Source organism: Salarias fasciatus, chromosome 16, assembly GCF_902148845.1.
Source record: "Salarias fasciatus chromosome 16, fSalaFa1.1, whole genome shotgun sequence".
In the NCBI taxonomy this organism is placed as follows: Eukaryota; Metazoa; Chordata; class Actinopteri; order Blenniiformes; family Blenniidae; genus Salarias; species Salarias fasciatus.
The window spans coordinates 24,486,110-24,630,288 of NC_043760.1; the positions used below are offsets into that span (position 1 = coordinate 24,486,110).

The 144,179-nt window shown below is 41.1% G+C and overlaps 3 protein-coding genes across 3 annotated transcripts; 2 read left to right on the plus strand and 1 right to left on the minus strand.

Moving 5' to 3' along the window:
• Positions 1–234: 234 nt before the first annotated feature.
• On the plus strand, positions 235–5,265 carry dct (dopachrome tautomerase). The gene is made up of 8 exons (XM_030112101.1): positions 235–715; positions 859–1,158; positions 1,801–1,901; positions 3,120–3,286; positions 3,377–3,553; positions 3,661–3,799; positions 3,888–4,089; positions 5,065–5,265. The coding sequence occupies exons 1-8, from the start codon at positions 421–423 to the stop codon at positions 5,238–5,240; spliced, it is 1,557 nt and encodes a 518-aa protein (XP_029967961.1). The 5' UTR covers positions 235–420; the 3' UTR covers positions 5,241–5,265.
• Positions 5,266–6,262: 997 nt separating this feature from the next.
• gpc6b (glypican 6b) lies at positions 6,263–89,258 on the minus strand. The gene is made up of 9 exons (XM_030112100.1): positions 89,101–89,258; positions 68,573–68,731; positions 58,703–59,094; positions 53,286–53,451; positions 37,580–37,710; positions 36,753–36,896; positions 11,071–11,207; positions 9,685–9,860; positions 6,263–8,431 (listed from the first exon to the last, which is right to left on the minus strand). The coding sequence occupies exons 1-9, from the start codon at positions 89,249–89,251 to the stop codon at positions 8,226–8,228; spliced, it is 1,662 nt and encodes a 553-aa protein (XP_029967960.1). The 5' UTR covers positions 89,252–89,258; the 3' UTR covers positions 6,263–8,225.
• A 37,191-nt stretch (positions 89,259–126,449) lies between these two features.
• On the plus strand, positions 126,450–130,958 carry fastkd5 (FAST kinase domains 5). Its single transcript, XM_030112808.1, has 2 exons — positions 126,450–126,524; positions 128,334–130,958. The coding sequence occupies exon 2, from the start codon at positions 128,346–128,348 to the stop codon at positions 130,734–130,736; it is 2,391 nt and encodes a 796-aa protein (XP_029968668.1). The 5' UTR covers positions 126,450–126,524; positions 128,334–128,345; the 3' UTR covers positions 130,737–130,958.
• Positions 130,959–144,179: the final 13,221 nt, after the last annotated feature.

Genomic DNA, 144,179 nt, shown 5'->3' on the forward strand with positions numbered 1-144,179 from the left:
AAAATGATTCAGCTGAAATTAATAAAACATTTTTTCTTACAAAGTGGCCATTCAAAACATGATCGTCCCTTCAGGCAGCTTCTTGATATGCATCCAGCTCTCAATGTAACTCACAGCTCTGCTGTCAGGTGATCATCACAAGACCAAGGGTTTAATCCCTCTCCACAAAAGCAAGAACGGAATATAGAGCCAGTCTTAATGTGCATGTAACCAACTGGAACACAACATGATTTGGCTTTAGCTTGTTTCCGCCGTCGTCAAAACTATCACCGAATCTAAATCGAAGACACAACAAAAGAGGACCGTGGCAGAGTGAGATTTCATACCCTTTTGGAGGAACTAACTGGCCGTGATCCCGCCGAGTGTTGATCTACAAACTGATTCGTCACCACCGACTGGAGGAGAGGAAACAGGTGAAATATGATGATTGCGCTGGGTCTGGGGGGGCTTTTCTGTCTCCTCCTGTCCTGCCCTCAGCCGGCGGAGTCTCAGTTTCCTCGGGCTTGCTGCACGGTGGAGGGGATCCAGTCCAAGCAGTGCTGCCCCGCTCTGGGCTCAGACCCCGCCAACGTGTGCGGCTCTCTGTCCGGGAGAGGAATCTGCTCTGCCGTCCGAGTCGACACCAAACCCTGGGGGGGGCCGTACAGGCTGAGAAACGTTGACGACAGGGAGAGATGGCCCACCAAATTCTTCAATCAGACATGCAGATGCATCGGTGAGTCTTAAAAAAAGCAGAATAAAAGGCAGTTTCAGTAATCCGCTGAAGGGGGGGTTAGAGTCAGCAAGATAAAGCGGAGCCAGAGTCATCATCAACGTGAATTCCACCATCATTTAATGTTCGCTTTTTTTATATTCCAGGTAACTTTGCAGGCTATAACTGTGGCCAGTGTAAGTTTGGCTGGACTGGAGCAAACTGTGACCAGAGGAAAGCTCCTGTGGTGCGGAAAAATATTCACTCCTTGACCCCTGAAGAGCTCCAAGAATTCCTGGACGCTCTGGAATTGGCGAAGACCACCGTCCACCCGGACTTTGTCATCGCCACTCAGCACTGGCTGGGACTGCTGGGACCCAACGGCACCGAGCCGCAGATCGCCAACATCTCCATCTATGACTTCTTCGTTTGGCAGCATTACTACTCAGTGAGAGACACTCTTCTAGGTAAATTTGCACCATTCTGACCACAGATATTTAGTCTGGTTAATTGGAATCATTGTTAATAATTGTTATAGTAATACAAGGATTGTGAAAACACAGAAATACGCTTGACATCAACCCTAAACTGCTTTTACAAACATGTTAAGATTAGTGAGCCCCATTTTAATGACAAGTTTATTGTGACTGATATATTTGTGTGGAATTCATCTGAAATACAAGAAATGCAGAAAAGCTTTAAAAATCTATAGCAATGAAATAAACTGCTCTGAGGAAAAGCAGCGCACATTGAGTTGTTAAGATGTGTTAGCCTGCATTGGATAAAAATAAATGTGACACCCATAGACAGCGGGTTTTGTTTTCAATAGTGTTGGGAAATGAAGGATATGCTATTTAATGCACTGGTTATTGTTGTGGTATTTTCTGTCATAATTTGACACTATAGAAGAGAAAACATGCAAAATATACTCGTAATTCTGAGCCAAAAATGTTTTCTGTCATATAGTAAATCCGTCATTACAAGGAAGTGTTCAACTTGTGTTTCATATTTTAGTGAAAAAGTAATAAGAAATACTGTATTATTTATGGCGATGATTTCTGTTTTCGCTATATGAGAAGAAGCTGATCTAACATGAAATCTGCCCGCAGGTCCAGGGCGTCCATTCAAAGCCATTGATTTCTCACACAAAGGTCCAGCATTCATTACCTGGCACAGGTATCATCTCCTGAGCTTTGAAAGAGATCTGCAGGTATGTGAGTTTTTCTGAAGTAATGCATCAGATTCCAAATGTTTTCTCTTGTCCTTCAGGTGTGTGTGTGTGTGTGTGTGTGTGTGTGTGTGTGTGTGTGTGTGTGTGTGTGTGTGTGTTCTCGTATTTCTATCCTTGTTGGGGCCAAATGTCCCCACAAGGATAGCAAAACGTGGAACGACGTGCCTTGTGGGGACCTTTTTCTGGTCCTAAGTAGGAGAAACAGTGTTTTCTTGACCATGTTGTTGTTACCTAAAAAAGTAAAAGTGCAAAAACATTTCTTTAGGGTTAGGCTTTGTTGTGGTGTGGGTTAGGGTTAGGGTAAGGGTCAGAGTTAGGGGCTAGACATGAATGGGAGTCAATGGAAGGTCCCCACAAGAATAGAAATACGAGACTGAGCGTGTGTGTGTGTGTGTGTGTGTGTGTGTGTGTGTGTGTGTGTGTGTGTGTGTGTGTGTGTGTGAAGTAGGGTTAGGGAGTACATTTATTCAGTTTGATGGAGGAATCTTTAGCACTCTTTAAGTGTGATACGCAATACAATAAAGTCTTTGGAGCTATTTATTATGATTTTAAAGCATGGATTGTTGTGGTTGGTATTTCAAGTCAAGGTAAGATCACTGCAAGAAGATTGAGGTTTAAATCCATACAGATGTATTTCTGTTCACTTTACATTTTTCATCTTCTGAATTGTGATTGCACTGAGTTTTTGAAGGATACTTCCATGTTACACTATAACCCCACTGATATATGACCTATCGGCTCTCATTTTCTACTTTGAGTCAATTTTTTCACTTCAATTTTTTGAATTCTTTCTGAAAGCAGCACATAAAAAAATGACATTTGATTGCTGTTTTGCAATCGACCATCTGTGGTTCTTTCTGTCTTAAATGTGATCAGCTTTGAAAAAAGAAACTGCCGGTTGGGAAAATAAAGTGCAATGTGTATGAAAAAGGCTTCTGTCCATCACGACAACACTTTTAAAAAAAGTGTTTGTAGAAAATGGATGTAGAATAGATGAATAAATATGCAGTTTCTTTTATGGTCAGCATGGAGAGCGGAGTTCAGAAACGATGAGTGGAGAGGAAATATTCCAGACTGGGAACAAACTAAAGTCTTCTGTAGCAATCCAGATGTGGCGGCTCCCAAAAACCCACGGTGCTGATCAGATGCTATAAAGTAGCCTAATCAATGACAACAGAATGTATCTTCTCCCTGCAGAGGCTGATTGGCAATGAGAACTTCGCCATCCCGTACTGGAACTTCGCCACAGGCCGGAATGACTGCGACGTGTGCACCGACTCCATGCTGGGCGGCAGGAACCCCGATAATCCCTCTCTGATCAGCGGCCAGTCCAGGTTCTCCAGATGGGGCGTGGTCTGCAACAGGTCAGCGCCGACATGCTGCCGGAAGCAAACACACTTTAGGAAGAGGATTTATTCCCATTTTATTCACTTCAAACTCTTCTTTCTATCCAGTCTGGACGACTACAATCGCCTGGTGACTCTTTGCAACGGGACCAGCGAGGGCTTCATTCAGAGAGGAGTGATGGAGAGAAGCAACGAGTCCCTCCCCAGCATGAGCGACGTCAGAAGCTGTCTTGGAATCAGAGACTTTGACAGCCCTCCTTATTTCACCAACTCCTCCTTCAGCTTTCGGTATTACTCTGAAACTTGGTGCCGCCAGGCTTCTTTTTCATTTAACTTCTTCTGTGATACAAATACTTTGTAGATCTAGAGTTGAAAATATCTTTTTTGACCCACAGGAACGCTCTGGAAGGGTACGACAAGCCAGATGGGGAGCTGGATGAAACAGTGGACAACCTCCACAACCTGGTCCACTCTCTGCTCAACGGAACCAGCTCTCTGTCTCACTCTGCCGCCAACGATCCCATCTTTGTGGTCAGAATCTTCCGTGGTCACCATTTCCTGATCGCCTACGGTGAATGGTTCGGCGGTAAACGGCGTCTCTGCTGCCTCTGGCTCTCAGGTGCTGCATGCGTTCACCGACGCCATTTTTGACGAGTGGATGAGGAGGTTCGTTCCGACCAACTCCACCTTCCCGGACGAGATGGCCCCCATCGGTCACAACAGGGACTACAACATGGTGCCCTTTTTCCCTCCCATCACCAACGAGGAGATTTACGTCACGTCTGAGCAGCTGGGGTATTCCTACGCCATTTCCCTGGACGGTGAGCAAACTCTGAAAGGGATTATGGGAAATGCAGTTTGCACAGACTTGAATTCGACTTTCGTGAGTACAAAGGATTTACAGAGGTCAGATGAGTACGAAGAAATATTTATATTTTCGATTATTTCAGGCATTCAATTCAACTTAGCCACATAAAACATCCATTTTCTCAAACAATAAAATATGTCAAAATTAAAGTATTGCAAATTTGAAACATAAATCTTTCTTTTAACAGAAAAAACTTGGATGCATAGATTCAGATTAACAGACTTTACATCATTCAAAATTATTCACATACTCAGCAGAATGACTTTGTAAGCGTTGATCACATGAAGTAAATTGTACTTAAGCACGAGTTTCATTTACGTGAGATGAAATTAAGTATCTAAATGATAACAGAGAAGTGGGAACTTTCAATTTATTAATTCCTGGTTGGACTAGTCAGGATTCTAAGTATTTAAAAAGTCAATCTAGAGACCAGAATCTGTGTAATCTGCTAACTATGGCCTACAGTTATGTGAATAAGTACTAACACTGAATGAGATACATCATATTAGCCTTTAATTGGGCTAAAATACCATATTTACTGTGACAAATAAAATGAGGCTGAACACTGATTTATTATAACCTGGACTATCTTAAATCTAGAATTTGTTACAATTATGGAAATGTTTGACACATTTGTTGATAAAATGCACTGTACAGTTACAGCATGTGTGTTTTTAAACATACACCTAGTCCAAAAAGTCATATTTAAGCTTCTTTCTTGCCAATAAATTGTGTATCGTAATGGCTTAATTTCAGACACCTATACATGACAGTAGAGTTAGTGTTTTTTTTAGTGGTTGAAATTGGCTTCACCAAAGTCTGTTGATTACATAGAAACAGAAACGTTTAATTTAGCACGGAATAAATTAGTTTCTTCAGCGGTACAAAGGTTTGAGTCCGTATCTCCTCCTGTTCTCCTGTCTGACAGACGTGGACGGCGGACCCTCTGTGTTCGTGCTGGGCTCCACTCTGGGGGGAGTCTTCATCGGCCTCCTGGTGCTTCTCCTTATCTTCGTGCTCTACCTGCGCCAGCGGAGGAACAGAGGCTTTGAGCCGCTGATAAAAGCGGATTTCACCAACAGAAAGTACACAGAGGAGGCCTAGATTTCACCTGTGGTAACGCGACTACCTGAGAGCGACCGAGCAGCAGGAGTTACAACGTTCCGGGCTCGACTGGCAACCAAGTGGAAAATACTAATCCTGTAATTGATTACATTTGTGCTTCTGAAGTATTAAACAGAATTTCAAGTAAGAACAATCATGATGAATGTATACTTTAACCAGTAATGTAACGATCCTCTAGAAAATACCCAAGAGAAGTGTGTCCTCCCTTTTTTTCTGTTGTTTTTACAAAGTTACCACAAGTACAAATCTATTGGAATGTTTTTAATAACAATTTATTCTCAAGAACAGTAACAAAACACAAATGCAATCATCGTAATTGCAGTGAAAAACAGTAAGGCATATGTTGCTCAACTGGTTCTTCATCCTTCAGTTTGAAACTAGATTCCAGACTTTTTTCCTTCACATGGATTTAAATTCATACAGTGATGCAGTACTCGTAAAAAAATGCTCACATGTAAGCTTTTTTTTTTTCTGCACACTCTAGTTTTTTGAAGACTTGTCTGACCACAGCCCACTTTTTATTCTTTTATTGCAAAAATATTCAAAAACTTCAATGATACAAAACATAAAAAGGGCATCCTGTGAAGATCAAAAGTCATAATAAAGAATGCTGTTAAATGAGAAGTTGGACATATTTTCTCCGTTTGTGTCGTTGCAGTGTGGATGCGAATGCACACGTAAATGCAATTTAAAAAAAAAAAAAAAAATGCTGAAGAAATATTCATTTGATACACAGCGGAGGGATAATAAAGAGTAATTCTGCGGATATGTAAGCTTAGCTGGCCTGGTCGGTGATGAACCTGACGGGCTCTCAGAACAGTGGATGTACATACAGGCTGGTTTTGTCCGCCCCCCTCAGCACTGCCAGGCCTCTCACATTCTCTATAAGTACGCTCTACTGAGGAGCTCCGCTCAAGCATTCAGCCCTGTCCGGTCTCCACAGATTCTCATTTCACAGGTGACTGTGGTCGGCTTCAAGCCTGTCTGTGCCGCAGACATAACCATTCAAGCTTTCCAGATAAATTTAGGGGCCCTTTCTTTGCATTTCTAGTAACCACTGTGTGGTTTTTTTTTTTTGCTACTCCTCGTCCCTATTAATTCCTCCACTTTCTGCAATTGTGGTATTATGATTTTTTTTTTTTTCCCTTAAATATAATTTCAGTTTCGCTATATTAATTTGGATTCAACGGTGCTCGTTTCAATGATAGTTATCCACACAGAGGACAGGCTTTGGTTATTCAATCACATGCAAAATTAGCAAACACAGCTCCTATTTAAGCGATTCCAGGATTTATGAAACATCAAAAATACATTTTGCAAATATTTGTCCACCATTCTGGGCATACATTAGAAAACAATATAGGACCAAATTACTGTAAATTAATACAGAGATTACAGCAGCACACGACTTGCTTCAGTGATATTAATTTGGTATTAAATGGATGTGCTTCACCTTTTAAATGTGCATGCCTCTTTAAGGATAATAAATGGGACGCAACCCCGAAGTAATCTGCATGACCTTTCCTTATAATACCAGACAAATAAATCTGTAAAGCACAGCAACACTTATTTATCTGAGGTTGTGCTGAGTTATTGTCTTATTTTGCGCTGATGCTGCAGAGTGGTTATGTAGAAACCCAAACTGTAATCACTTCAGATGAAGAAAACAGTTTAAATCTGAAAAATGTGTATAAGATCTTGTGTATTTAGCCTCATCTGACAGGGAAATATTGATTTGGCATCGAGATGTAGACCCTGTAACTCCAGGAACCAGGACTGCTCTGAGAGAATAACTGTACAGATGCATATCAAACAAATTAGAATATCATTAAGAAGCTATCAGTATCAGAAAATATTCTTTGACATTCAATATACACATATAATTTAGATTTTGTATTACTAATAACCCAAGATCATATTGAACACATTTTAAAAAGAAGCTTGAAATGTCTCCATTTGTGTATGATACATTTGAAAATGCATAAATGTATCAGTTTCAATGCATTTATGGAAAGAAAAAAAGCTTTTTTATTCCAGTTCTTTGAGATGCACCTGTACATTGAAGGGACTTTCATTCTTTTTGAATGAATGCACCGTTATAATTCTGTTCAGGCAGTCGAAACCAAGCCAGGAAAACCTGCATGAAGACATGCCGAAAACAAAACTGTTGCAGGGTAAACTTTTATGCATAAGTAAGTCTTTGTGCAGATTTCATGACCAATGACAGACGTAGTGCAGTTTGAATCCTAGATGATTGAAAATATTGGCAAACATAGAAAAAAACAATTTAGAAGTGGCATTTGATCTAAAATGAAACAATATAACATCAGATGTTTTATGATTCAGGTCATTAATCAATACATGGCACATGAGCTGATGAAAGTGGAGCGAGCGTTCAATCTCAGCTGAAGGTGAAAAACCACACTCCTCAATTTTCTCTCACTTAGATCATCAGGATTTCTTTTAAAATAAAATGACTTTTTTTTTTTTTATTCCTTTCAGGAGCATCAAATAGCCACATTCTCAACATTTTCCAACACACAAACATTTTTGCATTTCAAAAATCAAAAACAATCAAAGTGCGTGTTATATTTTCCACATGGAGACCTACATTAATACCGGCCATATGTGCAAGAAATAGATAGATCTTTTTTTTCTTTTTTTTTTTAAATCTCTGAAGCAGAGTTCGTTGGGTCAGCATTAGTGCTCGGTGGAGAAGAGATGCTGTAAAAAAAAGTCAGAGGATGGCACTGCACGATCTTTGGGAAAGTGGGAAATCATGATGTATGACTGCTCTCCTTTTCAGAGCAGACTCCTCTCGCCACGAGGCCAGCAGCCTGGATGCTGTCTGCTTGACTGTAGCTCCAATCTGCCAGAATACAAAAAACTGCAAAGAAGGGGAAAAAAACCAAAAAAAAAAAAAAAACAAACCCTGCTGTCCATGTTTAGCCCGTTCCTCCAGCATTATCTCCATTGTCGGTGAAGTGCCAGGGCAGAGAGGGCCAGCATGGTTGGCAGGGCTACAGACGGTGCGCAGAGCGGGGCCGAGCCCTGCACAGGCCCGCTCCGGTCGGCTCTCACCACCGGGGTCTCTGTGGCGCCACTGTCCGTGTACGTGGGGCAGACCTCCGTGCAGCCGCTGCCACTGCCCGAGCCACTGCCTTCATCGCCTGCAATACCAGAACGGAACAGGAGCCAGGGTGAGCACGGCTCAGCAGCACCGGCTCAACCGGGCTGCAGAACTTCAAACTTCTTTTACACAGAAATTTAAACTTTATCCAACTGTATGAGGAACAGGTTAAAAAAAAAAGGACGATGATTATTTGAAAACTGTCATAAGAAACCTCTCCTTCGCATTTTTATAGACTTGGCAACTACCTGGTTCACACTGTAAATGACAAATGGAAGTTATATAGTGCACTTTGCTGCTTGAGCAGGCTCAATAAGCTTTACACCATCAGTCATATTCACTCATTCAAACACACACACACACACACACACACACACACACACACACACACACACACACACACACACACACACACACACACACACACACACACACATACACACACGGATTAAACCATTAACATCAGAACGGAAGGACCAGGCTCCACACAGGGAAAAATATACGATATACAGAGCTAAATAACTAAAAATTTGAATAACATATGAAAAGCTTGATTGTGAAGTACATCAACAATGGTGTAAATTTGTTTAATAAAAAAGCCATACTAGAAATTAGAGAGGGATGACAAAAAGAGTAATAATAACCAATAGTTATTAATAAATCTATAGTCAACGGTTAAATATTTTCAATACAGTTGGTAAAACTTTGAATGCTGTCTTTTACAGGAGGATGTCACGGCTGACATTATTACAAGATAAATACAGTATGTCTGTAATGAGACAAATAGACAAATATAATTATGATTTAAAAAAAAGTTTGTCTCTTAAATCTAAGCAAAGTGAAATTCTTCTTTACTGATGTTCATGATGAGTATATGTAAACATAAACTTTCATCATATTTTGGGTTATTCATGTTTGATAGTTAATATCTCTGGTAACAGATCTAAATCAATCAAAAATAATGCAAGACTACTTCGCTGTTTGAGCACGATTTATTTTCACTGATGAAGACCAGAACTGCACTGACTTTTTATTGCAAACCGCTGATGTTAGATATTGGCATCTCCGCTGCCTTCTGCAGCTTTCCTGCTGCTGATCACCGCTGCCTCAAGGTTCGGCAGCATTTCAAAGAAGACAGATTATCAAGATGAGTGACAAGCAGCTGGAGCATGAACCTGACCGAACAGGGTGGGGAGGGCGGCGCTAAGAAACAAGCAAACTACTCCTTCTGATCTACGTTAAAAAAAAGAACAATCACATTTGTGTACATGGGAGTATTGTTGAAAATCTTACTTGAGTCTTGAAAGTAGATATCGTTGCCATTGTAAGCGTTTTTCAGCTTGTTGGTCATCACCCTCAGAGCCATGATCTGCTGCCGGATGAAGGTGTCGGGGCGTGTGATGTCCACCTGCACCTCGGGGTTGTTCACCTGGTTGGTGAGGCCGTCCTTCTGCACTTCCGGAAAGTACCTGCATAATAAATGTTTCTGCTTTTATTGAGGAGTTTTATTTTGAACATCCATAAAACATGATACAAAAGGGTAAAATGTGAACGATCCGACACCCTTCTGATTGAAAAGCTTCTTCTTCTGTGTTGTTTTCATCAATGAAAAATGCTAAGTAATACATTTGTGTAGTAATAAAAATCAATTTTAACTCTCTAACCAAACTATTGCTCGGTCTGTACTTCCCCAAAATCTAATTTTTTTAATATTTTATACAGAAGAAACACAATCCATTTAGTTGTAAACTGGTCGCTTCAAAAAGCAGAGGACTCTCACAAAACGCTCTTTGTTGACACATGGGAGCCGACCGAAGGCGAAGAGGTCGGCGGCCTGCTCTAATGACTTCCCGTTCTCTTGAGGTTTGCCTGGAGGGCTGCGGAAAACCTCAGCGAGGTTACACCATGTTCTCAAAATTAACATCTGAACAAATCATACGGGGCAACGCTCCGACACACTTCTGGGAAAAAAAAACAAAAAAAAAAAAACACGTCAGCCGGCCGCATTCCAGTCCGATAAATAAGCAGCAGGCTGTCATGTGAGAGCGGACCACCAATCATCTGACACTCCAGCTTTTGTTTCCTGTAATCCCAGGTCACCTCGGTTAACGTACACCTCCAGAGTGAAAACTCAGATACCTCGGACTGATTTCACTCTGAGCATTGTTTCTGCTTTTTTTTTATATATATACATATATATACATATATATATATATATATATATATATATATATATATATATATAAGCAGTGGATAAAATTATTGAGGAAACGTGAATGAAAGTGACTTTGACCTCAGAAGTTACTACAGAAACACTCAACTGGATATTTTCCTTCACAAATTAAATTAGTTCTTTTTAAATTCCAGATGGCACATTAAATCAGAAAAAAAAAATGTGCAAAAAGAGCTCAGAGCTGATCAAACTATGTAAGTAGTTCAAAGGTTGAACGAAGAAGAAAGAGACGCCGTCCCGCTGGATGAATCACAAAATATGCGAATCTCACACACACACACACACACACACACACACACACACACAGAGCAGAGTTTAAGTCAGTTAAAGTAAGTAATCTGATTCCTAATGCGAGGATTAGACTGCTTAGCGTGGGGCGAGCTGCGCAGACTTTGGACTTGTGGGTAACTGTTTGTGTCAGGCCGCGCTCGCCCCGCTGGCCTTACCTGCCCTTGGTGTGGCCGTTCCAGCAGTCCTCGTCGCTGGCATTTCCAGCGGTCACTCTGTCCTCCACACACATCGCCTCGGGCAGGTCCGACCAGAATTTCTTAGACAGCTTTAGCTTTTCTTTAATGTCGATCACCTGAACAAAGAAAAACACCGCCGGTGAACAGATGCAGCATATAGATCCGCCTCCTGGGTAACAGCAGCAGGTATCAACAGTAGGTACATGAGTGAATGCTGCACCGGCTGAATGAATAATCTTGTCTGGAGCGTAATGCAAACAGGCATGCAAGTCGTAAGTAAGCACGGTTAATCTCCCTAAACGGTAATGTAGGTGAGCGAAGCTCTGATGTTGCACTACATCAAATATTTAATCCCGATTCTTGTTCCTTCAGATGAGAGACGAAACGCAAATCCAGTTTCCTCCGAGACAGAAATCGAGGATGTAAAAATCTCAATCAACATTTACATAACGCGGAGTTACTTTGCTGGAGAATTATATCGAAAGAAACATTTAGAAAAAAAAACAAACAGAAACCAAAGAAACGGGCATAAAATATAAAAGTATGAAGATTATTATTTATTAGTTGCTACAGATTTCCTGTTTTGTCCCCTTGAGATCAAACCAGGTCGCGTGTCGCTGATCCCTCTACACTCATTCTCCATGTTCAGGCTGCAGGTTGCTGGAAACTGTCCAGTGGGATCAGCAATGTTATCATTTCGCCAAACCCTTGTAGAGTCAACACTGAGAGACGTCTAACCACAAAACCATTCATATTCAGATGCACAACTTAGCAAGTTCATCACAAAAACTGCTGAGGAGAAGTAACTACAAAGTAAAATTTGGAATTAACCGGCCGTGTTCTTTTCTCCAACGCACCACACCAGTGTGCTGTGTACAATTTGTTTGAAGCATTGATTTTCTCTGTGTATAATGTTGCTTACAGTGATCCTGAAAAGCCTTTTGCCTCCACACTCTCTGATTTCTTTATTTACACCCCCGCGCTCAAAGTACACCAGCACCTCACGAATTAAAGTGCTCTTAAAAGAAAAATAAGCAGTGAATCACGCCCTTGATATTCCTGACATGTATATATAAAATGATTTAGGATTGATGTCAAGTTAATTATGTGCTAACTGTGTGTAGCTTCACTTTTTTTTAAGCCTCCAGATGCATCTCATTTGTAGAACCATCATAAAACATGTTGCCGCATCGAATCAAAAGAAGTATAAATCTCGGAATTAAACCCCGAGACATCTTTACTTCTGGACTCCAACTAAATGATTTAGAGCTAATTCCCCTTCTATATAGACTATCAATAGTTGACATCATAAAAAGTAAAACCATTGCAGGCTCGCAGCAATAATTTCAACTTGAATGTCAGACTGAAATGCTCCTTTGCATCCCGGCCATGTGACAAAGTCAGATATCGTTTCCTGACTTGAGCCTGTTGAACTCCAATCTTTCATCAAACACACAGAATTTGACATATTTCAGTGAAGCTGAAGGAAAGCCTGATAGCAGCAGGTTGGCCCCATTATCTTTTTCCGTCTGACTTGCTGTTGGCTTACGTGAAATTGTAGTGAACCTGAGCAGAACATGAAAGGTGCTGTACTGCCTGTGTGACGCTGCTGTAGGCCTCGACACCGCTTTTGATGTGTTAATCCTGTCACACTGATGCCAAAGCACTTCAGCAGCTCTGATACTGCCCAGAGGGTCAAGGCTGCACTCAATACAAGAGATTGACTGGCAATGTTTGACTAAACCTCATACATTAAGTTTAGTTTAACAAGTGAAAGATTCTCAGTTTTTTTTTTTTTTTTTTTTTCCCCTGGATCTGCTGGCAAAGTCAGACCTGTGAAAAGTGTGATTTAAACTGAGAATTACTCACATTCTAGCAATGCAAACATTTGATTAGCGGCCTTCGTCGGACGTGTTCTTGCCACGTCGAACGCAGCAAATGAAAATATACGCTGTTTACTCGGAGCGGGTTTTTGAGCAGGCGGCTGGAACAAGAAGGTTCAGGAGAATCACTGACACACAAAGTTGTCATAAACCAGGTAATCATTAAAAAAAAAGAGTGTTAAGCTGCTTCACCCAGCCGCAGGGAAAACACATTGATCAGCAAATGAATGGAGAATACTGAACAGAAAACAACAAAAGGAAAAAAACACACTTCAGAGTAGTTAAAAAATGAAATAAATAGAAAATCTCCTGATATTGGAAAATGACATTTAAAAAATGAGTGGAAACACCGAGTTTAGGAATAAGGACAGTTTGTATAAAAAAATTGACCTTTTTTTCCATTTTCTGTAAGACATTTACAAAAACCTCCTCACAGCCACGATGTACACAAGTCAGCCATCAGAATAATACAGAATGCTGTGTGTAGGCCTGTCACCATGACACATTTTGCTGGACGATTAATTGTCCCAGAATTTATTGCGATAAACGCTAATATTGTAATAAATATATAAATTATAATTAATGTAACACTCAACATTACGCTACGGAGCCGAAATGAGTCAGTATGAGACGTTCCTAGTGTCTTTGGAAAATGTAAATTTATCGCGCCTGCCAAACTTACCGACCTCATTTTTTCTTATCGTGCGATTAATTGATTTATTGACTATCATGACAGGCCTTGCTGTGTGCAAGAAACAAACTAATATGTTTTTTTAGGGAAAATTTTAAAAATGCATTTAAAAAAACAATCATCCCTGTTTTGTGGCGGGGAACAGATGTTTGAGGAGCAATAAAAGTGTTGTTTGTACGACCAAAAATAAAGTTTCCCCATAATAATGTTTTGGGTGGATTTGTGCTTTGCACAGGGGTTTAAAGAAAATTCAATTTAAAATGTTTTATAAACAGGAACAAAAGCTGTTTTGGGTATATATTCAGCATAAAAAGGTTAAATTTTCAGACTGTAAATAATTCAGTAAAATGAATGAATGAATGAATGTAAAAATGATTATTGATCACAATATAATTATCAACATTATATTTTCAGCTTAGTTTTGTTCCAACACAGTTTAAAGCCTCAATTTAAAATGTATTCATTCATTCACTCTTACTACTTGTACAGTTTGAAAATCAAAAGTTGTTACTGAAATATGAAATCAATGTTTAACATATCTGGATTGATCCGTTCAAGAAAGAAAAATCCTGTTTACACTGCGATTGGTTTATAATATTAACTGACGTAGTTTAACTGTTAAACGCTTCAATGCTCATCTGAGGAATCAGGTTTAAAACGTATGAGAATTTAACTGAATGCCTGTGACTGAAAATATAATTCAGTGTGGATTAAAGGTAAATATATAAAAGATAAACTATACAAGGTATATAAGGTGGATTTTTAGAAGAAAGCTCTCAATTGAACATTGAGGTTTTTCTTTTTTTTTTGTTTTAACTTGTACTTGCATATACCACAAACTTGAATGCAAATTTTCAGGACTTTCTTCGAACTATTCATATCCCTGAGAGAGAGAGAGAGAGAGAGAGAGAGAGAGAGAGAGAGAGAGAGAGAGAGAGAGAGAGAGAGAGAGAGAGAGAGAGAGAAAAAAAATTCAGGCTCAAAAACAACCCTGCATGCAACCAACGCAGCTGCACACTAGATGGCACTATGTCTTTGAGAAACGTGGACGTGAAAGTCAGCAGAAGCACAAGAGAGGAGGGATGGAAGACAAGAGATACATTTCAAATTAAACTCACTATTTATTTTTTTTTTTCTAAAAAACATCAGAATTCATCTCCATGTGGCTGAAACACAGATGGGGTGCATGACATGGAAACAGATGTGCTGGAAGTCTCTGACGGAGCCGAACACTTCGCTGTGCTGGTGGCGTGCGCGAGAGCGCCGAGGAGGAGATTGTTATTATAATCAGCCTCAGATTGCTGACAGCGCTGACATTCTCATTAAACTTGCAATGCAGATCACAGACACAACACCTCCGCCCGCCTTGCCTCGCACGGGGACATTACGTTGTGTTTGTTTGCAGTGACACTAACAAATGACTGTTATCATGTTCTGCAACAGCTATTTCACTTCCTGATGACATTCCTGGTGGTTTTAGTGTGAAACACCTATAGATAAGACCTGCTGAGGCAGACACAAAACTTTCACTCTAAAAAAAACAAAGAAAAGACTGTCATTTTTATTTTATGTTCTTCTCCATGGGATTTCAATAACATGTAAACTTTTGAACCATATTAATCACCGGCAAGGAAAATCTTAAACTGTCAGAGGTGACAGCAAAGTGTTACTGTACTCAAGTTTTATTCTTTCTTTTTCAGCTTTTAAAAATGTTTTAAACATCACTCATTTGCACATTAATGCACTTAGTGATATTTAAAAAGATCATTCAGCAAATTTAAATAATCTTGAAGGCACATTATTTCTCTAGGAGTTCATTAAAAGAGTGACAACATCAAAAGACTTCATTACAGGATGTGAAAGCATCTTCTCTGCAGATACAGTATGCCTTCCATTCTAACCCAGCGTGCTGGGCTGCACGGTGGTGTAGCGGTTAGCACTGTTTCCAAATGGAGAGAATAGAGGGGCTCTCTGTGTCGGGATTGCATGTTCTCCCTGTGCATGCGTGGCTTTTCTCTAGTTTCCTCCCACAGTACAAAAGGATCCATTGGTGACTTTAAGAGACCTGTAGATGAGAAAGTGTGTGTTTGTGTGTGTGTGTGTGTGTGTTTTGTCCTGAGGAGACCTCTTCAGCACCCTACGACCCTACGATGGATAAAACTGTATCAAAGACGGAGGAATGGATAAACTGCCACACTGAATCCTTTCATTTATTTTACAGTGTTGAAGCCAAAGTTCTTTATAAACAGAGCCTGATAATTAACACCTGCATCTACAGCAAAGCAATGTGCAATTAACCAGATGCTAAAAATACAGTGATCTCACAGCATCTCATGCCGCTTCACAATGAAAGACAGCCGTGTATACAGTATACATACGTGGAAGGCTAATCCCACTGGGTCTAGGTGGTTCTGCTGCTCTTCCTCTTTTTATGAATCATGCCATTTACTATAAGTGAGTAAAGCAGAATGTCATACACTCCTGTTTCCCACCATGAACCGAAGGTTTTCAGTCTCAATGGTTTGTTTTGAAGTTTGTACGAATCTCCACTGACAAGTGAACTGAAAATAACTCAGAAACAAGTCAAACTGTACAGTAAAACCATCATCAGTTCAGCTCGACATACACAACATCTGCATGGCATTTGGCTTCAGCCTCAAAGGTTCTTCTGAAGACTAAAATTCAACTGATATATAATTTATTAAAAGTAAAAAAAAAAAAAAGCTTGTGAATTTCCAGGAGCAGCTGGTCACTGTAGTCACAAATGCAAATGGTAGAGTATCTGCTGCGCGCTGTTTGAAGTGGGAGATTAATCCACATTTGGTGCCGTAATGGGTATTAACAGCAGTGCGATGCACTGTGCATGTACACCATCCAAAAGACGGGCTTGTTTATTATCATGAAGAATCGAGTCAGCCACTGGAACGATGAGGTCCAGTCCAGTGTTTTTAAGAAATCTAAGATTAAAATACATTCTTTTAAAAAAAAAAAAAAAAAGTGCGAATAGACAAAACAATCAGAATTTGGTGACATTAATAAGACTTGCTCTGTGGGATTTTTTTTTTTTTTTTTTGCAGTCATCATGTTTGATGACAGAAAAATACAGAAAATGACCTGATTTCTCCCTCACAGTCCTTTGTTGCAGAAGAATTCCCAATCATGTAATAAATTAAACCTTGAGGATGAAGAGCGGCAGCGAGGTGTGCTATTGTCCGCTCGCTTCTTTGCTTTCCTTTCTCCCTCAGCCATATATTTTTTTGCTCTTTTCGCCCTGTCCCCCCTGCTTCCTGTCATGAGCTATATATTACTTCATTGTGTTTTTCTCCTTCCTTTCTGTCTCTCTTCCTCTGCCTCTTCGCTATTACCCTGCGCTGGCTTCTCTTTCTTGGTCGTTCTGTCTGTTCCTTCAGTCCAAAGTGAAAGTGAGGGTTTCATGGCTAGCTGACCCGTGATGTGAGACCGGAGCTCTCATCCTGAGGAGATTTGTGAATAAAACCTCTGGTTCTTCCTTCTACTGATACATATACAGTGTATGCTCAGTCTCCTCGATCTATTAATTAAATGTATTCTGAGAAGCACAGTTTGAATGTGCTGCAGGGCTTAACTGAAAACCATATAGTTAAACAAGCCTAATTATTATGATTTTCATTGATTTATCTTTCTCAATTCCTTCGGAACAAGCTGCCGTTTGCTCTTCTGCATGGGGTTTATACACTGATAAACAAGTAGCCTCTAATGTATCGCAGCTCACACAGCACGGTGTGCAATGATCCAAAAACCTTTAAACTTGTGCTTTTTTTTTTTTTTTCCCATCAGAAATTAAATCCACTCAACCGACCTGAATGTACAGTATGATGTTTACCCGCTGTAAAAAGTAATTGGCTGGCTCAGATGGACAAACAGGAAAGACTGTTTACAGAGAATAATTATTTTCACAAACAGCAGCACAAGTCGATGGGATAATGGTGTGTGCGCAGGCTTAAAGCCGTCGTGTTTGCAGACACTCGAGGTATTTCTTACAATATTCATTGCCTATTTTGTTTTCTTTTTTTTTTTTTTTTTCCTGAGAAGGCAGCTGAGTGTGCGGACGGGCAGAGCATGACTTCTGTAACTTTCCGTGTGCATGGTAACAGCGCGGCTCTGGCGTGGCGTCTCTGAGCAGGGAACAGAAATGTGAGCGAGCCGCGCTCCGACCAGTGGCTTCCAGACGCCCTTGCCTATTCTCAGATCAAAAGCTGACGTGTCACTGGCTTTGAAGCCGCAGTCACACTCCTGGCAACAGCACAATGTCAGCGGCCTGCGCTCTTATCTGGCCATGGGATGATGCCTCTGTGTGCCTTTCATTAAATAAAAAAAAAAAGAGGTGGTCAGACGATCTAACTTTAAGTCCAGTAAACACACGCAGCGTTCAGCTGCTCCGTCAGCCGAGTCAATCTGCCCGTCTCCCTTCCTCAAATGTAAAACACGCCGCCGCCTCATTTAATTAACAATTAGTCTTTCTTTCAAGAGCGGATCTGTCGTCGCTGTTTGACACGGAGCGTGTCCCTCTGCTTCCAGTCGGAGCTAAATTAGTGCATGTTCAATCTAATCATAGACTCGACAGCAGGTCTTACCACTAAACCCACAAGGGCAGACAACTCCTCGATCAACTTATTTTCCCTGGCAACTGCTCCCCCTGTCTGTGTTAAAATAGTTTTTTCATTTGATATGAATGCAGTATTCTTCCTGCATCTCAATTACAGAGGTCAGGGAGTCAGTCCGGCTCATACCGGGAGCCCCGGCCACGCCGCAAGCCTCTCTCCCTGACCAGTGGCCACTTTGAGGACGGACCGAATAGTTTCTCACAAGGAGAGGAAAGGCCGCAGTGAGAATAACTCTGCCTCTTCATCACATTCTCCACTGAGTTATATTGTTGACTGAGTCAGTTCTAAAAACTAATGCGCTCTCCGGCGGCGGCGCTGCCAACAAATCAACAGCAACAGTGTCGAGTGTCGGGGGGGGGGGGTTTGCTGAGGCCCCGTGGGTGCATGTCCCCCGACATGGTTATTAAATCTGGTGTCTTACATGTCATAAAGTCTTCCCCATTGGTTCAGGTCAGCCCAAACACCGCAAGTTCTCTCAACCAAGACCCGCCATCTGGCTTTAAAGCACTTTTAGCATATTAAAACCTCATGCAGCAGAAATAACATTGGCTCGCCCAAAGCGTGCAGAGCGAATAACCTTTGCGATTATGTTCCGGGGTAGCAGTTGTCTCCACTTTGTCATGTCCTTTTTGTCCTTGTCTGGAAACATTCACCTCAAAAGTGACTGCCGGTGTCGCTTCGAGCAGGTAACTACCAGAGTGCATATATTCAATCAATATCCATCAAGAGAGGGCACAAACAAAATGTTCTCCTTTCGTGAGTTCACAACAGACAAGCAGAAAACACACCAGTCACCTATTTTACACACAGATGGAATTTGTTAAACAAGTCAAATCAGCCTAATCGTGTAAAATGTGGTTTGTCAAGATAAAGCAGCCGCGGTCTGCTGCTCTGCTGTTTTGCCACATGTGTGCATGATAAATCCATTTTTAGCAACATCCAGCCGCTTCCTCAACAACTTCTCGTTTTCCTCGATTACGACTGATTATGTCCTCGAATAAAATGTGTCACAGCAAAAATATTCCGAGGCGAGTTTACGCGGACAAGTCTCCACGAGGGCAATGTATCTTTCTCATATCTCCTGGTGACAGCCCTGTCAGACTAATCATGCCATTTCCTCACAAAATAACAAAAAACTGGCTGTTATTTTGCTTTTTTTTGTGACTTTGCAGTTGTTGTGTGATCCATCTCAATGGTCGATCTGACAGAAACTGGAAGAGATACTGTTAAAGCAATAAGCGAAGCTAATGAATATTTATCACGTCTTCAGTGCAGCACCTGAAAATCTTATGGCTTCAATAAAGAAACATGCTGAATGTCGTAATTGCTTGATTGCTTTACGCCGACTTTGCCGTTTGTTGCAGCTCGTGTACGCTGTCAAAAGCAGATTTGGTTTCATAATACAGTGAGGGAAAGTTGAAGTGAATCTAAATGCTTCGTTTTCCCCAGAAGCGGAAATGTATTTTCAACTTCGACAATTTTCATGGGTGCTGTACGTGAAAAAAAAAAAAAAAAAATCACGGCTTTAATTTAATCAGACACTGAATCTCTACACACCTTCAAAAAAGAAAAAACCTTAAAAAAAAAAAAAAAAACTAAAAATGTGGGCTGCATAATTGAAAACTGAGATCTGTTTTTTTTTTCATCATCCTCATCTGATTTATTGTTTTACAAAAGGAAAATGCATTAAAATGTGAAGAAAAAACAGCAGTTGATCAACTGTTTTAATCTTCCGAAATGGTTTCCTCGCTTCTGGTGGTTTCAGTCACTTCTAAAATGATGCTTCATATGTCTCGTGTAGGTATTCTTAATACCTGGCTGCATTTTCATATTATAAATCCTTCTAAATGGCAAACAGCTGCGTATGGATGGATCCCAAGTTGCATTAACATACTGTCAACCAACAGGAGGTTCGGCAGGTCATATTTAGTAGCCTATTTTACATGTTATTGCCTCGAACCATTCCCTCATTCCCCTGGTTACGACTCGGTTAGGTAAAAAGGTTCATCATGGCGAGCAAAATTTATCACGCTATGATCCCGTGGCGAGAAAAAAAAAAAAAAATGACAGAATATTGATGAAACAGTGGTGAGTTTGTGCATGTGATTCGCCCCGGGCTACGACAGGAGAAGTTTGAAAAAGGGAGATGATTAAAGGGAAGCTATGCTCTGTGGAGAACAGAGCAATCATTGGCAAGCCTGCTTTCCCCCCGCTGCCCTCGCTCCCCAGAGAGGCAGGCAGCCTACAGTGTAATGGGGCCAATGCGCCTCATTAATGTATTGACACGTATGAAAAGTAGTAGAGCCTGTATGGCACCAACATTAGTCCACAAGAGACAATGAGATATATGTGTGACAAGAGTAACATGAAATGCTTTTGATTGTATTTAAACAACTGGCTGACTTGTCCTGATCGTTTTTATTGAAAAATCACACATTTGTTTTTAATTAAAAAGCATAATATGCTGTAGAGGTCATAGAAGCAAGATGGGGCATTGGGGGGAGTTCGGAGATGCCATGGGAGAGGGACTTCTGGTTGGCCTCAAAGAGGTTCTGGGCACCATCCAGTGGCTCAGGAAGGGTTTGGAGGGCTGTATATAAAGCTGTGCTCAGCAAGAGGACATCCTCTGAATGATGATATCCCTGAAGGTGGAAGAAGCACTTTGAGGATCTCCTGAACCCAGTGGCCATGCCTTCCTTCTCAAGGGATCTCAAGTACAGTACTTTTGGAGAGGCAGACCAGGGCGGTAGTCTTCATTTCTAAAAGGAGGACCAGAGAGTGTGTGCTAGTCATCGGGGTCTCACACTCCTCAGCCTCCCTGGGAAAGTCTACATGGGGCTACTGGAAAGGAGACCCAGATAGTCTAACTTCAGATACAGGAGGAATCATGTGGATTCCATCGTGGCAACGGAACAAGGGACCATGGGAGTTTGCGAATCCAGTCTATGTTTTTTTAGTAGACCTGGTGAAGCCCGATGGCAGTGACCCCTGAGATGTTTTGTGGGAGGTGCTTAGGGAGTATGGAGCACCGGGACCTGTCTTTGAGAACTGCATCTGTACACTCGGCATTAATACAGGCTGCTGGACAGGCTGCTGCAGTAATGCAGTCACTGGACTGGACAGCTGTGGTGAAGAGGAAGCTGAGTGGTAATGCCAAGCTCTCCATTTACCGGTCATTCTACTTCTCCACCCTCACTTATGGTCATGAACTTTGGGCCATGACTGAAACAATGGATCAGGAATCCAAGCGGCCGAAATTAGTTCTTTCCTCACTCTTTGTGACAGAGTGAGCAGCTCAGGCATTCGGGGGACTGAAAGTAGAGCCAACACTTCTCCACATGGAGAAGAGCCAGTTGAGGTGGTTTGGGCATCTGACGAGGATGCCCCCCTGGTCGCCTCCCATTGACCGGCCATGCACGGCCGTAGGAAGGCTCCGGTCTGCCCGGGACTCGCTGTAGAGTGGCTTGGGGCCCTCCAGAGGGCTCGAGGAAAAGTTTCAGGGGACAGAGATGTCTGGGCTTCTTTGTCCTCTGAACTGCCACACTGACCCCATGTGCCCTAAGTGGTAAAGATGGATGAATGATATACTGCTCTAAAAACAGCATTGTTGTAATTTTAGATGTGCTCCATCTCTCTGGCTATTTATAATGAGCACATTGCTGTAAGCTACATCAGAAATCCAACCGTGTTTGTGCCGCTTTTGTTCTTGCCATGCCGATAGCTGAATGTAAAGAGGCTGTGATGTGACGAGTTATATGCATTCATTTATGACTATCTACAAACTTCAGTACGCACAAATGGATTGTAATGTTGGGGAGATTAATAGCATGGAACACATACATAAGGCCCAGGAGCAAAAAACAACACTGCCAGAGGGAAGAGATCCACTGACTAAATGCACCGATACATATAAACATGATCAACAATCTCATCACTTTATTTAGTGTTAATATAAATAACATACTGATGAATCAATTGGTAAGAATTCAATCGACAGACAGAAAAGTTACTGTGTAAGCGCAGCTCTGAGGTCAAGTCAAGGTCAAGTTTATTTATATAGCACATTTAAAACACAGTAGCCACTGCCCAAAGTGCTGCACAAATTTTAAAAAAGCATTAAAATATAACATACAAGAAGGAAAGAAAGGAAAAGAAAGAAAAAAGTATTTAAAAATAGATGAATAAATAAAAATAAATGTAAGGCACACTGTCTGGTTCAGGTTGTGTTGAAGGCCAATGTGAAAAGATGGGTTTTAAGCTGTGATTTAAAAGTTTCAATCGAGGGGGCAGACCTGATGTTCAGAGGGAGACGGTTCCAAAGCTGTGGTCCCGCAACTGCAAAGGCTCTGTCGCCTCTGCTCTTACACCTGGAGCGAGGGCATACGAGAAGTCGCTGGTCACACGGCCTCAGAGCTCTGGCAGGTGTATACAAAGATAACATTTCTGTCAAATACGAGGGCGCTAGGCCATTTAAAGATTTAAAAACAAGCAGCAAGATTTTAAATTGAACTCTGAAACAGACAGGGAGCCAATGAAGAGGCTGCAGCACAGGAGTGATATGCTCAACACGCCTCGCCCCTGACAGGAGGCGGGCAGCTGCGTTCTGGACCAGCTGTAACCGACGCAGAGAGCGAGCAGCCAGACCAATATACAGTGAGTTACAATAATCCAAACGTGATGTGATAAACACGTGGATTAGTCTTTCTAACTGGTCGGAAGGCAAGTAAGATTTAACTTTAGATATCAGACGTAGCTGGAAACACAAAGCAGCAGATCACAGCGACGCCTGGAACAAGGCTGACGTCAAAGCTACCTTGTTAGCATTAGCACAAAAGCCATACTTAGTTAAACACTGGCACACGGAAGGTTGAGGAAATTATAGGGTCGACCAGTAGTCTAGCAGTCAGACTGTCAGATCGCACTTTTTTTTTCTCCAAGCATTTCCAGATTTTTCATGTCAGGTTTTGTAAAGCAAGAAAAACTCATCAAAACTTTCTGACGCTGCTCCTTTGCTCTGAAACAAATGAGAAAATGTGGAGTAGTGTTAATTTCTAGGTTCAATATCTCTGTTTTACTGCTGTGGTCACACTGAGATTAGCGTGCGATGTGTTTTGATGCAGAGCGCTTTTGAAATTGACTTTCCAAAAAATCTGCACATTGCTTACAAAAGCTCTCATTCAGATGTTAAAGATATTGACTTCAGTGGATGTGATCAAAACAGAGGCGTGTCTGCTCGGCTGCTCACTTTCTCGGGTGTCTCCACTGCACCTCGCGCCATACGCTTGGATAATTTTTAGGCCAGATGCCGTTCCTGCCACAAACAAGGTTTCAGTCCCAGTTGCCCACAAGGTTGAGACTTAAGCTGATGCACCACCAGGAGGCGCTTTAACTAGATGAGGTTAAACTGAAGGTTTGACCAGGACTTCTCTCAGAATGGGAGGCCACACAGATAAAACAAAACACTTTCAACAGAGGAAATTTAATACACGAGTACAGCGCTCCATCTTGAATACAGGCTTGAACTCTCTGCACTGGAGTTAATGTGACCCTCAGATAAAAGACCAACAACTGGGTGTCGATCCTGCTGCCACCATCCTGGATCCATGCACAGCATCCCAAAATATCACAAAGATCACTAAAGCTCTTTGCCAGTGAAAAGAGCTGCCAGGTACTTGTTTGTTTTAAATGATTTTTTTTTCAACTGCGAGATGCTGTTTAAAACAAGGAATGCAGCAGGATTGCTTTAAAACCACAAACAATGTGCACACAGTCCCACACTGACCACACAGCATGATGATTATTCCCAACGTTTCCAATGATCCATTAAAATATATATATTGGGCTTCATGCCTTATTTAAAGCTTGGATTTAATTTTACTCTTTGTTTTTTTGAATTCTGGCCTTTTAACTCATTCCAGTTTAGATACCATGACCAGATTTTGCAAACCAGTAACCCAAAGACAGTCATGGTTCATTTTTATCAAACTGAAGCACAGGCTAAGAGACCAGTATGTTGCCATGTGATATTTAGGAAAAAGATTATAAACTGACCTTTGAGTTTGAGGTTTTTTTTTGGAACATATAATGTTCCCACACGCTGTTCTGCTCCGTGGCTCTGATCAGGATGCCCAATATATCTTAATACTGCGGGGGTAATAGGGCATTGTTTTGTTCTGTCAGCTGTAACTGCTGTTGCTTTAGTAAGCCCTTTACTTCAGATCTACCCTTGAACTTTTTAATTGAACAACAGTTTCAAAAGAACTGATTCTATTTATAACAAAACACTGAAAATACAGTGTCTGACATGTCTTTATCATACAGAATACATTCATTTTGGGCAGTCAGTTTACTGTGAATATGATGTAGTTAACCTGAATTCACTTTAAAAAAGAGACAACCCCCCCCCCCAATTTTCCTCCTGAACAGAATCGTTTGATGAGCTGATTCATCGCCTTGTTGTGAAAAGAAAGAAAAATGCAACGCAACTTTTCCAACATGTAAAACTCCAACATCTGCAAGCAAGGTAAAGTAATTTTTAATGGGCAGCTTATCTAATGTTTCAGACACACGAATGCCCTAAGATTAAAATGACTCAATAGCTCAGAAATACATCATTCGGGAGCAATTTTATTAGTTCTATGTCTGAGTCATACATATTCAGCCTGCACACCGTGTGCAAGGCGGCGAGCAGGAAGCCACAACTCTCTATCCATAACATTACTACTGCTGCTTTGTGCAGACAACAGTAAACTGTGGATGAGACGCAGACTGCGGTTGTTGCACCTTTGGGCATAATACGGCATGTGCAGCGTCTTTATGTCACGATCAGATCCAGGTCACAAAGCTTTAGGGTCCTATCTGATTAAAACCATAATGCTTTAACAGCCTGACATGTGTCCCTCTGTGATAAGCTTCTTTATATGTTTATCACACACTATTTAATTGCATAAAGAGATGGCTGCATAAATAAATATGACTTTCCTTATGCTCCTTCTGCGTCAGCAACTAAATTCTATCTCTTTGAGAGGTGAGAGTTTTTAATCAAGCATTCAGAGACACACTCACAGCCACAATTTTGTCTGCTCTCTGTTATCACCACATTACACAATTACGAGTGCTACTTCCCAAACTGGTCTACTTTGCTCGACGTGATGATTTGCAGTTGCTGATCATTTGAAATGTTCAACCCAGACTATGCAACAATACGGCCTGTGCCTCAGAGGAAGAGACCTACACACCCACACAAAGTGGCCTTTTGAAAAACCTTTATTTAGATTTAATAAGACTGACCGGCCGTTTCAAGATACGCCGGGCTCTCGCACAGCTGCATGCACACAGAATGGGACTAACTGAATGAGGGTGGCAGCTTTAAGCCAGAGCTTTGTGCTTTACTTTCTTTCTGCAGATTGTTGTTGTCGGTGTGGGAGTCCAACTCATAACTGAACGCACAAAGTGAGTAAATTCAATCAAATTAATGCCTGATTAACACTTTCAGTGTATAGCAGTTTTGATGCAAAGATCAACATGTAGCAATTAAAGCAAACATCTGAAATCAGTTAGATTTTAGATAAGTAACAAAGGAAATACGAGTTTTTCTTGTGTGTCAGAAATGTGGATTCAGAGAAACAGATTAACACTTTGGTGATGGCAATATAATACGGGATGATCAATAAATTACCAAAAGATACAAATCTTCGCGAAAAAGATCTTTAACTCTTCTTATATGATGATGATGCTGATGATGCATTGAATTACAGGCGTCACGTGCATCAGATCATATCAACAAAAAAAGGCTTAACTATTTTAATTAAATGTAATGTTCAATATTACCAATGGATGTTCAAGTAAAGTCATCAGGATATTATAGAATCAATTATTTTACATCAAATCCCTACAGGTAACCTACACAGTATATATCATGAAGATAGATTTTTCCACACAGCTACTCATTAAGTGAAAGGTTACGCGAGTAACTGCGACAATTAATCAGGATATTGAGTTTAAGTCACAGGATTTGGCTCTACTGTGTCACATGCTCACCAGGGTGTGCAAAGGAAAAAAAAAGTCAAATTAAAAAAAATAAAAAATAAAAAATCATGGAAAATCCCAGTTTGAGAATTCCCAGGATTCAACCTTTTCCCACAGCTACTCCACCCAGTACCCTCGGTCAGACGTTTGACAAGAAGCAAACCTAACACCGAGCTTAAAACTGCCATTTTAAAGACCTGTGGTCACACCGTATAAGTAAATAATGCCTCGGCATGTCGGAGCTTGTGAATCACTCATACTGTTGTTTGAAAATGAGAACGTGCGGTCCCGCTGCTGAACAAAGACGCGCATGTACACCGCTGCTGTTAAGGTTCAGGCCACTGTTGAATATCTGCATGCGGTGCAGAGCCGCAGCTTGTTGTATTTGTAAGCACACCAGAATATCATGCTTGGAAATGAAATTTACTTTCTGTTTTTGCTCACAAACAGTAAACACAGCTGTCTCCCTCCGAGTGCGCCGTCTTGATTATGTCAACTTTGGTTAAGTTCTTGTTTTACTCTTTTGTTTTCTGACTAAACAGCAAACATCACTCGTGGTATGACTGATGGCGTGCGGCACGCAGAGTTTGTTTGAAAAGAGAACGGATGATGAAGTACTAAACAATATCACAGTTTTGGACTGTGTGATGACTTTCATGCAAAAACATAATTATCTTGGCCTGAAACTTCTCTACTGTTAATACTTTTCAATATAATTACTTGTGCTTTACATACACATACATTCATACAATGACATACGCAGATGAGACATGAATGTACGCTGTATAAGTCATAAGTTTCCAAAAAAGTATTAGAATGGAGCTTTAACTAAACCATGTACAAACCATCAGCCCAACACAGTCACACACTCCTACAGTCGCCAATTAACGGCACATTGGAAAAAAACAAACAAACAAAAAAACAGATTACTGGAAAAACCCAGATAGTCACAGTGAGAACATGCAAACTCCCCACAGAAAGACCCGGCCCAGCTGTAGCGCCAACCACAGCGTGAAACATCACTATAAAAAAAGAAATGTCCCTTACATGGGGATTCCCTGTGAGGACAAAAGTCCCCATTATGAGTGTGAGAAGGTAAAACTTTAGACCTCATAATAGCAGTGAACAGTACTTTGACCAGGTGGTGCGGATCTACATTTATCTTGAAAAAGGAAAAAAAAAAATGACAGGCTTTAATGTTGTAATTTTAGAAAATGCTTCTGTGAGCGCACCAGCCCTAACCCAGGCAATTGTTAAAATTTACGGTCAACCAGCTCCCTCGAGCTTCATGCCACATATGCACTCCGCGCCTGTTTATTTTTGTGTGGTCTCTGAAAAAAACAGTATCAGCTATGCTAGAATCCGAGGAATCTCCGTAATTGCATGGCTCGGGCAGAAGTCCGTAGATACAACAACTCAAAGAATGGCGCTGTGGATAGGCCCACTTTACTCCCATTACGCTGTATCCAAAACAAAAATGCCTCAGTGGCTTGACATGTTCTTGGACTGCAGCGATATAATGCCAGGGTCAAGATTTTTGGAAAGGAGTGGCCGTGTTTTCTTGACGACTGACTTTGCAAACCACACGTGGATGTTTTACTCGGTGTTTCCAGAGTCCATGCAGGGAACGGTTATGCTTTTAAAGCGACAGTTAAGAGTATTACTAATGTAGTAACTGTAAAGAGAAGCACATCGTCCATAATCAGGACATGATGAAGCGACATCAACGTCTCAAACTGACACCACACGAAGAAATCGCTTTACAGATTGTTGGTAACTCAGAAAAAAATGATCTGAATCTTGCTGAAAGGCCGTTTTTCCCTCAGTCATTCACTTATTCACACTCCTCATGTTGATCAGAGTTATGGAAGGCTGGCACCCACACACTGGCTGAAAGCAAAGAGAGGCCTTGGACAGACCGCTGATCTATCACGGAGCCAACCAACACAGGCAATCACACAGTTACACCTAAGAGCTATTTATTGACCTGCATGCTTCTGCGGTAGGTAAGTGGAGCTCCTCGAGAAAACAAAATCACAAATATGGGCAGAACTGAAAGTCAAGTGAAAACCTTCCCCGCCGCCGGGCAGCTATTCTCAGCATTGATCTACCATGCTGCCACCTCTTCTCTGAGAGAGGGCTGGCCAGGAGGACGATGGAGATTGCCTCTTTCTTAACGGTTTTACACTTACTGAGTGTAAGTAGGGGGAGATAAGAAGTCATCCGATGTTGCGAAGAGAGGAACCGCCGTCCGGGATTTCCTATTAAATCTCACTCCACCCAAAAATGAGTTTTACTTATTTTATTTTCACTTTGAGTCATATCATTATGAGCCCCTGCCTAACATTGCGTAGGTCCTCCTTTTTGCTTCCCAGACACAACAAACTGTGATATTCCTTTGCACTATGCCGTGTATATATTTGTTTTTAGATCCAGAGTTAAATTCTGCAGTAATCTGAGCTTCAGCAGCTCGTCTGTTGGATCGAGCCAGCCTTCCTTCTCACATCCATCAATGGGCCTTGGCCACCAATGACGCTGCTGTCACTTTAGTTTTTTCTACCTTGGCCCATCCTTGATAGTTATTGATGACTAATTCCCATTTGATCTAAAATAAATGTTTATTCAATGTTGAAAAGGGAACAGGTTCAGAAAAAAAAAAAGACATTTTTTCATAATTAATGGTAAGGTATTTGTAACACTGTCCCTGAAAAGGTTGTATTTTAAAAGGCTGTTAAAATCTTTAACTAACATACTGAATTCTAAACGCTGGCTAACTATTTAAGGCATCCTGAACTTAATACTCACCGTGCTCCATCGGCTTCCTGAAGCCTTTACCTATCAGGGCTGTGATTGTGGTGATTATTATCTTTTTATGCTGTATTTTTCTATCAGGTGATCAGGTTAAACGTTAGATGAGCCGACTCGGACCACACATGGGCCTCTGTCGCATTCACCCATCCAGTCATTCACACACTCACACACCAACGCTGACATGCAAAATGCTGGCACACACTGTGAACAAATTCAATGTTTCGCCAAGAATGGGATTGGGGATACGGGAGATGGGGATCGAATGGTAAACAATGGGATTGAAAGACTTTTAACGCTCTACTATGTATATTAAAATATTACCAGTTCAGCACAGCGTCATTCCATTTTCCCTCTTTAAGGTGCATTACTGCCAATGTAATCGGAGATAAAAGATGTGAAGAGCATCAATAAAACATGTGTTGCTTTTAGCCCCCTCCCCCTCCTCCCTTTGGGGATTTATTCTGGCCCGCAAGCCAGAAAATGCCTATTGACTGGTGATCCGACAGGTTTTTAAAATAGTTTGCTGTATCTATGCGAGAGAAAATGCTGACAATGTGAGACGGAGTTAATTACAGATCTACAAACTAAATCTATACCATAATGTTTCTACAATTCTGTTTGTATTTGGCATATATATTCATAATTCATCATCATTATGTGCACAGAAAAAGTTACTACTGAACTACAGGTTTTTGAAGGGGAAAAAAAATGTGACACTGAGATTAGAAGAATACTTTTTAGTGGATTCCATAAATTGCTTTGAAAAAAAACAAAAATATAAGCCACACTGTATTTTCTCTTTTCCCTGAAATGACCTGAGGCAAAAACACATTGTTAAATAAAGAATGAAACAAACTTTTAATATTTTAGTAAAAAAAAAAAAAAAAAAGAAAAAGAAAAAGAAAAAACAGCATATGCACATAATTGAACTGGCATACAACTTTCTTTGTAAATCTATCTGAATTAGTCAAACGGCAACAACTATAGTCTAATGACAGTTATTAGTTTTTATAAATACACGAATAACTCAATCATGATGTCCAAATTTACTCAAAAAATTAAATTCAATTAGTATTCAAATCTTTAGATACTTCACAAACACAGAACTTTGCAAAGCCCCGTACGAAGATAGACCAGCGCTGTTCCTGAGCAAAAAGTCATGGATCAAAGGTTTAATTTTTGACAAATATTGCTCCCTACAGGCTCTTTTCTACAGTCAAGTCGCGCCGCGCTCTCATTGTTGTGCCATCGTGCTGCACAGATAAAATGTAAACCATGTATTACACAAGGGAGACAAAAAAGCCCAATAAAACTGCACTAAATTGAACTGCACAAAACTTGTTACAAATGTCAAATTAAAAGCCCCACTTCTTATCTTTAATGCGCCTCTGAGTCTGACAGTCTGTTGTGCCTTTATCCCCTCTTTGGACTTTAAAATCTCCATTTCTCTGCGAGCTTTGAGGGTGTGTGCTCTGACAGAATGTCAGGCAATTAAACAGTCATGGCTCATTGAGCTGGAGGTGGGCCCGCTCCTCCAGGCTCCTCTGCAGGCAGGGGCGAAGAAACCAACACAGGCACTCCCCGCCATCCCCCTCGCTCATTTCTGTGACTCGCAAAACTTAGCAGTAAATCCACGGCGCCCAGTTATTATCAAAGGACGCTTTAAACCACTGTCAACTTTCGCAAGGCCGAGCGGTGTCACTGTCACGGGTAATCATCCCGAGCCGCGATGTAAATGGAGGGGGACGGGCGGTGTTTGTGGGACAACAGTAGACGTGCACCCCCGCAAAAGCAAGCCAGCCATGTCCGTCCCCGCCGCGGGATGAACACATAAACGCCGTCACAGTAATGATGCGACCAGATCGCTGCCGGATAAGACGAGCACTTTCACACCCATTTCAGGGAAGAGCTCCAGTCATGTTGCTTTGCTGCAGCTCAGCATTGACATTCAGGTGTGCCGCTCTGCCAGATAGTTACCACTGGCGGAAATCAATGTTTCAATTTCTGCATTTTCTTATGAGAATTTAAAAAAAAAAAAAGGTCTGAAGTTTTCACTTAGGAAATAAAGTATTCATCTGTCTTCTTGAAAGTTCTGATTACCTGAATTGCTTCAGACTTTAATGTCTGGCATCAGGATTTGATTTTCTGCAGGTGTTTTTCTTTTATTTGTGGTTGTTATGAATGTGGATAAAAAGTAAAACATTTCAGCAAAGAAAAAATAAAATTGCTATGCACTAAAAGTACATATAGATGTATATGTATAAAAAAGTAACAATGAATAATTATTGATTTTCATTACTATGCAACTCTGCTGGGTTGGTTTGAACTCCGTGACCATCAGTTCACTGCTTCGTACAGTAACCTTTGTTTATTATTGCTTTACATTTTTACATATAACATCTAAAAAAAACCAGAAGCTGGCTCTGAAACTGCCTGCAGGCAAATTGTGACACTGAAAAGCGATGATTAAACAACAAAACTTTTTCTTTATTTTTACAACTTATTAATATAACACATTAGAAGTTTTTTGACATACCAATCTCAGCACACATCACTTCATGCGTCATCGGTTTTCCCATCTTGTAAACTAACAATATCTGACTTAAGGCTGAGGGGAGGTGGGTGTCCCACCGCCGGCTGAATATCGGCAAAAGGAAAGTACACAACATGCAAACTCCCCATAGAGAGACCCACGCCCTGAAATGAAGCCGAGTATTCTTACTGTGGGTCTACTCTGTGTGTGTGTGTGTGTGTGTGTGTGTGTTATGTGTTTTGTGATTGTATGGGTGGCTATGACAGCTTCATGATCAGGATGCAATAAGCAGCGTGGAACAGATACAGATACAGACCCCCCCCACCCTCCGTCTTCCCCTTTTGCTGAATTACAGCCACCACATTATTCCTCTCCCTCACAGCGATTAAAGCACCTTCACCAGCAGACTGGACAAAAAATAAAAAATAAAAAAAACACATCAAATAAAACTCATTACATTAACTTCAGTTAAATTTCAAGTGAGGCCGAGCTGTCTCTTCTCACACATTCAGGTGAAATACTCACACAATCGACTCGAAAATAGTACATTTTGGCTTTGTTGCTGTACTTTTCAAAATGTTATCATAAAAAAAAAAATCCATAAGCAATAAATTTGTTGATGCGTGCCAGTTAGAGGCTTTTTACTCTGAATGTGAAATGAACTGGTGTTCCTGTCGTTTATTACCGTTTTTCTTTTTTGTTTTGTTTTATTTGGTGTTGATCACATCATTGCATTCATTATAAAAACTGTTTGGGGGATTTCATTCACTGCGTAATCACAAAAGGACAAACTGCAGTGAACAGACTCATATTTTAGTTTACAGATTCGTCGGTTTATTGCTGCTGTTAAAGTACTAAGAAGCCGCGCTCAACGGTTTCCGAGTCATTTCGCCGGTGAAGGTGAGCAACGCAGCGCTTGTGCTCAAATTAAACATTGTGTCAAGCAGGATGGGAGACAAAATGTCAACAGCTGTTAAGCGCCCATAATAAAAAATAATAGACGGTGTGAAGGATGCTATTAAAAGCAATCAGGTTATTTCACAGCCGAGACGGTAAAGGCCTCCTGACAAGATGTTTTCATTGCCACTAATTAATGAGAGATACTTATAATTGTGCTTCTTCTTTGCGTGATGAGCATTTTCAGTAATTTTGACCTTTTTATTTGTCGTAGCACTTAAAGACGGGCAGTGTCCCTTCATTCAGGAAAACGACGAATTACAGGGGCAATCCGGGAGATGAGGGGAGGTGAAGACGAGCCGCAGCTGAAGGAGGAACAATCAGATGTAATTTACACTGCTCATCCAGTGAGGTTGGTCTTTAATACAGGCAGATGCTGCACTGCATCACAGTTTGGCAGATCTACACACTTGTCAGGCAAACACAGCTGCCGTTTGTTGATTTATTAAAAAAAAAAAAAAAAAAAAAAAAAATTGGGGAGTAATTATAGGATTTATTAATAGCAATTAACTTGTATTTCCTACTGAAAATCTGGAGGTTTTTGTCTTTTCTTTAAACATAAGTGAGAAACTATCGTTTTAAAAGGAGTGGGAGTATTGTTTTTATATTTATTAAACAAAAAAAAAAAAGAGAACTTATTCAGAAAGTTCAATTTTAATCATCTACAATGACTGAAACCGAAGTTGCTGATTCTGACATTCATATGGGAAAATCTAAATATATATGGATTCACTTATATAGTGCTTCATTCAAAGCTTCGGCAGTACGAAGAGCTTTACGTTTGAGTTTCATTTGCTAACCACTGCAATGACACACCGGTAGTGATGGCTGCCATGTACGGCGTCCATCCTCCACGAGGAGCACTTCGGGGTTCAACAGCTCGTTCAAGGACGGTTCGACACATGCGCAAGATAAGATGTGGAATCGAACCTTGCAACCAAAAGAGGTCCCACTCTACCAACTCAGCCACGGCCGCCCAGTACGCAAATATCTGATAATTAGCACATCTAGTATTACAAATCCTCTTAAAAATCTAATCTACAAGTTACTCAACATATTATGTAGTTATTGCACTGATTGGTTGTTCAGCACCAGCAGTGTGTTTAAAAAAAAAAAAAATAGTAAAAAAAACATTCATAAAGTGTCCAGGGCCTTGAGATTCCACTTTCCAATTAAGTGCTGAAGTAAGATTGCCACAGAATTGGTAAAACACCACAGGATGTGGGCCTTGGTTGCATCTAAGCACTAAACAAAAGAGGCAATTGCCTGACTGCAAAAGAAAACCCAAAAAAGGAACAAGGGCATCTGCAGGCCACTGTTTACTGCTAGGACGAGTTTTATACCCAATAATAAAAGGAAAATACACCTTATAATTATTCAAAAAAACAACATTCATAAAGCTCTTCCAAATAGAACCAAGATTTTTTTTTTTTGCATATGTAAAAAAACACAGACGTTGCAGAAGACGTTGCATAAAGTTGACCATGTCGAAGGTTTGTGCACACACATGCACGCACGCACACACACAAACAAGAGAGCACTTGCAGCATCTGTCAATCAGATGAAATTCAAAAAAAAAAATAAAATGTTTGGCTCGGAGAAATCCAGGGTGCTTTGTGCAGACCAGGAGAGGACTGCTGAAAAAAACCGGAGTATGGCAGGAAGTAAACACCAGCGGAGCGGCGGAGACGCGACAATATGGATGAAAAAGCTGATGACAAGCCGAAAGAGCTGCGGCTGGAAAACATGACAGTCCCATCGGTGCAAGGCTTTTTGATCTTAAGTAAAGTCAATACTTAAACCAGGCCAAGTAAGACGCCTCGTAGCGTTGTGATGGGAAGATAGAGCAGCGAACAGAGAGGCGCTGAACAGAGAGATGCTCGATCGCGTTTTTAGTTGTATTACAAGACTGTTTTGAGTCACAAAGTACAAATTCATCTGCATTGTTTTCACATCAAGTAAGGAGCTATTCGCAGTGAAAGATACTGCCCACCATTTGTTCAGGATTAAACAGCCTACAGACAAAGTCAGTGACAACTAAATAACCAAGGGGAACTTTAACGGCAATGATTTCAGTGAGAGAATTAAAAACGAAAAACCAAGGAAAGGAGAAAATATTGATGAAAATATACCTCAAACACTGTTAAGTGATGAGGTTCATCGAATGCAAGCAGGACAGAGCCAAAAGACGCACCAGGTGTTGCTTTGTTTTTTACTTTCCTTTGTGTTGCACCTATTACAGAAATGTCATCATTTGCAGCTTCCTCTGTTGAGATCAGCTTGACCTCCTCAGGCATGTTAATAATAGAATTTCCTGCTGGAGTAAGAGGGTTAAGGTATATTACATTAAAATAAATAACATAATCTTCCCGGTAGGCTGCAGTTTGCAGGATGCTGTAAGCGAGCAGATTTCCCCTGTTTTTATTATTATTATTTTTTTTTTCCAACAGTCTGGAGCCTGCAGATCACTGTACCACGATAACAGATGCTGTCTGCCGCACCGCTCCGACGCCTCCTCACAGCTCTCCTCTCCGTCAGCTCTGACGGAGCAGGTCATTTGCTGATTGGCTGGAGTCCTCAAGGAGTTGACTCTATTAGCCGCGGAAATGAGGGCCCTGGATGGTGGATGTGTCTCGAATAAATATGGCGGCTGACCACGGTTTACGCCGGGTATTAGCGAAGGAATCCTGACCGGCTGAGGACGCCGGGGCTCGGCTTGAAAAAAAAACGCTTGGCAATAACAATTCCCGCGCCACAATTATCAAGGTCTGAAGACGTCACGAGGGAGAGTTCTTGAGAAATCACAGGAAACGTTTCAGTGAGAGTGTGTGACATTGAATCCCCAGCGAGATGAAAATGAGACGATGACTCTTGGCACATCAGGTGCTGCCTGCCTCTGGGGGTTTACAGGTCGCGGAACTCGCAAACTCGCAACCTCCGATACTCTGGGAAAACTGTCTCATGCACCTCTATCCACATCGCATTTAAACATCATTTTTCTTTCATGTTATGAAATAAAACGGCACCAGACAACAGTCCCATCGATAACATAAAATGTTGAACCTTACGCTGTGTTGCATCGCATTCCAAACAATCCTCTGGTTTGCAGCATGAAGGCAAGGAAACAGAAAATCTTAATTAATTCAGTGTAGGTGGAAGAAATCATTGATGGACACACAAAGCTAAAAAGGCAGCTGCTGTGTATAAGACATCAAAAATGCATCGGGAATGAATGAGGCTGCGCAGAGCCATAATTAGTATTGAATAAAACAAATAGCTCATTTGTTGATGTGGGATTTCAAGAGCCAGATGGCAAAAAAACGACTGCTTTTCAAATTATGTACCCATTAACTAAATAACCTATTATTAACAGACACAAAGCACCGAGATGTTTGTTTTTTTACACGGTTTAAACACTGTGGGTGAGGCTGTCATTCTTTTGGACTGATTTAATAATTCAGTGCCTTTCAAGAGTCAATGGTGCAAAGTACAATTTATTCGATTCCTCCAGCCATAAATACCAGAAGAGCGGCGGCGCAGTTTGGAAAGATTCACTTTGAATAGGGCTGGAGGGGGGGGAAGGGCATGGCGGCTGCAAAGGTAATCCGTGATGAGAACTGTCTCTCACCTGAATTGGACTGTCAGCCTCACGCTAACCTTTACCCTGATGCAGCATTTTGGGTTTCAAGGTTGTTTGAGAGGGAAATCCATGTATCAAGATCCCCATTGAGCAAACATACAGATAATCTAGACAGAAAATAAAGGTGTGCTTTGGAACAACAATTGATATGGTCAAGCTCGCAAAATCCATCCATCCCCTTTCATCCGTCTCTTTTCTGTTTGCCAAGTACACGGAGATGAGAAGGGCACCGAGCACAGCGCGCCGCACCTTGCACTGCCCTCATGGGGTAAAGCTGTTGATTCGTTAACAAACACAAATCGATAGAGGGGGGCCTGAATGGAGGACAAGTACAAAGAATTAATTTCCGGCTCCAGGGGCTTACGATGGCAAATCACCAGCTTTAATCAACAGTGTCAAGTCAGAAAGACAAACGATGTTTACAGCCGAGCCGCGTCTCGCCTGAAAACAGCAGCATTGGGCTTCGTTTCCTCACCAGTCGGTCCAGGCTGGTGCCAGCCGCAGTGGTGGGCCGCTCCTCCGGGCTGTAGGGCCTGAAGCGGGCGTTGTATACGTCCGAAACGCCGCGAGCAGACCTCGTGATTCCTGCGGGTTTCGGCTGGCCGCAACCTTGAAAAACCTGCAATTACAGAAAAAACACGGGCACCCAGCTGTCAGCGGTCTGAATGACTCTGGACGCGGAAAATAGGGGAACGTGCTGTTTTGTTAAGGTTTTTGTGAATCACTCGCCCCGCGGCGCTGGTGTGACGGCGCCCTTACGTCAAGCAGAGGTAACCACCTCGATAGGTGATTCAACCAGGAGCTGTGACCAACGCTATTTAGGACGGCGGCGTTCAGTTTTTACTGGGTTTTTGGGGAAAACACCACATATACTTAAACCATAAACAAGACTGCATCTGTTCCATGGGAAAGCCAACTAAGCATTTAGTTCCGAACGGGAACTGGCATACAAATCTGCGGAGGCAGAAAGATATTCCTCACAACCACCTACCGTCTCTTTTTTTTTTTCTTCCTGTCTGCAATTTTGTGGGCAGACGGGGGGGGGAAAAAAAATGCAGTAAAACACAGGAAACACATTAACTACTGTTAGTTGAACTAAGATTATCTGACCAAATTGAAACGTATAATTCAAATACAAGGCCTAAACTAAGACATAATTAGAACATTTTGTGCTGCACACCTTAGACACACAGCTCAGACAGACTTCCACCAAGATCCGTCCGCATTTTGTCAAAAAAGTTGAATTCCCACAAACCTGCGCGCAACTTTTATTCTTTGTGATAAATACTGTAATTGACGTACCCTGTAGGAGACCTGTGCACTGTTATCTTGCATATTCATGATGGCCTCTGAAATCTTGACATCAATGGGCTCCATGACAGATTCGATGTTGAAAGGACCCTCCAGCCGCTGCGCCACCAGCAGCATGGCGTCTGTCAAACACACGGGGGGAAAAAAAGGTGTGAGAGGGTGGAGGAGGAGATGCAAACACACACAAACACACACAGAAGGAAAAAAAAATATACAGCAGCGTGTCTTCTATTGTAACAGAAAAATAAAGTCAACAAATAAAAACACATTTCATTGTCACCACTTGTTGAGTTTGCATGTTCTTCCCCTCAATCCATAATTTCTAAGATTGACAAACATCCATGAATTGTTCAATAATAAGGGCATTTAAAAAGAATCAATAGTTAGTGCGTTATCCTCTAAGGTCACACAGTGATTAGCACACACTGCTCTCCTTCGTCACCGGCTTCCTCCTCCCGATCCAACACTCATGAAGCATGAATGCTTCTTGAGGCAAATTCAATTTTTATGTAGATCAAGTCAATCAAGCCAACAGAATTTTGTTATGCCGCACACAGCCGAGAGCTGATGACTCATTGATTTAATACTTCTTTTGAAAGCCAAGCATTTTCTTTACATGCGCTGCGGGAAAAGGTCAACGGCTCATTAATATTTCGTGGACACAAGCCAGGAGGCCTTGTTGAACACGAGACACTCTGCATTACCGTCTTCACTTATTTTCGTCACTTTCAATTAACACCTCTAATAGCTTTGAAAAAAAAAAAAAAAATCTTATATTCACGGTAATTAATATGTGCAACTGTGAGTGGTGCAATTTTCACTGCAGTTCAGACTAATTAGGCAACTGCTGTTGCCCTTTCCAGGCTAAGTGAGTGGAATGATGTTGCCACGGAAGAGAGCTGAAGTGTTGTCAACCCCACGGGGTTTTCATATTAATGTGCCACCATTTCCATAATGGTGGGCCTGAGTGGGAGCCGGACAAAACCAAAACCACTAATTCACCACCGTAAAAGTCTCCGATCCGGAGACGGGACTGAGGCAGTCTGTCACGACACTGTCCACAGACCTCCCAAGACACCAGCTCCCCAGCAGGCTGTCATAATGGCTCCGGCGTAACCTCGTAGCTAAATAAGGTCATCCTGACATTTGGATAGAGAAGAAAAATTACATCTTACAGAGCCGCCGCATCCTTCATGGTTTGTCTTATCTGCAAGCAAATCTAGAGGTAGCTGGTAAAAGAGAAAAAAAAAATCAAAGATAAGGAACTGTTAAAAACACATAAAAGCTATAAACTAGAGAAGGAATGGAGGCTAAAGGCACAAAAAAAGAAAACAAACTTGCGTCTGACAGAATCGACAAACAATCTAAATAAACATTTTGGTTCTTTGATAACAGAAATGTCCGGCTCTGTATTCATCCAGGACTCAAGATCACTAAAAGCTAAGAAACATTAGCTCGGCTCTGGTTCCATTTCCTTTTCAATTATGGCAAAGTCCGAGCCTTTGAAGAGCTTTTCTGTTTGTTTACCCAGCGAATTGCAAAAAGCCCGAGATGCTCGCTGCGATCTTATTACACAGATCAAGTCTCTACCAAACTGTTTCATACAGTTACATCTCCACTGCACCACTGTGCAACCATATGGCTTTTCTGTGGATCACAACATGTACAGGCAGAAAGATATGAAAAACTACATCAATATTTGTTTTCAGAATCAGCACTGTATTTGGCTACACATTTCTGACAAAGCTTTCTTTGTATATTCTATTTTTTTTTGACAATTTCACGTGGCGATACAGTAAAAATGTAAGGAGATTTTATCTGCTTGCAATTCCTTCAGGTAAATCTGCACAGTAAACAAGAAATATTTGAATCGTGAAGATTTAGGTCAACAAAGCCGACTGGAAACATATTTCATAATAGCAGGAAAGAAGCGCGCCTCCGACATCACCGACGACGGCAGTCTTCCTCAACAATGGGGATTTATCTGCAGCCTATCAGACCGCCTCAACAAACAGAGCGAGCGGCGAAGTTTGTCTTCATACGAAGTGGAGGGGAAGAAGAGAGAGAGAGAGAGAGAGAGAGAGAGAGCGCGGAAGGAGGAGAGGCGTCGCTGATTGGGCTGAGTGGGGCCGGGGTTTGGCTTTGTCCCAGAGGAAGACGGGCTCCGGCGCCGCATGTGCGGGGAAAAAAAAAAAAACTCTACCTACACCCAGAATTAATGACTCTCATTTATGAGGAGTGCATGAAGTCCGGTCCGCCGTGGCACGGCCGCCACCTCCCAGCCAAATTCTCACTGCGTCACTTTTGCAGCGTGGAGATAGGCCGGTGGCCAGCCAGAGGAAATCTTGTTATCGTCACGCCACAGCCATGCAGATAGAGGCATCTCTTTCTATTCTCAGCAGCGTTTTTTTTTTTTTTTTTCTCTTCTTTTTTAAAGCGAGTCTGACTCACTGGATACAGGCAAGGAAATGTAAAAGACACCAAGCCCTGAAAGGCATCAACCAAGCCTCTTGTGTCATACTACAAGGAAATCTTACAGTGTGTGAAACATGCTTTATTTGATGTGTTTTAAGGGAAAAAACAAAAAAAAAGAAAAGAAAAAGATAATACTGAAGGAGGTACTTCTACTCTTGGCTTTGCCTCTTTATCGAGATTGATGTCCACTTAAATTCAGGCTATGTCAGCCAGGAGCAACCTCCAGCAGACAAGGACAAATAAGGGAAGCGAACAGGCCCATCTATAGCGCTTTGCCTGTGAAGAGTTCCCCGGGATGAAAAATGGCTCTGGTACAATTCAGATTCTGTAAAGCATAGCTCATCTGTGGTTCAGTCAACCAACTAATAGTGCTATGAAATGGTAGAAAAATGGAAGGAGGGGGAAAAAAAAAAAATGCATGTTGCCTCCTTGGTCACATTTTTTGTCCTGCTCAAAACAGAAGACCTTGAGCGTGCACGTACGGGCACAGATAACACACAAACACATTTGAAACTTTAAAATGAGCGCCAACGGTGAAACGGAGAAATTCCACTCAGGCAGTCAAGAGTGAATTCCTCCTATTTCACCGTGAAAGCTTTTTCAAAATATTATTCTCTTCTCATTGAAAATCTCACAATTGCTACGTGGCCAGCGCTGAAGCTTGAGGTGTTTTTATTACCTTGAGGCAAGGAAATGGTGAATTTATATTAACAGAATAATCTGCAGCAACACAAATTACAAACGCCATACATTGCCTTTTAATAAATTGCACAATAATGTTTTCCAAAGGCCTGATGTACAGTCACGTTAAAGTGTAGCTTGTTCAGGAATCGAGTCATTAGAGACTGAAAAATCTCACTTTCTGAATTAAAAACATGTTCCTTAATGATTTGAACATCCCTGGAGTCATCCCGCTGCTCCTGACTGTGTCAACAGGAGATGCGGACTGGATTAATTCTCTCTGCTTTGAAATGTGCCTTTGATGCCGCCGTCTCTGAAAAGACCATTTGTATTGACCTTTTATGACGCCGTGACTTTATTTCGGAGCCAACATGAGGTAAAAACAAATTACCCCAAAGCCTGGGATCATTTAGCTGTGGCCAGAGCATCAGACATTCAAATCGTCCAGACTAGTAAATTCACCTTTTTCCTTCATTTTCTGGTGATCATTCATGTGAAAGGTTAAAACAGAAAAGAAGAACTTTGGTTATATCAGACATGATACATGTGTATGTCACACTAAACACTTTCTTAAAGTAATCAATCAGTTCAAACAACATGTTTTTAAACTTCATTTATTCTCAGTTTACATTTGGCGGCCCTTCACATTAACACACTCATTACCCAAAAACTTTCAGATTCAAAAACGGTCACTGACCCTCGGTTTCAATTGTTTTCGATCAGGTTTAAAAATCCTAATTTATGCATTATTTTCATTAAATAAATGCAAATTGATCATCATCAGCCATGTTTGCATGTTGTGTTCAGCTAAGAGGCCAAAATAAGAGTCAGACAAAACACAAACCGCTCTCCGAACCTCAGTATCGGACTGTCATCGTCACACATTAGCGCGCCAACGTGCCTCGACTTCCGAGGCTAACAGCGCCTCCAGACTCTCCGTCTTGTTTAAAAATAAAGCCTGAAGTGTTCATCCTTGTTCTTTTTTCCATTATTACTCAGAAAATTTGCAAATGGGAGATGTCGGCACTGTAAACAGTGAGCAAGACACGTAATGTAGAAAGCCACACACTGGAGCGGCGCTGACAGAAAGGATACTAAGCAGCGTAATCCAATAAAGGGACTTTCACTATGAGATCATGTAACTAATGGGGTTGGAGATGTCATGGTATTTTATTCGAGGGCTGTTGACAAGGCTCTTTAAACCATTTTACCCGCAAATATGTTGAAGAAGCCGCTCGGATGCCGGCCCCCCCGGTCAGCGTCCCTGTTTGCACTTTATAAAAGCTTCCTATTACAGGACACATTACAGCCACAAAGCTGGGATGAAACCCGGACAGGCTAAACAGTCAGCGGCGTGTCGCACTGCTCATAACACCACCACAGGGAATGATTTGTCCCTCTTTTACCGAAATTTCTCTCTTTCTGCAGATTCGTAATTGCACAGGTGGGAAGTGAAACCATAATTAGATCCACTCAGCCACATCTTCATGTAACCGTGAGTGATTAGGCAAGCAAACAACTATAAAACAAAATGTAAATCAGTGCTGTTGCTACAGATGCCATTGCACATAAAAATCAACATGTTCACCGTCTGCTGCCCCCGGAAAAAGAGAGAGAGAGAAAGAAAAAAAAGCACAGGATGTTCTGCAATATTTGTTTGAATCGTGCAGAAAGAACACGTTGAAAGAAAAGTTCAGGTTGTGTCAATACTCTGCCAGCAGCAACTCCCCATCCCGGAGGAAAATAAGCTCAAGTAATTTGTTAGCTTTGAAGATCTCTTACAAACGGGAGCGTTATTTAAGATTTCTACGAAGTTGCATGCATTATGATAGGTGCTTAATTGCCAAAAATTGTAGTTTATGTGTTATACAACAGCTTTTGCTTCATACGGATTTATTGACAGCAGGACACATTTCAGTGAAGTCAATAATAAAATTGTCTGCTGCTTCCAATACAGAAGGTATTAAAAAGTCAAATGTAACTATTTTCTTTAAAACGATTACTTCTCTATGACTCTATGCAGCACACGCTCACTGATGTCTTCAGCTTTATTGGTAAGCCCATCTACTAATCCCGCACTCTGACTTATCAGGGATTTATTAGATGACTTCCACGAAAAAAGGACCACGAAAAGTGACCTTGCGGCTGCTGCGTGGCAAAGGAAAACACGTGATTTAGGCCATCAGAGCTCGAGGACTGAAAGGTCGAATTACATTTTTTTTTTGCAAGCGGGAACGTTCTCCTACAGGTTCATATTCGACAAAAATGAATTGTCTGGAATGACAAATGGTCTTTGTCCTGGTCCTGTGTGGATCTCATTTGCTGCGAATATGTCAAACGCGAAAAGATTCAATGGTTAAAAGGAAAATATTATCAGAAAGCACACGGCGGCGGCGGCGAAGCCCCCGATCCCCAGAGTTTTACCGCTGTTGCACCCCGTGTGAACCTCTCTGTCGCCTCCTGGGGAGGCCAGCCCCGCTCTCTGAAAAACCACTGCTTGTGACGTTAAAGCCTTCTTTTACTTCATTCATGTTCTTTTAATCCATGACAGAGGAGCTTCTGAGCAGCGGTGGTGAAGAATGGCTCTTTCCTCGAAGCCATGTCACTCACACCTCTCATGGTAAATGGATTTATAATGGTTGCCTGCACTGTCTAATCATTGTGGCTTGTTGGAGCTCAGACCGACTGAGAAAATCCAATGCTACACAGTGAATGCCGACTGCTTCAAAAACACACACACACACACACACACACGCGCAAAGAAAAACACATCAACAAACCACAAAGTGATCCACTAAGCAAACGAACTTAAGTTACTGACGACATTTCTGAATGTGTTTTTTCCATTAAGTCTTTAATATTAGTCCTACAAATTGCTTTAGGAAATTACTCCCGGATTTTCCATTGTGACTAATTGTGAGCTTTTCACGAGAGAAGCAAACACTTCAATGAAAGGGACAAATCCAGCAGGAACGACTGCCAAGCTCAGGTTGTGAAGAAATAAGCCAGCGCATAATCACCTGTAATACAGCAAATTGTCATTTTGGAATTCTTGTATGAATTAAATAAATGACATACTCTAGTGGAGCTGGTAAATGGGATTTATTATTGTAAGGCTGGCTCGTTCCCTCCCTGCTGCTTACATCTCAATGCATGAGTAAAAGTACAATCCAGATTTATATGTATATATACACACATTTCTCCACTGGGGGATTCATATTTGGAGATATTTTACATATAAATATTATCATAATCTAGTATTACACAGGAGACTGAAGTCACAGGTTATTCTGCAACAGCCTTCCCCGAAACCCCCATGTGCTGGAGAGCATTCGTGCACATCTACAGTGAGTTTTCAGCTCGTTCAGTGCAGCTTCTCTCGCCTGCCCGCCCACTCACGGACTCTCCGGCTCAGCCTCCTCTTGTCTGATCAGACGAAGAGTCGCTTCGACCTATTTCAAACCTCCCCACCGCTGAATGAAAATTCCTAAAAGTAACAGAAAAACACCTGTTGGGTAAAGGTGAGCGTCCCGGAGCCTCATTCCGCCCCGGTCTGGACGGAGGTCGCTGTGATCCACATTGACACAAACAACGCGAGACGCTGCTGAATTCCAGCAGCTGGAGACGAGCCCGCCGCCTGAGTTTATGCCGTTAATAAAAGCATTAGAGAATAACCCCGTCCTCTATTTGTGAGGTCTGGCTTTTAGCCGCTGTGAGAGGACAGACCACTCACACTGGGTTAGGATTTTTTTTTTTGTCTTTTCTTTCTTTTTTTTTTTTTTGTTTGGTCAATATTTTATTCATGAGAAACTTTTCACAAAGCAAGAAGCATGTTGCTGTCTTGAATTTTAATAAACAGGTTGTGGCTGGTTACAGTTACCAAGTGAGACAAATCATCTAATTAAAGAGAAACGGGCAGATAGAATCGATGCAGATAGCTTCCAGTGCGGCGACACGTTTCTCCGGGGAGCAATATCAGCCTGTGAGCAGCTCGGCGGCAAAACAACAACAACAAAACGCTCACACTTCACCTCAATATGACTGAGGTTGCTGACAACTTCCTGTGACTGCTGGAAGGGTGTGAGCGAGAGAGAGGGGGAAAAAACTGCATTCACAGGTATGCATGAGACAAGCGTCAACACACACACGCAAAAAAATGATAATGACATCTGGGGTGTAAACTGCTGCGAACAATATTTATCACCGTGGCGTGTGACTGATATTCAAACGAGCGCAGAGGTAAAAAAAAAAAAAAAAAAAAAGGCATCAATTTACACAGACAGCCGGATAAATAAGATCAAAAATGGTTAAAAACAGCTTGCTTTAGAACATTAGTCAACAAGAAGAAGAGCCAACCGGAGGAGAATTCGTAAAAAAAAATAAATAAATAGAAAAAGACATAAAGATGAGCAAACATTGTCAATGTGACGGTCCTGGAAGAGAGACATCCAGAGAGCGGGGAGCGCCACGCTGGATGCACGGATCATGCAGATTATGTCGGGCGCAGCTCTCAGGTGCAGCAGATAGACTGACATCTGCTCATCAGCGGCTTCACGTCTCAGATAAATTATGTAATTAAAATGTATTCCCACTCCTAATCTCATGAAGCTGCGCATGGATCGTCGTTCATGTTCATCGCGACAAGCTGTGTGCTCAAACTCCGGATCAGATGCGTTTTAATTCATGAAACAATGACTGTTTGCACTGAAGTGGTTGTGAAATACTCCCGAAAACAGTCACATTTCAGTGAACATCTACTGTACATAAAAGCTGCACTGCCTTCCACAAGTACAATTATATCAAACTTCCAGAATTTTCCTCTCACATAAATACCAATCAAAGAGTTCTGAGTTGTTCAGGATTGGCTTTTTTTTTTTTTAAATTACAGTATAAATTGTTCTGGACTGTAATCATATGCAGAAATACTATTTAACGCTATGTTTAGTTTGTTACTTTAATCCCTGCTTATTTTTTATTAATTGATAAACTGGAACTTCAGCTACATTCGTTCTACAGGCCCAGAACTTGCAAATATATAAGTTCAGGGCCAAATGTAATTTCTTGGTCGCATTTTTAGAAGCTTTTTGAATTCACCTTTCACTAAGGAACAAGCAAAAGAAGCAGTTGTGCCAAAGCATTGATCCAAGGTCCTTTTTCGCTGCAAATGCATAAAATCTCAGACGCTTTTTTCCATTTTTCTGTCATCTGAATACAATCTGAGAAGAATGATGCGATTTCGGTCGGACATATTCCCCACATTAATTATTAGGAGCTAGCTTTAACAACAAACAATTAGTTTCAAAGAGAGATGAAACATCAAAGCAGATGAGAGACTTCAGCCGTTCTGAAAGCTCAGTATAAAGGAAAAAAAACAGTCACTTGAGAATAGTTCCTGAGACTTTGCTAAAGACTTTCTGAGGAATATATATGGCCGTGCAGCTGCTCTCCATGCACACATCTGTTTCAGTTTGCCTCTGGCGAGGCCATTACAGCCCATTTCTCCCTCACATTCATACAGTGGATAAATGTAGGTAATGTGAAATGACTTGTTTGTTTTTCTCCTTTCTTCTCTTTTCTTTTTTCTTCTCTCCCACACGTTTGATTCTTGCAGCATTGTGAGGGAAATTGCTTCAATCCAAAACGGAGCGTCCAGATTTAAAGGATCTCTCACTTTTTTGGTTGGGTTGGTTTTCACTCCCTCCAATCTCTTGTCTTTTCTGGTCAGTGGAGCCGATATATAACGTTGGCCTGAATGGACGCCGCAAAAATCAAGACGGATAACGTGAAGGCAGCTCTGCAAGACCCTCCAGCCTTCTTCCCACTTCCCGAGTAGCATCGATGCATGGTTCATATCGTCGTACCTCACATCCACATGGCGCTATACGGAACAGGAAAGATCTTTCCTGACAATTTAGCTCCGAAAGCCAAGTCAATACCTTTTTTTTGTGCTTAGACTTCAAGCTAATTGAAAATCTTTCATCCTATAATGAGCATGAAATGTCAAAGGCAAAAGATACAGGAGTGGCATTTAATTTGCACCAGGGAACAATAATCCAGTTGACAAGAGCTCGGATAAAGACAGAACGAACGGAGCCGCCAGATTAATGGCAGAAACGCAGAACTGTCAAAATTTAGGTGGAGGCATGTCCAAATTCCCTTCAGCCGAGTAAATCCAACCATATTTTTGGTCTTTATTAGCAAATATTATCCGTCACTGACGGCTGTGGGGCAGCGGTGAGCTCTCGCGCCTCACAGCGAGAGAATGCCGGTTCGATCCGTCGGTGGGTGACTCTGGAAATTGCCAGTGAGTGTGTGACCGTCCGCTCCTGTGTGTGTTTGGCCCCGTAATGGACTGGCGACCTGCTCAAAGTGCACGCTGCCCTTCACACAGATAGGATCCATCTCCTGACGGCCCCGTCTTGGATGAGCGGGGAATAGTAAACGGATAAATGGACGGAGAAGCGGGTGAGGAGGGGAGGTGAATCAAATTTCTGTAGGTATGAATGTGACTCCACGATGAATGACATCCAACTGAAGTTTGTTTTGGAAAGTTTTCGAATTCTGAACAGCTTCCATGGCGAGTGACTGACGTTTAACGGTTGAATGGGCAATCAATGAAATACTAGAGGGGAGGAAATTTCAACTCTATTGTCATTTGAAGGATATTTCAGGGGTCATCTTTCATCAGAGGTGCTTTGAAGTCACAAAAATAGAAAATTAACACCATTATTTGACATTTATTCATACAGAAAATGAGGCAAATTTTCTTAGGTTTAATTATCGAAACTTAAATATTGTCCAAATGACATAAATTTCCCACTTACAGCCAATTTCAAAAGGTTAAAAGAAATTGGTGACACATCTCAAGGAAGTTGCCGAGTTTCTGAGTCACTTTGAGGACTGTGATGGTCACGATTTTCAATATCCAATGTGATTTTTTTTTTTAAGCATCAATCAGGTAACCTTGTGCGGTGACTGTTAAAGGTTTTGTTGTTTGTGTAAAGGTGCTTACTCACACTCTCACAGTCGTATATTGTACATTACTGAGTCTGAACAGCTGCGGGAAAATCAACAATAGTGTCAGACAATAGTGACAGATGGCAATACGAGTCTATTCAAACATAATTGTGTTTTTTTTTAATACAGTACCACAATCAAGTTTTAATATTATATAAACAGGCAAACATGCATTTTTATTAAGATGTCAAAACTATTGTTTAATATAAAATGTTCTATTTACCAGCCAACAAGAGAGTTTGAGCTAAATATTCTTTTAACTTTTCAAATATATTGAAATAATTAAAAGTTAATTAACAGCGATTTTTCAAGGACTGAAAGTTTGACTGTTGAAGCACCCTGGAGACGGCTGGATCTCAGACGTCTTTCTGTGCCGAGTTCATCTCACAATAGCATTTCTGCTTTACTTTACTTACGTCTATTGGTTCGAACTACTTGAAGGACTGAATACTGGATTTCACTGGATGACCTCCAGTTAAAAAAGCAGCAGTACAGAACAGGCACAACCCTGAAATCTGAATGTGTTTGCACATCGTGACATCTCTGCTCAGTCTCGTCCGTCCTGCTGCTTATTTTGGACTCGAAATCCAAACAACTGAATGTGTTTCTTTTGCTGTCATTGTCATTATTGTCATGCACCATCATGAAAATGAATCCTTAAAACTATCTGTGTTGAAAAGGGTTGAAAATCAAACTAAATCCTCTCTGGGAGCCGAGCAGCAGATTTGAACTCAACTGAGAAACCTTGATTCAAATGACTTAGTTTCACACTGAGAGGTAAATTGTGGCTCATGCTGGACTTCCTCAGGATATTCTTGCAGAAATCCACATGAAAGATTTTCAATTCACGTTTCCAACAGGGATTCTAACCCTCAACCAAAATAAACTGACACTGGCTCCAGCGCCCTGCGACCCTGCACTGGGTCAAGTGATATAGAAGAGGGATAGACAGACACATTATAACTAAAAAAAAAAATCAATAAACTTTCACTTCATTATGTAATAAATCATATTTTAACATATTCTGCCATATTTTGTAATAATCTGCTGCATTTTGTAATAAACAGAACATAATGTGTAATGAATTGTCAAATATTGCAGTGTTTTATGTCTAAATGTATCAAGTGTCATTACGTCATAACCAAAAAAAATCATCATACATACAGTAATACAGCTGTACATCAAAACAGAGATGAAAAAATGCTTTTATATTCTTTACTGTCTCAAACAACTTTGCACTGCGTGTTCAGACATGAACATGTGCCAGACTGTAGTAATCACAAACACCAGACAAAATTAATCTTTGGAGTAAAACTGAAAATTGGTGCAAACTCATGACATGTGGCGTTCAGGCGAAATGTGACAAAATGCAGCAAATTATTACAAAGTGATAATGATATTGCATAATGAAGTGAACATTTTATTCGTCCTAGACGTCTTTATATGAAAATCTGCAATTGACATGTACTCTTCACAACAGCTTCTTTTATAATTTAATCAGCTCATTATTTACACTACATTCGGTGCTAAAACTGTTTCAATTGTAACAGATTGTAGACTGGAACATTTGCTTATTATTATCCTTTTAGTTGCATACTTGTTCAAAAACACACTAAGAAAGAAAGTTAATATAACAAGTATTCCACTGAAACTCCACTCCAATGGCTTTTTATCAGTATTTGTTTAGAAAGCTTACGTTGCATGAGGCATGTAGGGTTAGGGTTATTTGTTTAAATTTCTCCTTTTAAAAAAAAAGGCTCTGGTGCTGCAGAGCTCGCTGAGAATCACCGCTTTACCCTGCAGCTCCCTGCAGCTTTCGCCCTGGTGGAGCTGCTGCTCAGTGTTTTGCTCCGCTGGTCCACGGCGGCCCGATGGCCTCCACCAAGACCAGCGCACAACTTTTTTTTTTTTTTTTTTTTTTTTGTTCCACTTGTATCAAGGTCACCAGCTTCCTGGAGCTGGAGCTCCTCTCCAGCAGTAACGTGGACACATGCCAAGCATGTGAGCTAAACATCAACCAGTCCTCTAAAAAGGAAACAAAACTAATCCCGTTTTCAAGAGATACAGCACAAAAATAAGGGCTTAAAGGGAAGTAATTACTCGAAAAACATCCATCACGCAGACAGTTGCAACGATGCCCTGGATCGGCTTTTTGTGCTAACCGGCACTTGTCTGTTAAATGTACGCCAAGCAAAGCTCCAGCTGAAGACAGATCGTAAAAGCTCTGTGGATTGTTCAAATTCAGCCCAAGGATCTTGAATTTGGTTCTGCTATGCTCACCACTTCATGGTTCCCGCACTTTGCATGCCTGTAATCTAATCCCATAACCAGATGAAATGCTCCCAGAACCACTCCGCCGCAAGAAAATGACCCCGAGCAGACGAGCAGCGCCGCGAAAAACAAAGAGTCCTGCAGCAGATGCAGCGGCTCCACGGAGATGCGATCTCAACATCACTGAGCACACCCGGGATTACACAAGGAGAGAGAAGCAACGGAGCCAGCGCGGATTAAACCCACTGAATAACAAACCGCTGTGGGTAACACACCTGTCGGACGGCTTTAAAAGCTACGAGCGGCGCCCGTTCACTGACCTCTGTGAAATGTTATTTCATAAACAACACCTACTCACTGCTACGGTTTTCCTAGGGAAGTCTATCCTCGTTTTCCTTAAGTGCCTGGAACATTTGTACTGCGCTGCATGTCTGAAGAAAGAAACGCAGGATTGTGGTGTAATCTCAAGAGGAATGAGATTAAATCAGTTTTTTTTTTCCTTCATTAGTTAAACCTGAATGAGCTCATAAGCAGACTTGCAAATTACTTGGAAATCCTCAGAAGCCTTGTTAGATGATAAAAAAATAACCTTTATTAATCATACTTGATGAGCTGCTACAACCAACAGACAAGAGTGATTTTAAAAGACATGGGACTGTTAGTTTAATTACATGTATTTACATATCCCAGCATGCTCAAAGAACTACTGGAAAAACCTTCAGCAGCAACAAGGAAAGTCTCAATAAAAGATAAAAAAGACAGCGATCATGACAGTAGTTCTACTCACATCCAGCTCAGACAGTGTGAGGATCTACTGTAACGTGAGTTAAAACAGAGACGCTCAGAGAGTTTATGTTCAATCAGCCAAGATGAGCGGAGGAATGATTCATCTAAAGCGTTATTATTCCCACTTTCTGTTCATTTAATTATTATGTGATAGGTTAGCGCACTTTTGGTGTTTAATCTGAAAAAATGTAGATAATCTCTGATAATTTAGCACATTCTTTTACATCTATTTGTAGGAGTGAGTTTGTTTTTCTGCAGGTTTTTCAGTTTTTTTTTTTTTAAATATGTATTTTTCTGTCTTTCACCTGCGAAAGTCGCTAAAAACAGAAGCAGGTGAACAGATGTGATGAAGGATTCGATAGAAAAACCATACTGAGAGCATAAATAGGACCAAGCAATTTATATCTTTATTTAAACTGGATTTTTTTTTTTGTTTTTAATCAAGCCACCACTTGTTGATTCTTGTTCCACTCTGGATTCGAACCATGATCCCTCACGATGTTAAGACTCCATTCGCAGCTGCAGCATTATTCAGTCGAGCATTTACCTCCATTCGGGATGTCAGTGTTTTATATTTTTATCTGTGACTTGAAGACCTGCCAGCATTCTGCATTTCCCATCATCCCCTCCTGCTCGCTCGTGTTGGTGGTTTTGTATCGGAGCTGTACACACTTCCTTTCAGTTTCTCTTCACAAACTTGACACCACTTGCGCTGCACTTTCGCCTCATCGCCAGTCGCCGTTTAGCCCAGCGGGAGAGAAAAAAAAAAAAAAAAAAAATCCCATTAAAAACATCTTTTTATGTGAGAAATGTTGACGGGCGAATGACAGGAACAAATAAAAGCGGTTCTTATCTGAAAGGCTTCTTGGGTGTCAATAAAACTGATGTCGTCAAAACGAGATGACAAGAGCGCCGCTCTTAAAATAGAAAGTAATATTCTACGACGAAACAGAGCCTTTTCTTTAAGCCTGCCTCCTCGCAAAGTGCATGCTTCTGATCTGAGTTATCATCGCTGCTTTATTTAAACATTTTAATCATTGTGGATCGGCGTGGAGAAATTTACAGTCAACATAAACGAAACGCATTAAAATCAAGACCGCGAGCAACTGACGTGGGCAAAAAGTCAAAGAGAGAAGAAATCTGTAAATTAATTCAGTTCGACCAACTGTACAAGTTAACCTTGTAGAAGTTCAAATTACATACATTTACATTTTTCTACATTATAAATCCAGTCTTATCCAAACACGGTTTGCACAAAGTGATGCTAACAGAGCTTAGAGTGTTTCTCTTTGACCGCTATGTTGTTTCTTCTTATGAACATGCATGGAAAAGGTGTGCACGTTTCGCCTCTGTCACATCATCCACACCATTTCTACTGCATTCAGCTTATTCCTCATCAAACTGCTTTCAGCTCATTGTTAAAGTTTGCAGCTTAAAAGATTATTCAACACGGTTACTGGTCCAGTTTCAAGCAGACCATGTCACTTTTTTTTTTTTTTTTTTGCAGTTACTGTGCAACACCGCAAAGCAGCAAACGGCTCCGAGTTAATGGTGAAAGGGAAAAAGGTAATAAGAGGGGATCATTAATGTGAGTCCCACTGTGATGTAACACAGGCTGTTAGCCTCTATATCTACCATTATGTGTTATTTGCGCTTATAATTAATAATATACTGAACAAAGCAGACCATGCAAGGTCCAGGTTTCAACAACTGAAGAGTTAAAGCCACCTTCACAAAGCCTTAAAAAAGCAATTATTGTCCCATTTCATGTTCAAACTTGTGAAATAGTAAAAGTAATTGAAAGAAAACCCAGCTTTGAAGCGTTTAAATTCAATCGCAGCCAACGCGAACGTTCGGCTGAGCAGAGCCACAAAGCTGCACATACAGCGGGAGCAGGCTTTACTAAGAGACTCAAAAGGGCTTCATATCAGATTAAAAACAATGTGGCATAAATGTCAATGCCGCCAACAGGAACACTTTGCAAACAGTGCATAGACTTTTAGTCTTTGAACAGGCATTACTGCGATCGCGTTTAATCTATCAGTGTAACAGCAGCCTCACACACCAGAAGACCAACAGTTGGTGTAACCAGTGAAAACAAAACATTTTTAAGTGCTTGTTAGTTTCACGGTGGCTTCATTTTGTACTTTTTTGGATAGATATTTAAGTAATCAACACCCAAAACATTGACTTTTAATACAAATGCATTTAAAAAAAAAAATCTAAATATCAAATATGAAAAAAAGAGTGATATTACCTTATATGTGAAATTAATCTACATATACTGTATATCTAATCTTAAATTTTTTAAGGTACTGGAGGAAAACAATGCTGTTTGCAGCTCTAAATTCAATTTAAATTCAGAATCCAACAGATGATTCAATCCTGGATATAGTATAATATTGAGACTTTTCCTGATTTCAGAGTCGCACAGAGCTGAAGCTGAGCCGACCTGCACGACACTCACCGATGTACTGGTTCCACTCCGGGTCCAGGTCGGCCTGGTTGGCCAGGCAGCCCTTCATGACGTTCAGGCAGTAGTTCTTGCAGGGCTTCGCTGCCGGCAGGCCCTGGCAGAAGGGGCAGTACAGCATCTTGGTCAGCGCCCGGATGCAGGCCGGCGTGTTGCTCACCTGCAGCCAGAGAGAGAGCGAGCAGCTGTCAGGGCGACGGCAGCAGCGATTACATACCATCCCAGCATTCATAGCATGTATTACTGTCAGAATCGTGAGGGCTGGGTTTTTTACTTTTTAACAGTATTATAAGTTAAGCTGAGAAAACGCTACAAAGATGCAGTTTGCATGTTCTCCCTGTGCGTGCATGCTTTGTTTGTTTTTTTTTCTCTCCTCCACTCGAAAACCAAAAACGTGCACGCATCGTCCCGGGACAGACTGGTGACCGGGCCTGCCTCGGTCCTTTATTGGCTGGGATCAGGTCCAGCAGCCACTCAACCCTAAGCTGGACAAAAGAGGATTAGAATAGAATAGAATAGAATAGAATAGAATAGAGTAAATACAGAGTATGAAGAGTCCTCATATAAAGTAAATCAGATATTTGAAAGACCTGATTAAAAATCATCTAGACTGCCTTTGGCGTGCTGAACGTAAAAATAACTTTCTCAATGTGTCACGTCAACACAGGAAAGGGTTTTGATAGTGAAAAGATATTTTAGTTTCAATGAATTACATCATAATGGAGTAAAATGACATAAAGACGACGCTACTAAGATGTCGTGTAATAGATATAAAAAGCCAATATTGTCTGTATTTTTCACTGGTTGATTATCAAACATTAACAACCATTAAAATCCTACAACCATTAAACTGAATCTATTTTGTTGTTGTTACAAAACGTTTAGACGGTTTATTAAGAAAATAAGAATTAGACAATGTGTTGTCTATAAAAAAGCTTCATTTTAAATCCTTCGTGTTCACATGAAATGAGGTGCGATGTTTGATTTTTGTATTTTCAGCCAGTTCTGACGAAAACAGCCAGCGTATAAGTATAGAAGTGGAGGAGTAATGTATGTGCTTCTAAGTTGAATGCAAACTTATTAAACACCTAAGAGAGCAGAATGAGTCATCAGACACCAACACTGTGACACAGGAAGGGAAAGAAAACACAGATTCATAGAGTTATTTGGTTTAGATCCCGGCATAAATATACAATGAGACCACAGACACTTGAGGAGCCAGAGCTTCAGCCTCTTATTACAGTAAATAAAACATTTATATCGATTTGGCCACAGCATCACTGTTGTGAAAACTATTTTATTATTGCAATAATTAAATTCTGAATTTATTGGCGTGGCACAATATTATCCGTTTCATTTCATTTCAATGGAGGCGCCTCCACTGTGAGCCCGCCATATGCGTTTGAGTCGCTTCCTGAAACAAACTAAATCCCACAAGAAAATCTATTGATTCACCCATCCTCTGATTGTCGTTCAAGAGATGGCAAATTGGAGGGACTGACAGCCTAATCAGGCATTGTGCACTTTAAAAAAGTTGCTAATTCAAAGTAACTGATCTTTATTGAACAAGCAGCTCATTGCTCTAAAGTAAAATCCACTCTGATCCACTGTGGAGGCTGCAGAGGAGGGCAGAGGGCGAACAGGTACGGAGCCTATTGATGCCCAGACCCGGAGACCTCAGCTTCACCCGGTGCCAGCGCTCGCACGCTGGGAGGGAAAAACACCAGCGACGGTGTCGGAGACGGGGCTGAAGCTTCCGCAGACTGCTGTCGTTCGGCCGTCACCCCGCTGATCACGCCCATCAAGCATCCCGAATCCCGACTCTTCACCGCAGAGTAAACACACCGCGTGTGCATACAGATGCGCTGATTGAAGGTTTTCATGCTCGCTGCGGGGAGCGTCTGCTGGGGGACTCCTGCTGAAGCGAGCTATTTTTCCTGACGGCAGCGCCGATAGTTCTTGTTGGTTTTGTTTTGGACGGATGTTGATAAATTTATCAGGCTCGGTCTTTGTTTAAAAGCCTGATTTGCATAAATCCACATCCGTGAACCTATTTAGATTCAAAATAAGACAAGACTTTAGTACAAATAACAACCTTTTTGATTATCTTATTGTGAATATAAACCTATTTGAATACTGCATGCTGTCTGTAGCGGCGTGTTCTATCTTATTAAAGAACTCTTACAATATTCAAAGAACAGCTGCTGTATGATATCCAGGTCAGGAGTCGGCGTGGAGTGCAGAGGCCGATCAGCCTTTCTCCATGTGTGAGTCGGTGTAGTGACATCTCAGATAGCAAACATAAGCTCGACTGTGTGACCTACTAAAAGTGATTTCTGAAGAGCGAGCAGCACTCAGCGCTGCGACTCTCAACATGCAAATGCTCGCTCTCGGGAGCCCTGTTGAGATGCGGAAAAGGAAAGCTCCTGGGTGGCAGCTAATGGACTATTTTCTCTGTTCCATGGAGCACCAACAAGCGTCTCAATAAGCGTCTTTCAGTCAAGAATCCTGACATTTCACACTATGCCGCAACTTGCAATCACAAACTAATGTCTAATTTCCTTTGAAAACTCAACACAGGAAAACACGCTCTTTGTTTTTTTTCTTTGGGCAGAGATGAAGAGATGTGCCCTGACGTGATTTAAGGCGACACCGTGCGTGGCTGTGGACAAAAACTTGTGCTAAATGAGTTAACTGTGAAGATGGAGGAGGGAAGAAATTGCTTCACATTTTGGTTTTCTAAAACCAAGTTTTAAGTGAAAAATCAACAAGCGATCCTTTGTGAGATGAGATTTTAACGCCACTTAAAAGGCTGAAAGGATTGTTGCCAAAGCAGCAATCTCAATATCGGGCGTCGGTGCAGCTTTTGGGAGAATTGGCAGACCACATGTGGAGGCAATGAGGTGACAAGGACCGCTTCTAAAACAAGCAATGAAAACTTTTCAATTATGAAATGGACAGCTGAGTGCGACCCCGCAAAATAAGTGGAGCCACTTTTCTTCAAGGTGATAAAACTTTGTTAGCAGAACTAAACTTTGTTGGCTGAAGCCTCCCGTTCAGGCTGAGTTATAGCAGCAGAAGGGAACATGGTTGACCTTCTTCCAAGCCTGAAAATGTGAGAGATGACCCAGTCTTGGCGACGTGTGTTAATGTTTGATGTGCTCCGACCCCTACTTTTATCTCCATGCAGTGACAAGACTCATAAGGAGAGGAGCAAATAGCTTTTTGTAGCCCCACAGAGTTGTGCACACAAAGGGAAGCTGGAACAGCTGCAAGCCGGCAGCACAAACATATAGGAAAAAAAACAAAAAAAACAAATAAAAGTAGATTTAGAGGTCGAGAAATAATCCGTTGTTGCATTAGTTTTAATACTGTTATCAAAGTCACTGTGATAGCTCATTTATTTGTGATTTATTCATTTAATTATATTTGCTGCCATAAAATAAAAATCCTACAATGTGTCAATTTTATGGTGTTGCTCCCTTCACTCTGCAGCAACTTCAGAAAGTCGTCTCTACCCTTCCTTCACAAACTCCGTTCATTAATACAGTTTCGATAATGAAGATGTAAATTAAAGAAATGACACACAAAAAAAGCTATTGCGTTAAAATACGACTCAAATACAGCTGGTCGAGTGTGTTGCAGTGATCAACAGAGTGCAAAATTCTTTCCTAATCAGAATGAGATCCTTACTAACTGCAACAAAAGATTTTTTTTTTTCAACAATTAAAGCCTGGCTGCATTAAATAGAGACGTAACTCTGTAAGTGGTCGTATGAAACAAGCTGACACTAAGCAGATAAATATAATAAACTTTGCCTTTCATGAAACCAATGCAGCCTATTAGCGGTCACGGTGGCCTTCACACAGATGCAGATCAAATGTTTATTGTAAGTGAGAGCTTTCATATAACAGAAGGCTGAGCCGGCTTATCATATGTATGTTCTAAAACTCTCTAGCTACTACAATGATAAGATTTTCTTCTTTTTTTTTCACTTCAAATAAACAGACGCAGATGTACAGGCAAGACTGGGCTGTAATTGGCACAATAATAATGAAACTGAATTGGATTCAAATGAAGAGAAGACCTGGCGTCCGCCTGAGCTGAATGTGTGAGGTCCAGATACGAGTTCTGCGTTTTATCTTCTACGCAGGAGGAGAAAGAAATCATCTCCTTTAATTCGATAAAACCATATATCCCTGTAGTAATGAGCACGGACGCCACATCTCAGGGCTGCTGTGAAAGCGACACCTCGGGCCGGGTGTCCATTTTCATTATGCTTACACCCGGCCTCTCCCGATGACTGAATGCCCCGGGGATCAAAGGGCGGCGGTCCCAGACACATGACCTGGATCTCAGGTCCCGCTGAAATGTCAAGAGGTGACGCTGGGACATGCCGGCTCGGAGTGGAACTCAGTAAACGCATGCTAACAACAAATCCAAGCCAGCCACTCGTCACTACTACCGGTGTGGGGGTGGGAGGGGTGAGGGGGCTGATGGGAAGCGAAGGGAACATGCTTAAAGTTCAACGAGTGCATGGAGGCTGAACTTTTCTTTTTTTTTTTTTTTTTTAAAGCAAGAGCAGCAGGGTCGTCTTTTTCTATGATCGAGAGCTGTTATATGTTTCTACTAGCTTTAGGTTATATTACTGTACAGTGGCTCTATAAATATTTATTATACTGTTAATAATCAAATCTCAGAGATATGAAGACAGCAGTAAAAAAAAAAAAAAACAGGAGCTGGGGATTTACAGTGAACTGAATCAATGTCTCTTTCACTCCAACTCACTGTGTAGAAACAACCTTGTTATTGTAAAGTGCATCCAAACCCAAGCTTTAGCCTTTTTTTTTTTTTTCTTCTTTAGTGTCTTTGTACATGATCAAAACAACACACACTCCCCAGGCGGTGTGATATATATTGGAGCAGATGCATTGAGATTACACCGTATTAAAGCGAGCGCCATGGCAACGGCATGATTAATAGCGGCGATATAGCGGCTGAGCAAATATTTAGCGAGAGAGAAATAAACAGTGAAGGTAGAAGTTTCTTTTTTGGAGCATTTTTACATTGTTTCGGCCCGTCTCCCGAGCATTACACACACTTCTCAACACTGCTTTCCCAGAAAACGAGCCGTCTCGAGCCCGAAATCTCCACACATTAGTCACAAAGAGACTTGTTGATGTGAAAAGCTGGGAGGAATCAATACCTGTTGCTGAAACACAAAACCAGCCAGATGTTGGGCTTATTAAACTCAGGTTAGCATCAAACCTTAGCCGTTGGTTGAGGTCAAATTCATTATTTTCTTCCAGATATATAGCGAGTGAAACAGAATTACCACAAGTTTGTTTTGGCTGAACAGAAACAGGTTTATACGAAAAGATTACTTTATTTGAAGCGGTGTGAAGTTTTACCTTGGACACTCTCTGGGCCACCTCCCGGCCAACGGACAGCCCCTGGACAAATGTGCGTGCGGCGATGAACGCACGGGTAACCTGAGCCTTGAGCTTCCTGGGCACGTCTCCAAAGGGCTTGAGCTGGTCGGTGTACTTACTGATACACTCCAGATAGTCCTCGGTGATGACATACTGCGAGTTGAGCAGTGTGAACATGCGCTCCAGCAGCCGCGACCAAAAGTCATTAAGCATCTCCTCCAGGTTCACGTTCCCCCCCGTGTAGTACCGCTTCAGCTCGGCAAAGAGGTTCTCAAAGACTTCAGAGTTCTGCATGTACGGCTTGCCGTAAGTCCTGACAAACATCTCGTTCAGGGATCGCTCGGTGTTCTCCAGCAGCTCCAGGAAGAATTCTGGGTTCAGGAGAAAAGAAGAAAGCGTTATTGTCCAAATCTGTCCCACATTTTGACAAAGACTACAAAAAGCACACATGATATGCCTTCATAACATGCACTGGAAACGTTTCTGTATTTATTTTCCAAATGGAAATACTGAGAACAATCAGATATTAGACGAGGAGACGTAGATTGTGGAGCTCAAAAGGAACCGATTGTAGCGCCGACAGCAAATGTAGCCAAAAATACTCTAATGAAGAATCAATTAGGGCGTCTGGTGATTATATTATGAGGGAGTTTGACAGTTCTGTTCAATTTCCCTTCGAGTTTTTTATTGGAAAGGAAGTGGAAGCCTTCCTCATATATCTCTGGAAAACAATAAGTTCTATGTTTGCTGCGCAGAGGTCCGCATTGCCACATGTAAACCCCCAGACGCCCGACTGTACCTTTATAAGAAGGACATATATTGCTGAGTGATTTCCTATATACACATGAGGGTTTCTCCAGATGCTGGAAGCATAAGGCTGTCAGTTGAAGCACAATTCATTAACCTTCAGTATGATCATGAGTGCATAATGCATTTTGTCTCGAAGGTTTTCAGGGAGCCTGCATTTTAATTATTCTTAGCAACCACGTGCCGTTTGCCTCATCAACTAAATTACTCACGAGAAATTTAGAAAAAAATTTTAAAACCCATGTATTTACCTGTAGGAACTCATCAAAATAAGCAGCAGTGCTATAAAGAATACAATGAAGGACAGTACAATGTCTGAGAAAACCTTCTGCACACAAAAATTATGATGTTTTTTCAGGCAAAACATCCAAATCAAAGACACAAATTGCACAAAATGAACATTTGCTTTCATCCTTGTTGTTTGGCGGTAAAGGAGCAGAACAGACCAGGCCATTATACGGCAGGCAGGCCTCATGCGGCCGTTTGCTCGTCCCTGGCCAGGGCACAATGGGTCACTGACAAGTTATGAAAGGAAATCAATCTGCATGACGTATGCAAAACAACCGAAAGTGATTTTATTATTCTGTTTATTTATCCATCGCTGCTGCTTGGGAACAACCGCCAATCTAAACATGCAGTATCTTGCATGAATCTAAAATCATGTAATATCCTGCTTTAAAAAAGGAAAAAAAAAAAAAAAAAAAAAAATATATATATATATATATATATATATATATATAAATAAATATATATATATATATATATATCAGAAGAATGACATGCCCACTCTGGGCTGTGTGTCACATTATGCGTGCCATGAACTGCCTGGTTGTGTTTCCAGGATGGAACCTGTCACGGAGCACCTGCTACATCTGGAATACAGCTGCTGAGAGCAGGGGAAGTTTGACTGTCTCTGACCTACACAGCGGGCTGATAACACTCTTTGTTGCTTTTCAGAGGTCTGAGTAAAAATCCATCGGACAACTGCAGCTTTTCCACAAAGCTGCTCCCAGCGTACTCATCAACACTTTACACCACTCCTCCTGTCACCGTGTCTCACAAGATAGGCTTTCAAATAGCACCATAAATCTCTGACTTAGCTGTACGTTATGAAGCAGCCAGAGTCTTCAGATCATCTGGAACAGATTGAGTAAATCCTTCGTTGATTATCTCAAACCAAAGCGAGGTGAAGCAGCCTTTTGCTTCGATGCTCCTCACCCCAGGAAGAAAACTAATCTGAGTTCAGCTCAAACATCTGAATTAGGACTTAAAACACTCGGCAATTAATACAGATACTGAGACATTTGTCTTGTTTTTACGTTTAATGAATGAAAGTATTTCCAGTTTCTCGTAAAACACTGAATAACTTAATGTCTAAATACTACACGAATAAACTCGGCCTGACACGCCCTTCATATTACGCCTCTATCATTTCTGAATGAGTAAAAACAAACAAGCGTTTAAGGCTTGTTTGATCACAGCATGTAAGCTACTCGTGTTTTTATCCCAGTCAGAATCTTGAGCTAATTACATGATGTACAGTGGTAAATCTCCACGGGCAGCCACCATCAAATATAAGCTCCAGTCAGGATATTCTCAATGCTGTAAGTAATGTTTTTCAAATTACAACTGGAGAGAAAAAAAAATGTTACTTTGTTAAATCAATCAATAACATCAAAGATTTTATTTTCAAAACTGTAGCACAAACAGCTGTTTATACATGGCTCAGAAAATGTTTTGCCTAAAGCCACATATTATCTCAACGCCCCTGATAGGAAGCTGCATTCAAGCTGAGTTTACATGATAAACAAAACGCCAAGAAAACCCGCCTCCTGCACCGCTGCTTAATAACTGCAGTCAGAGGTCAGACAAGCGAGAAACGGATTTGACGTCACAAACATTAACGAAGACCGGAAGGTAGCGACGCACCGGAGGGACGGTTTATCTGGCGCTGCGTCGGTGCTCTTCGTTGTTGAACAGTTAAATCACATGACCACTGCTGGAAAGGTTTATTGTGACAAACAGGTAATCCTTGAAAATGAAAACTCTCCAACTTCACATTTCCTCGTGAAAACACCAGCATCTCAAAAGGACAAAAAAAAAAAAAAAAAAAAGATTAAAAAAAACAATTCAATCAGGCAAAATAGCTTATTTATGACATGACACTTGCTTATGAAACACTTGAACTTCCTCTCACAATTAACTTTGGGCTCATTAACACTCCACATGAAGAACCGCTGCCTGTTAACTAATGCTCTGATTAAATTATCGCATTGTCACATTCACTTCTCCATTTTTCATAGGAATCATCCACCTCTTCCATCTTCAGGTGCATTACCACAGCGTGTATTTCATGAGTACAGGCATTAGGGTGAAGTATTTCAGTGAGAAATTTTACTTAAGTTGTTTCATATTTAAATATGCGAAGCTTCCAGCATGATTTGTGTTTCGGTGAGTTTTCTTTTTAGTAATGAGAATCTGCTAAAATTAACGCACGCTGATTAATGACAGCTTCCAAACATGTTTAGCTTAAAAAAGGCGCATTTCAGGAAAAAAAAAAATACAATGAGGTCATGTTTAGCCGTGTTATTAATTGAATGTAATTGATGTAATTAGGGCAAAGCATTTTTGATATTATTCTGAGCCCTGCATCGGAGCGATTACAGTGAAAAATTAATTCATGAATGTCATCAGTATAATTGAGTAACTGAAATATTAAGTTGAGAAAGACATCATAACCTAATTAGAGAAAAATTCATGAGTGGGATCACACTCTGCAATAAAATAAGTAAAATGTCAGGCAGTAAAAATCACCAGGAACGCCGACATAAATCCTAAACACATATTAGTAATTAGGACGCTTGTCCAAATGGATGGTTCGAGGAGCTGCGAGCGGAGGATAACGACGCCGAGACGCTGGACAGCGACGTTTCTAACGCTCCCAACTCGCAGAGAGTTCATTACATTTCACTTGAAAAAAAGCTGTTTGGCTTCAACTTCGCACTGCGCGCTGGGAGATGTGCCGAGGTTACACACAGCCGCTCTTTCTGTGATGAAAAGAAAGCCTCTATTCCTGAGCTTCTGCAGAAGCCGACCGATGGACGGTCTCCTGCATGTCAGAGATGTCAGCCGTCTTATTTCACCAGTCGTGAAAACACAGCGTTCCCATTTGAATTTTTTTCCAGCCACATGATGGGGGGAAAAAAAGGTACATGGCGTGAATTTCATTCATAAAGCGTTCCACAGATCCTGGAGACGGCGAAGGAGTCAACTTGATTTGGTTGTATAAAACGCAAGCATCCGAGGAAGCTGTGAAAAGAATAACATCTACAGCGAGAGGCCTCATGGGAGGTGGCCTGCAGAATTAATTACAAGAGAGTCTCCTGAACTGTGACCGGCCAATGAAGAAGAATTAAATGGTTGGTTTTCCACTACCACTCTCTCTATTTGAGCCAATATATGGTATGTTATATTAAAAAAAAAAAAATGCAAAAATAATGTGGATTCAGGACATTTCGTCACAGCAGACCATTTTTTAAATCAGGTCACATAAATAACAGAGCCACTGGAAATATATTTATTCTTGCACGGGGCTATAATCAAAACCTAAAATGAACCGAGAACCTCTTAATACTCTTTTTAACAAACTAATTACAACTGGTCGGATGTTTAATGGGATGAATGTGGACGGATATTTTACAACGTGGGTTAACCTGCTTCAGCAAACATCCAGATAATTGGCCACAATAAAAAAAAAAGGCCTCATGTGCAATTCAGAAGTCAATACAACGACTCGAAGTAATTACTCCAGAGTCTCAATCCCATTCATTTGTAGAAGCTGGATCCTCCACATTCCTCTCACCTATTCTAGACTCGCTTCCTTTTTTCTTTTTTTTTTTTAGCAAAAATATCTAAATGAAGTGAATTTTTAAAACATTCCAACTGCTTGCTTACCCAGACGCAAGTTGGTAGGAAATCATTTTCAGGATGGATTGTATTGGTTTGTTTTTTTAATATTTATTATTTGTTTTCAATACAGAGACTTGCAATTTCATGAAATTGGTAAAAACAAATCGATAACTGCTTCCCGATCAGCTCTTGTGAGCTATTCATTGTCGTGCAGTAACTAAATATAGTTTATCTGCAAGGCTGACCTCCGTGAACTGCAGAAAGAAATTAAAAATCTGAACTCCTTGGCGCTCATGCAGCAGCTGGCTCCTGTGACAGAGAGCTAAAGAAGAACTGAACCTCCAGCTCCGTGTCTAACCGAGGGAGTCTAACGTACAGCGGGCTTGGCATTCAGCCTCCTCCGGTTCACGTTGGGAGGACGTCAATCATAAGCAGGGTCGCTGATTGGCCTGACAGGAAGTGCCCGTCTGCGGTACGGCGAGCTGCTCTGAGTGCTCCGCCGCTGCGCCGAGCGTGGCAGCTTGACCTTTCGTGTCTCCGTTTCTTTGTGGTAATTTCCGTGGCGGAGCTACTGGGAGTCGCACGCTGCCAATTAGAAGCGGAGGTACTCAAGGTGAATCACAGCTGGAGAATCAAAGCATACATATTCAAGGTCCGATACATTATTTGAGGCAGTCACCTAAAGAGAAACGGACTGCTGGAGTGATTCATGCTAGTTCACAAACATATTTAACTGCCGTCAAACTCATTTTAGGATTAAGAACTTGCCAGTTTGGGGCCATGTGCCATATGTTTGACACCTCTACTTCAGATTAATATCGTCTTTGAGAAAAAACAATTTGCTGGTTGCATCTTTTATACATCAAAGCCTGTAATAGCAAACAGTGCAGAGGAGAATAGCCCTCTGAGACACACGGCATGTCAGAAACACGGTGGCGACAGTGATTTAATGACCCGGCGGGGACGGAGACATTGTGGCGTTCTGCTGGAATCCCACCCTGGCTTCAGACTTGTGCTGAGCCGGCATGGCCTTTCCAGCGCCGGCCTGCTTCACATTCATCTAGTCACACATATTTGCACCTGGTAGCCAGCCAGTGGGATTCAGTCTTCTATGGTTGGCAGCTTTCGAGGAGTAATTTCAGGTTAAGTGACTTGCTCAAGGGCACCTGGACAATGACTGCTGAAGAGGCAAAGAATCAGCTCTTTATTTATTTTTATCCCAAACAGTTGTGAAGAGTAAAAGAACTTTACAGCAATCTAATCAACAACAATGGGCGCCAGCAGTAACAAAGTGAATGTAAGTTAATAAAAGAGGAAGTGCAGTAGGTGGACAGCATTATTGCTCCATGGGAGCAAACAGCAGCGTGGAGCTCGCGGTCTCCAGTGCCGAGCATTGATTAACAATTATGTTCCCTGAGTTGGCATTGAATGGGCACAATAGAAAATAATTCTCTCTCACGGCAACACTTTGTCCATTTTTTCCTAAAAGATCATTTCCTATAAATCTTTGGATGTGAAGTGTGGTGAAAACCTCATTTAAGACTCATTTCCAGCCGGCGCAGCTGTACGTGTGGCGGCGTTTTCTTCACACAGCCCCGCCGTCTGCATGGCGATGTTTCTGCATGCGTGTGTCTCGGCGAAGTCGAGCCGGTGCCCTCTCTCTGCGACACGTAGGCTGCGGTGTCGGGAATGCGTGGGCTGTCCAGCTACTACCAGCTACAGGGGCACTCATCACAGTCTGCATAAGGAGAGGAAAATCTACACGTCCGCCGACTCTGTGTGGGCGGAACTCCGCAGTCAGGTGTAGAATAGATGGCAAAGGGCTTCTGAGAGAACTGAAGGCTCTGTATTGTTTGGATCTTCAGCTATAATGTCTGACTCAGTATCAGAGCTTTTAAACTTCATTTAAAAATGCAGCTTGGAGAAATCGTTATCTTCCAATTCATTTTTCACTCAAGAATATCTGATGTATTTGTATACTGCAGTGTAGCGAACATTATCTCATTTCTTATCTCGTTTCTCCAAATGGGTCGGCAGCGGAGCCCTTCGGCAGACACACAGTCTCCTGCAGAAAAACCTGCACATGGCATGTGTTTTGACGGTAATGAAATTATGAGCAGTGGCAGTAAGCCCCAAGAGATAAAGGGGTGCCTGGAGTCATGCTTTTAAGTGCTGCTGGACAAAAAAACCCCATTTCCCTCAATACTAGAGGCATCCTCACGACATTCACCATGCCTGACAGCAGACGATCAAAATAGCATTTATTTATGTATGCTTCCAGGAATCACATATGAGCTCGAGAAACACAGATTCCTGGAAAAAGTGCAGGCAGACGCTGGACGGGCACTTGTGACATTGAGTTTCTGGGCAGCGTGCAATCATCAGAGAGTTGAACGCTGAAACCCAATCGCGGTCCTTTCATATAATCTGTTGAAGAGTTTGAAAAGCACAAGCGTGGAAAGACAAGACATTGACTTCTGAGGATTAAATTGCACAATAAATCACTCAAGCATTGTTGGGTTGTTGACGCTGGATATATTTAGAGAGCTCCAGATCAACGTCTATGTTTTGACCTCCTACCTTTGAAGAATAAAATGACTTTTGTTTCCATGTTAAGGTTCGTATTGCTCTTTTGAATACATTGGCATGACTGTATCTGTATATATATATATATATACATATATATATATATATATATATATATATATATATATATATATATATATATATATATATATATATATATATCACGTATATCTCATTAGCATGCAATGAGAGAATATTGACAGATTATGAAGCAACAAACATTGAGTCATGTTGTGAGGCAGGACCTGTCAAAATGAAAGAGATGGATATTCAACTTGGCGAATATGTTATCATGGTCTAACATCTAAATGTGATAACCTCAGAGCAGGAAACCACCAATCACCCCCCACAGTAACTTTAAAGATGATCAGCAGATCAATTCATACAAAGCACCTAGACCTACCGAAAGGCTTCTAACAAGAGTTGGGAAAAGGAGACCAGTAACCAACAGGTCAGGTATGCCACATATATTAACTAGAAAACCACATAATGCAACGGCACATAAAGCGGAGATGGAAGGCAGAGACGAATAAGGTCGAACCACCAAGCATCTGGGAGGAGATGTGCTCTGTCTGGACCACAAATTCAAGTACTAACCATTAACATCAAACTCTCTAAAACGCTCCAAATTATACCCAAACACAGCATAAAGTAAGCAAGTCCATGTTGAAGAAACGAGTTGCCAGTCCCACTCTTCATTTTGGTCATCCTCCAAGCGGAGCACCTTGTGGGGAGAAGAATTCAAATCTCTTAGAAGACACATTGAAGCAGATTGTTCCAGGACCCCGCTGTGGTGCTGTGGGGATACCTGCAGGCTTGCAGGGGAAGGATAAGAAATGCCTCTTGAATTTATTACTAACAGCAGCATTAAATGCATCACAGTTAAATGATAAAAAGCCCGATCCTCCCACAAATGATATATGAATACAAAACCACCTCAGATATTCAATGAGGCTTCAGAGTCCTATTTCTACTAGACAACAGGGTCCTGTTTTACCTTTGTTAATACAGAGAGGTCTATCAATGCCCCCATAGTCCCATTTTTCTTCTATGCACGCACACACGCACATACACACATGCTTTAGAACATCTTTCTCTGCCAGTAAATGTGGCACCTGGAGGGTATTTTACCCTAAAGTGGACTGTTATTAATACATCCTTTATTCTGGTATTTATTTCTGTTGACATGTATGTGCATTTGTCCTTTGCTCTGACCTTGCAGCTATGGAGGGGGGGATGCAGGGACTGCTTAGCCTGTGCTTTCTCTTCTGCAATGCATTTGCAATTGGAAGAAACCATGTAAAAAAAATAATAATAATAATAATAATTGAGATTTGCTGATCTGGCGAATCACATAGCCGTTTTTTGTTTTGTTTTTTAGGATCTATAGCATAAGAGATAGTGCAAGAGTCAATTAATCTGTCAGCCAAAAAAAGATTTTCTTTGGCTTTCTCGACTTCTTGCACGTTTGATGTTTCTCTGTCTTGTAAAGCACACTATCGATGTCGTTTTCGAGCGGACCACAAAAGAACAGTTTGCTTGTGCCGGCGCTGACGGAGTAACCATTGTTTCAGTAGCGGTCTCCAGCAGACAGCAACATAATTCATCTCAACTGTGTGGGCAATCAGACATTCCGACAGAAATCTAAACAACTTCCAGTGTTTTAGGTTAAAGGATCTCACAACCGCTGTGCTTTTCATGGTTTTCAGTAGAAATAATCACAAGGTTTAATGTTCCACTTGGATAAAGCATATAAAAGTATTACAATCCGAGACAAAAAAAAATGAATAAAACAGCTAACCTTGGTAGGCGTAACATGCCGCAATTCCCCTAATAGTTCCTGAGTGATAACTCAATAAAAGATGCGTAAAAGGTACTCCGCAGCATTTCCAATAATATGTAAAAGTGACTGAAAACACTAACAGATGTTTGCGCTTCACCTCCAGCGCCCTCCACTGCTGTCCGCAGTCAAGACTTGCTGCTCCCACCATCTCACGCCGGTAGCTCCAAGGATTATTATTTCTCATTAAACTGTAACTAGGAGGAGCGAACTCTATGCAGGAGGACACCGAGAGGGACAGGTGGAGGAGCGGCGCGTGGCCCGCTTCGGTAATGAGCGGATCCTCTCCTTCGGCGGACGCGCGGCGGTCAGGACAGTCGCTGCAGGTTTAAGGCGAGATCACACGGCGCACAAGACCACCAAACAACCTCAATAATGCAGTCTGGCTCGGCGCCGCCGCTGAGGCTGTCAATCTGTTGCGCAAGGAGGCATGTTTGTCTAATCCAACACGAGGGCTCTCCAGGCCCGGGCACATTAATGAGATTTTCACAATCTTGCCTAGTCTTGAGAGAGGACAGCAGCAGAACTTCACTGAACCCTTTCAAATTAACACGTATACAGTCTCAGAGCTTTGATTTCCATTTCTGCGGCAACGTGTTCCACAATGAGCAACTGGTAAAAACAATCCAGGAAAGAAAGAGAGAGACTGAATGAAAGAGAAAGCAGTGCACTTGAGTTCAGGACAAAAAAAAAAAAAAACCACTTACCGTCAAATCTTTGATGCCTCGAAACAAAGGTGCTCCTCAGTACATGACTCATTTCATCTACCAGGTTCTCGAAGTCCTGTTTACTCTGCTGGCCAAATTTGTCTTCCATTTCCTGGGTGCAGCATGTGTTTCCCTGAGGACAGACGCGGAGATGTTCACCTGCAAAACACACACCGACAGAGTTTTTATCCCAAACCAAAGTGACACTAAATGCCCTTCGGAACGACGGAAGCTTTTTGGCCAACTTAACTTTACTGTCAAAAGTTCCTTTCAGACACATTTCACCCCATTTGTGGGGGGTCGACGGTCAACTTCCGTGCTGTGTTGGACGTTGGTTCATGTGAAAATATTGATGCGAGTTCGTAAAAACAGCAAAATTTGGAAATGGCTTCCGGAGTGTGGCGTTTTTGAAACACACCAGTGTCTGTCTGCATCCAAACAGGGCAAACTGAGTCCTCTGCACATGCACAACGGCATCGATAATACGGATTCATGTCTCATCTCAGTAATTCAAGACAGAAACACATCAACTGAAACAAAAACCAGAGTCAAAATCAAAAAAGTGGAAAACCTTCAGTCTGTCAGTGAGGTGGAAGGCTGTGTGGAAAAAGGTTCTCTAAGGTCAAAAAAAGAAAATAGAGAGAAGTGCCTTATTAAGTGCTTATACGATCCAAAGCTATCTTTTTACGGGGGCTTTGATATGAAAATGACTAAAAGTCTCATGAACGCAGACCGGGTCCTTCAACAGTGATTGAAGAAACTTTAAAAAGCAGCCTTAAAATATCCCAGACACATTCAGAAGAAGCAGCGGTTTAGAAGGAGTTTAACTTCATAGAGATGATTGTTACATCTTGAAAGGGCGGTTTGTGGTCAATAGGAGGGAAATTTTAGGAGTGTCTGATATGTGACACAGCTTTGTGCAGCAGTATTGATCTGATACTATTCAAGAGGGCCAGAGAGGAGCGGGGAAGGTCTCCTACAGAGCTGAAAGGACTGATGGTTGTTGATAATGTCTTTTTATTTGAAAGAAATCTTCTTTTTTCTTTTAAGTGGAGGCAGGCGTTTGAAGGGTTGGTAGTTATGCAACTTGGCATCACGACAGTTCACAAATTTATATATTAGCTTTTGCAATCATGATAATCTAATGCTTGGTCACAATTTCGTTGCAGGTAAGCAAGTTAGACATCAACTAGACCGCGTGTGATAAGAAGTGTACTCCGTGCCGAGCATTTTGTAGTGTTTGGATGAACGCCACATTAACAATCACGACTGTATTAAAAATATCAGTCAAGTCTTTTTGGCGTCCCATCTCAGGTTCACCTGGTTTCATGTGTTTCTCTTCCACACCACTCTGCACTGCGCTGCTACAACTATTCAATTCAAAAAGACAACATAAGGATATGATTATTAATGAAACAGCGGGATAGTCTCTACTTTTTATTGAGTCTTCAGAAGGACGATTGTCTGTGGATGATATGCAGACTGTCTGGCAGTGATGCTGAAAAAACATCAATGCATGCAATTGTTTGGTAATATTTAATTCATTTTATTGTTCACATTTGTCATGGAGATTTTAGGCTTTGTTCCTATAAAAAAAAATATAAATCAACAGAAATAAAACAGCAGTCTCTCGATTCTTTTTTAATTAGTTAAGATTGGCCGATTATTCAAAAAATTAGTCGAAAGTGTAAGTATTAGAAAATAACTCATTAGTGGCAGCACTATTTCCTTAAAAAAAAAAAATGGGGGGAAGTGCCGTCTGCAGTTCCCACCAGCAGCGTTTCAGAAGCAGAGCAGGTTGGTGACTTTTTTTGTTTTTAGTCCCTTTGGTTTGATTTTTGTGCTTCTGACTTCTGTCTCGTTTCCATCAGGACTGATGCAATGTTGGAATAATGAAGTGAAATACGGCCCATTGTCAACACAGTCAAGTGCAGCGGGGCTCCGTCTGATTGGCCGGATTTGTTAACATGCAGAGCTTCAGTGCACAATTCTTCAGTCAGTCACACGTTCTGGCGATGCTGACGTCACGTTCACCATAAATTTACAATATTCTGGACAGGCCTGAATGAAATTTAGCGTTTATGAATAATCCAATTAAATAAATCATTACTTTTACTAAACAGTATTTCATGTTAGAGGACAAAACTAATTAACTCAAAACATTTTACCAGAAGACTGCATATAATATGAATCAGTTAAAATAGATGCCTGCAAACCACTTTTTTTCATGATAGTTTTATTTATATAGCGCCAAATACAACATAGTCATCTCACAGCTCTTAACATTCAAAAAAACAAAACAAAAAAAAAAGAGCCCACAATCCCTCATGAGCAGGCATAGGCGACAGAGGAGAAGGAAAAACTCTTAACAAGAAGAAACCTCAAGCAGAACCAGACTCACATACCAATGAAGTATTTTTATGTCTATTCTACATAACCCTGGGATTCTCACTGTGCTTCACAAACCGACTGATATTGGGGGGACTGTTTAACAGTCTCCAATGAAACGCTTTACAAGGAATAACACTATTTCATTTATAGAAAATGAGCTGCTTGTTTCATACATGAATGGGGAGAAACGACGGCATGCTGTGTCTTCTGTAACATGAGTTTGTGATCTATTCTCTCATTTGGTCTTATATGGAGTGATTTCACTGACCAGCGGTTTCCAATGCAATATGTTATTTTAAAATATTCTCCCACATTACATAATTGATTACATTGGCGCTCTACTGAAATGTTAATGATGTGTATCATCTAATTTCCCCAAAACAGAAATAGTCCTCAGTAGAAAGTATTTCACCATATTCACTGCCTCTATGATGTTACGTAGCTGGATTTTTGATGACAGATTATATTGAGAAATTCAAGGCAACATTATGATGGGTGTTTATAAGAAGATTTTACTTTGAACGTCATTCAACAGTTTTCCCCATCTTCCAAAAACAGAAAAAGTAGGACTAGTTATAGATTTCTGCATATCGCTTCACCTGATCGTTACAGTTGCTTTTGAACCTGAATACATTTCAGGACGAGTATTTCTTTGAACTAATATCTGTACTTCCACTTGAGGAGAGAAGGTGACGACCTGTCCCTGCTCTGCTGACACTAAAGTCAAGAATAAACCTCAAAACTCATAAAATAAAAAACTGGATTGTGCTCCCGGGGCTCTTTAAAAAATTTACAAGCTGGATATGTTGATATAAAATTCTCAATAATAACATTCTGTTTTAGAGTAAAATCTCTAAATAGAAATAAAAAAACAGTTTGTGTTGGTTCATTCAAAACAGCCTGACACCAGAAGTCAACATACAGCAGGACAGAGTCATGTACACTGGTTATAAACAGTAATACACTACAATGACGCTGATTATTCAGTACTGTATATCAACAGGTCAGTTCCTATAAGCAAACAGGTTCCAGGTTTATCAATGTGCTTCGGGGAGTAAAAGCAGCAGTCGCATAAACAAGCCAGAATCTTTATTCGAAGATATTATTCATGTAATTTGCAGCCAGACTCGGTCTGCCCAGGCACAAGCACTTCAAAAGTATCCCAATTCAGCAGGAAAACCGCAGGCCTGGAAGCCCTGGCTGGGATGTGCTCCAGACCGAAGACAATGAACGGACGGCAACACAATTTGTAGATTTCTCGTGTGTCTGTTGCAGCAGAATCTAGAATTTGGATCTAGCAGCATGATTCTTGGGGAAAAAAAAAGACATTGCTTTCATGTCTTTTCTCTCCGTAAACTGATTTAAAGAGCGCATTAGGTGTATAAAGTGTTTTAATGTCTCTGCGAGTACAAAATCCATATAGAATGAGAAATGCAGACATACTGAAGCATCTCTCTCAGTATCTCTGTTCATTTCTCACAGAAACAGCATGGAATGAAAAATATGATTTGAACGGTCTCGTCTCCATCCCCTATGGGAATCTGTTTAATGTACCATTAATGTTTAATTTCACTTTCTGCTGGGCAGTGGGTGTTGTCAAACATGTCGATGGGGAATATCCTCTCAACTTCCAAATGAGACAATAAATCAGCTAAATAAACACGTTTCAGCCGACGCTTTTTCAAATGACTGAATTATAGCTATCGCTATGAATCGTTGAGATTAAATGTCTTATAATCGAGTTTGAATGTTTTTAAAAGAAATCTAGAACAGGATGGGAACACATTGATAAGTGTATTCAACTCACAAAGACAAACCGTAACGTCAGGATTCATTCATATGAAATATAACTCAGGCCACTTCAACAAAAAGACTAAAATGAGTGAAAATCGAGATTAATATATATTATACTGATGTATATTTCAGCTATACCGCTCATTGCATGCTTAAGCGGACATTAAAAATAATCAAAATGCTCTCAGTTCTAGCAGAATCTCTTCACTCATTGTACTCTTCATTCACCAATCTGCACAGATCAAAAACGCCGGACTGAAAAACGCTTTCTAAACACCGCCTATTTCACAAATCACGGATTCCCAAACTTGTTTAATATCACAGACAGACAAGAGAAAAGAGGTTACTTTACAAGCGAGTCCCGCAGGCTACAAAGTTTGAGTGCAGTCTTTTCATCAGATCTGTCAGAAAGAGGGAAAGAAATCCATCTTGACACAACAACCCCACTGCGTGCTCCGGCGGTCTCAACAGAGCAAAACATCACTTCGGCATAAGCCTGTCGTACATCAACATATGGGAAGGAGCTTTCAAGGGACTCCACCACTCAGCAAAGTGCCGCGACCTTCCAAGTCAAGGTTAAAACAGCACTGTAGCTCCACAGACAATCTATCCGCCGGAGCGCGGACCACACATTAGCAGCAGACAGCGGCGAGTGTGGACCAGACCGTTCTTTGACTGCTGGGAGAACCACTTGTTCCGTCGTCATAAAGAGGTTGACGCAGTCACACATATTAATAACATATGAAAGACTGATGCCTCCATGAATTGAGGTCACGGCATTGTAGGTGAAGAATGAACAAGCGTTGTGTTCTAAAAATAAATACAATCACGATGCCGAGATTGCTTCTGAACAACAAATACATGCAGTCCAGATTATTTGGAGACTAAAATCACAAAGTATAATTATCAGAGGAAGAATTTAATTGGGAAATTACTTTGCAATTTCTTATTTTTTAAGCCACAGTCTGCATGATTCCATCAGACAACCTGGTTTACTGCACAGTGTCGACCTTCACTGAATGGGAGACGTTGTCCACAGACATACGATAACCCGGGCCGGGTCATGCACCGATATGCAAGGACAATGTTGCGGTAACGGTAGGAGCGCTTGTCTATACGTTGTACAGACAAGGCTTCTGCTGTCTCGACAAGGTCGTCCTCTTTTTCGCCATCCCACGCACCAATGTCAGGTTGATCACCGCATTACATTCTGCTACATTCCCATTGGTTGGTGAGCAGCTGGAGGCGGCGGCGGTGTTGTGTGTCGGCTTGTCGAGGACTTTCTGACGCTGTCGAGAAATTATCGCAGGATGTCGTGACACTGGCCGTCTGCAAACCTCTCTCACTATATTACAGAAGACCACAAATTACAAGCTGCCACAGCTGCAAATGTACAAGCAATTTCCTATCTGCTATCTGAAAAAACAAAACCAGCCCAATATGGCTCTTTAAATTCTTCAGTTGTAACTGCCGTTGGTCAAGGACATGTTCCTCTGCAATGTTTTAAGTTGTTGTTGTTTGAATTGTTTTTTTAAGCAATTCTTCCCTTTTAGTATTCATCCTGCATCACAGTATTCAGCATTTAATGTTTAGATGGCATGAAGCAATTTTCTGTTTTAAATGTGTTACTGTGCATTATGAGGGTTGCACTGAAGTTTCAAATCGGAATCGGAATATCTGCCAGAAACATCACAGCTACGTCTTTTCTCATAACCGTTCAGCTGATTTTTGGCCCTGATACCGATAAATATTTTTACAGATTTAAGCATCAGCCAATCCTGACAGTTTCCCGATATTTACATTGCTGTTGCTATATTGTGAATATGGGGTTGAAAAAAAAAAGAAAAAGAAAAAAAATGTAATTTTGAAATTCTATATTTAAATTTAATTAGTTTTATTTTAAAAAGCATTTCACTTCCTTCAGCACTTACTGCCCGCTCTTGATTTCGTCAGTTTCTTTTTTGATGCATCGTTAAGCCTTCGTGAAGGCCTTTTCATACACTGTCGGTTCGCAGAAAAATTACGTTACATAAATCTGGCCCATGATGTGAATAAAGGCTGGGGACCACGACACCACAACACCTCGAGGCTGAACTCTGGAACCATGTCTGGGCGCACCTGAACACAAATGGAGATCACGTTCTGCGGATCCACAGATCCGGATAACCAGGCTGCAGGATAATCCAGGTAGGACTGTACCTCCAGACTGCTGATATGACGCCCACTGGATTGCTAACGCTGCCCACAGTGTTTCTGCCATTTACTCAACAGGTCACAAACCGGACTCAGTGGACGGCAGCTGACGTAAAAATGATTGTTGAGGTGAGGAGCTGGATTTGCCGATGCCCGATCAATCAAAAATCACTAACATCGGCCTGATCTGATATCCACCAATTCATTTGGGACATCCCTAATGCCAACATGTCTTTTTTATTCCTTTATATGATATAATGCAACCAGAAAAAAAAAAAAAAACACACAAGTGTGAGACTCAGGGTGAAAACCACTCAGAATCAGCTGTAAAAGCACCTGTAAAAACCCGGACCACCATGGAATCGCTGAGCCACACAAGAAGAAAAAAGCCATAAAACCTCAGAGGCCGCTCAGTAACTGAAGGAAAATGCACATATCCTAGTATGAGTGTGCAAATAACAGAAATTTCTGAAAGTTAATCCAACTGAACTGAACTAGTTTTCGGGCTGACAGACTTGTCTGTTGTGTCGATTTCACCCGTGAGCTTTTACAGTGCAATTACTGTAATAACCAATTCAGGAAATGACTTTCCTTTTCTCTCCGAGATTCATTTAGGTGTCAAGTCTAAACGATGAAAGAATATGATACATCAGAAACTTGTAGGAGCAATCCTGCCACATGATTCACTTCTCTGACATCGATCCTTACGCTGAAAATGGGCGAAGATTTCGCTGAAAGACACTGTATTGTTTTCCATTAGTGGCATTTTTATAGAACTCAGCAGGTTTTACTCAAAGAAACGGCAAACTGGTAATGATGCCATATTGTACTTTATATCGCTGAAGTATACGACACAATTATCTGTTAGTATAGCTACAGCTTGAGGCGAATCTGAAGCATTAAACAGCACGCTGCCATTACAAAACTGTTAAGGAAAAAGAAGAGTGAAATGCGTTGCTTCACTGGCTCATTCACACATACAAACACATAAAGTAACATTTCCCGCAGTTCAAATTTTCTATCATAAAAAAATATGTCAACTGTGCTTCCAGTGAGTTTTTCTTCACTGGTAGCATCTTTGTCTTACCTCATGTGTCTTATTTAGAGAGGAAACGGAAAATAGAGCAGCCTTATTGTGACCCATGAGAGTTGCAAAAGGTTTTTGGAAACAGTTGAGAAAACAAAAATCTTCTTCAACTAAAAAAATGTGACCACAGCTTCAGGACAGCTTTATTTAGATATTTGCATCTCGCTAAAATCTGCTGGCAACGGGTCAGAAATCATGCAAATACAGAGGAGGGGGATTCATGTTTGGCTGATGTGAAAGCCAGTAAAGATTTCTCAATAAGGTCGACTGTGATCTTTGGCGAGCCGTATGCTTCGGCAGCATGCAGAAAGCATTTTCCACTAATATCCTGGTATTGAAGCTCGCCTTCGGCAAGTCGTTCCGTATTAAGAGCACGGTGAGCAAGGAAACAAAGAGGCTTGTCCCGGCCTAACCCCACTGTAAAACCCAGTATCCGTCCTCCGCTTCTGCAGAGCCGACAGGAGGATACATGGCTTCACTTGGCATCAAGCAAACCGGCCCGGGCTGTTTAACGTGCACACAGAGCAGATATTAACATATTAATGGCAAAACAGCAGCGGATTCAATACATACTAATGTTGTGTCACTTCTGTTAGCTGGGCGACAACATTGTGAAAAATGTAAAGTTGAGCTTTAATGAGAGAAAGGATATTCATGCACTCCGGTTTATTAACACCTTCCATCAGAAGTTGCAATTACAACACGCCACTCTCATGAGGTTAATCAAATGGAGTGTCAGTCAAATCAAGCAGTCTATTATCACTATGACGCTCTACAAGGATATTTAAATTTGACCTTCTTCCCGCTGAGATGGGTTCTTACTTTGCAATGCATACTTGTCAGTGCTGACTTTTTTTAAACTGTGAAAGACTAGCCGAACGAGTCCGTGTTCGGGCCTCTCTTCTGCCACTCTCACGTCTCCACAACCGCCAGACCACCCGTAATGACTTCTACCCAGATTACACTGGGAGACAAGATTCACTGCTTATACTGAGCTAAATGTAACTGAAAATAAACCATACAAAACTAAATTCCAACGTTACTTAATGCACAAAAACATTAAAACACTCACTACTCACATCAGTGATAGTCAAGAGACTAATTTCATAGACAAGCTCACAAAAGTGCATGATAAGGGCAGGGCTGCAGCTTTTGATTATTTTATTAATCCAGTATTTCATCTATTATTCTGGTGATTGCAATTGGATATTTTAAAAAATTAAATGAATTAAGCTTAATTTAAAATGACAAAATATTAAGAGACGGCTGAATGAACAACTAATTAAACTCTTCTTGAAATAAACATTTTTATTGGCAGAGTCTGGTGGAATAATCGCCCTGGTAGCTGCTTCTTTAAAGAAAGAAAAGAGTCTATTTAAGTGGCATATTCTGGATTTTAAAGACGACAAACAAGATGACCAAAAAAGTTAATCAAAAAGCTCATAGCAGTAATCCCACATGACTTTTTAAGAAGATATTCCACTCCGGGCTCAGCATCGGCTTCATGGTATCAAAAGCGGAAGTGATGGCACTGTGCGTGTATCGAGCACATAGCAGTGAATTAAACGAAGCCTCGAGGCAGAGAACTTTGCCTGAAGGTATTTTAGTAATCGAATTACTCGAGGAATCCATTCAGCCCTGGATCATAGTTTTATGATGGACCAGCACTCACAGCCTCTGGCCTATCCGCTCAAGCTTCGACTCTGGCATGAACACCCATCAAACCTTCCGTCTTCTCCCAGCCAACAACGGGAAAAGGGTGTGTTGTAACGGTACTTCCTGGACTGATCGCATTTATTCAAACATGCATTCATGTGGACGGTGGGAACACATGCACAGGCACATAAGGAGAGCAACCATCTCCTCAAAATCTGCAAGAAGTCATGTGGACGCATTTTTAGAAGATCAAGCTCAGGTCAGCTTCAACAAGACTGCTCTCACTCCAGACCCACCAGCCCCCCGCTCTCTCTGTAAATGATTAGCCACCAGCAACATGACAGAAAGCCCCTGCATTGAGCCATGCACATCACCATAATGCTCCGTCTTCACTGCCAAGGCACACAATGTGAACGGAGTACTGGCCACCCCCAGAATACCAAACAGACCTGCCCCGGCACCGCGGCACACATCCTCACTGCTTTTACAAAAACCCATCAGGATCAGGACTTCTCATCACCCAGGCATGGCATCTTTCCAGATCGCTCACCTGTTGCTCCAGCCAAACACTTGACAGACGCTGAAAAGCATCTGGCCCTTAAAGAGTACCCGGAGTAAACCCTTGTGAGAATGTGAGCTCAGGATGGGTGAATATTGAGGAGCAGCAAGCAAACACAGGGGTCTGAAACTCAGATCCTGGAGGGTCACAGCCCTGCATGTTTTTTTCCATTTCTCCTCGTTTCAATACACCTGAATCTCATGAAGGTTCCATCACCAAGTTCGGCAGAAAGCCTGATAAGGAGGCACTCACTGCGGTCAGCTGTATTGAAGACAGTTGACTTTTGAGACAGTTAACTAAACTGCTGAAAAACTGGACGGTGCTGAACCACGTCTAGACCGTCTCCTCTGTCTCAACCTCTTCATATCTTTCTCTCTCTCTGTTATAGCTCCTCTCTCTTCATCACAAAACTGGGTGGCTCTTTTTTGTGCGTTCTTCTTTTCCTTTTTCAACTTGGCGTGTTCCCGGTCTCTCATGGACACTCGGCTGTGCAGTTTGATAACCTGGTCGATGAGAACCTGCCTTGCTCTCTGCCCAGTCTTTCTCCTTGGAGAACCAGCTTTCTGCCGTTTCAGCAGCTCCCCTCTCTCTGCTGAACGGTCTCCTCCTTCGCCTTCATCTCGCTTTGAAGCTGCCGTTCTAGAGCTTCATACTTCTTTTTCTGACATCTGGAGCTCTGCCTTTGTGAGCGTGGCCAGACTGTTCAGTTTGTTCTCCATCAGGACCAACTCCTCGACATAAAGCTGGTGGCTGCTCCATCCCTCTCCTTTTTGAGATGTCAGCTCGTCCTGGTGCTCCGGATTCAGTACTGAGATCTGTGCAGCCACCTCGTCCTCTCGTGCTGCCCTAGTCTTCTTTTCTGGTGACCAATAAGAAGTGGATTCAGTCCAGAAAAGGTTCACCAACCTGCTCACTTCTCAAGCATCTAAGCCTCAACTGCTCCTTACAAGAGACTAACACTTCAGAGAAACTGACCTTTTCACGTTCTTAGGTGTCGGTTTGTTTAATTAGTATGCGGTAGAGCTGGGTTGCTGGATTACTAAAACACCTTTCCACAACATCACACCTTCTTAATTATGAAGAGTCACATTGATTAAAAGTTTGTTGTCTTCCGAAAAAGATCAGTCAACATTGGTGTTAATAGCAAACCTCTGATTCCCCATCCTCAAAAAGAAAGATGGAGCAAATTATCACAGCAGAATTAAACGCATTACCACAGAACCGTTCAGTTCGTCTGTCACATTCAAATGTTGTGTTTAGACCTTGAATCATTTCAGGTTTGTTTGCACTCAAGTCTCACTCAATAAGTCTAAGCTTTTAAATGTTTAAAGAAAATACTGAACGGTATGCAGGTGTTTTCTTTTTGTTCCAACATTATGGAAGAAAGATGTGTACAATAACATTTCTAAATGTTCCTCTTGGATGATTCTTTCAAAAGAGGGCAGGTGAAACCACTCAAATGGGAGCATAAGAGAGAAAAACCATATGGAAGATGCAATCACCAGCGAGATAACATTTACATACCCGAAACTGTAATCACAACACAGCATTAGAGGCGCTGAAGTAGCTTCTAATTTGTAGTTTCAAAACACATTTCCGAAACTGCGTGGACGAGGCGCTTCCCACAAATTAATATGCCTCGACTTAACTTGTGACTCAGGCTGCTTCAAACTGTCCAAGTTTTTGCACATACCGGCAAAGGTAGGCCAACTCTCAGAAGTATTCCTCAGTGTACCTGGCCAAAGAGACGCACAGCATATGTGCTCTGCCATCTGCTCCGTCCCACGGTTCCTCCTGACAAACATTTTATGGATTCACACTTGAAGCCACCGTCAGTCCTAATGAGATCAACATTCCTTGTGTCGGTGCAGTTTCTTTTTTCTTCCTCCTGACATCAGTTCACCCCGAAAAAAGTAGCCTGGATTTCAGCTACTTGAATTGCTATAAAACTCTTATCAGCTCACTGAAATCATGAATATTATGGGTGAGTTTAACCTTGATGCTTCTAATTACAGTGAAAAAAACTGATCAGCTATAACACTGTGCAAACTGTCCAGTGAAGTAATAATCCTAATAATAATAATAATAATAATAATAATAGTAATTGTTAAAGGGCTAATATATGGCCTTTAAAAGGGGTGAGAGGCACAAAAATGGAAAATAAAAAAAGGACTGAGAGAGTTTGACAAGGACCAAATTGTGATGGCTAGACAGGTGGGACAGAACATCTCCCAAAATGCAGGTCCTGTGGGTGCTCCCAGTCGCTATCTATCAAAAGTGGTCCAAGGAAGAAAAAGCGATGAACAGGTGACAGGTTAATGGGGGCCGAGACTCATTGATGCACGTGGGGAGGGAAGACAGGCCCCGATCGAACCGACGAGCCACTGCAGCTCAGATTGCTTCAGAGGTTAATGCTGGTTCTGACAAAAAGGAGTCAGAATGGACAATTTTGATTTTTTTTTTTTTTTTTTTTTGTATGTGGAGACATGCATAATGTCAATCAGGATCAGAATGGTTGATTGGTACAGCAATTCTTTGTAGATTTTCTTTTTTTTAGTGAGAATCTGGCTGTGAAAATGTGAATACTTCTGGACTGCAAGACTGAAACAAGAGTAAAGTCACAGCGTTGAATCAAAACAAGCACAATGCACTGTAACAGAATAATTGCTGCGACTACTGTGAGGTCTCGGGAGACTTACATCAACAGGTAAACAGTGACTGAGTGAGTGAGTGAACCAGAAAACCAAAAATACAACCGCTGCAAGTAAGCCACAGTGTAAATACGATTTATGAATACATTATCACGGTCCTCCGTTACGTCATGTGTAAAAGGAAATGGCTCAATAGATCTGACCATAAACACATTCAGAGAGCTCTCTCCTTCCATTTCTTCATTTATTATAAATCAGTGTGTTGCCCTGCTTTATATAACAGAAAGAAATGAATGTCTATTACGTTAGAATATGTAAATGAGGCACCTTGGGCGTCACCTGAATGTCATCCGATGTTAGCGCATGTCATATGCTTTCAGACATGCAGGCAATTTAAATGTAATATGCATTCAATAGTTCAGCTTCATCCCTCGCTCTCTGTAGCACAAAGCAAACATGCCCTCTAACAGAAGGATAATACTCCGACAAGAAGTCCACATGTAAAAATGAGGCCATATCTTTTGGTCCTACTGTAGCGGATAATAGCAGACCATGCATATGAAATCCAGCATTAATCTACGGCTGTGTGCATTCGGCTCGTGGACTTCCTCGACACTTTGAACAAAGTCTCCAGAGGGCGTTGTGTACAGAATAGCCAAGTTTCCCGCCCAAGTCAGAACTCGCATCAATCAAAAAGCGAATGACGTTATTCCTATCACATTTTGGGTCATGTCAGAAGTCATAATGAAAGGCATGTTCGTGTTTTAAATAACTGGGGGATGCTGATACGGAAGGGTATGTGTCCTTGGGTGAATGAGGACAGGTTCAAGAGGAAATGAATTCTCACTGACATAAAACAGTCTACAATAAAAGCGGCGCAGTACAATGGGATGATGGTGTTCTTCATCCTCAGGAGAGTCGGCGTGAAGGGAAAAAGGACAGGAATAAAGATGTTGGAACAGTTTCATACTCCAAGCAAATGTGTCAGTATTTTTTTTTTTGAGCGTGTCAAGATATTCTGCTTCGACATGTCATGTGCAAGGCTCCGTGCATGATAAAACAGCCAAGTGTTGACTCAATGATATGGTGTTTCATATTGAAATATTTTTTAAATACACTATGAAAAAAAAAAAAAATGTCTTTCGGGGGGGAAAGAAATAAAAATGCACAACTGCCCTCTATCATTCCAGAAGAAACATTTTTAGGAGGCTTTGAAGAAGGCGTTGTGGAGAAATGGGTTTTTCTGACAATTTATTTTGTTTCCAACGGGATTGTCCCAAAACGCTGCTATAATATGACATTTGAACATAAAACTCTCTGAAACTATACCTTCTCCCTTTTAACCCAAACATGAATTCCAGTGCAGATTGACAAGGAAAATCGGCGATGCCATTTTTTTTTCCTTCCATCTACAAATTGAAAACAAACAGAATGAGGTAGAATCGAACATCCTTGTACAAATCAATGTCATGAAGATAAATATAAAACCAAAAAGTACAATGCCTTTGACCTTGGGGGTAATAGCTACAGAATATTTATGCGCCACGTACCCTGCTGTAAGGTGCACCAACATCGTTACAGTTAAGATTAATGCATGGATTCCCTCACGCCGTGTGCAGCGCATTTAGGAGTGACAAGCGCAGCATAATCAGCATATGTAGCACTATGTCTGGCTTTGATATTTATTGAGCAGTATGTAATAAAAGCCTGGTGGAGGCTTGAGAAGTCCAGCTTGGATATTCGATCCGTGTGGGACGCACGCCTAGAAGCCCCTCCGAGAACGAGAAGTGAGCCGGCGAGCCTCTGCCGTCTGCATCAGCTTGCTAAGTGGAGCATGGCGGAGGACTACAGTACGGGCAGCAGCTGGTGGCTGTTTAGGGACCTGGACGGCCCTGAGACTCGCACTGATCATTACCTTTCACTCAGCATTTACAGTTCACAATGCAGACACCCGCCATTACGCCTCCTTACGGCGCGGGCGTCCTCCAGTCGCCCGGAGGACGAGGCCGCGACTGGGCCGAAACGGCGTGCGAAGTTTCCCCCGCCGCGGTTGCGCCGAATCGCGGCACAACGAACCGTCCTCGGGTGCAAGCGCGAAGGCAAACATCCTCTCCAGTTGCACATCATGTCTAGTCAGACGTTGTCAACAAGACAGGAGTGGCAGACGCGCGGCTAAAGATAGATCCAACGACAGCGACGAGGCATTCGGAGTGGGCTTTGTTTCACCATGGCTACGTTTTGACTGGCAGATGAGATGCCAGGGGGGAAAAGCACCAAATATACGTCACAGTCATCCTAATGTCAATAAAAATTAGACACACACTCACACATCCTGAGGATTGTTTGTTTTTTTGGAGTTTTGTTTTTTTTTTTAAAAGATGATCTGCAGATGGCTTGAAAAGATTTTATCAACGACATCAAACTTCTCAAAAAGTAAAACAATCCGAGACGGCAAGCGAGGGAGAGATAAGTGTCAAAATGTCTGAAAAATGACTCGTCAAAAAATCCAGTTGGAATTGGGGTTATTTTTTTTTTTTTTTTTTCATAAATTAAGATTTGACAGGAGTTAGTGACAGTTAGTCTTATATTTAATCCTTCCAAGCACCCATCGACTACTTAAAACTTCACTTTTGGGGAAATAAATATTTTTAAGCTCAGCAGCACGGTGTCAAATCCATCAATGACGTTTGGTTAAAAGTGATTAGAATAAACTGGAACCAACTGAAGGGCTTCTATTTTTGTGTCAGTGAGAAAGCATTCAGTATGTGTAGGCTGCACTGGTCAAAAAACTGGATCAATGACTACTGGAAATGTGTTTATTCCAGCTTCTTAAGTGAGAAATAAAAAAGGCTATCTCTTAGTGTCTCCAGGTTGGAATTTAATTGGGCAGCTGTTGACAGGAACTAATGGATCAAACTAACATCTATTCAATCTCTTTTTTGACAAGAGCGCTCATTCTTTCGCATTTCAAATGATTCCTAAACCATTAAACATCTATTGCCGCGCCATCTCTGGAGAGTCGCTTCAATCCCGTGTTTTTCACAGGAGATTTAGCTCAAATGAGTTTGACAAACATTAATTTCTCGTGGCAGCGAAAGCAGAATCTTTCCTTTAGTAACCTATATGACAACAGCTGCTTGTCAGCGATATAAACAAGGCACACAATGCTTACAGTATTTGGCCAAGCTTCAATAAGCCCGCGTCTCTTTCATGTGTTTTTTATTTTTATTGCCACTCTTATTTATGTATTCAGAAAATATAGTTTTTTGCTGCAGAGAAAGCCGGCTTTGTTTCCATATGGCAATAAAAAAACAAGTGAAATTGAAATAATTATACATACATACACATGACACATGCTGTAAATGAGGAAAGCATAGAGCGTTGTTATTAAGTACAAAACTTTCAACTAGAATCCCCCCTGGTTTTAAAATGTGTAGGCTGTATTAAAATTTCAGCGAGCGGGGTTATGAGCAACAGAAAGTTGGACATAAACCCTGCTGGAGGCCAGAAACAAAATAAACAGAAAGTTTAGGTCACAAATAGGATTAGGGTTTAGAAATATTACTCAGAGTACTTTGGATGGTTAAAAAAAAAAGAAATAAAAAAAACACAACCCTGGAGACACGAGTTACCCCTCTTTCCTAAAGAAGCATACAATTTATCAACATCTGAGGTCTGAGAAGAGTCTGGCAGAAGAAAGAACTGCTGAAAAATTAAACTCGTCTTTTTGAGGGTGATTCATGCTGTTATCAAGAAAATGATTGGGATTTCATAAAGCTCAAAGAATCCAAGCAGATGACAACAGAACAGTGTTGCAATTATATCACCTGTGTAAAATAGAAAAATTATTTAAATTATGGAAATAATGCTCAATATACACAGTACTGAAGGATTTTGTTCACAAAAGCTATCCATGTACTCAAGTCAGAGAAAACGTAAAGATCCTTCTTTAATAATCTCCTGTGGTCATGATTAAATATGAAGAAAAGTTAAAGTTAGGAGGAAAAAAAAACATTTGTTTTTACCAATTACTTACACTTACAACACTTAAAAAGCCACACTTGGCAATGTTCTTGCTGAGGGTCTTTAAATTAATTTCCTTTTACAAATGTGAGAAGAAGAAGAAGAAGAGAAAAAAAAAGCAGGGAGCCTGTCCCCTTTCCTATCTTTAGAGTGTGGTGTCTTGTTCTTCCATTGCTCCTGGCCTCAAACACTTGCAGGACATAAGCGATCCTGCAGCTCTGAGAGGGAACACCCGCAGAGACAGCCCATCATGAGGCCATTTTGGCATTCATAAGCATGATTGATGACACACGGATGGAGACAGCGTTGAGAAATCCCCTCTGCCGCGAGAAAAATGATGATTGTTTGGCGTTTTTTTTTTCCCCCTTCCCTGATAGTGGCCCCCCCCCTCCCTCCACTTCTCAGTTGGAGAAATTCACATATAGAACACTGGCTCAAATATTAGTCTGGAGCTGTACAAACCTAAAGAACACCATGTATCCCAAGTCCTATTATATGCAATTTCCTGAGAAATATTCCGATGTTTGTAGAGTGATACATAAAAGCATAAACACCCCATAAAGCCATTACGGCTGCGATCCCTCGCAGGACTTCACCGGCGGATCTATTTCCACACGGGTGACTGACAGGAAGGTGGCAATAATTCCACAATGCATCACGGCAACTGTGAGAGCATGCTGCGGGGGGGGGGGCTAACAAAGTCACCTGGCCTTTTCCCCGTCTCCAGGCACTCCCATTTAGCCCTCTTTAATCCTCTCCATCCCATTACATGACAGTAGAAATCCTGTGCACATTACACGCTCCAGGAGAGATCATTTGCCTCGTTGTACAGGCGGCCAAAGATCACATAAAATATCAGCGCCGTTATTTCTGTCCTGTCCCCCCCCCCCCCCCCCCCCCCCCCCCCCCCACACACCTCCATCTCCTGACTGGCAGTAAACAGAGCTGGACGTCAAGCGATAGCGCCGAATGTGACATGCTAAGAAGTTCCATTGAATGCAGCAGTCGGCCGCATGAGTCACTTTCCATATCTTGTCTCAGACGTCGGGTAATCCACTTGAGTGGAAACTGAGACTGCAGGAGCAAGGCTGAGTGCAAGTCTGATCTTTAACAGGAGCGGCGAGGACGAGGTTTCAACAGGCAGGGAATACAATTAATTTGTTAACAGCCATATTAAATAGATAGAGAGTAAAGGAAGTCTGGAGTGCCGGAGGAGACCGACATTGTGAGATGTGTGAACATCATTTCACTGTCTCGTGGTTTGAAATGTCTTCAGGAAGACTTAAAGCGCGTGGAGCTACTGACAGCATCCAGCAGGTCGTCACCCTCAGATGTAGAATTGTGGTAGAACTGGAGATTTTAAGGCTTTTTGGCCATAACATCGTTTTTGTCAATAACACCATCTTAAATAGATGCCGTCCCTCTGACCCGCTTCCTCGATCGCACAAGGAAAAGTCTGGAGTGCTAAGCTTTTCATTTTCAGCTCCATAAAAACATTCTGTAGCTGTGGTTGAGCGTTTTAAGTCGTGCTGAGCAGCAATCCTCTCACAATAATGGCACGCTGCTGCGTCATTACTGTTATTTCTCCATTATGCTTGAAATGGTTGTGATTCATATTGGCCAGAATCATACTGTATGATCATAATTTGACAGGCGACACAATATCTCACTGGGAAGCTTGAATTTAAAAACAAAAAAAAAATGTCTAACAAGTACGTGTCCAACTTTTCATCTGAAAAATTAAGTTTTACGAGCAAAGTCTGACATTGAAAGCAGCACAAACATAACAATACATGAAAGCACACCTAAACTGAGCTGTAATTAAGGCAGTTTCTCATTAACATAATGCAATTCCAAGAACAACTAGGAAATAAACAAGTGAAATGGTGACAGGATTTGCATTTGGGACACCGCAGGATGGATGGACCCCACAAGTATAGTGTTCAAAGTTTCCAGGACCCACAAAAAGAGAGATAAATTACTCCGAGCCCACACACACGCACTCATCTGTCACTGCGATCTGATGTTCAAAAGCTCTGCCTATCAAAAGCAGACAGGCGATTTCAGGAAATCAAACAGCATAGAGGCATTATTTAACAAGAATGCACAGCGTGTGGAAGCAGTAAAAGCCTCATTTGTAGAGGTGGACCAGTAACACGAAGTTTGACATTTCTCACAAATCATGGGTGAGTTAATGGAGTGTGATGGCAGCTGTAAGGCTGACAGAAACACAAAGCCATGTGGGAAAGCTTCGGGAGCCACTCTACACCGGGTCCCATAAAGGCCAACTGGTTCTGTAATAAAGTTAAGACGGCACTTAAAATGCTCTCCGTCTATGACCGGAGTGTTTCTGGATCACCTCCTTAGCATACTCTAAATCTTCGAGAGAATAAAGTGAAGGAGAAATTCAGGTTAACGTGTCAGCAAATTCACAAAATCATAAAATCACTCATTACTTTCTGATCATTTTTCAACTTAAACTGTCACTTCAAATAACACAAACCTCAAAGATAATTCAAAGCAACTGCATGATTTTGCCCTAAGATTAACTCCTGAAGCAAAGCCGCTGCTCTACTTTCAAGATCCAGTGGAAACAGCAACAGAAGAATAATTCAGCAGCCTAAATTCAAACACCAGTTCAAGGCAACTTCTAATATTTTCACATTCTCCGTCAATCTGCAAGGATTCTGAGGAGCTATAACTCACGGGTTGCTCACTGTAATGGTCACAATTAACCTTCAGTAAAGAGGCATTTCCTCATTTGCTTATACAGAGTTTGCCTGAGCTTAAAACGTTGTTTGCATGGGTGAGAGGCGGCGAGTGGCCGGCCTGAAGGACGCGTCCGTCACTGAGCGAATCTGCTGAGTTGTTGGGAGCGCGCGCTCTCTTCAGGAGACACGTAAGGTTATGACTCAGTCGTGGAGCGGATCAGAAGACGCTCATTGGGTCTGACACAGTTGAGGGATGAGAGAGAATTAATTTTTCACTCATTTGAGAGATTAGCTGTGATGACACAGGCCTGGATGTAAAGGATTTAATCAGTTTGGTATTCAGCCCATCTCTGAACAGGTGTGCCTGTTATCAAACACACGGCCTTTAACTCGTGCCAGCTTTCCTGCTTGACAGGAGGAGCTTTTGGCCAATAATAAGGACTTTAACTACTTTATATGCTTTTGACAATGTTTTTGTTTATGCTGTTATCAATACATATGGTTTAAGACTATGCATATTTCCGTGTCTTAATAGAAATTATACAGCCACATGAATTTTTTTAGTGTTTATGGGGAAATCCTAACATCCACACTAGAATCCAACTGGACATGAGAAAACGCGTCCCCTCCATGCATGTGACTGTGCCAAAGAGCCTGTTTTCCTCTGGCAGAACTGCTCAGCAGGACTGTAGGCTGGAAACAAATAAAATGAGCAGCTCCTGGGTCTGAACTGGAAACAGAGCAGAAGGGGAAAAAAAACAACAACAAAAGTTGCACCTCTTTTTATCATTTTATTTTTTTCCCCAGAACAGGAGTTAATATGCAGAGCTGACCACTCATTACAGGAGCTGCAGGAAACACGGGAGACCTGCACATGCAGACAGATCTACTACAGCCGCTGTCTGGGGAGGAGAGGAGAGGAGAGGAGGGGGGACCTGCTTCACATTCAGTATTGATGCGAGCTCAAAAGGATATTGTTATCCCAGTTGTGGTTACATAATCAGTAAACAAGCCCCCTTTAAAGTGATCAGCCTGCAGTGGTGCTCAGTGGTGGGCTCCCGGGTGCAGCAGGCCTGTCACTTCACTGGAGCAAACTGGGGGAAGCGGGAGGCTGCCGCCTCAGGTATCGATCACCCTCAGATCAGCCCGGTGTGGGGCTCTTCTGGCGTGTGTCTTCTGTGAGGTTAACTTCGTTAGTCAAGACTCACAGCAACTCGGCCACAGACAGGTGGTTGAAGTGCTCTAATCGATTAGTTTGACAGGGTTCATGTGCCAGGCGCTGGCAGATGAACCCTCTGCATCATAAAAAAATACAAAATGTAAAAAAAAAAACTACTGTAATGTGACTTTGCATCTCCAATGAGCTGCAGTCCAATGGGGATTTTAACTTTTTTTCCCATGCACAGTTGCATTTTTGGGTGTTTTTCGTGTGATGATGAAAGTGTGAAGAGGTTTCTTCTTACCTGGGATTTCCTGATGAGGAACATGTGAGAAGCTGAAGCCCTTCGCGACGCAAGCCTCCCTCACCTCGCTGCAATTCCGAGCTTTAAAATCTGCCCTCGCTGCAACAGACAGCACGGAGAAAGTGCAGAGGATGGTCTCTAGTCTGAGCATTGTTCACTTCTGTGGCGGCGCTTCTAGTTCGGCTCTCTCCGCAGTATCCCGCCGGCTGGAGGAAAAAAAATAAAAAAATAATAAAAAAAAAAAAAGAAAAAAGTCCCCCTGCAGCAGGATCCGCAGGTATTTTAATGATCGCAACTCAACAATTAATGTTTAACAACACATTTCCCAGAGCCAAACGGCTTCGTGTCGCGACCGAGAAGAGCGGAAAGTCCCCCGGCGGTGGAGGAGCCTCATGAATCCGGCCGGCGGCGCGTCTCCCGGCGTGGCGACTCAAGTTCCCGGAGCCGGACGAAGCCCCCGCTGCTCGCTTTCACTGTGGAAGTGTGGAAATGCGCCGCGGAGGGGAAGCGCACCGTGCTCACATCAGATGCACCGGCGAGAGAAAGCGGGACTCAAAATACGGAGTGGAATCCAGCCTCGTCCGTCCCCGTGTGCAGGCGGCAAGACGCCAAGTGTAATGAAGCCGAGCGCAGAGGAGGGCAGAGTCCCGCAAATACTCCCCGTTACAGGTGGAAGTGCTGATGTTAACAAGAGCACTGCACAAGCCTGAGCGGTCTTCTCAAAAAGCTACTTGAAATAATTTGATTACAAAATGCTTAACATCCATTTCTCAAACACTGAGCAGCAATGAGTGATACTTTTATATACATAGGGAGATATTTTTTATGTTAAAAGAATAAACTGATAATGCTACTAAACAGCAAGTCATTATGGATTTCACTTATATAACAACTGACACTGTTAGTCACTTTCATCACTTCACACAGACACCATGAAATGCTCAATCCATCCAATAGCAGCAAGGGGAATCAAACCGACAACCTTCCGAATGAGAGTAACAGCTCTACCAAGATGCAGCCACCCATTTACCATTTATATATTGAATTTGTGAGCATGCTCAAGAGATGTGTATTGATTTAAAAAGTTGCAGAGTGGAGTGGCGTAAAGTGTCCTTAGACTTAAAATCTCAGTCGCTTTAATTCAAGTTTCAGGGTTGATGCCTGATTCAAATCCTGACAAAAGTGACTTGTTTTTTTATTTGCATTTCTTGAGGTCAACATCAAATAGACAGCTGTAAATACCAACAAATACTAGTTGATATCGGTAGGGAAGGGAAAGACAGTCACCCGTACATCATAACAGGTGTTAATTTATATTCACTGAGGAGCCTCAAAACCCTGTACTTGGGGTGAAACTTGTACACACACAGGGAGAACATGTAAACCCCACACAAGGACCTCAAATTCCAACCCAGACTTAATACCAGTGTTTACCATTACACCCTTTACATATCTGTTTGAAAAGATTAATAAAGAAGATTAAATTCAAAAACCATTAGCTGCTGATGTTCAACATTTAGAAATGTTATGATTCAAAGTCGTGATGAAGTGTTAGGATTGAAAAAGAATGGTACAATAAAACACAGTGCCGGTAAAGTCATGAACGTTTTAGAAGCAACTTTTCTCCTTCAATCTTTCACTAACGAGAGCCTTGATCCTAATGATTGAGAATTGACGTGTTTCTGCCTTGGCATCTCTTTGCTGTTGATAACCTGAGCACAGTTATGTCCACAGTTCATCAATTCAACTTTGATTTTACACATTTATTTCAGGTGGTTAATCTTCTTTAACTTGTGATACATTTTTTTTTGTTTGTTTTTGCATCACTTTGAATTATTGTGCTGAATTGAAAAACGCCAAATCCCGACACTTTATCGCCACATTTTTCTCACAAAGAGTGCAGCGTAGCATCAAACTGCATAACTCGCAGATGTAAGGGATGTGATGAACACCAGAAGGCATGCTTTCACGGCTTTATTGATTTTGGAACAGCTTGATCCCTGGGTAGATCAACAGTGGATTAACATGGCTGCCATCCCCGTGCAAAGGCTTCCTATTGGTATGGGTTACCACATTCAGAAAGTGCTTTATAGCGGTATTGTCTCGTTATCGAACATAACACAACTTTGGCAGATTTCAGATCAAACATCTGAATCCGCGGGCGCAGATTCAGGGGAATTAATGGAACAGGTTTTTCGTTTGTTTTATTAAAGTGTCTGTTTCTATTTTATGAAGTCACATTGCATTAACTGCATGAAAGGCAGACATCATTACAGAAATATCAATGTGAGTTTTTTTGTGTCTCCCTCGCAGGTCACAGTCACATACTAAAAACCGTGTTAGTTACAGAGCCTAAACACTTCAAAGGGAACTACTGTCTGGCTACAATTTCATAAAACCCATAAATCTTTCACCAGACTCGTATTTCCATGTCTCTGTCTCTGATGGTTGCAGCATGTGTGCTCATAATTTGCACATGAGTCGTGGATCAAGCTCATTTATTTATTTTTTCACAGTACAACCGGAGGATACCAGGAGTTCAGCTTGTGCTGTGAACCTGGAAGTGATGAAAAGAAAGGCCTCCAGTGAACTCAATGTGACCTTCGAAAATATTTAGTGAGGATATTTATTTCATATTTCATAACAGTTTCTTAATTTTTGGTTGGACACATCCCTCCCTTTGAAAGTCTGCTTCCAGTTTTCAAATACTTTTGAATCACTCCAAGTAGTTGTATCAAAACCTTTGACTTTCAGCTCAGGGGAAACGGCAATGTCGATTCTAATCAGGAACACCGGTAAGAGACCTAATTGTAGACAGAGGAGACAAACTTGGTTTTGGCAGTTTATTCTCAGGCGAGGCAACGGAGTTCGGTCCATGAAACAGAAGTACAAGAGTGACGATCAGTTGACGGTCAGTCTCTTATGAGAGGTGAACTGAGGACGACGCAGCTGTGGCACGAAGACGAGGCGCAGCTGGCAGCAATGGAGGAGTGATCAGGGAGAGAGAGCTCGAGGGCGGAGTCTGACACACACCTGAACTGGGACGAGAATTACGGTATTAAATAATATACAAAACATAAATATGACAAGAAAGAAGAACATGAGCATCAAAACCAGAACCAATAGTCACAACAACAACAACAACAACAACAACAACAACAACAACAACAACAACAACAACAACAACAACAACAACATGGTAAGACTTAAAGCTCCCGAATCAGTGAAGGCAAATAAACAGAAGGGAAATACACCTGGGAAGCAAACACTGAAGACCTTGGAAAAGAAACTCACTGTCACAGCCATCTTCCCTTCATACATTCTTTGCTCCAGTTTTAAAGTGACACTTTTTGACCCGGACATGTCACACTTAATTAATGAATCCAACTTTGAACTCCCAGAGGATCGTTTCATCCAAATGACATTTTCAGTACAATAAGAAATTAATTTCATGGGAAATATTCCGTTAAGATAGCTGTCAGGTTTCCTAACTAGACGTGAAAGTCTACACTAAAGTGAATTTTCTCCAGCAACTTACTATAGTTTTTCTGAGATCTGAGGCGTTCTCAGACCAGCCAGTGATCTACTGAAGTCCCTCCAGTGGTTTCTCAGTCTGTCTTGGGGTCTTGTGCCAGTGGATGATACAGAGTACTCCTGCCAAGGCAGATGTTATAAAAAAAAAAAAGAAAAAAGAAAAAACTATTCTTAAGAGACGGGCAAACAGAAGATGTACAGAAATAAGAGTTTTATTATCTTGGCAAAAGCGCAGACTTCTTGTCAAAGCAGTAAACACTGCAGCCGTCAAGGTGACTAAAACATAACTTTGACATACTGTCAAACTAACAGTGCAGAAAGCACCAAATAGGACTTAATAGAATAGACTTACTCAGAGCGGTGACAGTGACAGCCCTTACAATCAAAACATTATTAACTGAAGGCACAAATCGTAGCCTCTCGAGGCTCAGCTTTCAAGAAAAATAACACATAAAACCACATCAGTCTGTGAAGTTATTGATTAAACAGCACCTCTCTTGTTGTTGTTTCACTACATGGTGGACAGTAACCTTTACACCCGGTACAAACTACTGCGACTGTCTCACAGTTACTGTGTAATGGACGGCTGCCTGAGCAGCACCTTGGACAGCGCCACATTCCTCTCCCCTTACCTGAAGCGGCTCCATGTGACAGAGCGTGGTCAGACACCACCTGCACAGACTCCCCCATTTGCCTGAATGCATTTGAAGTCTTGTTTATTTTCTTGGACATCAGCCAAAGCTTGATATTTTAGGCGCAGCTCATAAGAAAGACAAACAGCTAAATGAAGTGGTTTTGTGGCTGCCTCCACTCGCATGCCGTCCAGCACACATCAGTGCACGTCAGGCCCATAGATGCAAATCCTCAATAGCGATGAAGGTAGTCTAAACATGACAATAATCTAAACGTGAACACTGCACAATTCTGTATTCTTATGAACAATGTGTGTAGGACATGCACTCCTTTTCTTTTGTTGCTTTCTGTAAAAAGTTACTGCTTCATCATGCTCCCTTCTTGTGGATCTGGTCTGTGGAACCATCAGAGAGATGGACCGTGTGATACGAGCTCATAAGCAGCATGGGGTGAACCAGACAGTGATATTATTCAACCTCCGTCAGCCCATGGCTCGGGTTGCAGAACACCCGGCGAAGCAACCTGAGCATGAAGGAAGCAGATATAGACAAAGGATGGATGTCAGGACAACAATCCAGCACTTTCTTCAGAGTGGAGTAGAGTGTGTGGTTTGTGATTCATTCACTTACTGTACTGCGGGTTTATTAAGGTGCTTTTGTCGTTAGTTAAATTAGAATAGTTAAACCATCATGAGTAAACCAAGATATAAGTAAAAAAAAAAAAAAGGGAAGGTTCATGTTTTGTGTGGCATGGAGTCTGATTCAAAGCATTTGAAAAAACTGTCAAATTGAAATTACATATTTCCAGTATTCTTTCAGCTTCTGGACAACACAACAAAAATGAGTCACTTTCAAATGAGTCCAACTGTTCTCCCTGACTTGCTCCCTGATGGTCTACTAACCCTTTTCAGACACAGCGTTTGTTTTTCATGCAGATGGATATATAGGTGCGACGAGCAGAGCGCACAGCTAACGTCATGATTAAAAACAGAGGGATGCTGTCATCTGTGGAAACCTCATTAACTGTTGTTTGACACTATATAAAGAAGGTAAACATGGCAAAGCGCAGCTTGGCTGGATTTGATATCAAATGCGTGACAAGCGTTGCACATGCTTCACTTAATCTGAAAGATATGAATGGAAATATCTTTTGATGTATGCTAAATGACGCATAGTAACCACTTCAAAAAAAATCACACACAAATATAAAACACATGGAAAGGCAGAAATATCTGAGCATTCTTTTGTATGTTGAAGCAGTGTGTGTGTGTGTGAGAGAGAGTGTGTGCTCTACCTGTCCACCAATTTCCTTTAACAATATTATTCACATTGCAGGGGGAAAAATAGCCAGCTGACCTGCAGTCTGCTGTGCTCATCTAACATGCATGATTTTAGCAGTTTCAGTCTGGTGTTTGTTTTCCAGGAAGTCAGGCAGAAGGCCAGTCCCACCTTTATTCTTTTTGTTCATCCTACCTGTGATCTTGGCTGTGGTGGATTGTCCGGTGGGGATAGCAGGAGTGTTCAGCTGTATGGATGTGAAGCAGAGGGAGTTACTATTGAGTCAGGGAATAATCATCCGGTCTGTCGGTAATATTTCTGTCTGGTACAATCATGTTTTTCTTCCCTCCTCCATATGTTGCGATATTGTTTTTTTTTTTCTTCATGAAAAGATGAATCTGTTTCAGTGGATAAATATAACTCAACTCAACTCAGAATATTCAAAGTCATATCTAATGAAATGTTATTGTCGTTATTGTGAGGAAATCCTTTGTTTATTCATGCCAATAATGTGAAATTGTGGCATGTTTGATCTGCGGTGACATGGAGAAATACAATTCAGAGCAATATCACCAAAAAGACTGAATCGAGATGCTATCCAGGCAGTGCATTGAACTCCATCCTGCTCCAGCAGCCTGATGACTCCTTCCACCGCTCCACCCTGTATCCTCTGCAGGGCCTTAAATAATTATGCTTTACCCTTCTTTGTCTTGGTTCCATGTGTACGTGTATGAAAGATCTGGGTAAAACAGAAAAAAACACACACCCTGGCTGGGGTGAGGACCCAACTTTTTCCAACATCGATCTACTTTTTTTTCTCCCCACTTTATCTGCTTCAGAGTCACTTTTCACAAAAGGTGATCAAAGATAACAATAGGTTTGAATTCCTGACCTTCGTGCAAATAGTGCTGTCTCACTCCCGGCACTCTGCACAAAAAGTCAGTTATCCTCCACTAGAAAACCACTCTGGAAGTCAAATGCAGTCAGTCAGGTTGAGTTCTGTTGAGTGTTGAACCTTTTCCTGATTGATTTGGATTTCTTTAAAATGTCTCTCTTGGACATCAGCAATAAAAAAATAAAAGCTATATTACAATTTCCTGGATATTGAACCCAGACTCTTAGAGCACCGCACTTAACAGAGATTACCACTTCACCTGGCCACTCTGAACGTTGATATGAATCGAGTGTGGTTCAGACTTTAATCTAAATGACAACAGCAAATCACAAAAACCACAACATTCACCTTAATGAAAGTCCTCCTGCACATTTCAGTAAATGAGTTTGGCATCTTAATCAGGACTTTAAACACCCACTGTGCAGGTTAAGAACCTATTTCCAAGTCAGCAAAAGTAACTTTTCCACATGATGCACTCTAACTTTAGACTAATTTACAAGATAAATCTTTTTGGAAGTGCTGGGGTCAGACGTTCAAGAACCAGATAGGTGTAAATGTTTTAGAAACTTTTTCATGCCAGGCACTCTCGAGATGGGGGAAGTAATCTATCAGAGAGCACCTTATGTTAACCTAGAGACAATTCCAAAGTAATAAAATCAACAGAGAGAAGACCAAGCTCAGCAAGAACAACCGCAGACATAAACCACCACGTGCATTAATAATTCTGTATATTACAACCAACAGCTAATGCCTGCAAAGCACCTCCTCTGGAGTGCAATAAACAGTAAATTTTAAGCATTTTTTTTAAAAAAATCTAATTTTTTTTTCTCTCCTTTGAATCTCCTCGGGTGAAACCAGCCGACTACAATACTGCACACTTCAAACTAGAAACCACTGAAGAGTCAATTATAATAAACCTGCTTTTCAACTGCTTAATGCTGTGAACTTCACAACCTGTCAAACATCACCCTGCTGGGGAACCGTCAACATTTATAAGCTACAAGTTTATATTTTCCTTCCCTCTTATAATTTGTTCCACTTTTTTTTTTTGGTTTGTTTTTTTAATTGCATTTTATTTTCTCGCACTGAAATTCTCAAATGTTTCCTTGGAAAAACATTCGGTATCATTCTTTGTCTTCAGCCACCGTGTCCTCGCTGAGATTTCTCTGAGACGTGGATGGATGCAGGTTTGTGCATGAGCTGTTTGGAGCTGTGGGAAGATGTAAGATTTCCTGCTGCACTGAACAGATGCTCAGAGGACAGGGACTTATAATCCACTCCCGGTGAAACAGGCCGCTGTGTTTCGGCGGAGTGGGGAGGCAAGAGACCCACTGAGAAGCGTAAACAAACACTGGCTTCTGCAACGCTAAATTAGCAATCAGAATAATTACAGAGTTCTTTTCTTGTTACCAAACCCTTGAGAGCATTAATCCCCATTCTGTAGCAGGAGTGGGCATCATTCCACATGGGGCAAACTCAATTTTATCAGATCACTTGTACCGCTCCTTAAAAATGGTTTTCGCATAGGCCTCCACCTGAGACCACTTCATCTGGGATTTTCCTCATGTGGCACGAGGCTCGTGGTTAGTAAGACATCACTGCTCCTCACATATTCACCGACGGCAGTAACTACCGTTACCGGTCGGAATATGCAACATAAAGAAATGGAAAGCTGCTAAATTCTGTTTCATGAAACTGAAAATGCACTGTAACAAGTATCACCCTCATTGTGCATGTAAAATAATGTCAGTTATATAATTTTTTTCTGTGTTCATGTCTTAAATTTAAAGTCACCATCATCAACAGTGTAAAAGTTAACGCACAGCATCAAATTAAGCCAAAGTGGCCATTTAGGTGTTTAATGAAGCATTTCAGGATGAACTGATTAAAGCTGTAAATGATTTAATAGATGAATAAAAGATTATGTGGGTAGATTTTAGCTGAAGGATGAAAATCAATCGGAGGGTCAGTTGCCTTGGTTAGATGTAAAATCAGCCAGAAAAAAAATCTGAAAAATATGAAAGTCTAAATATTGAACAGTGACTACACCGAGCTGCAGTGGGTTCAGATGGGTTCAAACACGGACGAGGCCTTCCTGTGTGGAGCTTTGGATGAGTTTCCTCTGGGTGCTCTGGTTTCCTTCCACAGTCCAAGAACATGCATGAGAGCGTGTGTGTGTATGTGTGTGCTTGTCTGTCTCTCTGTTTGCCCTGTGATGGACTGGCGATTCGTCTCTGTCCCCTGGACACATTTCAAACAGTGAAGAAAATTACTTCAGAAACATTCATCTTACACCTAACATTCACACTTAAAGGCCAAGAAATTCACCAGCCAGCTCTGATTGGACGCTTGAGAATTGTGGGAAGAAGCATGAGGACAGGTGTCAAGAGCAGTAACTGACCCTGTAATTAGGTTCAATTAGATTAGATTAGATTAGATTAGATTAGATTAGATTAGATTAGATTAGATTAGATTACCCATCAGTCCATCTTCTATACTCAGTACCCAGCCTCATCCATCCATCCATTCATCTTAGTCCTGTGCGCTGGAGCCAATCACAGTTTGCTGTGGTAAGAAAGAGACACCTGGACACACACACGGGGAGAACATGCAAACTCCACGGAGATAAGCCTCGACCAGTATTTGACCCCAGAAAAGAGCCCTAACCGCTGCGCCCATTATATTATATTATATTATATTATATTATATTATATTATATTATATTATATTATATTATATTATATTATATTATATTATATTATATGCCGACATAATGGAATTCATTAAAGACAAATGGCTAAATGAAACACGTCGCGTGTTCACACTTCTTTGAACTGTGGTAATTATATTGAGAATGGACTAATCACATGCAACGCTAGATGCAAAAGCTGATTGTCATTACCTGAAATGAAGTGAAATTACTCTAATTGAATCAGTCTAAACAGCGGATTAACCGGGAGTGTCTTTGTTCCATGTGTTACTTGGCAAACCAAAGCAAGAGCACTATTCTGCTGTTGTTGCATATTAATGTTGTGATCAGTGGAGTGAAACTGACGAACATTTTAACATCCATTAAGCGAAGATGCATCTTTGTTCTTCGCAATTTTATCCCAGCTTCCTACATTAAAAACACAACTACGTTCCCGTTTCGTGGAAAAAGAAGATAAAACTGTCAGAATCAATTATACTGACTCATTTTGATGCTAATTAAACATATTTGTACATCCAGCACCTCGCAGGTGGAAACAACAGTGTGAAAATTATCTGCTCGTATGGTCCAGTGATGAAGCCGCGCATTTTTCCCGAGCCTGGGGCAAGGAAAAGCTGCAAATGCATTTTCATTACTCATTCTTCGTCACCTGAGCGGCTGTACGTTGCATTTGAAACAACCATGACTCCAGGCCATGTCTCGGACAAATGAGCAATGAAGCCATTATATAATGAGGAATGATCAGCAGTTACAATCGCAAAAAGCATCAAACAGTCCAGGAAAACAATCAACAGATTACAGTACTCAACACTCATCCTTGCAGATCGTATCCCAACTCTTTCCTCAGGTGGGCCGGCTGACTTACAAAATTAATTAGCATTCTTGTAACGCTGGGTTGGAGACGAATCTTTATGTGGGCCACCTGGAGGAGAAGCCACCTGACAGGAGCCTGCAAACACCAGCAGACAGCCTGAGTAAAGCAATAAAGCTTGGTAGTTTAGCACATAAAGGTAAGTGCGGTGTCATTAGACCTGACCGTTTCAATGATTTACCTTCGTCCTCGCCGCCTTGACTGGCCTCTTTTACGGTGGTGCGGTTTAACGACTGTGGTTTGAATTCGGTAAAGCCACTTAGCTCGCTATACTTTTAAACGTTTTAAAGTTGCGTTACGTTTTACAAATATTAGGGTAACCGTTACCGAATGTGTGGCGCCAATCAGACGTAATGACGAGTAAACAACCGAATAACGCTCTGCTCATGTTTTACCACGCTCTGACTCACGCTGTGAATCTGAAACTGCAGATAACCACATGTTCCATGAGGCTGTCAATTTGACAGCGAAGTCAGAGGAATCCATTAAAGAGACACACACTTTCATAAAGCAAGTGACATACCATTAACCCGCTTTTTTCTTTTTAATCTCTTCTATCACTGCCTTCAAAATTCCTCCACCCTTCATTTCCCGGATTTGCATGTGAGTAAAAAGTCATATCAACCAACGATTTATTCTATATCTGCCTGTGAATCTACGTTGGATTTCTTCATTCTACTGATGTTCGGCAAGACAGATTTAATATGCTATGCAATCCTTCAAGCTCTGCCCCTTCCCTCCTCTCAGGGCATCTGATGCAGCATAATGAATCAGTGCTAGATACTCTTAGATGAAGCCAGTGTCAGCGTCAATGGTATGGATTGAGGAAACTTCCATAAATAATCCAAAACATGTCGTGCATTTGTGTAATGCGCTGCGTTGCTTTAGCGCGTCGAGGAAATTCCAAAGGCGTGCGTCGAAGCTGACTGATTATTTAACGTCAATTGCCCAGAGCGGTTAAGACAAATGTGCGTGTTAAACTGATGGCTGTACACAAAATGTCAGAATAATAAATGCGGCACAAAATCAATAGGCTCCCAGGCAAGATTAGGTTCACTTTTTATTTCTCTCTCTCATTTACACACATTCATCCGGTCCTAATTGAATTACAGCACTTGATGAGCGCTTCATGTCCTGGAGAACAGATGATGAAGCAGTACATGCTGGTCAAAGGAAACAAACTCCAAAGTTTTAATTATGCAGCTGTTGAGGCTGAATATTTTCATTTTTTTTCAACAAAATGTCAGAATCTAACTCAGGATATGATTTATTAGCATTCTTTCAAGAACAAGAAGTAATCAATTAGCATGGCCGTGTGTGTGTGTGTGTGTGTGTGTGTGTGTGTGTGTGTGTGTGTGTGTGTGTCTTGGGTAACAGAATAAATAATTTCCAGACGTGTGTAAGCATTTCAACCTGTAGTAATAAACTTCCATGGAACATTTCAAAACTTTTGCTTTATATAACAAGTAAAGTCATTGTTTCTATTCTGAGCCTTTTGTCTGCAGGTAAAACATCAGGTGAATTAATGCGTCTGAACTGAATGTGGCGATGAGAATGTGATCATGGATCTGTGTTACCTGTCTGTAGCCTGTTTTCTGCCCAATGTATTCTTGGACAAGTTCCTGTATTAATAATAATTATTGTTTTAAATAATCTGGAATTTTCTTACACATTTGAACTTATTGGTGCATACATTTTATTAATACAAAAAGTTCATTTCAAGGATTTTTCTTCCCTCTTGAGGACATTATTATGCTGGGCGCTGTGCCTCAAAGTGGTCTAAAACCTTGCAGTGAGTTTAATGAAAAACTTTGAAGGAGGCCGGTAGCCTTATCTGCCACTTAAATTTGATTCATCTCCGAGTGTCCTGACACCACACATCTCCCAGACTTTTCTGCAGAACTTGTAACATTTGGGCTGGTTACTGTAGTTTTTCATTCAGCGCTGCGAGCCGACATTCATCACGAGCAGGAGCTGGATGGATCAATACAACCCAATTAGACACAGTCGCTTTCAGATCAAAGGCTTACTCTGATGTTGGGGATCTGAGTACTGGACAATGCATTAATATAGGACCCTGTTGTTCTACTGACAGCAGTATCCCATCCTTTGACACTCCTGCGCCGCCACTGCCAGAATACCAACGGCGTTTCATTGTTATAGCCTGTATGCAATCAATTTCAATCTAAAGGTGGTGGTCAATCACTCTCCAAAGGCGGACACAGAGAGCCTGCAGATGAGTTCGAGCCGAGATAGGCTTGACAAAACTCCGGGAGTTTAACGCCTCTCCCCTCTCCGCGGTCACTTGTGTTGTCTGTGAGCATATTATGGCACAGAGGGTCGTAAACAACACAGCTGGGACAAACAAACCAAATCCTCACACCGCTTGGCAGCTCATCTCTGTTTTAATCCTTCTAGAGCTTTGTATCTGCCAGAAACCATAATGATTTAGACTATTCTGGGCGCCTGGAAGATGTTCTGAAAATATACTGAGAGTCAAATTACCTGTGGGAATTGGTGAGACACAACACACCTGATGGCTTATAAACACAGATAAGACAAGATGGATGAAACCCAGCGAGATGGACGGAGATTTGGAAAGTGACTTCACTAAGTTGCTTAACTCAGCTCACTGATAGCACACATTTTGTTTACGATAAACAAACATTAAGGCATTGAAAAGAGCCAGGAAACAGCATGTGAGCACATAAAGGTGTCTGTGCTTTTAACTTGGGAGTCTATTTTTAACCATAAATGTTTTAAAAATCACCTCAATGCCCTCAAAAGTTTGGTGATTTGCACTGATGGTCAGATCTTACAGTCTCAATCTTACAAAGTGTGTCTGTCAAGTTATTGTTTTTTTTGTTTATTATTCATATTTAATGAGACAATCAAGCATATTTAAGCCAAATTTCTACATCTGTCTGCATGTTTGCAGTTTAGCCCAGCTGTTCTGGCGCCAAACATTCTTGTAAATAAATCCCAAATCTATTGTTACAAAGAACTGGAAACATCTAGATGATAAAACATTGCAATCCAATAATATCTGACCCACAGATGAACTGAATAAGCGAATCAGGCTTTAGATTGACCCGCACTGGACTGAAAGCTCCACGAAAACACAGCTGTGCTCACAACTGCGACCTGCTCTCAGAATTCCTTCTACAGGTAACCCTGTAACTGGTCATGCAATGCCATTAATTCAAACTGTCAGTCTTCAGTCATGTCAAGTATCTAAAAGAAAAAAAAACACACACACAAAGCAACTGTCGGACTGTTAAACCACCTCTGAATTTAGTAAATTCATGCAAATCACACTGTCTCTGTCAGAAGGTCAAAGTATGTAGGTTGAAAAAACAAAACATCAGTGTGTAAACATCAGCTTCTAAATATATATTTACATCAGAATAACTTTTAAACCAGGAATACCCTCTCCGCATGGTCCCCGATGACAGCTCCTGCCTTGTTTTTGCAAGAAATGTCAGAAAAAAATATCTTTGTTTGACTTTCTGTGCCTCAACAAAGGCCAGCAGAGATTATATATTTCACAGATGTACCAGCAAGAGATTTTTGCTTTACCGCAGGCATCGCCTCAAACTGTTTTTGGCACGTCTCTCAAGATAAACACAATTTAAACTAAGTAGTTTCAGTATCCAACCTGTCTACAACCAGGCAGTCTTCAAATATTTAACTCTTTTGGTTTGAGAACATTTCAGGGTACATTTCAGACATTTCTCGATCAGTATCAGTTTAAAACACATTAGTTTTCTATGAAATGATCATGTGTTTTTGTGGTTTTGCGAGTCAGTTGAATCATATCTTTTCCAGTGCATGTTTGCACCAGAATCACAGAAGTCCGAAACTGTTCTGTGTTTAATTGATACATTTTTTTTTTATTATTATTTTCAAGTAAAAGTGCACTATCTGACATTCCCGGAAAACAAATCAAAAGCGGTGAACAAGTCCAGAGGGGGGCCGTGAATCTTCTTCTGATTAAAGTGAATTTCCATCAAGGAAGTGACACGCTTTGAGAATTCAACACTGCCACTATGCAAGGGTCCAGGCACCTTGGGGACTCCAAGTCTAATTTGCTTCAAACCTAAAAGGCAGATAATAGTGCTGATCTGACAGCCAGCCAATTCCCAGCTTCCCTCATCAAGAATACATTCAATTTCAAACATCAGACTGCTCGCAACAAAAATGAAAAACCTTTCGAATGAATGAAAGTTGGAAGTCTGGTTGCGTGCTAAGAAAGGGGGGGGGGGGGGAGGGGGCCTTAAGGAATCTTTGATACACTTGACAGGTTTAAAGCACCACCAGCTTCACTGCTCTGACATGCTGTATATTATGCTCCATCCAGAGTATATCTGAAAAACAGAGTCGTGCTCAATGATAAAGATAAAGGAAGAAAGAGAATCATGAGTTCAAATGTCAAACGTCCTCATGACCTTAGTGTTTCCTTCAGCTTAGCGTTACATAAAGTTGCACTTCTCTGCTCAGTATGTTGTCGAGCATATAACTCATGTTCAAGAAATCCTCAGCTCCATGTTGTTTTTTGTCCTACTTCTCCAGAGGACATCTCACTGTGAAAATAATTATTACAATAGTTCACAGGGAATATTTTCTCTCTCTCTCTCTCTCTCTCTCTCTCTCTCTCTCTCTCTCTCTCTCTCTCTCTCTCTCTCTCTCTCTCTCTTTACAGTATCTCATTTATTTAATTTCACTTCATCACTTCATTATTTAAAAACACACCAAAAGCAAACACATGGTAACTGGTTGGTCTGTTTGCCACAGATGTTTTCAACCTGCTCTTACACATTAGATGAATATAATCCTGCAGACAGCAGTGATGGTTTTTTTTTTGGTTATATTTTCTTCTCATTAGACAGCAGCTCATCACTTCATATGCATGTCTTTGTGGAGTTTTCTTCCTTTCCCTGTGCACACACAGGCTTTCTGCACTGATTGTGGCTGCCTGCTCCTACATGACTCTCAAATGCATGCTGGGTTAAGTTAATTACTGCTGCAACTTTAAATGGAACTTTAACAAGAGGCAAAGGATAGGCATTAGTAATGATTACACTACAGGAAATTTTTACTTAACCTCATAATTATATGTATCCAAAGTATTTTAAATGACTTATAAATCAAGATAACTATTGGTGAAGCAGTGCTGGGTCATACTGGTGGGTGAAATCAATGCTGGTGCACTCAAAGACAACAAATAATGAACCTCAAGGGCAAGAAGATAATGGAATTAAAAAAGTAACACGTTCATAAATCGACCTCTGTTTGTAGCGAAGACATTGCAGCAGCAATCGACAGGTCGAGATGTTTGCAGCGGACTGTAATTGAAATGAATAAGCCAGCCAGTAAAGCAGCTAATTAAAAGAGCAAATCAATGCATCAGAGCAGACATCTACCGAGGAAGTCATGTGAACCCTAATGAAAATTTCTTATACTCGTGAGCATCAGGATCGTTTTGTGCTATTAGGCAGTGATAATCTTAACCCTCCAGTTCTTATCTTAAGGGAGTAATATATGTTGTATGAAACACAGTAATGTTAAATGTATTGTTCAAACGTAATGATGTATTATTTGGAAGGATAAAAAAGCATCATGTGGAAAAACCAGCAGTTTTATCAGTTATTATCTTGTTTCAATCTGATCTGAAAACAAGCTAAAAGAAGACATGTTCTAGTTTACAACAGCTTTGGACTCACTGACTCAAATTCAAATTGAGATCAGTTTGAATTTTCAATCCGTTCAGTCATCCTCCACAGTAAATCATCCAGTCCTGAGGTGAGGGGTGCTGGATCTGATCCAAGCTGAGAACAGGCAAAGGCAGAGTACATCCTGGTCAGATCACACAACAATCACATACACTAACCCTTCACATTCAATTAGGGGGGGTGACGAGACACTCAGCTCACGAGACAAGACACGATATTAGAATCATGATCACGAGACGAAAAGAGGTTTCCATTTTACTTTTAAGAAAACTAAAATGGACAAAATATGACTGGAAAACTTTTATTTTAATTATTGATAAGAGTGTGAATGATTCTGGACATGCCACTTTTTGTTCAAATGTAAATTAAAGCAGAGATTTCTTTTCACATAATGATGCTTCTTGTACATCATCTTATTAACTTCTGGAATATGACTGTATCATATCTGGTAAATAAAATTAAACTTTGAGCCTAAATTTGCCTGGAGTAGGAATAATTTCAGGCCTAAGTGTGTCTGCTACGGCATTGTGGGAGACAGCTTTTCAATTAAGCGAGAAATATCCTCATGATTTAATCAGCCATCGTCACACCTCTACACTTAATATATTGGGTGACAATTAAAGTCAAATTCATGTTTTTGAACTGTGGACAGGAACTAAAGAAAAACTTGATTTTCTCACTATGAAGTGAAACTGCTAATTAGGACTCCACTGTGTGGCCCCAGTTTGAATAATGGATTTATTTTATTTATTTTTTTGAATTTAATTATCATTTGTATACGGCAGAATAAATGCACTGTGAATTGTACTAATTTGTTGAAGAAGTCAATTCACACTGTGTGTTTTAAACCAGTGTATTTTGCAGTAATAATAGTGTGAACACAGGATGTGCAAACTGTAAATTATAACAGCCTCTTTTCACCAATTTTTTAAAGCACCACACACATGAATGATGGTCATTTCAGGACATTAATAGCCTGACTTATTAACGTATTTTCCCATTCTGACCTAAAGTCCACATATTTGTCTAAATTTGTGCTGTGCAAAGAGCTGTGCCTTTTTGCTTTGTTACAGTCAGCTAATGTGAACCGGCTCAGCCTGCACTCCATTACCAAGATGGCGCCGCGATGGAGGTTACAGCTCATTAACTCCGGGCCCATGTTACTTGTACCTGGGATGATGGAGGTTAAGGTTGCAGCACTACACTTGCAGGATCATACAGATAGGGCTTATAAGAGATGCTACACCCCGCAGGTACACTCTGTTATTGTGTACAATCTCTGTGAGCGAATGCACACTAAAGTGATGCTCTGCCGTTGAACGAGCAGCCATTACTTGTGGTGAAAATCTCTTCTAATGTAATGCAATCCATTTGTTTTGTCGTGGAAACGCACAGTCCCCCAGAAACAAAACATTATAGATGCACAAGTGCAGGATATGCCTACGATCCACCCACTAATTCATCACTAAGCCTCTAAAGCCTCCTGCGTTCATACAGTCCCACACATTTCTTTGATTTCTTCTGTTCTTTTTCACAATGAAAATGCACACACAAGGCAGCGCAAATCTCCACGGTGGTGTGTCATTAGAGGTTGAGGTCTATTGTGAAATGACTCTGTATTTTGTGTTTGTGTTGTGAAGGGAGTGCCTAAGCGTGCCAGTGAGGCAGATTATGATGAAGTTCCCTGAGATCTCCTCTGTGCCGGCTATCTCCCTCCCGGGCAAGCCCCTCCAGTCCTTGCAGAATTTACTCCAGCAACATTGCCAATTTTGTGTCAAAACTGTCTGCAACCTCTAAATCAGCGCTACACTCTTTGGACCACATTAGCACATAAAAAAAAAAAAGAAAAAAAAAAAAGGCTGGATCCTAAAATGTAGGACAAAGGACATGTCAGCGCCAGAGCGGTGTCTGTACCAGAGGAGATCTTTTCGGAGCAGCCTTACAGCAAATAACAAAACGCCGCGCGCACGGAGCTCTCGCTAAAAAGGAAATATTAGTTTATTTCTGACAAACGGAACATCTTTAGCAGCAGTCGGTGATGTGTGCCATCCTGAGTTAGACCCAGCTGTCTCGTTTGACATTGCCTGCAGGAGTACGAGTGTCAAGTGTGATTTCCAGACGAGCCGGGTCAAACAGTCAATTCTCCTGGTTGAAGATGGTGACAGATAATTGCTTGAAGCTTCGCTTTGTAAAAGTTTCAGCTGAAATATTATGCAAATTCAGACTGAGTAATTAGGAGACAAAGTAATCTAATAGTAGCTCAGAGGGGAATCACTCTGTGATGACAAATTATGTGATTCATTGGTCACAGCGGAACTGTAAACGTATCTCTTCACATCGAGCGGAGCAGGGAGGATTTCTTCAAACACTTAAACTTGTCTGGCAATATTAGGTTTTTTTATGAAGAACTTGCGAGTCCGTGGCGGTTTTTGTTTATGCAGAAATGATTGTCAGTTATTGACTCTTGAAACACAAGATGAAGCAGTATATATTTAGAGGCAGATTTTAAACAGCAGCACGCTGAGATTCGACCTGCTGTATAATTCCACTAATGCGATCAACTTCACCGAGGATGAAAAAGAAAAGGGCCTCATTATCAAAAAGTTGCTTAATCACAACTGACAAACTGACACGTATTGTATAAATCACTCAAGTGTTCCTTTTCTCACCCACAGCTCCCACAACAATACAAAAGGCGTAGTGTTACAGGACCACTTCTTTTCCACTCCGAGGCAATTTATTAATTAATGATGCACTGCTAAGAGACTCGTCTCTCGCTCGCTCGCTCGCTCTCTCTCACTCTCCCCTCAGTCGGATTCCTTCGAGGATATCAATGTGTCATTTGAGCACTCAATAAACTTCTCATATCACAAGGTTTTATTTCCTGGAGACCTCTGCAATGGAAATTTCATATAGCGTGCAGACAGGCAGGAAAAACATCCCAGAGATAAAGCAGCATCTACGACAGAGGATCCGAGATCAGGGCTGGTGTCAAAGAAATACTAGGGTGCATTTTAAATCAGCTAATCGGGGGCTGCTGCTGCCTCGGCCGACGTTTTTAGGAGACGCCTTAAAACATAACTGAGTAGGCAGGATTTTTCCAACTTGTTTTACATCGATAGTATTTCATGAACGCTTCTGCCTTTTTAACATCCTATACCACCACTACTACTACCACTACTGCTGTTGCAACTATACAACAATAACTCAGTGTTTCAAGTTATATAACACAAAAATTGTCAACAATCACAATATTTATTCCCATTCTTCTGTTTTCTTTGTCAGTAAAGAAAAAGAAAATCAATGCAGGTGCTTCGCGTGTCACAGCAGAAACAGTTGCCACAGTGGCACAGGGTGTCCTGTCATTTATTTCACATATCAGTGCTGTTGTTGGCCAACACTAGCGGTGTAAATGAGAACAAATAGTAAGCTGACAGCAGCTGCGAGACACCGTACGAGGCTGCGCCTGCCAACGCGGTATTCTGCTAAAAGTGCTTTCCTTCAGAAAAGATACGAGAAAGTGTGATGTATTGTGGTAATCCTTCAGATAAATGTGACGTTTCAATGGTAAACAAATATGAATGATTCCTTAATGCTGCTCCCATCCCATAGGACCAGTACACTGTTTAATGTGGGAAGCTGTTTAACATAAAACTGTGAGCTTTAATTAGTTTTTTTTGTGTGTGTTTGTGCTTCAAAATATTACTTCATTGTTAAGGAGGAACTATATTGAATTAATCTGTGCGCTTGGTTTTCATTTGATCCACCATCTGCCATTTAAAAATCTTTCGAAAACAATTGCTGTCTGTATTTGCAGTGGAAACAGCCTGCTTCGTGTTCTGTGTCGCACAGTAATCCGCCAGATTTCCTCTCTTCTCAACCCAAACTATTGGTGGAAGGCTGCAAAATTTCAAAAGATTTTAAGCAAAGGTACACTGCAGTGGAGTTCACTATAATGGCTGTAATCTGTAACCATGCTGCCCTCCATTAAAAAATCAACTTAGAGGACCATTTAAATTCAATCAATTATTAAAGCAACTTTCAGCAACTTAAAGAGGATATATCCGCAAGGGTTTCTTCACTAAAACTTATAAAAGCCTATTAAATCTGCAGTTACTGTCTAAAATGACACATAAGGTCATTTCCTCATCTTTCACCTGTTCTCGATGAACTCTACAACGGAGAGGTGATTTGCATAAGATATTTTTTGAATTGTACTCCTCCAGCGTGTTGACGCCTTCACCGTCAAATTTATAACGTCCTTTCCCCTCAAGAACACTTTGTTTTATTTTAATTCTTTATAACCGAGCTCATATGCTTTGAACTTACCCTTATATTCTCTTGAGGAGTGAGACTCTGCTTCCATCTTTTGTTGAGTTTATTATGTGTGTGTGTGGCATAACGTGACAGAGCAGTAATGTTGGGCCTGTGGCCAGCGGGCTGATAAACGATGCCACGTGGCTTTGACTGGTGTTGGAGTTATGTTTTGCGCCCATAAACATTACTAATTTATTCTTGCAGCCTCGGTTTTCCTGTTGAATCTAACGTGTAACATTGTTATATTTTTACGTTATGATTGCTTTTCTTTATGCTGTTTGTGCTCAGCACTTGTCGTCCCCCAATTGGAAAAATCTCATTTTAAAAGTGAGCAAAAAATAGATTAACATAGTAAATTCTTATTACCAACGTGTCCAGATCACTTTATCTTGCTTTTCTTTTCTCTACTAGTCCTTTTTAATATCACAAAGCCCCCGAAGCCCAGTACTGAGTAGAAATGTGTGCGTATATGATTAAAAAAAAGGTCATATTTATGGTATTAATAATGTTTTTGGATGCTCTTAATATTCCTCATAACCATAAACTGATTTCTTTGGCCTTTGAGATCAGCATCTTGCCTTTAAACTGACTGACCACTCCCATGATGCATCACTTCTAGCAGGAGATATGAAATGAGCACAAGGTCAGTTTGCCTTTTTTTACATTATGAAATATTAATCGAATTACGTCGTTCATTTTTTGATGTTACTTGGACAATGTTGGTAAGAGTAACCAATTAAGATGTCCATAAGTGTGTGTGATGGTTGTCGGCCAAGTGATGAACCAGCAGCCTGTGACCTATGACCTATGACCTTCCCCAGTCAGTCAGCAGGGATCAGATAAATTGGATGAGCAGCTATCAAAGGCGGATGGATGGTTACAATCTGTCTTATCATTTTGAACTGTCTGACTCTCATTTTCTTTAGTTTTTTTAGCCAAAATCATGACCAGTTCAGTCCAATCTCGCTGTTCTCATCAACCTGTTTACGACGGCAGGAAGCAGCTGCTTTCATTGAAAACCCTTCATGAACTTATTTGTACTTTACAGTGCACTGCAGCCTGTGAGCACTCTCTGTGTGCTGGTGCGTAAGTTTCAGTACATGAACAGAATAAACAGATATGTTCTGCACATCACAAAGTAGGTACAGATGGTGCGTTTTGGATTGCGCGCACCATTTAATATTGATGGAATACACACAGATGTTTCGCCACCATTTGCCCTGCATGGCCTTTCTACAACCCAAACCCAAGAGACGGCATTTGGTTTAGACGTCGTCCAACCTCTCAAAAACCCACATAAAAACTATTCTGTTCTTCCACGGGGGCAATTTGGACTGAAAATCCTCACGAGTGGCAGCTGTTTCATCTCAGGTCTCCTGTAACCAGCATCAGCTGATGTGTGTGACAGTAAGACAGTCCGCCCGGACAACAAGAGAGAGGAGCATTCCATGTGCTCGTCCTAAAGTACACAATCAAGCAGCAAATAAGAGGAAACAGACCGAGCTGGGTTGTACGTTCGTTACTATAATGATGAAATTGTCTGTCGGACCGCGAGGCCAGAAATGCCACGGAGCAGTCGGTGCTTTTTAACATCTGTAGTGGTGAAACCTCTGCCAGTTCCTCTTACTGGCTGTCCTACTGGAAATTAGTTGGACCGATGAAGAAGGATCGGAGAGGTTTTCAAGCCAAAGGGAAGTCTGACTCCCCGGGGGAAAGGAAATGAGAGACAGGTGACAGCATGGGTGAGTGAAAATAGGACACAGATTGGTGGCAGTGAAGCAGTGTGGTTAAAGACATTTAGTGTGATTTACCAGCCCATATAACCACAGCAGGGTGCTTTCTTCCACACACTGCCTTTGGGTCCCTATACTTGGCACTTCAGCTTCCCATAATCATCCCTAAATTGGCCTATATATTTTTTTGTTTTTTTTTTGGTTTTCCTCCTTTTTTTTTTCTTTCAAGATGTTTTCATCAACAGCTAAATATAACTTGGAGTCTGCCTTTGTCACCCAAATTATACGTTCACGATCAATCATACACATGGGTGGACGATTTATGTCTTCTTTTTTATTTTTTTTAAGGAAGGGGGCAATAAACACAGACTGAACAAGAGCTATTTTCAGACGGTGGACTTACTACAGGTTGAAATTTAACCCTTTTTACTACAATATAGTAGATCACGGATAGATAACTAGCTTTGAGGTTGTGTTTAACAATCATATGTAGAGAGAGAATTAAAAACATTCATTAAAATATTATATCGGGCATGTTCAAATACAAATATTTAATGGTTAACACTGCAGCTTTGTTCTCTGCTTCCACTGGGATTCACCCATGAAGTGAACAAAACACAGTGTGGTTTGGTGTATTAATGCATCCGATTCATTACCGAGGTCAGACACAAATGAAGGTGTCTGACCTTTCTCTCTCTTTTATGTGGATCTTTTTATGTAAAATAGTTGGTTATGAGAGATCATTTCCTCCTCACACACTTCCACTGATCAAAATGGACCAAACCACTGAGAGGCAGAGGGGTTGTGGGGGGGGGCAGTCATCTGTTCGACTTGACAAATTCAGTGTTTTGTATTTATTTTTGGATCAAATTCTTAAAAAAATATTCAGTTTTCTCTTTTCAGTTGCATTTCACTTGAACAAAGTTTACTCAATAAGTTTATTTACGCATGCTGATGAAGCATTGTGAAACACAGATAAGAATGTAGAATGCATGATTGGATATTTGATCTGAATTTCATTATAATGTCATGGTGTGTGTGTTTTGTGCAGCAAAGTGCTGCAGGTGGACGCATCAAGTGATCAGAGGTGGAGTATGGACCTACATATTGAAACAACATCCTACAAGAGTTTCATGTTTACATTATGTGGGAAAAAAATGCTGAGACGGCTAAAATTACCGAAGCGAAAAGTTTCACTTTTAATTAAAATGCAGCTAATGTAGCATGAAAGGGAATATTTCCCTCTGTCTATCTGCATTTGCTGGCCATTCAGTCATTTGTCATTAAACCTTTGTGTGTGTGTGTGTGTGTGTGTGTGTGTGTGTGTGTGTGTGAGGGCATGCTGGAATATTCTATTCAGCTATTGCACATTCAAACTGCATCGCATCATAATTCAACGAATTTGAAACGATGGCTGTTTTTCCCTCGTTCTGATTCGCTGCTGGTCACTGAGAGGTGACAGTGGCCCTGAGGGGGCGGACCGCTGGTCCGGACCACCGTGTTCCTCTGCGATTGTGTCCTGTAGTCATCACCACATATTATTGTCATTCACTTTTTCCTCAAAACACATTTAAAAACACAAATAAGTGTGTAAAACATCAACTTGGTTGTTCCATTGTTGATATTAGCGTACCATAAATACTACAAAAGCCATTCAAGGTGAAAATGCGGCGTTCATTCCTCATTATGTCATATTTCTTGCACTGCATCTTTTGTTCATTAATCTTTACAACTATCAGGGAATAACTTGGAGTTACTATTGTATTTTTCACTAACTGGAATAAATCACAAGGCTCATCTTGACATCCTCGAAGATCAAGAATGTGTACAGTGTATCAAGCAGGCAGAAGATTGTTTCCTAATCTTAAATGGACACTCTTTAAATGCAGTCCGTGTTCCTCCTCTTAAGCCACACAGTCAGCAAGTGTTCAAGCACACACACACACACACACGCTCAGTCTTGTATTTCTATCCTTGTGGGGACCGTCCATTGACTCCCATTCATGTCTAGCCCCTAACCCTGACCCTTACCCTAACCCTAACCCACACCACAACAAAGCCTAACCCTAAAGAAATGTTTTTGCACTTTTACTTTTTTCAGTAACAACAACATGGTCAAGAAAACACTGTTTCTCCTACTTAGGACCGGAAAAAGGTCCCCACAAGGCACGTCGTTTCACGTTTTGCTATCCTTGTGGGGACATTTGGACCCGACAAGGATAAAAATACAAGAACGCACACACACACACACACACACACACACACACACACACACACACACACACACACACACACACACACATTTAAAAAAAAGAGAAAAGATTGCGATAAAGCTCCTTGTGAAAACTCCTCATCAACCTGCTCAGAAAATTAATTGTTTTTCATGGCTAATTCAAAAGTGCATTAGCATAAATTGACAGCTGCGCTGTGCCACGCGCATACGTAAAAGAGGAGTTCATCCTCCGGTCGGGCCCGATCCTGGAGATAGAGCCACGTACGGTTTTCCCCGCAGAGGTCAGCTGAAGGAATAGACCCTCATCAGAGCGAATGCCAGCACCGAACTGCAGCCTCAGCAGCACGGCTGACACACACTCCTCTTTTTTTTTTTTTTTTTCCTGTCGGTTAGCAGAATTAAGCAATCCCCCGAGACACAACATCAACACACACAAGGTCCCCTCTGAATATTCAATTAGCCCCTACGAGTATTAAGAGGAGCTAACCAGGTTCCTCTAGATTCAGTCACACCCTGATAAGCATGGCGATAGTAGCTCTCCGATTCTCCTGACTAAAAAACAAATCGATACCGGCTAAATTGTAACCATCATGAGTGGCACGTATTACTGTGAGCAGACACACTCGGCTGGATAATTACTATCAGGATAAAAGTCTGCGTTCAGGACTTATGCTGATTAAGTGTTCGGGCGGGTCTGCAGTGAGCTGGGGGCCATTAAATGTTGATGAAACCAACAACACCCCAACCTCCGTGAAGAATGACTCATACTCCAGCTCATACATCCTCCTTCTCTGTAATCCTTTACAAATTCACCACACTCATTGCACCGGGGAACCCAAATAATTTAAGTGTGCAAAAACAGGCTCCCATCAGTTAGATCCTCCAGGAATCATGGCATATTGATTCTTTTCTTTCTTTTTTTTTCTCAGTTTGAGTCAGATTTCATTTGTTACTCGGAGGAAAAGAGAACACACCGCGTGCAGATAATGAATGAATGAAAGCTTTGTTAATTCAGCCAGTCTATATTATCTCCTCTAATCCGAGGGACGGCGAGGGCAGTGACTGTTCACGGCAAAAGGTTGGACTTCCAGAGGCTCGAGCTGAAAAATAGCACACGCTGGTTCAGGTGTTTGTCAGAATTCCTATCATTTCTCTCTGTGAAAAAAAGAAAGAAAAAAAAAAAACGAAACAGAAGTAGGGGAGGTGGGGTGAACTCTGAATACAGATTAGTGAGGTTCACAAGATGAACAACACAATCAAGCAGAAAGGCAGAAAGCCCGATACATTGAGCAAAGAGCACTTTTGCGCTGAGAGGATTGTGACTTAATTAGAACTGCAAAGAGACAAGCCTTCATTTCCCAGGGCGACCAACAGATAGCTCTCAAACAGACGCTCACTTGTCACCGTTTCTACTAGCTACAGTAGCCGAATATGTCCTGAAGAACATACTGAAACCTTTGAAGCAGTTCAGGTGTCTGCTAATGTCGTAGACAATGGCGAGCTGCTGTCTCTCTGTTGTGTTTATGGTTTGTCTCCCCAGTTACTTTGAAGAGAAATGCCTCAGTAATCCTGAACTAAATCAGTCCTCTTCTTGACGCCAACATGTCCGACTGTAGCTAACATTAGCATTAACCTGTATCGGCAGCACAGGCAGTGCATTCCCATTCCTGAATAAATGCTAGCTTTCCTTTATTAGCACGTCGTCCCGCGGCCCACGTCTGTAGTTATATGTGTGGTTTTACTGCAGCTTCTTCTTACTGTCAACAGCCCGTAAAGCAAGTTCTGCTAGCATCGTGAAGACTCTAACCGTTTGTATCACTTCTTTCATATGAGGCAAAGATTTGATCACGTGAAAGTCCCTGAGGGCCAGCTACCCCTGATTACAGCCATTATTTTATACCACAGAGTGATTTGATGCTAAGGTAAACGGCCCACGTTGTGATTTTCCCACACATCTCATTGCACGTTGTATTTATTCTTGTGTCTGACTTTGGGTCGTGATTTGCCACAGTGGGTTCAGCTGCTGAGTCACAATCTCAATGCAATGTTCCACCTGAGCCCGTAAATAGGCCTCATCCAAGCTAAAAGTGTAATTCAAAAGTCACTTCACCAAATAATTTGGTGACTATCCACATAAATACTTTCTGTGATTTACTGCCAGGGTAGTTTCACGTCTTCAAAAGACATTTTTAAAACCTCCCCAGTTAACAGATAATTTTCAGTAACTTGATTCTGCTAAGCAGGTAAATGTTCAGGATGAGGCTGTACAGCAGTGGTCAGCTCTCTCAGCTTATAGCCAGAACGTCCCTCTTTTTTGACTGGGAGCCTTTCTGTGTGTAGCATGCACGGGTTTTCTCTGGATAATCAGTGACTTTAAATAGTCTGCAGGAGGGACTCAGAGTGTGTGAACATCTGTCTCTGTTCGCCCCGCCAGCCTGTTCTTCAGGCATTTGTTCATAGTCTTCAGCACCCTGCGACCTAAACATTGACTGAAGGGTTGAAAAGAACAGTCACCTTCATGTTCACACTGGTTTCAGTCGTCAAAGCGTGTGGTTTCACAGGCTGTTGACAGCAATGTGTTCTGATGGTGTTTGGCTAGAATACCACAATGTTCTTTTGTTTTGCCATTTCACTCAAAGTAACAAACATTTGTCCTGATTAAATACCAGGAGATCAACAAAGCCATCAGGTTCATTATGCTTCTAAAGACCGTGGGAATCTAGTTAGTTCTAGAATGAAATGAGAAAAACAACAGCTGTCAAGACAGGGATATCGAAGGTGCACTTTTGTTTAAGTGTTTTACTTGATCGCCCTGGAGAGCATTGCAGGAGTTGATCTTTTACACAGGTTGCTCACATTAACACAATCACTTTGGAAAACACAAGGTGTTCGTCAGTGTGGCAACCTGCAATCATCCCGCTTTCTGTTGTTTAATAAAGGCATGAGATTTCTCCGACGTCAACGTAAACAGTGGTTGCTGGAGAAATAGACGTGGACTGACAAGCTGAAATGCATCTCTGAGTTCATGTCCTCTCTGGATGCTTCCCATTTATCTTGTCTGTCAAGTAAAGAGGACATGATAATGAAAGGTGAACACTCCAGTGAATGGCTCCCTCTGCCAGCCTACCATACAGCAGCAGATAATGGAGACTGTGCTCACTGACCAGTGGATTGCCGGATATTGAATGTGTTGTATGTGTCCGTGTGCTTTTGTGTGTAGCATAAGTGGAGCATCCATCTAAACATATCTGCCTAGTTCAGGAATTGCAATCAAAGAAGCGCACGCACATAAAAAAAGAAAGAATTAAAATCAAAGCATTGAGAATATCTATGTATATATATCCAAAATCACAATTGCAACAACTACTTAAATGATAAATCCAAAAATCATATGTAAACACTGGAAGTTTTTAAAATGAACTTTGAGGTGAATTTGAATGCAAATGTAATCATTTTATACAGTAAACTGTTCCCACTGACCCCAAGATGGGCCGTTTCCAGTGTGCAGCTGGCTCCCTCTAGCGGTGGAAAATAGAGTTGCACATGGCAAACCTCTGACAGCACGTCACCGGTTATCAAACAAGTTATATTTCTGAAACTGTTGCGACAACTCAAAGGAATTTAATAAGGACTTTTCTGGAAATGTCCAAAATTTTGTTCTGAAAAAACTACTCAAATGGTTGCATTTTCAAATGTTAGCCTCATGTGAACCTTGATTCAAAAGATGTCTCTTATTCAACTGTTTTCTTTCATTCTTTAATTACCAGTAGTTGTGACGCATTGCTTGATTTTATATGATATTTTAGTTTAATTTTATGTGATACAGTATTTTTTTAAATTTGCTAATGTATCTTGATGGTTTTACATTGTTAGATTTTAAATTTCACTTTAATGTTGTACATTATTGGTTTGATGGTGATTTTGAAAAGTGCTATATAATATAAGCAAACATTTTGTCATAACAGGATTAAAAATCTGTATAAAATCTCTGCTCAAAGCAAATTTGGGGCAAAAAAAGTTAAATTTGTAGTCTGCTTAAAATAAACCAGTTCCTTTTGTCCTATTTAAGGAATAACATTGACTAGCCATGGACATGAAAAGTCTGAACTGTCATTGAAAAAATTATTGGACTACAATACTCATTTTGTGGTTCCTTTAGTGACAATCTAAAGTAAATCTAAGTATTAAAGCATGTAGATTGGTGACTTCAATCTAATTAAAGTGACATGCAGTTTAAACTCAAATATTTTTTCAAATTAAAAAAAAAAACTCAACAAGCTGGACCAAAAAAAATTTATTATTGAACATTTTTCAGCAGCATCCAACTTATTTATACAATACTGGCTGAAATTGTAGACTCACTTTCTGGAAAGCCAATGAGTAAAAAGATCTTCCATAAATACACATCAGTTAAAGGAGAAAACACCAATTTTCACTCTTTTACACACAAATTCCATCAAGACTTAGTTGAAGCACAGATTTAATTTGTAGGTTGTAGAATTTCATGCAAAAATAAAGACATGAACTCAGAAATTTAACAGTTTTATTTTCATAAAACAGCAACAGAACACAGAATCCTTCCCTGAGATCAGTATCAAACATTTACAGTTAGGAAGAAGCAAATGCAGCCGGATGCAAAAGCAGCTTCTCTGCTGTGAAACGTGACGCTTCAGAAGAAGTGGAGAACTGTGACTTGAGGACGATAATCCGAGTCCAATGTGCAGATATCTGCTGGAAGCTCTCGCAGGCCCATTTCCCACGTCCTCAACAGGCCGGGACAAGTGCAATACCACACAGGTACAGAGCATTGCTACCCCTCCCGGCCTGCAGAGAAAGGGATCGCTCCTCATCGATTCTTTTCAGCTCTATGATCAGTTTTGCATGGATTTGCACAGCAGTACATTTGAAAAGCTGAAAGCAAACCAGCAAAACTGACCAGAGACCCACATGCCACCGCCGCGACCGCACTTTCCCCGAGACGGAGAAGTCTAGGAGTACTTGAAGTGCTCACACTGCAGTAGAATTAAATCAGACTACCTGCACTATAAGCACTTTAATACCACTGAAACCTGTCTCTGCCTTTCACGCAGAGCTGGAGGAGAAACCCGGAGGACCGGCGATGCTGTACAGGAGGATGCAAATGGAAACACAGGACGCCATCAGTTTTGCATAGATTTGCACAACTACCTGTTTCTTGCAGCGCAACTATGCAAAACTAACAGAGAGCTGTCACATTTAAAAGTGTAAACACACTCTCACACACACACATACAGATGCACAGACGTGAGATGAGAGTCCCGGCTCCTTATGCCAGAAGGAGCACTTAGGGCAGTAGGTGCTAGTCTACTTCACTATCTGCACTAGATGCACCTTAGCATAAGCATAAGCGGAAGACTGGTCACGTTCTTGCAAAGGCATTAAAAAACATAAAAAAAAAACAACTTTACATTAAGAGATTTGTATTCAAATTCACGAAGCTCTGTGCAACACACAGATTCTACACACTGAGGCAACATCATTACTCACAACCACTGCAGGTGTGATGCCCCACAAATACAAAACATGTTTGCTCCACACACACACACACACACACACCATCTTTCCTCCAGACCGACGGGGGACTGAGCTTCACAGCAAGAAGACAAGTCCTGCCAGATCTGCAACAACAAAAGCATTTTGATTCGCCCCATTCAGGCCCGCCATGAGGCAGCTGCGACTCAATAAGCCTGATCCTTCAGTCAGTATCAGTAGAGTGCTGAAAGTGCCTTCACTGCAGTAGATTTAAAGAAAACTACCTGCACTGTAAGCACTTTGGCACTACAGTGACTAGGAACTGTCCCGTTTGGCCTTTTCTTTCACACACTGGTTGGTGGTGCCTTTAAATCCACGATGAGGATGGTTGAGTAGACAAACCATCTGTGGGAATCTGCAGACAGAAAGCAGACGGAGCATTAGGCGATTCTTAAAATGAGAACAACCAGAGCATCTCAAGAACAAAGTTCAGTCCGCCGCAATCATCTTCTACAGGAAACGATAGGCGTGAAACTAAACAGCTTGGAGCCTCAAACAATCCGAAATACTGCAAATTAAGAAGGTGGGAAAAAAAAACTGGTGCTCATACTTTTTTTTTTATTATTATTATTTTGTACTGCTAATGAATATTTATAACATTTCCTTCAGTGATTTACTCTCATGGGTCACTTGTGTGTTCCTGTGCAAGACGGTGTACGAATGCAGCAGCTCCGCTTTAAATTCCTCCAGGACACGGGTCACTTTTACCAGATATTACATCCATGCTCATGGGTTAGGCAGTGATTTGCTGCAGCACATTTTCAGTTTCCAGCATGTGACTGTAATAGAAATACCTCTGAATATATTACAGTTTGAAACGTTAAAGAACAGAAACTAAACGTCATGGAGGAAGACGCCTTTACAACAGGCAGAGATGAAGAAAATACCAGTACTGGATGATATCCAGTTGCACGATAAGCGTCTATGTATTGAATTTGCTGCAACATTTACTCGTTTTCCAGAGATTTAAATCTACAATCGATAACATGACTACATAACTGTATAAACTCAATACTGATTTATAAAAGATGTACATCTAAATGATTTACACTTCATTTACTCCTTTTCCCACATTGACTCATCCTATTTCCAGGACGCAGAGGGAGCTGATGGGATCAGGGGGGTCAAGAACTTAGTGGTGACCTGTTTGCTGTGGGAATCGAACCTGTGAACTTTCAGTTCCAAGTCTGCATTTCTCGCCCCTGTCACCCTTTAAAAAGCTGAATCAGCCAGGTTTCACACCAGGGACATTTTATGCGAGGTGAATGTCATAACCACTACACAACATAAACCAATAACATGATTACAGTGAAGGGATATGAGCTCCTGCAGGACTTTACAACCTGTTAAGTCACTCAGGGACATTTTTGCAGACTTTATATCAAATACACCCTCTCAGCGGTGCAACTTAGACAGTTTTGCTATACTTACCAAACTTTAGTTTTACATGCAGATATTAAAACTTTTGTTTTTAAAACATGAAGCGTTTGACACAGTTCTGTGAAAGCTACAGGGGGCTGAAGACATGTGGCTTGCAGAGCCTTGAAGAGGAAGAGCAAGAAAACAAAGCGGCCATGTGTTCAGACGTTACTGAAGTTAATGGAGGAAGCAGGGCTGAAGCAGGGCTGCCCTGAAGCTTCACTGCTACTGAAGTTTGGCTACAACAAGCCTGACGCGGGACTGAAGCAGGACAGTGGAACGCTCGCGCTCCGGCCACATTTCTGCACCCCTCCCCCACGCGATAACATGGCGCCCACAAGTCAACACTTTCTACATGTTGCGAGCGTGATTCGGTCCTCCGGTAAACAAACACACATACACACGCACACATAAAGAGAAAACAACTGCACCCGACGCCTGGAAATCGGTGCATGCGCGTGCGTTTCAGTGCGCCGCACGCGAGCAGCGTGGCTCGTGACGAGCGGGCGCGTGCTCCAAACTTCCCACTACACAACAAGCTAACGCGTGCTACAGGAGGGCGCTGAAGTTAGCCTGCCATTCGACGCTTCCTAAACTAAAGGGAGAGGCGACTTTAAGATTCCGTTATTGCACAATTTAACAAACTACTCAGATTAATAAAGCTTTGTCTTGTTTTGGGGAATTAAAAACACTAAATTGTGTTGGTTTTTTTTAATCTTCACAGAGCACACTATATCATAACTTCTTGGTCTCTTGGATGATTCTAGAAGATTCTGGACTATTTGTGGACGTATCTAATAAACTATCCTGAATCCAACCAAGACTTGCAAACTGACAATTTCACATCTGGAATAATTCCAAAGAAAGCTCAATAAAGGACAAGGTTCTTGTCCACATGTGTCAGATCAAAACAGAAACTTTGCTCCATGTGGACAACAAAAAGGAGGGAAATGTCACTTCCAAGTGTCACAAATGTATCTAAAACTTCTGAAAATCGTCCATGCCAACTTAGGAAGAAAAAAACTAAAAACAAAACAGGAGGAGTCATTTAAGAATCTGTACAAAAGTTGGAAGGACTTGTGTAAAAGTTGAAGGTTTCCTCTTAAACCCTTTTAATGATTAACTGAATCATTCAAGGAAAAAAGTTTTATTCTATTTGGGATGGTGCGAGTGATGTGGTGTAACCTTCTATTATCTGGATGTGGTGCAAAAGTTTAAAACATGCACATTTTGCAAGTATGAAAAAAATGAAGCACATGTTTGCAAAAATAAAAAGCACTACCTGAATCTGAAAGAAATTAAAACTTTACACAAAACAACATCTCGCAGTCAAAGGTTTAACTCATTTTTGTGCTTGCATTGTGTTTGAAGTCTTAAGACACTCTGATGTAAACTGAACTTTAACTTCTGATAGGCCCACTAACTAGTAGAGAGCTAAAGCTGACATGGGCCACATGTGGCCCCTGGCCCTTTGGATAGTGAGCCCATTTCCACAGCTTCACTTCACAGGTAAGGTTGGATTTATGGTCATTTTGAACACACACGAATCACATGGGTTTATTTTGAGGTATATAATCTACAATACATGCATGTTTATAAAAACTGGACTCATACAAATAATATTTTTCATGATTCCTAATAATAAATGCATCTCCCTGGTAGTAGAGATGACATTTTAGGTCCCCGACATTAACTTAAAGTTAGATATGAGCTCAACTATTTGAAAAAGTTTCTGCATATCAAAATATAACTCAATATCTCTAATAACTATTAACACTAAAAAGCTGTTGTGATATCAGATATAACTTAGAGAAGTTAGTAGTTTATAAAAAGGTGAGGTTTTATTTCTATCCTTGTAAAGTGGATTAATGTACCCCATAAAGCGACTTTTCAAGCATTAAGGTGAAGAAATTGGACCATTTGGTGCCTTGTTATAAGTTTCCCATTAAGTGTCGAACTGGAGGCCAACTTCAGTCCAAACCTGCTCGTGAAACTTTAAGATTTAAAATATTAAAAACAGCGGCACAAATAAGTCATTTCAACAGACAATACTTCATATTGTAACTGTGGAGGATGCTCGAAACGCACTAATACTGAATTATGAGCCGCCACTCTCCACTCACTTATAAAGCATTGCGTTTTCCTGCCCTAGCCAGCATAGCCGCTTCGCTAATAGTGACTCGTTTCTCAATAATCATTTATTCATTAATGGATTCCTCACGAGGTGCTCGACTGCGCCACTCGGAACAACACGAAGAGGCGAAACGACTTGATGTCAGCGTTATTATTTAATCTATTCACAACCTGGTGCGTTAGCATTTAGCGGCTAACTGCGCCGCTCGCGGCCTGCTGCGTCCCCCCCATGTGCTGCCGCTTTGTTCTGGACGCACTTTTAAATGCGCACAAATCGGCCGAAAAACTTCCCACCAAGTCCGCAGCGAAGGCGAACGAGGCCGGCACACGGCTCGGGGACCCGCGGCCGACCCGAAAACTTGTGCAAAAAAGCGCCGTTTGGAGGAGCGGGGGAATGAGTTCCAAGAGGCGGCGAGTCGAGGCGCAGCGGCAGCAACACATGCTTTTCAAATCTCCCTCATTCTCCGACCATGGAGGAGAGGTTGCCATGCGCCTCTACAACATTGTTTTCAAATGCGGAAACTGACGATTAAAACGTTTTTTTTTTTTCCCCCGCTCGCGTAAAACCGTAAAAAATAAAAGTGCGCTCCGGTGCCGCGTACGATCCCGAATCCTCACACTTTCCGGACGTTTAGCGCGTCTAACGAAAAAGGCTAACAACAGGTTTCTCTGCCAACAACAGGCGCGTTAATACACACAAGCTTCTAGAAAAAAAAAAAGGAAAAAAAAAATCCACCATCTTCCACTCACTTGTTCAGACTTACCGTTTACTCACAATGTTTTCTGGAGGAAAAACTGGGGAAAGAAAAAAAAAGAGGATTGCCTGATTGATTCGGAGCTAAAACGTGCAGTCGGAGGAGGGAAAAAAAAGTGCACAACCATGTGCTGCTATGATTTGCGAGGAGTTTGGGAATCGTAGTAAGATTGCGAAAGTGGCGCGAGTGGAGTCCAGGGTTTAACCATGTGGTGAATGAAGGGCGGCTCCCAGCCAGAGCTGCTCCTGCTCAACTCCTTCATTAGCATAAATCAGCCACTTCCTCTCCAAGTTTCTCTACTTTATCTCCACTGGTGGCATGGTAAACATGCTGATCCAGGACGGGAGGAAAAACAGAGGAGGGAGTGAAGTTTGGATGTTTTAATGCTGCGGATGTTCGAATGTAAATAGGAAAGTTTTACATTTATAGAGGAATAAATAGAAATAGACTACATGTTGCGTTATTCTAAGCACAAATAATATTGGTAAATCTATATGTGAAGCTTCTTTCATTGCATGTTTAGTTTATGAAGAAAACGAAAGTCCTTTTTTTAATTTACCTGAAGAGAGTTTCTTGTTAACAAAAAGTGTTAGAAAACTAAATGAGACTGTGCAAATAACTATCCAAACTTTGATATTTTTAGAAATGTAAGCGTTGCACAAATAAAGCAGCATCTTGGACTTAAGTAAAAGCTTTTATTTTGACTTATTTGTGCATGAATTGTCTTTTCGTTTACATCCAATTCTGATCCTTCATGTTTTAGGTCTCTGTGCTGCAACACACCCGAATGCATCTTTGATTTTATTTTTTTTAAGGGCTGGGTTAAGCTGGGAAACATCAAAAACATGTAGGACTTATGTTGAACACCACTTACCTCCTTTGTCTGTTTTAGTTCCAGCTTCAAGCTTTTTTCCATCTTCAGTTGATGTATAGTGACAAAATCATTTTATAGACTCATCATTAAAACATTTTTTCTTCAAAGTGCAAACACAGAGCAGGAATTTAGCTCTGTTCTATTATGAATTGGTATATTAACTGTATTAATGTTTGAAGACAGAGCAAGGATCACATTTTGTTCAGGCTGTCATGACAACACTGAATTACAAAATCACATGTTCTCTATTGAACTTTTCTTTATTACCATTAGTGGAAACACTCACATAGCACATAAAGCACATAATAGAATAGTAAATACTTTTAATGCATTGAGCAATTTAACAATAAATAGATCCAAGTATTTTGGAGTGTTTTCAGTTTAGAATGTTCCAAGTTTCTCCACGTCATTGTTTCTAGTGACATATTAACAATTTTGATTAGAATTCAAATCTATAAGAATCAAAAAGATCTATTTTGCTATAATTGCAGCATTTTGCTATTTGATGTTATCACCAGTGCATTTATTCAATCTCTTACGTTATTTATTACAATGCAAAATGAATTTACAGTATTATTGTGATATTTTTTGTGTCATGCTGAAATGGGTTACACTTTTATTTCTTTTTAAATGCAGTTCTTTCAAAATCATAAACATCTATCTTGTGTGCAAAATTCATGTATCTTTTTGAATACATGCAGAGAACATGTTCTGCTGTTTCAGTAAAGTAAATGCAGTAAATTCTGCCACCATTGTTTAAAAATTCAGTTGCAGAGAGTCTTCCCGCTGAAAGGACTCGAAGAGTGCGCCTGGCAGAAACGAGGGGATTGTCTTGCTTATGGCCATAGGTCAGTCTGGTTCACCTTTCACCCCTGGATGCAATCATGTGTGAAGTCACACAATGGAGGCACAGAATGTGAAGCTGCCTTCCTGCTGCCGCCTGAACCAAAGGCAGATGATCAAATTAAAATCAGAGAAGGGAAAATGCAGGAGGATAATTGCTGCTTTTTTGTTTCTTTTTTCTTTTTGGTGTGTTTTAATAATTGCCTCAAGATAAAGAAACTGTAACTGCTAAACAGATTTGGAGATGACATTTCTGCATTCATTCTGATTTAATCCTGAGACATACTTTCAACTTGATTATTGGAAGGATTTTTTTTTACACCCTTTTATAAATTTTACTTTGTAACTGTCTCTTTTTAAAAGCAAATATTTTTGTCATGATAAAATACTCTTCACAAGTTATCGCAATTTGCATCTGAATACTAGAGGAGTGGTAAAAGTAGCATGTCCCTGAGAGAGGAAAGAAATGTCTGGTGAAAGTTTTTATGCTTCTTTTTTTTCAAACAAAAAATTAGCAATTAAAAAAACAAAACAAAACAAAGCAAAAAACATTTAGAACCACAAATTACAGCAGTTACCAAATAAAAAAAATAATAAAAATAAGAAATACAATTTGATATAAACTATCAAACATAAGCCAAAATGAAAATGCACTTTTCAAAAGTAAACTAGTAAAGTTAGTTTGCTGATAGTTTATCTCACACTGAATTTCTTATTTTTATGACTTTTATTTTATCTTCTGTAATAATTGATAATCACTTTTCAAAAGTTTTAAAAGTTTTCTGTTCATGCAGGTTTTATACATGTGCTGCTCACTGGTTGTGCCTGTTCAAGTTTCTTTTATGACAAGAAAATCGGTGAAGTAATTTCAATCAACATTTTTCTGAAATTACTTTATGTTAGGTTTAGTTGAATATTTCAATTATTGTCCAAGTTCATAAAATAAGAGTGGGCGAGACTCAGAATGAAGTTCTGTAAGAACAGATGTGCTCTTTCATGATTAAATCTTAAAAACTTAATAAAATAGAACTTTAAAAGTCTTTCATCAATTGCTCTAATGAGGAAGCGTTTGGTTCCATTATAAGACTTTACAAATTTAAATTGCATAAAAAAAATTCTCCCTCACATAAACACATTGTTTTATTAATACTATACTTATTTTTATGCAAAGAAAGACAGATTCATTTCATTCAGACACCAAGCAATTTACAGTGCTTGGCAAGGACAAGAAGGAAATACTTTAAACATGCAAATTATAATTCAAATCTTGGTTATTATTATGGAAAAAATATTTTAAAAAAACAGGGATAAAAAAAAGAATAGTAAGGTAAAAACTTTATTGAGACAAAGGTAATGAAGTAAGTAAAATGTATTGTTTAATGGAAGGGCTTAGCCAATTATAGTATTTCAAGTCCTGAAGTCAATCCCTTCAAGTCAATATTAAACGAAATAATTGGTGTTTCCCCCCAATTAAACCCCACTAACAATAAGAAAGTCCGAATATGACAGTTGGTTTGTTTATCTCGCTGTTCGCATTTTCATGATGTTTGAGTCTTCCAGGCTGCCGTAGGTCATACGCTGTTCAAAGATGGCCACACTGCACGGAAGTTGCTTCATACTGTCATAATAAAACACCACAACCCCGGCACGATACTTTTATGCTCATATAGTTTACAATCTAACAATACTGTTGAATATCCTGGTTCATGTTTGCATTTATTTCTGAGTAATGACAGTACCTTAAGCTGTTTTACTCAAACAACATTTATATCCTTTAACTTAAAAGGTTACGTTGATTTTATTCTGACAAGACATTTCACTTCCGTTACAGACGCCGTGCAATGTGTTGAATCCGCGAATGAGTGCACGAGTTTTCTCAATATCCCTGTGAAAGGTGAGTTAAACTGCTTCATTAAACTTCTGTTTGTGTTCAGTCCTGTCATAAAATACCTTGGTCGTGCAGGATAATGTAGATTTTATTTGAAGTTAAACTGGCGTGACTGATAGTCTTTTCCTTTTCTTTCTAACATGTGACTGCTGATTTTCAGATGAAAAAAATAACATAACACTGAACTGTCACTAAAGTTTAAACACACAGGGACGAACTCGTGATTTGATGTTGACATGGGACATAGTGTGTTATTATTTTGACCACGACAACAACTCCAGCCTCCTCAAATGTGCTGCGCTATCATCATTTGGTGTTTTCAGTCATTTACAGTTGAAAGATAATCACATTTCCCCTTCAAAATGCTGATATTTAATCTGATGTCTTTCTTCTAAAAATAAAACATTTCAAGCTGTGCCTTGGTCGTTGTGTACTTGTTAAAGTTAAACGTGGTTTTGTCACTGTAAACGTTCAAAGCCAAAACTTTATCTTTTGACACTTACCCTATGTTTGGGGTGAAAGGAACTTGTGAACTTGGTAAATTTACCTTAATCTACAGCTGGATAGAACCACTATTAAATAATATACTGAAAATATACACGCCATTGTTGTGACGGTTTCCCACGTTGGCTTGAATTTAAAATTCCTCTTAATCCAGGATTGAGAATTAATCCAGTTAAATAAATGTGAGATGGTTTTGTATTTAACTAATAATCATTGAGTAAATACGAACGTTGCCACCTGGCATGACTTGATTCTGAGGATGCTCTTCAGGTAGTAGATTTGTCTTATACCTCTTTAAACCAGGGGTCATCAACAATTAGAAAACTGAGGTCTATTTCAGTGGGACCAGATAATACAAAGTGGCACTTGTTTCAAGCATGAATGCAATACATATGTTTGCAAGAAACTCTCAACACTCTGCAGATATTGTGCATGAGAAAAAGAAAAACAAAATGGTATTGAAGTGTAAATGAACCAGCTTAGAAGCCTGAATTTATCAATTTTCTTTTTTTTTTATGTTGTCAGACAAAAATAAATCAGAAAGACTGATGAACATTGTAATATTATTGATTTTGTGACTCTATGATGCATCAAGACATTGATTTTAAGGTGAAATTGTCAAATGTAGTCTGGGGATCATTTGCATCCCTCCCTCCGTATTGCTCTATTCTGTTCAGGGTCGTCGGGCTTTGGCACTTATCCCAGCTAACTATCGGTGGGATTCACCCTAGACATGTGGCTTTCTGGGATAATTTTCTACTGTTCACAAATACACAAATAAATATATGGAACTGGAAACACAACTGATGACTGTATAAAATTGCAAAAGTTTTCAAAATGAATGGCTTAAATGACAGAGGTCGAGTAAAACAAATAAGTTAACATTAGACAGCAGGCTGCGCTGTCTGCAGACCTGATGGGGTGGGAAGTATGAGATCAGGAGCGTCCAGTCCCATTCTCAGAGATCCAGCAGGAAGCTACAGAGAGAGCAGACAGGATGGGCAGAACAGACTGTTGACGACCTGTAATAGTGACACATGGATAAGTGGAGACAGAGTAAGAAAAGAGAGGTGATCTGCGCAGTCTAAACCTGTAGCAGTTCAACTGGAAAATGGTCCAAGGTGGCCTGAACTAGCCATAACTGTAAACTTTGGGTTATAAGAAAGTTTTTTAACCCTGATCTTGAAAGCAGATGGCCTTCGCCTCCCCGACACTGGGAGCTTACAATTGAAAGATTAAGAATGTGTGTGTGATGTAGCTCTTGTATGTTTTTGTAGCTTTATTTTAATGCTGTGCTTCTTCTCCTTTCAGTCTGGCGCTTCGATGGCTGCCTGTGTGCTGTATCGTAGGGCTTCTAGACTTCACCACCTCCCAGGATTGAGAAGGGCTTTCGCCCGGGCTCAGCACATGCTTCCCAAAACAGAGGATGATCCTGATGATCTGGATGAAAAGAGAGGAAATCTGAAGCGTCAAGAAATCCCTGTTCAAGGTGCTTACAAACTACATTATAGCCCTTCCTCCTATTATATGTGGAATTCCTCAATCTCCCGCAGCCAAGCAGATATTGAGGAGGATGAACAGTGTCTTTCTTCTCAAACACCTTCTTACTGGCAGCAGAGCAACTGTTACAGTGTGAGTTGCTCCCGACATCTCTTCAGCACAAAGAACACCCTTCTTGATTTCGCTTTCAACAAAGGGGCTGAACCCAGCGTCACTTCTGTATCACCCCACCACAAAAAACCCATACCACCAGATGTGAGAGTCGACTCCCGTGCCTTCCTGAAATGCCGGCAGGAGTATGCCTCTGTGAGCCACGACCGGAACCAGAGACCTGATCTGATCCAATGGGAAGATGCTGTGCTGGTGTTGGAGAAAGTGGGTGTTCTAAAGGGGAGTATGAAACCATCTGATGTCTCTTTCTTTCTTACGGAGCTCAGCCGGCTGCATCCGACCAAGACGGCGTCAGTAAGGTGTGATCCGCGTTTCATCGTGCTGCTCCGATATACTGTGGAACACCTTTGTCTCTTCACGGACCTTCAACTGCTGCAGGTGCTGCGATCGTTTGTGTGGCTGGGCATACCGTCACACCACACGGTGCTGGAAGTGTACGAGGCCGAGTTAAACCGTCGAGCCAAGCAAATGACTTTACATGAGTTGATGTTGGCCGCTGACTTGTGGCGCTGCATTGGGAAGCAGGTGCCTCGGTTCTTACAGCACCTTTATGACTCAGTTCAGCGACGTTTGGAGCAAGTTGGACTCCCTGAATTAGTCCATTTGTTATATATAATCGGAGAAGGCAGGCACTGCCCAAAAGACTTGATTCGCACTATAGAGCACCTTCTCATGTGTCATTTGCAGCAGCTGCACCCGGAGGAGGTCGGCACTATATGCTTAGGGCTCTTTAAATCTCAGACATCGATTTCTGAGGGCACAGCGAAACACATTGTTGATAAGGCAGCATCTGTTGTGAGGGATATGAGTGACTTTGCTCTCGTGAATGTGCTGAAATACCAGCGTTTCACTTATCTGTATCACAAGGAGTGGCTTGAGGCGATGGCTGTGGAAGTTCCTCAGCGGGCCCACGGGATGGGTGTCAAGGGCTTGATGCATGTGGCCCTGACCTGCTCAGCACTACACTACAGCAATGATGATATTCTTTGTGCTATCGCTGAGAGAGTGCCTTCACTAGTGCCACACTGCAGGATTAAAGACACATGCAAATTCCTGTGGGCCTTTGGCCAATTAGGATTTCCCCCGACGCAGATCCCTGGCTTCTATCCGACTCTCATAGAAGCCCTGCGGCAGAGGAAGGCTGAATTCCAACGATATCCGGAGCATCTGCTCACTGGTCTTCTAGGTTTGGCTTTTGTGTCTCTGTTCCCAGAGGACCTTGTCGCATTAGCCTTGAGCCCCGACTTTGTCAACTTAGCACTGAAAAGCACACAACTGGAGCTGAAAAAAGACTTGTTCACTCTGGATGAGGCTGTAGCTCTGGAGTTTCCTCAGTGGACCGGACCACGGTTAAGCAGCGACCTGAAGGAGGAGGTGACAGAAATGCTGTGGAAGTTTGCTCAGTCAGACGTGTGCCAGAAACCAGAGGTGACGGAGGCAGAGTCTGCTCTGCGAGACCTGCTTGGAGGAGAAGAGTTTGTTTGCAAGCGAATGATCCTGCCTCACACTCGCTCCATCGACCTGGAGGTGCACCTGAGTCCTGCTGGAAAACCGATTCCCGTCAACACAGAGGCTCCACAGGACAGTCCAGCAACAGCTCCTGCCGAAAAGGGTTGGGGGAGATTTAATATGGGCGTAACCATAACGGATGATCTTTTAGCACAGCTAACTAAAACCAAAACCACTGCAGCTGCTCCTTCAGTAGAGACGTCTGTACCACTACACAGATTACAGCCCGATGAAGGCGAACGACTGTTTGACTCGGTGCTAGATCTGACTAGCAGCATCCCAAAACCCCCCGTCGAACCCAACAAGAAGGACCCGAAAGACATTGTGAAGGTTGCTGTCCAGGTCTGGACCAGGAACCATTTTTGCGTCCACTCAATGCAGTTGCTGGGGCTCCATGCGATGAAGAAGCGACAGCTGCAGATGACAGGCTACAGGGTTGTGGAGCTCCACCCTCAGGAGTGGTTTCCACTGCTGAGAAAAAACAGAACCGAGAAACTCGCATATTTGCACTGCAAACTCTACGACAGCCTTTAAGACCTCCTAGGCCTTCAAGGGCTGAAAAACATGACTGAAAGTTGGATTGCATCTGTAACTGTGCAGGCAATTTGGCTTTTGACATTTTCTTTCAGCTTCTTTGCAAAATACGAGAAAGCCGATGATGTGATCTCCACCTGTGGTTGGATTCTTCTGAAAATGTTTTGTCCTAAATAAGTTTTATAGAATGTAATGTGCATCTTGAAGATGGTAAATAAATGACAAGCGGTGATATGATTAAACGTGATATTGTTTTAATTCCTAAACCTCCAGGTTGGTTTTGCAGTTTGCATATATGTTTTATTAACAGGGTATGTTCTGTAACTGAATAACCAAATGACTAAGTTGATGGAGCTGCGGGTCACACACTTTGACCGAGGGGCAGCTAAAATATTTCATCATTCGTTGGTCACCATTTGAAATGAGACATTTGCCTGTAAAGCAGAGTTTCTTCATTATTAAATTCAGAGAGGCTCATGTGCTTTGTCTCTGTGCTCTGGCTAGTTCAATTGGATATAATGAGCTGCATCCCTGCTTCAGTTCTGGGCTGTAGCTCCACAGTGCATTTTATTTCCAACAATGTTTTCCATTTCAGACATAATACAGAGGTGTTTTTTTTTCCTCATGTCCCTACCAAAATTGGCATCCACGCCGCTGAAGTTGCTCATACATTTTGAACAGCTTTTTTAAAAAGGCAGGTGTGACAGTGGCTTCAAAAACTCATTCAACATTTTAGGCTCCTGTGAGTTTTTGATGATCAGGCTATTCCAAAGCCCCGTGGGAAGTGAAATTGATGTTATTGTCAGGCCTGCGTTTACACAATGACAACCTCCCAAGTTTTGAGGGAAAGAAAGAAGCAAATAGTGCCAATGTGTTTTTCACAGAGGGATCTTATGACACAGCACAAAAAGTGTAATGCATCCATTCAGTCATTCATTCTTTATACAGCTTCGGGGAGTGGGCTGCAGCCGAACCCAGCTGACTGTGGGTGAAGGCAGCGTATTCTGGACGGGTCTCCTGTCCTTCAATAGGGAGGCGGACAGGTTCTCCATCTGCAGTTCATATTTTCTCTTAGAAATAAGTTGCTTCTAAAAAAAAAAATGTATTTAATTAATTGAGTTTGAGCTCTATTTGGCAAATCTGCTGGAAGATCTGAAATCCTGTCAGGCAGTGTTTCTTTTTAGGGCAGCGCTGGCAAGATGCATGTTTTTACTACTAAGTCATTCTCTCAACACTGCTTTCATGCCAATACTGCCTTTCTGTCACTATGGCGCTGCAGCTGGCTTTCACTGGGCTCTCTGTGTTACGTTATGCCTGCTGCTCTTAGTAAAACAGCACATCCCCAGTTAATTCATTGGAAACAACAGTTACATTATTTATACTCTTCATATATAATCTGAAAGTCACGTGTCTCTCATTACCCGACTGCAGCATGATCAGGATTGTATGTTTTTTTGTTTTTTTTCCCCCCTCTGTGTTTTCTGAGGTGGAAAGCTGTTGTTTGGATTATTTTTCTGACACTTTATTGTCAGGATACTCTTCTGTAAGCACGACTGAACTTGGAGTGGTGCAACAATAGCGGAGTTACATCAGTTGGGTGCCAAACAGACATGTACTTTTATTGTCTGGAGCTGTCAGATTCGCATTGCGTTTGCATCTGGTAATTGTGTATGTGAGTGCTGCTGCGAAAACGGGTTTGTGAATACAAGACGTCCCAAGCTCTGAGATGCATCCCACCGACAATACTAATAAGATGTGTACTTTTCAGAGGAGTTTAAATTGTCTACAATACATTTTGGAAAAAAAAAGAAAAAAGACAAGTAGACGTACTTGTATTCCTTTTGTTGAGTGACGCAGCTCGGGCAGGTTTTAAACATTTTGTACGTTGGTGTTCAAAGTTTATTGACATAAATATAAACCTGTGGCAGTCTGCACTGGGAGAAAACATGTTTTACTGTCTGTCATATCCAGGTCTATAGAAACACCTTGAGAAAGCTGCGTTCAGTCCTTGGAGGTGAGGACTCTCCACAGGTGTGTTGTGTTCTTCTTATAAATGTTTCTCCTTTCCCCGTCCTCCCTCTCTCCTTCCCTTTGTGTCCCTGAAAATGATGTCAGTGCTTTAATCTTGCCAACTGTCCCAATACCGTAGAAAATCAGCCGCTTCAAGGTCTTCTCTTTGGTGGCGCCATCCAACAAAGACAAACAAGAAAAACTCTGCAGGGCGGAATTACAGAGATAAAATCCTGAAAAAAGAAGCGCTGCGGAAAGTGGAGTTTCTAATAACCTCTAAGTTGTGCTAGTTAGAGGCTGAAAGTATAAAGCTATGCAAAAAGGTTAGGACTAAATTATGCGGTCAACTGATCTTGCATGTACTTCATAGCTTTTCGCTGACTGTGTGAAGTAGAAATAAAGTCCAAATTCTCAAAAGTGCATTTAAAATATTTATATTTCGGAATGAGGCTCTCTTCCTTCCTCTTTGTTATTTCCTTTAAGTCGCCTCCCGCTGAGACGCCAGTGATGTAAAGGGGAGGGATGAAAATGAGCAGCAGAAAAGACAAATTCACTCAGCTCTACATCTGTCCACGTACGTGGGAGTGCTTGATGATCCTCAGGAGGAGGCGGAGGAAGCTGCAGGGAAAAGGGTCGTTTACGCTGCTCTGTTGACATTTCTCCCTGATCAGAATAAATGAGACCAGGGTGGATCCAGAGAGAGGAGGGGGTGGCAGGTTGTTATGCTTTGCTCAGGATTGGCCAGCAGGGGGAAGACTCCACTTACATATTGCCCTGATCACTCAGTTTGATGACAGTCTCATGTCCTCCTGATGTGTTATTTTTCATTTTGTGGAAACCACAGTGATATAAGTGCAAGGTGTGCATCATGTAGATTGGATAAAAGATCAATTTCAGGGATCTGAATAAACTGTCAGAGATAAGAGTTTTGTCAATATTATATGATGTGTTCAACAATGTAATAGATTTGTAGAGAGACTTGAGAATAAACATAAATATATTCCAAAGGGTTAGAGCATTTTCACAGGCTGGAAAACAGTCAATAAATACCTCCTCTATTCTTTACAGATCTGAAAAACTATAAAAGAGAATTCACATTGGGGCACTTTCAAGTCGGTGCCATCCCTGCAGCTACAAATTTCACACTTCTGGGTGTGCAGGAAGGCGGCTTTTGAAGTTGAGATGATTCACTTTCTCATTTAGCACCATTTTCTTTGGATTCAAGCACATCTCACTGGATTGGCGAAGAAATCCCTCGTCCCTGCAAACATTGGGGGGGGGGGGGGGGGGGGGGGGTTACATATTATATTTCCAGGTCGGTGCAAACATGTTTAGGGAATGGGGACTTCCTGCCACAGACAGTGTTTTATGCCTGCGACTTGAATAGTGGGAATGATTATCGGCTTAGATTGGATCACTGTGCATATTGTTTTTGGTGTAATCTGAGGTGCTAAATGTTCATTTATTCGTCATGTCTCACGGATGACAAGGAATTCATTGAGCTATTAAGTCGAAGTAAACAAAAGTAAGTCAAGAACAGAGAATAATCAGGCTCAATAATTAGGCTTAGACACTTTTTTTTTTTTATCCAAATGTGACCAGTATTTCACCAGCTAATGGAGGAGCCTCTGATAGAGTGAATGCTCTCTCAGTAATCCCCGTCTTATTTGCATTTCAATTCTTTTTCCTTTCTCAGCCTGGAAACTAATCCAGCACAGTCTGAATGTGGCCTAAGCTTGCATCAACATTCCTTAAGTTATCTCAGTACAGAGATAGTACTGTCTGTCTGCTATAATGCTTTCATTTAGCTCATTGTATAAACGGACAAATCCCAGTGTCACGTTTTCTTTAAACACCGGGATGCTGCACCTGTATCGCTGCTTGTCATAAAGACGCCGCATTTCTTCGACTTGCACTTGGCTTCCTGATGCTCAGAAGTGAGGGGGGAAAGGTGTGGATTAGCCAGATATATGCAAATAATTTTGCCTGAAGTGTTGCGTTGAATTATCCCATCACAGTTTTCTGCGGCATGTTGGCACTAACCGCTGACTGCGTTTTTTTTGAGTGTTTCTGTATCACTCCCTCTCAGCACCGCTTCCTTTCTGACCTCTTCAGTGGCATTCAATGGTGTGTGTGAGCGAATGTGTGTCTTTGCTTTTAAGATTCCACACACACAGACTGTGCTTAACCAGCTGCTCCAGGGACACGACTGATAGGGAGCGTTTGCATTCAGCACTTGTCTCTGCTGCCATTGATACACCTTTAAAAAAAAAAAAAGAAGAAACTTCAACAGGTTAATAGTTTGCTGCTTGGTTCTTCATCTATTAGGGGACCAACCTTCCCGTCTTGAGGACACATTGGATTTCACTGGATTTAAATTAGCTTTTCTCAAGGAAAGAAATAAAGAGTAGACATGTCAGGCTCTGCTGCCGAAGCTTTAGAGCAGGGATGATTGTATTCTGTTGCAGCGTTTGACATGACATGCACTTGGATTGCAAAGATTTCCATACGGACTTTTTTCTTCCTCTCCGTGTACAGTGGCTATAGTTAGTTGATGCTTTTCCAAGAAACATTAGCAACTGACCCGTGAAGATCCCTCATGACTCGGAGGCACATTATGGAGCGCAGGCTGAACAAAAAAAAAAAAAAAAACAGCGGTAATTATAATAAAATCGCTAGCAATAATGAGTAACTTGGTTATACAGTTCACAAGTTCATCAGAAATAAATATTTACAAATGAGAAATCCTCGTAATTAAAGACATATGGTGCTTCAATTAAAAAAAAAACCCTCCTTCATACAGCAGGGACTATTCTTAGTAAGCTTGTAGAGGATGAAGGTACCGCGGCGAGCAATGCCGTGTTTTCAATGCTAATTAACAATATGTGTCTTCCTCCCTGTGTGAGTTAAGTTCAACATGACACTTGTGCAAGCAGCAGTATTGCATAACCGCGGTCCTGTCTGTCCACTCATTATTTGGTCACTCAAATCAGTCCGCCCAGAGCAGGACGGATGTGGACTCAACGTGCAGCAGCAACTGTAATATGCTCCCAACGTGGCACTGGCAAAAAGAGGTCACGTCACTTTAAAAAAAAAAAAAAAAAAAAAAAATCCGTAATAAGCACATGCCTGCTGCTGTGTCAGAAGGCATGTCAAGGTCAGGCTTTTGGTAGTTTCACTTCTCCCTTTTGGTCTTCTTTATGGTACCTTTTCATCCAAATAAATGCTCTCGTAAGGCTTGCAGGGAGATTTGAATTCGCTGCCCACACACAGGTTCCTACTCAAACGATGCATATACGTTCTGGATATGTCACAGAGCTCACTGCCAGAGAAAATGTTTGTCTTTTTTAATAAAGACAACTAAGCCGAGCTCACAGCTGCTTCCAACGGGAAACCGCAGGTAGCTGCAGGACCGAACTCTGAGTTCCTCTCATTTATAAACTGCATTAAATTATTTTGTATGGAATGTCCCCACCAGCTTGTTACTGACTGTATCTGTCTGCCGCTTGGCACAGGCAGGTAGTGCACAGCTGCCCGCTGGTGCTGCTGGAAACTAAGCTGAGGTGAGCTGTCGGGGAAGTGAACGCTGCAGAAATTGTCCACAGAGCAAGGAAGAGCTGCAAACTGAATTATAATTAACCGTTTGTCACTAAAGTTGAAACGTTTTGCATGCATCTCTCGAACAAACTGTGTTGGTTCGCACGTGGACGTCAAACAAATATTAAGTTAAGTGAGTCACCGCTTACAGTCGACTTCCTAATTCTTGTGGTTGAATGAGTGGAGAAAATAGAAATAAATAAAGAAAAGACATGCAATCAAAACATGCCAATAGTCATCTGCATGCAAGACACTGGAAGAAAAATACCAACATCTTTAAAAGCTTCAGATGGACGAAGAGACAAATTTATTCCTTTCATGAATTTTCCAATGCGTTAAAGTATTCTATTTTAATTATTTGGGTTTGAAGACTTTCAGCAACAGCTGAGTCACTGCCCTAAAAGTTGGGTTTTGACGTATATCAGGATCCTTGGTTGCTTATTCTGCAGGATGGGCGAAGATGAGAAACAGCTGCAATGAACAGAACAGGGGCTGCAATTTTGGCATGGATCACTGACATCCTTATTTTGAGCACATTAGGCAAAAGCTCAGTGCACCAGAAGCACAAGTGGAAACACAGAGCGCTTGCTGGTTTTGAAATTAGCGTGTAGGAGTGTGAGGCGTCACGTGAAGTGACATGACTGTGAAAGTGAAAAATGTCCAGAAACAAATTGAACAACATGACATTTGGCAGTCATTTTATAAAGTCCTGGCAGTGATCTGCTGTAAAAAGGAGAAAGACACATAAATATTAAGTTGGAATATTATGGTACTTCCTTGTAATAAGTAAAATTTCATGTCACATGAATGTTACATAATCCCCTGCTGTATATTTTAATAGCTGGGGTTGAAACATTGGATATCTGAATGATAGTGCTTTGAAAGTATTCTCTCTGCCTTCCTCTTTCTCTTTTTCTTTTTCTTTTTCTTTTTTTGGTTTTTAAAAATGCTTTGCACAGTTTTCATACATTTGACTATTTTAAGGTGAAATGTTGCAAATTTCATACATGCTATTTACATGTGTCTGCTGTGAAGTGATAGAACTGTTACTGGAGACATCCAAAAAAGACACAGTCTGTAATCCAATCCACACCTCGACTTCTGGCAGCAGCACCAGGAACTGTTATAAAATTAAAACACTGTCAAAAACAGTTTAGGGTTTTCTTTTCCATTTGTGAAAACAGCTGTGGAGCTACAGTCTGTTTTTGTTCGCACTACCATCAGCTTTTTGTCCTAATGATGACTTTTTCAAATCTCCTTTACATTGGACCTTACAACTGCTGATAGCAATATCAAAGACACGCCATTTGTGAAAACAATCAATAAATATGAGCATGATATACTGTATTTGCAGCCCTTAACAAAATAGCGGTTTATTTTACAGTTTTAAACTTTTTTCCCCTCAACTATACTGATATTATGGAAGAAGTGGATCATGTTTGTGGTGGAGCTGGACTGATTGACTAAAACACACCAAAAATAATATCCAGCATGTGAGTCTCAAATAACAGTAGCACATCTGAATTAGTGAACCAGCCATTAGACTGATCCACACAGTGCTGAATCTCAGCTTTGTCACACAACATTACAATGGCATTGCTGTGTGCAGATGATCAAGAAATCCTCAAACTAGTTAAAGCTGTCCAGTAAAATACTAAGTGTTCACTGAGTAACTATTCAAATGCTAATTTTAAGTCATTCACACGATGCGGTTATATTTAAAATCGATCTTGTTGCCACATAATTTTAGTCTAATAAGTGAATCTTTTTTGTCTGAATTAGTGACGAGGAAGTGAGGGCGTGCAAAGCTACGTGTACACTGCAGAGCTCAGTGCTCAATTTAGGTTTTTTGACATCTGATGTATTTATTGTGATTATAATTTGGACGTGACTGCCATCAGACACCAGCAGGAGCAGTTTCCCACATGAACAGAAAGAGAAGTGACTTGCCAGATATATTAAAAGTTTGAAATACAGTTATTCCGAAGTATTGAATCTAAGCTGTAACCTGACCTGAGAAACCAAATTGAACCGTAGCACCATGAATAAAGTTGAATTCTCAACCATGACTGACGCTGTTAATGGTAATTCAGCTGTAACATAAACGAGTCTGCTGCTGTATTTGACCTGATTTTATATTAAAGCAATGCCACTGAATCATGCTAAGTCAGCCATGTTGGCAGTTTTCATGTCAATTACACTCAGCACGCTGTGTCTGTGGAGGTAAATGTGGATCACACACACGTCAGCGTATGCATCAGTTTTGAAGCTCTTCTGGAATTGGAGCCAGCAAAAATTCAAAGGGAAGATGAAGATAAAACAAAAAGGAGTACAAATAGTAATGATGCCTCTCCCTCTGTCCAGTGGATGCAGAGTTTTGTCCATTGTTTAGATGTGATCCTGCCTCTGGCGCACAATTGTGATGCCTGGCTGATTCCAATGATGCCAAAGTCACATGAAATGTGACCTGACTGTTCAGACTGAGGTTGCCTGGAAAAACATTAGAAATGCATCTTATTTGGAACCACATCAAAAAATGGCCTGGATCTATAATATATTTTTTAAAAGAGAGATTTTTTTTTTTCTCAGACTGTCAAAAAAAAAAGGGTTGGAATTGTTTCAAGAAGGTTCTGAAAAAGTCAGAATTGGGCTTGTTTCAGTTAAACAAGGCTCCCTACAGTGTTGTAGTCTGGCGGTGTATTTCCTGACAGTTCAGGTTTCTGCAACACAGAAAGCATGTCAGGACAACTCTTTTTATTACATCTCCAATAGCTGTGCGGGGTTTTTTTTTTCTTCTTCTTGGTCTATTTCTGCTTAATCTTCAATGCTGGCTCCAATTCTTTCTCATAGTTTACAACTAATTCTAAAGACACTCAGTCCCCAAATCATAATCACTGTAAACACCACAAATCAAACACTGAATGGCTCTTCGCCTCTTATCTACATTTCCTCAGTAAACAGACATATGGGACTATATTTATTGCTGGCAGTTAAAAATTAGACTTCAGGACATACAGTTCCTGCATTGGGGGAAAAAAAAAATTAAAATGTACTCATGCCACGAAACCAAATATAGGCCCCTCAGAAACAGAAAGAAAAATGCCACAAAGAGGTGATGCAAGATTGCAACATCGAGAACTAGAACAAACATCCAGCCATGAAAGTTGACGTAAGATGTAAAAAGCTGTTTTATCTTTCTGTTTCCAGCTTCAATAGATCTGCTTTTTTTTTTTTTTTTTACGGTCTTCAAGTTGTTTTCACAGAAAACAAGTCAAAATGCGCCTCATGAAACAGGAATGTGCCTCATCCTTCAGGGATGTGTTAAATATTATTGTAAAGCTAACCCTTGAGCTGAAACTGAACTCCATATGCCTTTTTAGATGCACAGAAGCCATTCTCTGCTTAATGGGTATTCATATTTCAGAGAGTAATTATACCCAACTAACCCTGGTAGATGAAATTCAAAGTGATGTGTTAACAATTGCGCCGTGATTAATTGTATTATCTCAACCACTGAGGGATGGGGTATTGAGATGTGCGAGAGGGGTAATTACTGAGGCAGAGGAGCACACCAGCAGACACGTATGCACGCACACGTCCGGAAACACAACACCTGGCGCCGTCCCCGCTGCCGCGTATCAACAAGAGGCATGCCGGGGACGCCACAGTTGGAGAAATTTAAAATCTTTCCAGTGTTCCTGCTTGAGTTTATGAATAAGTGATGGCTTTTACAGTGCACTCGCATTGCCTTGACATTGGGAAAACACTGTGCCGTGCCGCACATTATTCAGGAACATTTTCATTTCATGACCTCGGTGTTGAGTGAGAAGGAGGAGGGTCTGATCTTTGACAGCGTCTCGTTACATGTGAGAGCGATGGCGGTCAGACCGGAACGGTCCATATCTGACACGTATTTATCTTCTGATCGCTCGTCAAGCTGATGGCAAAAGTGTAAAATGGGAGTTTTTTTTTGTGTTACAGTAGGTGTCAAGGTGTATGACTCACAGTTAGAAGATTTTTTTTTTTTTTAAAAAAAAGATTGTACTCTGTTATCAAAAGGCCAAAGTAGGTTGTAAAAAAAAAAAAAAACAAAAAAGAAAAAGAAACTGCCAAGAGGGATGGAACAAATGTCAGAGACCAGAAAGGGGAGTTTAAAAAATTGCGAGAAAGAATCACATTCAAAACATAAATTGAAAAACAGGAGCTATTTTAAGGTGCCCAGAAATGTCAAGTCTCTTTTAAAAAAAGCGATCTTTTCTATTGTGCAGTCAGTTTCTGTGCGAGTGAAGGACGTTATTTTTGTTTTTCGCTCCTTCACGCCACTGTTTCTCTGCACTTCGTGAGTCAGTGCAGCTCACTACAGCTTCTCTCAGAGCCCCACGTTTAATGGATTTGACTGTATGAAACTCCACTGTGTTTGACCTCATTCCTGAGAATTGATGCATTATGGGACCTTCTGATCAAAAGGGGGTTTTTAAATAATTTCTTGTCTTTGTGGCTTAATGCTTATCAACATATCCTGATGCTGATTAGGCTCCATTCCTGCTTTAATCCGGACAACTTAATTATACAGGAGATGTCAGACTTCCAAGGGCGCTCCTGCTCTGAGTATGGTAAAGCCGAGCGTGCATATTTGATGTTGTCGTCATTCGAGTTTATGTCTCTTGAGAAGGTCACGAGGACACGCATGCAAAGTAAATTTGATCTATACATGCATGCATGAAAAAAAAAAAGTCTCATGTTTAAAGATTGATCATTTGTACCCAGATACATTCTGGTAAAATATTATAGCGCTGAGCCTTTGGCAGCCTCTCTCCAGCAATACTGAACTTTAATATACTGCACAATATGTTAATATCATTTATTATACGGCCTATGCTTTTATGCCGCGATGCTTTGTATTAATCTGGGACCAATAAAATAATACGCACTACTACAGAAATGGTTCTTACAGGTACTTACATCTTGGAATAGTGGAAGAAAACAAGACTCCTGGGATCATGAAAGCAACCATGAGAATTGGCTCTTCGAAGCCGAAGCGGTAGAGGAGATAACAGGTATCTGCAGGCTGCAGTGCAGGGAACCAAAACAGGAGGGATTTTTTTTTTCTCTTTTTTGTTCTTTAAGTGATGAAATATAGAACAACTTGGTTCTTTCTATCTAAAAAATAAAAATCAGAAGTGTTTTGATAATACAGTTAGCATGTCTCATTGTATTGTGGTGAACACTCTTGACTATTAGAGAGAATCTTCATGATTTAATTCCATTTTGAGTCTGTCTGTGGTCCAGACTGGCAGCCTGAGTGAACTCTGCTCATAACGACTGCAGGTTGGGTTCATCTAAAAGCCAAAAGTGCAAAAAAATGTTCTCAAATTAAACTGAGAAAACAATGTTTCTATCCTCTAAGAGTGGGCCTGTTGTTTTTTAAAGCGTTATCAGTAGCAGGTCTTCTTCCCTGCTGCCTGCCACTGTGTGTGAGTTCACGTTTCTGCAGCAGGAGAGGCCAGTCAAAGCAAACACTGGTGCTAGAGGGGGGGCCTTCTGCATTTTTTTTTGTGTGCTTTGTAGTCACCATAGGTTATCTTACACGCTTGGCAGGAGCGGCTGGGGGGAGGAGTAATTAGTTGGGTTGCAGTCTGCAAACCACATCGCTAAATTCCTTTAATCCTGCACACTGGTGCTTTAAAATAATAATTACTAGGCCGCTCTCTTTCTGTTACCCATCTAGCTATGGCTTAAAGGAACCCACAACGCAAACCATTTTTAATAGAACAAAAAAGCAATTTGTTGTGAAAGAATCAAAAAAAAAAAAAAAAAATGATGGAGCAATGAATCAACAAACAAATAGAAAGAATCCTCTGACCAGCATTGCAGTGGGCTTTTGGATCTGGGGGATTCTACTTAATTAAAATAAATGTGCAAATCTTCAGCAGCCAAAACTGAATACAGGAATCACAGCAACTCCAAACCCAAACTTTAATCACTAAACAAAGCTAAAACAGGATTAGGTTTTATTTGTTGGAGGATGAAAACACCAGCCCTCTAAACCGGAACGTGACAAACAATTCAGCACAAGAGAGGAAGACGTAGGGGCACACATTAATTACAAGTGAAAAATCAGGCTATATATTGTTTGAATTAAATATTTACTGCAGTTTTTGACCTTCCTAGCTTGTATTTACAATCCTAACATTATATTATAATAGAATTCTTGGATTATTCATCATGATTATACAGCCTATAATGAAAGCTGCTACTTCCGTATAAGAAAATAGTGCAATATAACAAAATTGAATAGCAGAAAAAGGGCTGCATTGTGGTGTGGTGGTTAACACTTTAACTCTGGTTCCAGTGTGGCCTTCAGTAGTCTTTACTGTGAGGTTTGCATGTTCTCGCTGGGGACAGGTTTCTCTCATGTACGCCGTGGTTTCATCCCACAGGCCAGAAACACGTGTTTGAGGTTTGTTGGCGTCTCTGAGGCCGCAGTTACGCTGTAATGTGACCCAATTCCAATGTCTTGCTCTTGTGTGGCACAGATCGAATATGCTTTTGGACAGTGTAAGAAGGAAAAATATACATCCATTCTGATATTTTAAGACTTCATTCATATGTAGAAATAAATCAGATATGTCCCAATGCGACTGCACCAGACTGGCATTAGCCCCAAACAAATGTCGCCATCCATGGCTTCGCAGTTAGCATTTACTTCAGGAGTAGCCTGAAGTTTGTAAACACTGCAAGTATGCTGATGTTGAGGCAAGTGGAATCGAGAGAATCAGAAATGGGTCACTTGATAAAATATGTGTAACCGCACAGTCAAAAAGATTGGATTCAGGCATGAAATTCGATCTGAGCATCAAGACTGGCAGTGTAAATGTAGCCTAAATGGCATGTAGGTGTGCTCTCCCTGGATCAGCTCCAGCCTCCACAGTCCTAAGTTGGATAAAGTGGGTGCACATGGATGGATGACTCACAATTACACTTTGATTTGGAGTTATAGGGAGAAAAAAACCCTGTCCATCATATGCTATAAAGTTACCTTGCAGGCTGAGGTCTTTATGTACCCTGATGCTGACATTATCACAGCAGGCGCTTGTTTGAGGAAAGGATCACCTTGATTAATGTAACCAATATGCTTTTGTCCTAATAATAAAACTGCAGTGTGACCATGAAAGAAGTGGTATAAGTTGCTATAGCAACCAACCTTTTCCCTGCTGGACTGTTTTCCTGTGAGTGGATGTTGCTTTGATGTGGTCGCCGGTGGCTAGGTGAGGAGTTTAACTGTGTTATAACCACTGGGAAAATCCTCCCGGTGGGAATAAGAACCTGTCAAGATTGCAGCTGACACACTGATTAAAGTGAGAAAACAGTAATGCGATCTGCTCTTATGGAGTCTGGGTTATTCAATTTCACCGTATTGAAAGAACAGAGGGGGGGGAAAAAAGAAGAGACATCTGGATTTCTTCCTCTTGTAATTTCTTGCATGTTCGCTGTGTTCTGCGTTTTCCTGAATTTAAACGTACTATAAATATGCATGTACGACTCCACACCAACTCAGGTATTTTCAAATATGCAGGATATGTGATAAATAATTAACAGACATTGTGAAATTTAAAATAGCGTCTTTAAATAATTCATCCGACATTTTCTTGAGTTTCACTCATATTACTATAGTAAACCAGGGCGGGGACTGATTTGCTGCTGCCAGGAACTGTTAAAGATTTGTTTCTTTATTAATACGTACATCTGTTTAAATCCATTTCAGTTTGCCCGGCTGTATGCGTTATCAGCACAAAACAGATCGCAAGGAGTCACACACACACGCGCACACACACA

Bases quoted from the DNA above. Each gene is read 5' to 3' on its own strand.
- fastkd5 (XM_030112808.1), top strand. From the start codon at position 128,346: ATGGCTGCCTGTGTGCTGTATCGTAGGGCTTCTAGACTTCACCACCTC.
- dct (XM_030112101.1), top strand. From the start codon at position 421: ATGATGATTGCGCTGGGTCTGGGGGGGCTTTTCTGTCTCCTCCTGTCC. The intron at 716-858 runs GTGAGTCTTAAA...TTTATATTCCAG, and splicing joins TCAGACATGCAGATGCATCG to GTAACTTTGCAGGCTATAAC. The intron at 3,287-3,376 runs GTCAGCGCCGAC...CTTTCTATCCAG, and splicing joins TGGGGCGTGGTCTGCAACAG to TCTGGACGACTACAATCGCC.
- gpc6b (XM_030112100.1), bottom strand. From the start codon at position 89,251: ATGCTCAGACTAGAGACCATCCTCTGCACTTTCTCCGTGCTGTCTGTT. The intron at 59,095-68,572 runs GTAAGTGGTTTT...TCCTGAACCCAG, and splicing joins GAGGCATCAAAGATTTGACG to AATTCTTCCTGGAGCTGCTG. The intron at 37,711-53,285 runs GTGAGTGTCGTG...TGTGTTTGACAG, and splicing joins GGAGTGGAACCAGTACATCG to ACGCCATGCTGCTGGTGGCG.